The 144,179-nt window shown below is 44.5% G+C and overlaps 6 protein-coding genes across 7 annotated transcripts; 1 reads left to right on the plus strand and 5 right to left on the minus strand.

The window, feature by feature from the left end:
- Window positions 1-27,063: 27,063 nt before the first annotated feature.
- LOC121569250 lies at window positions 27,064-59,406 on the minus strand. 2 transcript variants are annotated; one of them, XM_041880054.2, is made up of 14 exons: window positions 58,912-59,406; window positions 47,845-49,434; window positions 46,598-46,639; window positions 45,724-46,197; window positions 45,229-45,373; window positions 43,688-43,815; window positions 35,540-35,719; window positions 30,980-31,171; window positions 29,135-29,314; window positions 28,688-28,920; window positions 28,411-28,540; window positions 27,823-28,201; window positions 27,612-27,686; window positions 27,064-27,480 (listed from the first exon to the last, which is right to left on the minus strand). In XM_041880054.2, the coding sequence occupies exons 1-14, from the start codon at window positions 58,918-58,920 to the stop codon at window positions 27,302-27,304; spliced, it is 3,936 nt and encodes a 1,311-aa protein (XP_041735988.2). In that variant the 5' UTR covers window positions 58,921-59,406; the 3' UTR covers window positions 27,064-27,301. The 2 variants fall into 2 exon arrangements, with proteins under 2 accessions (XP_041735988.2, XP_041735990.2); XM_041880056.2 differs by having other exon boundaries at window positions 43,688-43,818.
- A 690-nt stretch (window positions 59,407-60,096) lies between these two features.
- Window positions 60,097-63,915, minus strand: LOC121569248 (complement C1q and tumor necrosis factor-related protein 9A-like). Its single transcript, XM_041880051.2, has 3 exons — window positions 63,217-63,915; window positions 61,295-61,357; window positions 60,097-61,192 (listed from the first exon to the last, which is right to left on the minus strand). The coding sequence occupies exons 1-3, from the start codon at window positions 63,401-63,403 to the stop codon at window positions 60,420-60,422; spliced, it is 1,023 nt and encodes a 340-aa protein (XP_041735985.1). The 5' UTR covers window positions 63,404-63,915; the 3' UTR covers window positions 60,097-60,419.
- A 2,076-nt stretch (window positions 63,916-65,991) lies between these two features.
- Window positions 65,992-70,487, minus strand: LOC121569249 (transgelin-3). The gene is made up of 4 exons (XM_041880052.2): window positions 69,574-70,487; window positions 69,158-69,332; window positions 67,373-67,475; window positions 65,992-67,264 (listed from the first exon to the last, which is right to left on the minus strand). The coding sequence occupies exons 1-4, from the start codon at window positions 69,751-69,753 to the stop codon at window positions 67,123-67,125; spliced, it is 600 nt and encodes a 199-aa protein (XP_041735986.1). The 5' UTR covers window positions 69,754-70,487; the 3' UTR covers window positions 65,992-67,122.
- Window positions 70,488-74,070: 3,583 nt separating this feature from the next.
- LOC121569247 (palmitoyl-protein thioesterase ABHD10, mitochondrial) lies at window positions 74,071-83,961 on the minus strand. The gene is made up of 5 exons (XM_041880050.2): window positions 83,827-83,961; window positions 77,411-77,594; window positions 76,444-76,555; window positions 74,989-75,126; window positions 74,071-74,830 (listed from the first exon to the last, which is right to left on the minus strand). The coding sequence occupies exons 1-5, from the start codon at window positions 83,918-83,920 to the stop codon at window positions 74,489-74,491; spliced, it is 870 nt and encodes a 289-aa protein (XP_041735984.1). The 5' UTR covers window positions 83,921-83,961; the 3' UTR covers window positions 74,071-74,488.
- A 1,085-nt stretch (window positions 83,962-85,046) lies between these two features.
- LOC121569246 (YTH domain-containing family protein 3) lies at window positions 85,047-107,862 on the plus strand. Its single transcript, XM_041880049.2, has 5 exons — window positions 85,047-85,476; window positions 85,997-86,021; window positions 86,433-86,512; window positions 87,179-88,960; window positions 106,249-107,862. The coding sequence occupies exons 1-5, from the start codon at window positions 85,453-85,455 to the stop codon at window positions 106,270-106,272; spliced, it is 1,935 nt and encodes a 644-aa protein (XP_041735983.1). The 5' UTR covers window positions 85,047-85,452; the 3' UTR covers window positions 106,273-107,862.
- Window positions 107,863-124,978: 17,116 nt separating this feature from the next.
- On the minus strand, window positions 124,979-129,796 carry LOC121570464. Its single transcript, XM_041881925.2, has 2 exons — window positions 129,372-129,796; window positions 124,979-126,228 (listed from the first exon to the last, which is right to left on the minus strand). The coding sequence occupies exons 1-2, from the start codon at window positions 129,669-129,671 to the stop codon at window positions 125,770-125,772; spliced, it is 759 nt and encodes a 252-aa protein (XP_041737859.1). The 5' UTR covers window positions 129,672-129,796; the 3' UTR covers window positions 124,979-125,769.
- Between the last annotated feature and the right edge of the window lie 14,383 nt (window positions 129,797-144,179).

Raw genomic sequence — 144,179 nt, forward strand, 5'->3', positions numbered from 1 at the left:
TGAGACCCTTTGCCTTGATGACAGCTTTGCACACTCTTGGCATTCTCTCAACCAGCTTCACCTGGAACGGTTTTCCAACAGTCTTGAAGGAGTTCCCACATATGCCGAGCACTTGTTGGCTGCTTTTCCTTCACTCTGCCATCCGACTCATCCCAAACCATCTCAATTGGGTTGAGGTCGGGGGATTGTGGAGGCCAGGTCATCTGATGCAGCACTCCATCACTCTCCTTCTTGGTCAAATAGCCCTTACACAGCCTGGAGGTGTGTTGGGTCATTGTCCTGTTGAAAAACAAAGGATAGTCCCACTAAGCCCAAACCAGATGGGATGGCGTATCACTGCAGAATGCTGTGGTAGCCATGCTGGTTAAGTGTGCCTTGAATTCTAAATAAATCACAGACAGTGTCACCAGCAAAGCACCCCCACACCATCACACCTCCTCCTCCATGCTTTACGGTGGGAACTACACATGCGGAGATCATCCATTCACCCACACCACTTCTCACAAAGACACAGTGGTTTGAACCAAAAATCTCAAATTTGGACTCCAGACCAAAGGACAGATTTCCACCGGTCTAATGTCCATTGCTCGTGTGTCTTGGCTCAAGCAGGTCTCTTCTTATTATTGGTGTCCTTTAGTAGTGGTTTCTTTGCAGCAATTCGACCATGAAGGCCTGATTCACACAGTCCCCTCTGAACAGTTGATGTTGAGATGTGTCTGTTACTTGAACTCTGTGAAGCATTTATTTGGGCTGCAATTTCTGAGTATGGTAACTCTAATGAACTTATCCTCTGCAGCAGAGGTAACTCTGGGTCTTCCATTCCTGTGGCGGTCCTCATGAGAGCCAGTTTCATCATAGCGCTTGATGGTTTTTGCGACTGCACTTGAAGAAACTTTCAAAGTTCTTGAAATTTTCTGAATTGACTGACCTTCATGTCTTAAAGTAATGATGGACTGTCGTTTCTCTTTGCTTATTTGAGCTGTTCTTGCCATAATATGGACTTGGTCTTTTACCAAACAGGGCTATCATCTGTATACCCCCCTACCTTGTCACAACACAACTGATTGGCTCAAGCGCATTAAGAAGGATAGAAATTCCACAAATTAACTTTTAAGAAGGCACACCTGTTAGTTGAAATGCATTCCAGGTGACCTCATTAAGCTGGTTGAGAGAATGCCAAGAGTGTGCAAAGCTGTCATCAAGGCAAAGGGTGGCTATTTGAAGAATCTCAAATATAAAATATATTTTGATTTGTTTAACACTTTTTGGGTTACTACATTATTACATATGTGTTATTTCATAGTGTTGACGTCTTCACTATTATTCTACAATGTAAAAAATAGTTAAAAGAAAAGAAAAACACTTGAATGAGTTGGGGTGTCCAAAATTTTGACTGATAGTGTATACATATATACAGTACCAGTCAAAATAAATGCTTCACAGAGTTCAAGTAACAGACACATCTCAACATCAACTGTTCAGAGGAGACTGGGTGAATCACGCCTTCATGGTCGAATTGCTGCAAAGAAACCACTACTAAAGGACACCAATAAGAAGAAGAGACTTGCTTGGGCCAAGAAACACGAGCAATAGACATTAGACAGGTGGAAATCTGTCCTTTGGTCTGATGAGTCCAAATGTGAGATTTTTGGATCCAACCGCCGTGTCTTTGTGAGACGCAGAGTAGGTGAACGGATGATCTCCGCATGTGTGGTTCCCACAGTGAAGCATGGAGGAGGAGGAGGTGTGATGGTGTGGGGGTGCTTTGCTGGTGACACTGTCTGTGATTTATTTAGAATTCAAGGCACACTTAACCAGCATGGCTACCACAGCATTCTGCAGCGATATGCCATCCCATCTGGTTTGCGCTTAGTGGTACTATCATCTGTTTTTCAACAGGACAATGACACAAAACACACATCCAGGCTGTGGAAGGGCTATTTGACCAAAAAGGAGAGTGATGGAGTGCTGCATCAGATGACCTGGCCTGTTATGATGGGGGGGGGTTACAGTTAATAATGATGTCAGTGACAGGGGGACTGGTATGATGGGGGGGGTAACAGTTAATAATGATGTTAGTGACAGGGGGACTGGTATGATGGGGGTAACAGTTAATAATGATGTCAGTGTAAGGGGACTGGTATGATGGGGGGTTAATAATGATGTCAGTGACAGGGGGACTGGTATGATGGGGGGTTAATAATGATGTCAGTGACAGGGGGACTGGTATGATGGGGGGGGTAACAGTTAATAATGATGTCAGTGACAGGGGGACTGGTATGATGGGGGGGGGGGTTAATAATGATGTCAGTAACAGGGGGACTGGTATGATGGGGGGTAACAGTTAATAATGATGTCAGTAACAGGGGGACTGGTATGATGGGGGGGGGTAACAGTTTATAATGATGTCAGTGACAGGGGGACTGGTATGATGGGGGGGTTAATAATGATGTCAGTAACAGGGGACTGGTATGATGGGGGTAACAGTTAATAATGATGTCAGTAACAGGGGGACTGGTATGATGGGGGGGTAACAGTTTATAATGATGTCAGTGACAGGGGGACTGGTATGATGGGGGTAACAGTTAATAATGATGTCAGTAACAGGGGGACTGGTATAAAGGGGGGGTAACAGTTTATAATGATGTCAGTGACAGGGGGACTGGTATGATGGGGGGGTAACAGTTTATAATGATGTCAGTAAGAGGGGGACTGGTATGATGGGGGGTAACAGTTAATAATGATGTCAGTAACAGGTGGACTGGTATGATGGGGGGGTTAATAATGATGTCAGTGACGGGGGGGACTGGTATGATGGGGGTTAATAATGATGTCAGTAACAGGGGGACTGGTATGATGGGGGTTAATAATGATGTCAGTGACAGGGGGGACTGGTATGATGAAGGGGGGGTAACAGTTAATAATGATGTTAGTGACAGGGGGACTGGTATGATGCGGGGGGATAACAGTTAATAATGATGTCAGTGACAGGGGGACTGGTATGATGGGGGGATAACAGTTAATAATGATGTCAGTGACAGGGGGGACTGGTATGATGGGGGCGGGGTTAATAATGATGTCAGTGACAGGGGGGACTGGTATGATGGGGGGGTAACAGTTAATAATGATGTCAGTGACAGGGGGGACTGGTATGATGGGGGGTTAATAATGATATCAGTGACAGGAAGACTGGTATGAAGGGGGGGGTTAATAATGATTCAGTGACAGGGGGACTGGTATGATGGGGGGAGGTAACAGTTAATAATGATGTCAGTAACAGGGGGACTGGAATGATGGGGGGGGTAATAATGATGTCAGTGACAGGGGGACTGGTATGATGGGGGGAGGTAACAGTTAATAATGATGTCAGTGACAGGGAGGACTGGTATGATGGGGGTTAATAATGATGTCAGTGACAGGGGGGACTGGTATGATGAGGGTTAATAAAAATGTCAGTGACGGGGGGACTGGTATGATGGGGGGTTAATAATGATGTCAGTGACAGGGGGACTGGTATGATGGGGGGGAGAGGGGGGTTAATAATGATGTCAGTGACAGGGGGACTGGTATGATGGGGGTTAATAATGATGTCAGTGACAGGGGGGACTAATATGATGAGGGTTAATAAAAATGTCAGTGACAGGGGGGACTGGTATGATGGGGGCTAATAATGATGTCAGTGACAGGGGGACTGGTATGATGGGGGGTTAATAATGACGTCAGTGACAGGGGAACTGGTATGACGGGGGGGTTAATAATGATGTCAGTGACAGGGGGGACTAATATGATGAGGGTTAATAAAAATGTCAGTGACAGGGGGGACTGGTATGATGGGGGCTAATAATGATGTCAGTGACAGGGGGACTGGTATGATGGGGGGTTAATAATGACGTCAGTGACAGGGAACTGGTATGACGGGGGTTAATAATGATGTCAGTGACAGGGGGACTGGTATGATGGGGGGTTAATAATGATGTCAGTGACAGGGGGACTGGTATGATGGGGGGGTTAATAATGATGTCAGTGACAGGGGGACTGGTATGATGGGGGTTAATAATGATGTCAGTGACAGGGGGACTGGTATGATGGGGTTAATAATGATGTCAGTGACAGGGGGACTGGCATGATGGGGGGGGGTAACAGTTAATAATGATGTCAGTGACAGGGGGACTGGTATGATGGGGGGTTAATAATGATGTCAGTTACAGGGGAACTGGTATGACGGGGGGTTAATAATGATGTCAGTGACAGGGGGACTGGCATGATGGGGGGGGGTAACAGTTAATAATGATGTCAGTGACAGGGGCACTGGTAAGATGGGGGTGGGGGGTAACAGTTAATAATGCTGTCAGTGACATGGAGGACTGGTATGATGGGGGTTAATAATGATGTCAGTGACAGGGGGGACTGGTATGATGAGGGTTAATAAAAATGTCAGTGACGGGGGGACTGGTATGATGGGGGGTTAATAATGATGTCAGTGACAGGGGAACTGGTATGACGGGGGGGTTAATAATGATGTCAGTGACAGGGGGACTGGTATGATGGGGGGATAAAGTTAATAATTATGTCAGTAACAGGGGGACTGGTATGATGGGGGGGGGTTAATAATGATGTCAGTGACAGGGGGGACTGGTATGATGGGGGGTTATTAATGATGTCATTGACAGGGGGGACTGGTATGATGGGGGGTTAATAATGATGTCAGTGACAGGGGGGACTGGTATGATGGGGGTTAATAATGATGTCAGTGACAGGGGGACTGGTATGATGGGGTTAATAATGATGTCAGTGACAGGGGACTGGTATGATGGGGGGTTACAGTTAATAATGATATCAGTGACAGGAAGACTGGTATGATGGGGGGGGTTAATAATGATTCAGTAACAGGGGGACTGGTATGATGGGGGGGTTAATAATGATGTCAGTGACAGGGAGGACTGGTATGATGGGGGTTAATAATGATGTCAGTGACAGGGGGACTGGTATGATGGGGTGTTAATAATGATGTCAGTCACAGGGGGACTGGTATGATGGGGGGTTAATAATGATGTCAGTTACAGGGAACTGGTATGACGTGGGGGTTAATAATGATGTCAGTGACAGGGGGACTGGCATGATGGGGGGGTAACAGTTAATAATGATGTCAGTGACAGGGGCACTGGTAAGATGGGGGGTAACAGTTAATAATGCTGTCAGTGACAGGGAGGACTGGTATGATGGGGGTTAATAATGATGTCAGTAACAGGGGGACTGGTATGATGAGGGTTAATAAAAATGTCAGTGACGGGGGACTGGTATGATGGGGGGTAATAATGATGTCAGTGACAGGGGGACTGGTATGATGGGGGGTTAATAATGACGTCAGTGACAGGGGAACTGGTATGACGGGGGGGTTAATAATGATGTCAGTGACAGGGGGACTGGTATGATGTGGGGGGTAAAGTTAATAATTATGTCAGTAACAGGGGGACTGGTATGATGGGGGGTTAATAATGATGTCAGTGACAGGGGGACTGGTATGATGGGGGTTAATAATGATGTCAGTGACAGGGGACTGGTATGATGGGGGGATAAAGTTAATAATTATGTCAGTAACAGGGGACTGGTATGATGGGGGGTTAATAATGATGTCAGTGACAGGGGGACTGGTATGATGGGGGGTAACAGTTAATAATGATGTCAGTGACAGGGGGACTGGTATGATGGGGGTTAATAATGATGTCAGTGACAGGGGGACTGGTATGATGGGGGGGGGATAAAGTTAATAATTATGTCAGTAACAGGGGACTGGTATGATGGGGGGTTAATAATGATGTCAGTGACAGGGGGATTGGTTTGATGGTGGGGGGGTAACAGTTAATAATGATATTAGTGACAGGGGGACTGGTATGATGGGGGGGGGTAATAATGATGTCAGTAACAGGGAGACTGGTATGATGGGGGGTAACAGTTAATAATGATTGACAGTGACAGGGGGACTGGTATGATGGGGTGGGGGGGTAACAGTTAATAATGATGACAGTGACAGGGGGACTGGTATGATGGGGGGGTAACAGTTAATGATGATGTCAGTGACAGGGGACTGGTAAGATGGGGGATAACAGTTAATAATGATGTCAGTAACAGGGGACTGGTATGATGGGGGGTAACAGTTAATAATGATGTCAGTGACAGGGGGACTGGTATGATGGGGGGGTAACAGTTAATAATGATGTCAGTGACAGGGGGACTGGTATGATGGGGGGGGTAATAATGATGTCAGTGACAGGGGGACTGGTATGATGGGGGGTAACAGTTAATAATGATGTTAGTGACAGGGGGACTGGTAAGATGGGGGGGGTAACAGTTAATAATGATGTCAGTGACAGGGGGACTGGTATGATGGGGGTAATAATGATGTCAGTAACAGGGGGACTGGTATGATGGGGGGGTTAATAATGATGTCAGTAACAGGGGGACTGGTATGATGGGGCGGGGGGTAATAATGATGTCAGTAACAGGGGGACTGGTTTGATGGGGGGGGGGGTAACAGTTAATAATGATATTATTGACAGGGGGACTGGTATGATGGGGGGGGGGTAATAATGATGTCAGTAACAGGGAGACTGGTATGATAGGGGGGGGGGTAACAGTTAATAATGATGTCAGTAACAGGGGGACTGGTATGATGGGGGGTAACAGTTAATAATGATATTAGTGACAGGGGACTGGTATGATGGGGGGTTAATAATGATGTCAGTGACAGGGGGACTGGAATGATGGGGGTTAATAATGATGTCAGTGACAGGGGACTGGTATGATGGGGGTTAATAATGATGTTAGTGTCAGGGGACTGGTATGATGGGGGTTAATAATGATGTCAGTGACAGGGGGGACTGGTATGATGGGGGTTAATAATGATGTCAGTGACAGGGAGACTGGTATGATGGGGGGGAGGTAACAGTTAATAATGATGTCAGTAACAGGGGGACTGGTATGATTGGGGGGTCAATAATGATGTCAGTTACAGGGGGACTGGTATGATGTGGGGGGTAACAGTTAATAATGATGACAGTGACAGGGGGACTGGTATGATGGGGGGTAACAGTTAATGATGATGTCAGAGACAGGGGGACTGGTAAGATGGGGGGTAACAGTTAATAATGATGTCAGTGACAGGGGACTGGTATGATGGGGGGATAACAGTTAATAATGATGTCAGTAACAGGGGGACTGGTATGATGGGGGGTAACAGTTAATAATGATGTCAGTGACGGGGGACTGGTATGATGTGGGGGGTAATAATGATGTCAGTTACAGGGGGACTGGTATGATGGGGGGGTAACAGTTAATAATGATGTCAGTGACAGGGGGACTGGTATGATGGGGGGGTTAATAATGATGTCAGTGACAGGGGGACTGGTATGATGGGGGTGGGGATAACAGTTAATAATGATGTTAGTGACAGGGGGACTGGTATGATGGGGGGATAACAGTTAATAATGATGTCAGTAACAGGGGGACTGGTATGATGGGGGGGTAACAGTTAATAATGATGTTAGTGACAGGGGGACTGGAATGATGGGGGGTTAATAATGATATCAGTGACAGGGGACTGGAATGATGGGGGGTTAATAATGATGTCAGTGACAGGGGACTGGTATGATGGGGTGTTAATAATGATGTCAGTGACAGGGGGACTGGCATGATGGGGGGTGTAACAGATAATAATGATGTCAGTGACAGGGGGACTGGTATGATGGGGGGGGTAACAGTTAATAATTATGTCAGTGACAGGGGGACTGGAATGATGGGGGTTAATAATGATATCAGTGACAGGGGACTGGAATGATGGGGGGTTAATAATGATGTCAGTGACAGGGGACTGGTATGATGGGGTGTTAATAATGATGTCAGTGACAGGGGGACTGGCATGATGGGGGGTGTAACAGATAATAATGATGTCAGTGACAGGGGGACTGGTATGATGGGGGGGGTAACAGTTAATAATTATGTCAGTGACAGGGGGACTGGTATGATGAAGGGGGGGTAACAGTTAATAACGATGTTAGTGACAGGGGGACTGGTATGATGGGGGGGGGGGCTAATAATGATGTCAGTTACAGGGGGATTGTATGATGGGGGGGGTAACAGTTAATAATGACGTCAGTGACAGGGGGACTGGTATGATGGGGGGGTAACAGTTCATAATGATGTAAGTGAGAGGGGGACTGGTATGATGGGGGGGGATAACAGTTCATAATGATGTTAGTGACAGGGGGACTGGTAAGATGGGGGGTTAATAATGATGTCAGTGACAGGGGACTGGAATGATGGGGGGTTAATAATGATGTCAGTGACAGGGGACTGGAATGATGGGGGGTTAATAATGATGTCAGTGACAGGGGACTGGTATGATGGGGGGTTAATAATGATGTCAGTGACAGGGGACTGGTATGATGGGGGGTTAATAATGATGTTAGTGTCAGGGGGACTGGTATGATGGGGGGTTAATAATGATGTCAGTGACAGGGGGGACTGGTATGATGGGGGTTAATAATGATGTCAGTGACAGGGGGGACTGGTATGATGGGGGTTAATAATGATGTCAGTGACAGGGAGGACTGGTATGATGGGGGTTAATAATGATGTCAGTGACAGGGGGGACTGGTATGATGGGGGGTGGGTAACAGTTAATAATGATGTCAGTGACAGGGGGACTGGAATGATGGGGGGTTAATAATGATGTCAGTGACAGGGACTGGAATGATGGGGGGTTAATAATGATGTCAGTGACAGGGGACTGGTATGATGGGGGGTTAATAATGATGTTAGTGTCAGGGGGACTGGTATGATGGGGGTTAATAATGATGTCAGTGACAGGGGGACTGGTATGATGGGGGTTAATAATGATGTCAGTGACAGGGGGGACTGGTATGATGGGGGTTAATAATGATGTCAGTGACAGGGAGGACTGGTATGATGGGGGTTAATAATGATGTCAGTGACAGGGGGGACTGGTATGATGGGGTGTTAATAATGATGTCAGTGACAGGGGGACTGGCATGATGGGGGGTGTAACAGATAATAATGATGTCAGTGACAGGGGGACTGGTATGATGGGGGGGGTAACAGTTAATAATTATGTCAGTGACAGGGGGACTGGTATGATGAAGGGGGGGTAACAGTTAATAACGATGTTAGTGACAGGGGGATTGTATGATGGGGGGGTAACAGTTAATAATGACGTCAGTGACAGGGGGACTGGTATGATGTGGGGGGGGGTAACAGTTCATAATGATGTAAGTGAGAGGGGGACTGGTATGATGGGGGGGGGGGATAACAGTTCATAATGATGTTAGTGACAGGGGGACTGGTATGATGGGGGGTAACAGTTAATAATGATGTTAGTGACAGGGGGACTGGTATGATGGGGGTGGGGATAACAGTTAATAATGATGTTAGTGACAGGGGGACTGGTATGATGGGGGGGTAATTATGATGTCAGTAACAGGGGACTGGTATGATGGGGGGTTAATAATGATGTTAGTGTCAGGGGGACTGGTATGATGGGGCGGGGGGTAATAATGATGTCAGTAACAGGGAGACTGGTATGATGGGGGGGTAACAGTTAATATTGATATTAGTGACAGGGGGACTGGTATGATGGGGGGTGGGGTAATAATGATGTCAGTGACAGGGGGACTGGTATGATGGGGGGTAACAGTTAATAATGATATTAGTGACAGGGGGACTGGTATGATGGGGGGGGGGATAACAGTTCATAATGATGTTAGTGAGAGGGGGACTGGTATGATGGGGGGGTAACAGTTAATAATGATGTTAGTGACAGGGGGACTGGTATGATGGGGGTGGGGATAACAGTTAATAATGATGTTAGTGACAGGGGGACTGGTATGATGGGGGGGGGTAACAGTTAATAATGATGTCAGTGACAGGGGGACTGGTATGATGGGGGGGGGTAATTATGATGTCAGTAACAGGGGGACTGGTATGATGGGGGGGTTAATAATGATGTTAGTGTCAGGGGGACTGGTATGATGGGGCGGGGGGTAATAATGATGTCAGTAACAGGGAGACTGGTATGATGGGGGGGTAACAGTTAATATTGATATTAGTGACAGGGGGACTGGTATGATGGGGGGGTTAATATTGATGTCAGTGACAGGGGGACTGGAATGATGGGGGGTTAATAATGATGTCAGTGACAGGGGACTGGAATGATGGGGGGTTAATAATGATGTCAGTGACAGGGGACTGGTATGATGGGGAGTTAATAATGATGTTAGTGTCAGGGGGACTGGTATGATGGGGGGGGTAACAGTTAAGAATGATGTCAGCACCTGCAATTCAACAGAAAATTATTCAAAGAATGTTGCATTAATTGTATCTAGCTGGCAGATCATACCCGGATTCCAAAGAGACCAAAGTTCAGCAGTTGTTTGTTTACTGCCAGGTATCCAACATCAGCCATTATCCCTGGGCAGCCCTTACCATCCTCCATCAAATCAAATCAAATTTGATTGGTCACATACACATATTTAGCAGATGTTGTTGCGGGTGTAGCGAAATGCTTGTATCATGACCACCCAGCCTGTGACGTAGCAGATGGTCCTGATGGTGAAGGCGTGGGAGGGTGCGGGGACACAGATGGGCTGTAACAAGTCGTTGATGTAGACAGGGGGTGCTGAGCTCCAGCAGGGCGATGTCGTAGTCAGAGCTGAACTGGTCATACTGGGAGTGGAGGATGATATGATGAATCTGTCTGGTGGCTGCAGAGTTACTGGCCGTGTTCATCACACGCATGCCCATGTAGTCCCGCCACGACCGCACGTCTGAATACCTACACACACACACACACACACACACGTTAGCAGGGACAAACACATGTAAGCAGACATAAATACACACAGATACACTATATTTACAAAAGTATGTGGACACCCCTTCAAATTAGTGGATTTGGCTATTTCAGCCACACCCATTGCTGAAAGGTATATAAAATTGAGCACACAGCCATCTCCACAGACCAACATTGGTAGTAGAATGGCCTTACTGACGACTCAGTGGTAGGCCCACACAAGCTCACAGAATGGGACCACTGAGTGCTGAAGCGCGTAACGCGTAAATATCATCTGTCCTCGGTTGCAACACTCACTACCGAGTTCCAAACTGCCTCTGGAAGCAACCTCAGAACAATAACTGTTTGTCGGGAGCTTCATGAAATGGGTTTCCATGGCCGAGCAGCTGCACACAAGCCTAAGATCACCATGCGCAATGCCAAGCGTCGGCTGGAGTGGTGTAAAGCTCGCCGCCGTTGGACTCCGTGGCAGTGGAAACGCACTCTCTGGAGTGATGAATCACGCTTCACCATCTGGCAGTCCGACGGACGAATCTGTGTTTGGCGGATGCCAGGAGAACGCTACCCACCTCAATGCATACTGCCAACTGTAAAGTTTGGTGGAAGAAGAATAATGGTCTGGGGCTGTTTATCATGGTTCGGGCTAGGCCCCTTACTTCCAGTGAAGGGAAATCTTAATGCTACAGCATACAGTCGTGGTCAAATGTTTTGAGAATGACACAAGTATTGGTCTTCACAAAGTTTGCTGCTTCAGTGTTTTTAGATATTTTTGTCAGATGTTACTATGGTATACTGAAGTATAATTACAAGCATTCCATAAGTGTCAAAGGCTTAAATTGACAATTACATTGCCTTTATGCAAAGAGTCAATATTTGCAGTGTTGACCCTTCTTTTTCAAGACCTCTGCAATCCGCCCTTGCATGCTGTCAATTAACTTCTAGGCCACATCCTGACTGATGGCAGCCCATTCTTGCATAATCAATGCTTGGAGTTTGTCAGAATTTGTGGGTTTTTGTTTGTCCACCCGCCTCTTGAGGATTGACCACAAGTTCTCAATGGGATTAAGGTCAGGGGAGTTTCCTGGCCATGGACCAAACATTTCGATGTTTTGTTCCCGAGCCACTTATCATTTTTGCATTATGGCAATGTGCTCCATTATGCTGGAAAAGGTATTGTTCGTCACCAAACTGTTCTTGGATGGTTGGGAGAAGTTGCTCTCGGAGGATGTGTTGGTGCCATTCTTTATTCATGGCTGTGTTATTAGGCAAAATTGTGAGTGAGCCCACTCCCTTGGCTGAGAAGCAACCCCACACATGAATGGTCTCAGGATGCTTTACTGTTGGCATGACACAGGACTGATGGTAGCGCTCACCTTGTCTTCTCCGGAGAAGGTGTTTTCCGGATGCCCCAAACAATCGGAAAGGGGATTCATCAGAGAAAATTACTTTACCCCAGTCCTCAGCAGTCTAATCCCTGTACCTTTTGCAGAATATCAGTCTGTCCCTGATGTTTTTCCTGGAGAGAAGTGGCTTCCTCGCTGCCCTTCTTGACACCAGGCCATCCTCCAAAATCTTTGCCTCATTGTGAGTGCAGATGCACTCACACCTGCCTGCTGCCATTCCTGAGCAAGCTCTGCACTGGTGGTGCCCCGATCCCGCATCTAAATCAACTTTAGGAGACGGTCCTGGCGCTTGATGGACTTTCTTGGGCGCCCTGAAGCCTTCTTCACAACAATTGAACCTCTCTCCTTGAAGTTCTTAATGATCCGATAAATGGTTGATTTAGGTGCAATCTTACTAGCAGCAATATCCTTGCCTGTGAAGCCCTTTTTGTGCAAAGCAATGATGACGGCACGTGTTTCCTTGCAGGTAACCATGGTTAACAGAGGAAGAACAATGATTTCAAGCACAATCCTCCTTTTAAAGCTTCCAGTCTATTATTCTAACTCAATCAGCATGACAGATTGATCTCCAGCCTTGTCCTCGTCAACACTCTCACATGTGTTAACGAGAGAATCACTAACATGATGGCAGCTGGTCCTTTTGTGGCAGGGCTGAAATGCAGTGGAAATGTTTCTTTGGGATTAAGTTCATTTTCATGCCAAAGAGGGACTTTGCAATTAATTGCAATTCATCTGATCACTTTTCATAACATTCTGGAGTATATGCAAATTGCCATCATAAAAACTGAGGCAGCAGACTTTGTGAAAATTAATATTTGTGTCATTCTCAAAACCTTTGACCACGACTGTACAATGACATTCTAGACGATTCTGTGCTTCCAACTTTTTGAAAACAGTTTAGGGAAGGCTCTTTCCTTTTTCAGCGTGACAATGCCCCCACGCACAAAGCGAGGTCCATACAGAAATGGTTTGTCGAGATCGGTGTGGAAGAACTTGGCTGGCCTGCACAGAGCCTTGACCTCAACCTCATCAAACTCCTTTGGGATGAATTGGAACGCCGACTGCAAGCCAGGCCTAATCGCCCAACATCAGTGTCCGACCTCACTAATGCTCTTGTGGCTGAATGGAAGCAAGTCCCCTCAGCAATGTTCCAACATCTAGTGGAAAGCCTTCCCAGAAGAGTGGAGGCTGTTATAGCAGCAAAGGGGGGACTAACTCCATAATAATGCCCATGATTTTGGATTGAGATGTTCGACGAACAGGTGTCCACATACTTTTGGTCATATAGTGTATCTTACCTGTTAAACCTCCTAGACATACAGTACTGTACACTTCACCTCTCTATACCTCATGTCATGTCATCTATAGAAATAACTATGTACAGTGGGAAGATGTTTCAGACTATTCAAACGTAGCCTGTGTGTTATGTGTAAACTACCTGTTGTCCAGGTGAGGTGTATTGTGGGAACGAACGGTCAGTGCCGGCCTCACAGCAGCCAGTGTAACAGCCAGAGTAAATGTGGTGACAGCAGCGAGGAGGCCAACTGTGGTGAGTACCATACACACACATCTGGACCACACACTAACCCTTTATTCAAACATCTGCTTATAAACTGCTTATAATCTGTTTATAAACTGCTTAAAAACTGGTTATAATCTGCTTATAAACTGGTTATAAACTGCTTATAAACTGCTTATAAACTGCTTATAAACTGCTTATAAACATAATTTCATTGCTTGTTGAAGATTGTGTAAGGGTTGTTGTTTGTAGCTTTGTTTTATTCCTTATGCCAGCTGCATGGAAGACTAGTCTGTGGTAAGGACGGCCCCTCTCCCCATTTCTGGGTCAGGGTGTGTGTGCTCAAGGCCAGGTGTTCACTCTGCTGTCCCCCCATCAGGTAAATGCTACCACGTATTCCAACGATCGTCATGGAGATCAGGTATCCAGGCAACGGCGTCTGAAAGAAACACCTGAGAGAGAAGCAGTGGTTCAGATGCTGGGGTGTGTACTCACCCGTATGGTCCAGCTGCAGTCCCGGTTGGGCAGGGTAGTAGGGTGAGGACAGGGAGTCATTCCAGGAGGACAGAGACCCTCCACAATCTACAGGGGGCGACGGTGACACAGACATCAACAGGGAGCTCTACTACTGCTTTAATAGACAAGTTATTACATAAGACATGTAATAAGACCTATTGTAAATATTGAATAGGATAACACAGATAACCTTGGTGACTTGTGTTAGCTCCCTAAGCCAAAGCTTTAGCTCAGTGGGCTAACATGGTATTGAGCACAGATGACTGTAGTTCTGTACCTGGCCAGTAACAATAGCACCATGTTACAGAGGTCTAATGCGCAGTAATAGTGTGTCTGAAGTAGGCCTTGAAGATGTCTCCATCACTCTGTCTGCTGAAGGAGAAGGTGACCAGCATCATGTTACCAGAAGACGTCAGCTTCATTACAGTAGACGAGGCAGACCACGCCACCGGGAACAGACATGTTGTAGTGGCAACAGGAAGTCGTAAGCAGGCAGTTTGTGGGTGGAGCAGCTTCCGGGCGTGGCTCCGTGCAGGGTGAGGACCACCAGACGCACCACATGACCCGACGGGACCCGCAGGCACCACTGGTAGTACGGCTTCTTGGGACTCACCAGGCTCAGGGTACGGTTGTTACCGTACTTTGCATAGAGATCAAAGGACATCACTGTGGAGAGGGAAAGATCGGTGTGGGGTTGGCACCACCAAGGTTGTGGGGTCTCACATGTATACGTCACAATATGTTACGTTATACCATGTATGTTATTAACACATTATGTTATCTGGAAGTGTCTTTGGGTGAAGTGTCTGATAAATGATCATGCCTGTATAATGATGTTTTAAGAACGGTACTGACTCCCTCACGTTGGAACCGCAGCTGCCACTTACCACTCTGTAGAGAGTTCTGCAGGGAGTTGGGGTTCTTGATTTAATCTGCCTTGTCTTCAGAATCATAGTCATCAGAGACTAAACCTGAACAGAGATACAGAATGGAGTTTTAAAGGGCCTGAGAATCAAGAATAAACACTACTAAAGGATTCTGGGAGCTGTAGTCCAGAGAGAGTGAACAGTCACTACAGTACCCAGCAGGTGGAGTGTGTTGTCATCTCTCTCCAGTAGTATTGGTCCTCGTTGCGGCTGTACAGCAGCTTGTTGTTGGCAGGGAGACGCCACTGCACAAGCTCAGGACTCCACCGCTGGATCTCCATGGCAACGCCGTCCGGGCCCGAGAACTTACTCCAGTAGAACAAGTTCAGTCCTTCTGCTCCTTCCCTGTCAACACACACACACACACACAGTCAAACACACACAGTCAAACAAACACACACACACACACACACAGTCAATTAAACACACACACACGGAAGCAAACACATTTACAAAGGTACTACATTAAGAGTGATTTTTCAAAAAGTGATTCAGGAAGTGTTTCATGTGTGGTGTTCCACATTCAAGGGCTCACATGAAGACAGTAATTCCTGAACGCAGGTAGTAGGACCTCCAGGGAGAGGACTCATACAGCTCTGAGAACTGATCTCAACGTTGTTATAACGGTATCCCAATGTTGAGACAAACACCAAGTGGAAAAGAGAGAGAAACAAAACAAACAATATGACAAGCCTTTAATTGAGGAAATGATTTATTCAATTTTCCTTCTGAACGTGACAGTGATGTGACGTCACAGTGACATCACAACACCAGAGCACCTAGTGGAACCTGCAACCTGAACACAAAAGCCCTGTTCTTTCTCGTGTGTGTGTGTATATGTGTGTGTGTGTACGCCCATGTGCATGTCTGTGTGCATGTGTGTATGTGTGTGTGTACATGTGTTTTTGTGTATGTGTGCATGTGCTTCACTTACTCACATCCAGGCAGGTTACCCATGATACAAGTCAGTATTCGACGTCCATCCATGTCTGAGGATGTCAGGACATGACGTAGAAACCAGCCACTAGGCGAAACAGTGAGCGCTGTTACCTCAAGTAGGCTTTGGTATTGCTAGGGCGTTGTGGACAGGGATGGCGGATGGGCGTAAGCATCTGCCTCTGGTTTTGGTAATTTTGTTTTAAGCTATCCTAAACCTTAACCCTTACCTTAACCATTCTGAGTTAATGCCTAACATTTAGAATTCTGAGTTAATGCCTAAACTTAACTTTGGAGCGATACAGAGAAGTAACCAAACACTTTGAAATGTGACGTTTGGAACAACTTTGAAATTTGATGTTTGAGAAACATGGATGAACATCTAATTCTGATGTGAGACTGTGAGAGCATGTTGCAGCACATCACAACACACTCCTCTTTACATTGACATTTTAGTCATTTAGCAGCGACTTACAGTTAGTGAGTGCATACATTTTTAATACTGGCCCCCCGTGTGTAGGCTATGTCTGTATGGTCTCTCTCTCTCTCTCTCTCTCTCTCCCCCCCCCCCCATCTATCTCTCTCTCTCCCTCCCTCCCTCCATCTCCCACCCCCCCTCTCGCTCTCTGTCTCAGTATATTCAGGTGAGGGGTCAGCATTACAAAGGTTTAACCAGACGCCTAACAGTACCTTTAAAAAAGTATGTTTCAAGTTCAAATTCAAAAGTTACTTTATCCTAAATGTAGACTACCCAGTACACACCTTTCCATTCCACCATGTACTGTTTACTAAGTGCAGTAGGATAAACAGACGACTAAATCCCGTTACAGAGAGCGACAACAGCAGCGAACCGTCCTTTGTTTCTGAAGAAATTGAAGTACCAGTAAAACATTTGGCGTCTTGGCAGGATTCCCCGAGGGAGCACACAAAGCGTGGCTTGAGGGGTCTGCTTTCCCATGGCCTTGCGCAGCAGTGTCAGCACTCAACCAAGCCGCGCACTCTGAACAGACATTCATGAGAGTGAGAACCCAACACCCCTAGAAACCGACTTTACAATTAGGATAAACCATAAGTTCTATGAGGGGAAACTTGGTCACTGACTCACATCCATTACCGGTGAAATACAGCACATCCAATGATATAACGAGAAACGAGTTCTAACAGTTTAAAGTAGGCCTAATATGATGAAAAGTACATTGATAAAAATCTATACCTGCAAAGACCGTTGCTTTGATTGTGCAGCCTGAACAGCATCCTTTTATCTACCCTTTGTGCTCGGGCAGGGTAAAAAGTGCGGTGAGCGCTGAAGCCATCTCTCTTACCTGTGCAGGTGAACCGACAGCAGAACAATGCCCATATCCCGAGGCGCTGTAAACCTCACAAGTTCTGCTTTTAGGGAGAACCCTCATGGCACTGTCCCGTTTGTCTGCGTGAAGGCGATATGCAACGATACCCTAGGCATAGAAATGACGGAGAGAGGAGACCCTTTTTGCGAGCCTAAAGCTCCTTTGAAAAAGCACAGAAACCCGACCTGAGCGGGTCGGATGCGGCGGGAGCATTTACTCACTCTGTGGTATACCTGTGCAGGCAGGTGTCACACGAAGCCCCGGAATGCAGTGCGGCACAATGGGACCACTATGAAAGGGTATAATCCACACAACCATCCGTACAACAGAAATTGCGGCAAACTTGCTCCCCTGTGCAGTTTGGCCAAAACAATTGAGGGCACGGTCACAGGGTTGAATGGCGGGAACCCGGTTACCGGGATTTACTGCCCAAAAACCACTACCTTTTCCCGGGATAAATAACTGCGAGAAAACTGTAAATTATAATACATTATTTATATGAACAACATGGCGTGAAATGGAACTGTTAAATTATATGGATGTCTAAATCTGGCTTGTTTTTGGCCTCTGCATGATGAATCAACGCTCAGGGTGGGGGCAGACAGCCCATCTCAGTATGGAGTCCAGTTCACAATGCATGTAGACCTACAGTATCATCTCATCGTGGTAACTTTTTCCATGTGACAGGTAGGCCTACATTTGCTACAGCATAGCCTTTGCTACAGTAATATAAGGACCGAATGCACATCTAATTTACACATCTCCATCTGGCTTTCGGGGATCACCTTGTTTTTTAATTGTAAAGATGTAAAAAATTGTTTTTGCAGCTGCAGAGTTTTAAAACAGCCTATCACTCGAATATCGTTGCTTTAAATCAGTGCAAGCCCGAGCACTCTGGCAGTCTCTCTCTCTCTCTCATCAACTCCATTCAAATTGCATCCAAAATAGATAATTCTGTTCTAGATTGATATATAGCCCTATATATAGATGTCCTAGCCTACCTCTTTCAGGTAATACATTAAATGAAGTATTAGCCTTATATTTAGCTAGTAAATTATGGGTTATCAGTGGTGGAAAAAGTACCCAAAAGTCATACTTGAGTAAAAGTAAATCAAATCAAATTTTATTTGTCAGATACACGTGTTTAGCAGATGTTATAGCGGTTGTAGCGAAATGCTTGTGCTTCTAGCTCCGACAGTGCAGTAATATCTAACAAGTAATATCTAACAATTTCACCCAATACACACAAAACTAGTAAGGAATGGGATTTAAGAATATATACATATATGGACAAGCAATGACAGAGCGGCATGGACTAAGATACAGTAGAATATTATAGAATAGAACGCAGTATATACAGTGAGGGAAAAAAGTATTTGATCCCCTGCTGATTTTGTACGTTTGCCCACTGACAAAGACATGATCAGTCTATAATGTTTATGGTAGGTTTATTTGAACAGTGAGAGACAGAATAACAACAAAAAAATCCAGAAAAACGCATGTCAAAAATGGTATAAATTGATTTGCATTTTAATGAGGGAAATAAGTATTTGACCCCTCTGCATAACATTACTTAGTACTTGGTGGCAAAACCCTTGTTGGCAATCACAGAGGTCAGACATTTCTTGTGGTTGGCCACCAGGTTTGCACACATCTCAGGAGGGATTTTATTCCACTCCTCTTTGCAGATCTTCTCCAAGTCATTAAGGTTTCGAGGCTGACGTTTGGCAACTCGAACCTTCAGCTCCCTCCACAGATTTTCTATGGGATTAAGGTCTGGAGACTGGCTAGGCCACTCCAGGACCTTAATGTGCTTCTTCTTGAGCCACTCCTTTGTTGCATTGGCCGTGTGTTTTGGGTCATTGACATGCTGGAATACCCATCCACGGCCCATTTTCAATGCCCTGGCTGAGGGAAGGAGGTTCTCACCCAAGATTTGACGGTACATGGCCCCATCCATCGTCCCTTTGATGCGGTGAAGTTGTCCTGTCCCCATAGCAGAAAAACACTCCCAAAGCATAATGTTTTCACCTCCATGTTTGACGGTGGGGATGGTGTTCTTGAGGTCATAGGCAGCATTCCTCCTCCTCCAAACACGGCGAGTTGAGTTGATGCCAAAGAGCTCCATTTTGGTCTCATCTGACCACAACACTTTCACCCAGTTCTCCTCTGAATCATTCAGATGTTCATTGGCAAACCTCAGATGGCCCTGTAAATGTGCTTTCTTGAGCAGGGGGACCTTGCGGGCGCTGCAGGATTTCAGTCCTTCACGGCGTAGTGTGTTACCAATTGTTTTCTTGGTGACTATGGTCCCAGCTGCCTTGAGGTCATTGACAAGATCCTTCTGTGTAGTTCTGGGCTGATTCCACACCGTTCTCATGATCATTGCAACTCCACGAGTTGAGATCTTGTATGGAGCCCCAGGCCGAGGGAGATTGACAGTTATTTTGTATTTCTTCCATTTGCAAATAATCGCACCAACTGTTGTCACCTTCTCACCAAGCTGCTTGGCGATGGTCTTGTAGCCCATTCCAGCCTTGTGTAGGTCTACAATCTTGTCCCTGACATCCTTGGAGAGCTCTTTGGTCTTGGCCATGGTGGAGAGTTTGGAATCTGATTGATTGATTGCTTCTGTGGACAGGTGTCTTTTATACAGGTAACAAACTGAGATTAGGAGCACTCCCTTTAAGAGTGTGCTTCTGATCTCAGCTCATTACCTGTATAAAAGACACCTGGGAGCCAGAACCCTTTCTGATTGAGAGGGGGTCAAATGCTTATTTCCCTCAGTAAAATGCACATCAATTCATAACATTTTTGACATGCGTTTTTCTGGATTTTTTTGTTGTTATTCTGTCTCTCACTGTTCAAATAAACCTACCATTAAAATTATAGACTGATCATTTCTTTGTCAGTGGGCAAACATACAAAATCAGCAGGGGATCAAATACTTTTTCCCCTCACTGTACATATGAGATGAGTAGTGCAAGATATGTAAACATTCTTAAAGTGACTAGTGTTCCATTTCTTAAAGTGGCCAGTGATTTCAATAGGCAGCAGCAGCCTCTAATGTGCAAGTGATGGCTATTTAACAGCCTGATGGCCTTGAGATAGAAGCTGTTTTTCATTCTCTCGGTCCCAGCTTTGATGCACCTGTACGGACCTTGCCTTCTGGATGATAGCGGGGTGAACAGGCAGTGGCTCGGGTGGTTGATGTCCTTGATGATCTTTTTGGCCTTCCTGTGACATCGGGTGCTGTATGTGTCTTGGAGGGCGGGTAGTTTGCCCCCGGTAATGCGTTCGGCAGACCCACCACCCTCTGGAGAGCCCTGCGGTTGTGGGTGGTGCAGTTGCCATACCAGGTGGTGATACAGCCCGACAGGATGCTTTCAATTGTGCATCTGTAAAAGTTTGTGAGGGTTTTAGGTGCTAAGCCGAATTTCTTCAGCCTCCTGAAGTTGAAGAGGCTCTGTTGCGCCTTCTTCACCACACTGTCTGCGTGGGTGGACCATTTCGGTTTGTCGGTAATGTGTACGCCAAGGAACTTGAAGCTTTCCACCTTCTCCACTGCGGTCCCGTCGATGTGGATAGGGGGGTGCACCCTCTACTGTTTCTTGAAGTCCACGATCATCTCCTTTGTTTTGTTGATGTTGAGTGAGAGGTTATTTTCCTGGCACCACACTCCCAGAGCCCTCACCTCCTCCCTGTAGGCGGTCTCGTCATTGTTTGTAATCAAGACTACTACTGTTGTGTCGTCTGCAAACTTGATGATTGAGTTGGAGGCGTGCTTGGTCATGCTGTCATGGGTGAACAGGGAGTACAGGAGGGGGCTGAGCACGCACCCTTGTGGGGCCCCAGTGTTGAGGATCAGCGAAGTGGTGATGTTGTTTCCTACCTTCACCACCTGGGGGCGGCCCGTCAGGAAGTCCAGGACCCAGTTGCACAGGGCGGGGTTCAGACCCAGGGCCTCAAGCTTAATGATGAGCTTGGAGGGTACTATGGTGTTGAATGCTGAGCTATAGTCAATGAACAGCATTCTTACATAGGTATTCCTCTTGTCCAGATGGGATAGGGCAGTGTGCAGTGTGATGGCGATTGCATCGTCTGTGGATCTATTGGGGCGGTAAGCAAATTTAAGTGGGTCTAGGGTGACAGGTAAGGTAGAGGTGATATGATCCTTGACTAGTCTCTCAAAGCACTTCATGATGACAGAGGTGAGTGCTACAGGGCAATAGTCATTTAGTTCAGTTACCTTTGCTTTCTTGGGTACAGGAACAATGGTGGCCATCTTGAAGCATGTGGGAACAGCAGACTGGGAAAGGGAGAGATTGAATATGTCCATAAACACACCAGCCAGCTGGTCTGCGCATGCTCTGAGGACGCGGCTAGGGATGCCGTCTGGGCCTGCTTAAATGTCTTAATCACGTTGGCCATGGAGAAGGCGAGGCCACAGTCCTTGGTAGTGGGCCTCGTCAGTGGCACTGTGTTATCCTCAAAGCGGGCGAAGAAGGTGTTTAGCTTGTCTGGAAGCGAGACGTCGGTGTCGGCGACGTGGCTGGTTTTCCTTTTGTAGTCCGTGATTGTCTGTAGACCCTGCCGCATACGTCTCATGTCTGAGCCATTGAATTGAGACTCCACTTTGTCTCTATACTGATGTTTTGCCAGTTTAATTGCCTTGCGGAGTGAGTAGCTACACTGTTTGTATTCTGCCATATTCCCAGTCACCTTGCCATGGTTGAATGCAGTGGTTCGCGCTTTCAGATTAGCGCGAATGCTGCCATCTATCCACGGTTTCTGGTTAGGGTAGGTTTTAATAGTCACAGTGGGCACAACATCACCTATACACTTCCTGATACAGTGAGGGAAAAAAGTATTTGATCCCTTGCTGATTTTGTACGTTTGCCCACTGACAAAGAAATTATCAGTCTATAATTTTAATGGTAGGTTTATTTGAACAGTGAGAGACAGAATAACAACAAAAAAATCCAGAAAAACACGTCAAACAAGTTATAAATTGATTTGCATTTTAATGAGGGAAATAAGTATTTGACCCCCTCTCAATCACAAAGATTTCTGGCTCCCAGGTGTCTTTTATACAGGTAACGAGCTGAGATTAGGAGCACACTCTTAAAGGGAGTGCTCCTAATCTCAGTTTGTTACCTGTATAAAAGACACCTGTCCACAGAAGCAATCAATCAATCAGATTCCAAACTCTCCACCATGGCCAAGACCAAAGAGCTCTCCAAGGATGTCAGGGACAAGATTGTAGACCTAAACAAGACTGGAATGGGCTACAAGACCATCGCCAAGCAGCTTGGTGAGAAGGTGACAACAGTTGGTCCGATTATTCGCAAATGGAAGAAACACAAAATAACTGTCAATCACCCTCTGCCTGGGGCTCCATGCAAGATCTCACCTCGTGGAGTTGCAATGATCATGAGAACGGTGAGGAATCAGCCCAGAACTACACGGGAGGATCTTGTCAATGATCTCAAGGCAGCTGGGACCATAGTCACCAAGAAAACAATTGGTAACACACTACGCCATGAAGGACTGAAATCCTGCAGCACCCGCAAGGTCCCCCTGCTCAAGAAAGCACATATACATGCCTGTCTGAAGTTTGCCAATGAACATCTGAATGATTCAGAGGAGAACTGGGTGAAAGTGTTGTAGTCAGATGAGACCAAAATGGAGCTCTTTGGCATCAACTCAACTCGCCATGTTTGGAGGAGGAGGAATGCTGCCTATGACCCCAAGAACACCATCCCCACCGTCAAACATGGAGGTGGAAACATTATGCTTTGGGGGTGTTTTTCTGCTAAGGGGACAGGACAACTTCACCGCATCAAAGGGACGATGGATGGGGCCATGTACCGTCAAATCTTGGGTGAGAACCTCCTTCCCTCAGCCAGGGCATTGAAAATGGGTCGTGGATGGGTATTCCAGCATGACAATGACCCAAAACACACGGCCAAGGCAACAAAGGAGTGGCTCAAGAAGAAGCACATTAAGGTCCTGGAGTGGCCTAGCCAGTCTCCAGACCTTAATCCCATAGAAAATCTGTGGAGGGAGCTGAAGGTTCGAGTTGCCAAACATCAGCCTCGAAACCTTACTGACTTGGAGAAGATCTGCAAAGAGGAGTGGAACAAAATCCCTCCTGAGATGTGTGCAAACCTGGTGGCCAACTACAAGAAACGTCTGACCTCTGTGATTGCCAACAAGGGTTTTGCCACCAAGTACTAAGTCATGTTTTGCAGAGGGGTCAAATACTTATTTCCCTCATTAAAATGCAAATCAATTTATAACATTTTTGACATGCGTTTTTCTGGATTTTTGTTGTTGTTATTCTGTCTCTCACTGTTCAAATAAACCTACCATTAAAATTATAGACTGATCATGTCTTTGTCAGTGGGCAAACGTACAAAATCAGCAGGGGATCAAATACTTTTGTACCTGTTTCCTCCAGCATCTTCACAAGGTCCTTTGCTGTTGTTCTGGGATTGATTTGCACTTTTCGCACCAAAGTACATTCATCTCTAGGAGTCTCCTTCCTGAGCGGTATGACGGCTGCGTGGTCCCATGGTGTTTATACTTGCGTACGATTATTTGTACAGATGAACGTGGTACCTTCAGGCGTTTGGAAATTGCTCCCAAGGATGAACCAGACTTGAGGAGGTCTACAATTTTTTTCTGAGGTCTCGGCTGATTTCTTTTGATTTTCCCATGTTGTCAAGCAAAGAGGCACTGAGTTTGAAGGTAGGCCTTGAAATACACTGCTCAAAAAAATTAAGGGAACACTAAAATAACACATCCTAGATCTGAATGAATGAAATAATCGTATTAAATACTTTTTTCTTTACATAGTTGAATGTGCTGACAACTAAATCACACAAAAATTATCAATGGAAATCAAATTTATCAACCCATGGACGTCTGGATTTGGAGTCACCCTCAAAATTAAAGTGGAAAACCACACTACAGGCTGATCCAACTTTGATGTAATGTCCTTAAAACAAGTCAAAATGAGGCTCAGTAGTGTGTGTGGCCTCCACGTGCCTGTATGACCTCCCTACAACGCCTGGGCATGCTCCTGATGAGGTGGCGGATGGTCTCCTGAGGGATCTCCTCCCAGACCTGGACTAAAGCATCCGCCAACTCCTGGACAGTCTGTGGTGCAACGTGGCGTTGGTGGATGGAGCGAGACATGATGTCCCAGATGTGCTCAATTGGATTCAGGTCTGGGGAACAGGCGGGCCAGTCCATAGCATCAATGCCTTCCTCTTGCAGGAACTGCTGACACACTCCAGCCACATGAGGTCTAGCATTGTCTTGCATTAGGAGGAACCCAGGGCCAACCGCACCAGCATATGGTCTCACAAGGGGTCTGAGGATCTCATCTCGGTACCTAATGGCAGTCAGGCTACCTCTGGCGAGCACATGGAGGGCTGTGCGGCCCCCCAAAGAAATGCCACCCCACACCATGACTGACCCACCGCCAAACCGGTCATGCTGGAGGATGTTGCAGGCAGCAGAACGTTCTCCACGGCGTCTCCAGACTCTGTCACGTCTGTCACATGTGCTCAGTGTGAACCTGCTTTCATCTGTGAAGAGCACAGGGTGCCAGTGGCGAATTTGCCAATCTTGGTGTTCTCTGGCAAATGCCAAACGTTCTGCACGGTGTTGGGCTGTAAGCACAACCCCCACCTGTGGACGTCAGGCCCTTATACCACCCTCATGGAGTCTGTTTCTGACCGTTTGAGCAGACACATGCACATTTGTGGCCTGCTGGAGGTCATTTTGCAGGGCTCTGGCAGTGCTCCTCCTGCTCCTCCTTAAACAAAGGCGGAGGTAGCAGTCCTGCTGCTGGGTTGTTGCCCTCCTACGGCCTCCTCCACGTCTCCTGATGTACTGGCCTGTCTCCTGGTAGCGCCTCCATGCTCTGGACACTACGCTGACAGACACAGCAAACCTTCTTGGCACAGCTCGCATTGATGTGCCATCCTGGATGAGCTGCACTACCTGAGCCACTTGCGTGGGTTGTAGACTCTGTCTCATGCTACCACTAGAGTGAAAGCACCGCCAGCATTCAAAAGTGACCAAAACATTAGCCAGGAAGCATAGGAATTGAGAAGTGGTCTGGTCACCACCTGCAAAACCAGTCCTTTATTGGGGGTGTCTTGCTAATTGCCTATAATTTCCACCTGTTGTCTATTCCATTTGCACAACAGCATGTGAAATTTATTGTCAATCAGTGTTGCTTCCTAAGTGGACAGTTTGATTTCACAGAAGTGCGATTGACTTGGAGTTACATTGTGTTGTTTAAGTGTTCCCTTTATTTTTTTGAGCAGTGTACATCGACAGGTATACCTCCAATTGACTCAAATTATGTTAATTAGCCTATCAGAAGCTTCTAAAGCCATGGCATAATTTTCTGGAATTTCCCAAGCTGTTTAAAGGCACAGTCAACTTAGTGTATGTAAACTTCTGACCCACTAGAATTGTAAACAATTGTTGGAAAAATTACTTGTGTCATGCACAAAGTAGATGTCCTAACCGACTTGCCAAAACTACAGTTTGTTAACAAGACATTTATAGAGTGGTTGAAAAACAAGTTTTAATGACTCCAACCTAAGTTGATGTAAACTTCCGACTTCAACTGTAAGTGTATGTTACATTTCCACAGTAACCTAAGCACCAGAGGCGTTTATTACAAAACAGGATCAAACTTTTTCACTCAGGCCCCCCTTCTAGCATTGTGGAACATCTTGTAGCTAAAAAACATTAGCCGACATGGGCTAGTTGATCTGGACATTTCTGACAAGTTATAAATAGCTCTCTAAGGTATGCAATGACTGACATGACAAGCGGATTCTACTAGTGCATTCGACTATTACAACTTTCAAGATTAAGTTGAAAGCCGGACTGAGTTTTTTGGGGGGGACCTACCTTGAAAATAAAGTCTGATCATTTGTCTGGTGGGATCAGATAGAATTCTATTCCACTTGGAGATCATTTTCAAAACAAGGCACGTTTTCTCACAACCAACCAAGAAAATGACAGAGTTACATCACTTGCATTTGGTACAAGAGTTTATTTACAACAGTGTTAACAGAGTTAGTGCGTGTGTAGACCTGTGTGTGTGTGTTGTACTTTCACTACCAGTCTAACTCCAACAGGGTCCAGCCTCAGAGAAATAAACTAAAACCAAGGTAGCAGGTAAGTATTCGACTGGTAATTTAAAATCTGAACGTGCAGTACATCATTGCCATAATTACTATAATACAGGTTTCTGCTGGGCGGTTGGGTATAAAGGAATCTCAGACTACAAAAGCAGCATCTTCACCACACCAGCAACATGGAGGGAGTCCGTCTGTATGTATATTAACACTTCTGGGCTGTATGTATATTAACAAGTCCAGGCACTGATTTTAATAGACAAATAAAAACACAGATATAAAAATAATGCACATATAACACAGAAACAAAACACACAGACATATAGACCCACTTTAAGAGGCACACAAACACATTGATAAAACACACAGACATATAGACCCACTTTAAGAGGCACACAAACACATTGATAAAACACACAGACATATAGACCCACTTTAAGAGGCACACAAACACATTGATAAAACACACATTACACAAAGTAGTATGTGCACAGATACTGTCCTGAAATATGTGGGTCCATAACTGTACGTTTTTCTTTGAGTCATTAGGACAATTCTAGGCGTGGTCAGAACATTTAGAGTCAGAAACAGGCGAGAGGAGGGGGGGGGGGTGGATCCTCATTTCCTGAAGAAGGCGTGTCGGGTGAAGGTGTACCACAGGTGGGCGGGCTTTTGCTTGGGCTCGGCCAATGTGAACACCTGCTGCTGAGGCACGCTGGTTGGCACGGTAACGTGGCGCTGGTGAATTGGATGCAGGGGCTGGTGGTGTGGCGGGACAGTGCCAGAGTAGCCAATGGCTGTGGAGGAAATACAAAACACACAAACAACGTTTTTAAAACATTCTTTACAATAGTGAGCATAAAATGAATCCAATACCACATGCACAGCAACTGTAAGAATAAAAAAGCATGATGTATTTAACGCTTACTCTTCATTTTCCCTTGTTTGGATTTCCTTGCATTGAAGATTGCTTGTTTTCGCTGCGTTTCACTGATCTTCATTCCTTAAAAATAAAATAAAGAAAAAAACAGCCAATCAAATGTCATTCAACACTTACACATTCTCCTCTGGTGAAACACCTTTCCCCTCTTCTAGTCTCCTTCCCTTCCCCTCCATCTCTCCATCCCACCCCTCCTCACCCATCTCTTGGTCCTCCTGTACTCTCAGTCTCTCCCTGGCGAAGGCCTGCAGCCAGCGTTGTCTGTCCTTGGGCTTTCTGCAGCAGAGGTAACACAGGGTCTCCAGGGTGGAGCTGTTGCGGAGCCGCAGGGCGTTCTTCAGCGAGATGCCCAGCTCAGGGTCCCTGCCGTCGGGCATCTCCAGGACCTCCGTGTGGTCCATGTCCAGGCGGCCGCGGTAGTGCAGCAGGTCGCGGCGCAGTACGTCCTTCTTACAGAACACCAGCTGGTGGTCAAACAGGAAGAAGCTGCGCTGCTGTGTCTTGTTGCCCTGCCAGGTGATCCGGGTCAGCTCTCCAGAGTGGATCAGCTCCGAGCTGCGCTCCAACACGTCTGCTCCCTGAAAGGAACAATGACAGAGAGACATTCATTAGGTTGAGTTGCAGTCATTGTTAGATCATTGATTGATCCACTAGCTACATCTCAAATCACCCCACTCAGTGCATTACTTTGAGCCAGGTAGACAACATGAGTTCCTGCTACGATGGCAATAGCATAGGTATAACATCTTTCTGCTACAGTAATAACACAAGTAGAAGATTCTCTCACCTCCCAGTGTAGGATGGCCACCTGCCAGTGAGCGATGGCGTCAACACTCTCCAGCCGCCTCTTCCCCTCATTGATGAGGCTCGCCACGTTCTTCATCGCCTCGTACGCATCACTCACTCTACCGTAGTCACTACAGCACACAACATCAACAGCATTTGAGAGTGTGAAAAGGTTTGTGTGTGTATCCGTGTGTGTGTGTATAGGTGTGTGTATAGGTGCATGTGTGGGTACAGTATATGTTGTGAAGTTTGTAAAGTGTGTGTGTGTTGTGACTTACCTGTGGTCTTTGGGGGTGTATTTGAGCAGCTCTCTCAGCTGCAGGGGGTACTTGCAGATCTTCTGGACGGGCGTGAGCAGGAAGCCAGCGATGGAGATGTCAATCATCTGCTGCAGCAGCCGGCAGGCCTCAAAGAAGTGCTTGTACCTGCCCAGCTTCATGAGGCGCTGCAGCTCCCCACACGCTGCAGGGTGGGTGTTACAGTACTCAGAGTAGATGGAGAAACCCTCCCCCTGAGAGAGAGAGAGGGGATACAGAGAGGGGAGAGGGAAAAAAGGAGGGAGAGAGGGGGCAAGAGAGTTAAATAAAACCTTACCAAATAGGGATGTGACTGTTTTGAAATGTATACAGTGAAATGTTTACAGGAAAAATGTTTTGGAAAAATGCTGTATGTAGTAATACAATCTGTGTATGTGTGTGACTGTGTGTGTAGAAAGGTAGAAGTACCTGTGAGAGGAAACAGGCTCCTATCTCACTGAGGTGAGGCTGGTCTGTGTTGTACTTCTTCTCCAGGTCTTTGAGGAACTGTCTCTGGAACTTATAGATGTCCTCGATGTTACTGAAAATGGTCTTCAGCTGCAGCTCAGTGAACATGCCCGGGTTTTTACGACACTGACGGATATAGCCCTGGGAAAAGCATTAGACATAGTCAGATGTTTAAGTTGTAACAAGGAATAACCGTTACTATTGAGTTGTGGTCAATGCAAGGTTTGACCAGCAGGGGGAGAGCCAATGAAGCTGGTGGAGATCCAGAGCACTAGGGAGATTCTCATTTGAATAAAAGTCAGTCCTCTTCTCTCCTTGACTCCTCTGTCCTCCTCTCCTCCGTGACCCGGAAACTGATAAGTGGTCGAGAAGAGTGTCAAATGGTTAGTAGGTGAAAACAAAGGCATCTGCTCCTCTCCTCCATTTCCAACTTCGACAGAGGACGCACAAGAGTGTCCTTGCGGCAGGTAGCGCGGAAGTGCCATGCCTCCTTTGAATCAGGTGTTCTCAGAGGAGAAGAGCATGCATACATATAACATTATATGCTACTTATCCTTTTATCTATAAAATACATATATGGACAAGCAATGACAGAGCGGCATGGACTAAGATACAGTAGAATATTATAGAATACAGTATATACATATGAGATGAGTAATGCAAGATATGTCAACATTATTAAAGTGACTAGTGTTCTATTTCTTAAAGTGGCCAGTGATTTCAATAGGCAGCAGCAACCTCTAATGTGCTAGTGATGGCTATTTAACAGCCTGATGGCCTTGAGATAGAAGCTGTTTTTCATTCTCTCGGTCCCAGCTTTGATGCACCTGTACTGACCTCGCCTTCTGGATGATAGCGGGGTGAACAGGCAGTGGCTCGGGTGGTTGATGTCCTTGATTATCTTTTTGGCCTTCCTGTGACATCGGGTGCTGTAGGTGTCCTGGAGGGCGGGTAGTTTGTTCCCGGTAATGCGTTCGGCAGACCGCACTACCCTCTGGAGAGCCCTGCGGTTGCGTGCGGTGCAGTTGCCGTACCAGGCGGTGATACAGCCCGACAGGATGCTCTCAATTGTACATCTGTAAAAGTTTGTGAGGGTTTTAGGTGCCAAGACAAATCTCTTCAGCCTCCTGAGGTTGAAGATGCTCTGTTGCGCCTTCTTCACCACACTGTCTGCGTGGGTGGACCATTTCAGTTTGTCGGTGATGTGTATGCCAAGGAACTTGAAGCTTTCCACCTTCTGCGGTCCCGTCGATGTGGATAGGGGGGGTGCACCCTCTGCTGTTTCCTGAAGTCCACGATCATCTCCTTTGTTTTGTTGACGTTGAGTGAGAGGTTATTTTCCTGGCACCACACTCCCAGAGCCCTCACCTCCTCCCTGTAGGCGGTCTCATCATTGTTGGTAATCAAGCCTACTACTGTTGTGTCGTCTGTAAACTTGATGATTGAGTTGGAGGCGTGCGTGGCCACGCAGTCATGGATGAACAGGGAGTACAGCAGGGGGCTGAGCATGCACCCTTGTGGAGCCCCAGTGTTGAGGATCAGCGAAGTGGATCATTTGCCGGATGACGCGTGAGTGGAGAAGGAGAGTTTAATTTCATACAAGCGCATTAGTTTCCACATTTCCTCTCCTCCGCTCCTCGATTACCTTTGACCTTTTTCAAAAAGAGGCAAGGAGAGGACGGAGGAGAGCAGGAGGAGGAGAGCAAAACCAATAGAAATTCTACCCTAGTTGTAATGTCAGTGACGATGGAGGAGGGGAGACATGGGTTAGGGTCGGTTAACGTTTATGGTCGAGCCTCCACCCACCTCACAGATGTCCCGGAGGTGTTTGATGTAGATGCGTTCCGTGTTCATGATCTCTTTGACCACATTGGTCCTCATCTGGTCTCGGTGCTCGGCGCTGTGTGTGTCCCGGGGGGCAGTGTGTGGGTCCTCCTGGTCCAGAGCACAACTCCCTACACTCTCCGCTCCAGAGTCCTCCTCCTGATTCACACGCACCTGTCAAATCACACACACACACACACACACACACACATTACCAGGTGAACCACAGTCACGCACAGTTCGCCTATACTAGCACCTGTAAATTAAATGCAGTTAACCCAACCTACATTCCTATGGTAACATTAGAAACACCATGTTGGCTGTGTCCATAAGATGTGTGTAGTGTGGATAGGCTGGAAGTAGAGGCCTAGGCGTTGTTGTTCACTAGTTTGCTCCAATTGGGGAAGGGGCGGTGGGGTTGGAAAGTAATAAAGAAAAATATATATTTTTTAAGGATATGTATGTATGTATGTATGTATGTATGTATGTATGTATGTATGTATGTATGTATGTATGTATGTATGTATGTATGTATGTATGTATGTATGTATGTATATATATATATATATATATATATATATATATATATATATATATATATATATATATATATATATATATATATATCATATACACAGTGAGGGAAAAAAGTATTTGATCCCCTGCTGATTTTGTACGTTTGGCCACTGACAAAGAAATGATCAGTCTATAATTTTAATTGTAGGTTAATTTGAACAGTGAGAGACAGAATAACAAAAAAAAAAAACAGAAAAACGCATGTAAAAAATGTTATAAATTGATTTTCATTTTAATGAGGGAAATAAGTATTTGACCCCCTCTCAATCAGAAAGATTTCTGGCTCCCAGGTGTCTTTTATACAGGTAACGAGCTGAGATTAGGAGCACACTCTTAAAGGGAGTCCTCCTAATCTCAGCTTGTTACCTGTATAAAAGACACCTGTCCACAGAAGCAATCAATCAATCAGATTCCAAACTCTCCACCATGGCCAAGACCAAAGAGCTCTCCAAGGATGTCAGGGACAAGATTGTAGACCTACACAAGGCTGGAATGGGCTACAAGACCATCGCCAAGCAGCTTGGTGAGAAGGTGACAACAGTTGGTGCGATTATTCGCAAATGGAAGAAACACAAAATAACTGTCAATCTCCCTCGGCCTGGGGCTCCATGCAAGATCTCACCTCGGTGAGGAATCAGCCCAGAACCACACGGGAGGATCTTGTCAATGATCTCAAGGCAGCTGGGACCATAGTCACCAAGAAAACAATTGGTAACACACTACGCCGTGAAGGACTGAAATCCTGCAGCGCCCGCAAGGTCCCCCTGCTCAAAAAGCACATATACATGCCCGTCTGAAGTTTGCCAATGAACATCTGAATGATTCAGAGGAGAACTGGGTGATGTGGTCAGATGAGGCCAAAATGGAGCTCTTTGGCATCAACTCGCCGTGTTTGGAGGAGGAAGAATGCTGCGTATGTCCCCAAGAACACCATCAAACATGGAGGTGGAAACATTATGCTTTGGGGGTGTTTTTCTGCTAAGGGGGCAGGACAACTTCACAGCATCAAAGGGACGATGGACAGGGTCATGTACCTTCAAATCTTGGGTGAGAACCTCCTTCCCTCAGCCAGGGCATTGAAAATGGGTCGTATATGGGTATTCCAGCATGACAATGACTCAAAACACACGGCCAAGGCAACAAAGGAGTGGCTCAATAAGAAGCACATTAAGGTCCTGGAGTGGCCTAGCCAGTCTCCAGACCTTAATCCCATTGAAAATCTGTGGAGGGAGCTGAAGGTTCGAGTTGCCAAACGTCAGCCTCAAAACCTTAATGACTTGGAGAAGATCTGCAAAGAGGAGTGGGACAAAATCCCTCCTGAGATGTGTGCAAACCTGGTGGGCAACTACAAGAAACGTCTGACCTCTGTGATTGCCAACAAGGGTTTTGCCACCAAGTACTAAGTCATGTTTTGCAGAGGGGTCAAATACTTATTTCCCTCATTAAAATGCAAATCAATTTATAACATTTTTGACATGCGTTATTCTGGATTTTGTTGTTGTTATTCTGTCTCTCACTGTTCAAATAAACCTACCATTAAAATGATAGATATTATATCAGTGGGCAAACGTACAAAATCAGCAGGGGATCAAATACTTTTTTTCCCTCACTGTATATATACAGTGGGGAAAAAAAGTATTTAGTCAGCCACCAATTGTGCAAGTTCACCCACTTAAATAGATGAGAGAGGCCTGTAATTTTCATCATAGGTACAAGTCAACTATGACAGACAAAATGAGAAAAAAATATCCAGAAAATGACATTGTAGGATTTTTAATGAATTTATTTGCAAATTATGGTGGAAAATAAGTATTTGGTCAATAACAAAAGTTTCTCAATACTTTGTTATATACCCTTTGTTGGCAATGACACAGGTCAAACGTTTTCTGTAAGTCTTCACAAGGTTTTCACACACTGTTGCTGGTATTTTGGCCCATTCCTCCATGCAGATCTCCTCTAGAGCAGTGATGTTTTGGGGCTGTCGCTGGGCAACACGGACTTTCAACTCCCTCCAAAGATTTTCTATGGGGTTGAGATCTGGAGACTGGCTAGGCCACTCCAGGACCTTGAAATGCTTCTTACGAAGCCACTCCTTCGTTGCCCGGGCGGTGTGTTTGGGATCAATGTCATGCTGAAAGACCCAGCCACGTTTCATCTTCAATGCCCTTGCTGATAGAAGGAGGTTTTCACTCAAAATCTCACGATACATGGCCCCATTCATTCTTTCCTTTACACGGATCAGTCGTCCTGGTCCCTTTGCAGAAAAACAGCCCCAAAGCATTATGTTTCCACCCCCATGCCACAGTAGGTATGGTGTTCTTTGGATGAAACTCAGCATTCTTTGTCCTCCAAACACGACAAGTTGAGTTTTTACCAAAAAGTTATATTTTGGTTTCATCTGACCATATGACATTCTCCCAATCCTCTTCTGGATCATCCAAATGCACTCTAGCAAACTTCAGACGGGCCTGGACATGTACTGGCTTAAGCAGGGGGACACGTCTGGCACTGCAGGATTTGAGTCCCTGGCGGCGTAGTGTGTTACTGATGGTAGGCTTTGTTACTTTGGTCCCAGCTCTCTGCAGGTCATTCACTAGGTATTCCCGTGTGGTTCTGGGATTTTTGCTCACCGTTCTTATGATCATTTTGACCCCACGGGGTGAGATCTTGCGTGGAGCCCCAGATCGAGGGAGATTATCAGTGGTTTTGTATGTCTTCCATTTCCTAAAAATTGCTCCCACAGTTGATTTCTTCAAACCAAGCTGCTTACCTATTGCAGATTCAGTCTTCCCAGCCTGGTGCAGGTCTACAATTTTGTTTCTGGTGTCCTTTGACAGCTCTTTGGTCTTGGCCATAGTGGAGTTTGGAGTGTGACTGTTTGAGGTTGTGGACAGGTGTCTTTTATACTGATAACAAGTTCAAACAGGTGCCATTAATACAGGTAACGAGTGGAGGACAGAGGAGCCTCTTAAAGAAGAAGTTACAGGTCTGTGAGAGCCAGAAATCTTGCTTGTTTGTAGGTGACCAAATACTTATTTTCCACCATAATTTGCAAATAAATTCATAAAAAATCCTACAATGTGATTTTCTGGATTTTCTTTTCTCAATTTGTCTGTCATAGTTGACGTGTACCTATGATGAAAATTACAGGCCTCTCTCATCTTTTTAAGTGGGAGAACTTGCACAATTGGTGGCTGACTAAATACTTTTTTTCCCCACTGTATATATATATATATATATATATATATATATAGAGAGAGAGAGATATCTATAGAGATATATATTTGCGAGAAAAAAACCATATGGGGGATTGGAAGTGATGCAGACAATTACATTGATGGAAGTTACAATATATCTGCAATATTAAAGCTGATCTACCCTTTAATAAATAAATAAAATTTTAATAAACAATAAACAAACAAAAAAACACCATGTATGGTTAACAAGCCCCTGTCCGTCATCAACAATCACCAACAGGGGCAATTATCAAGCGGTCACCCCCCCTGTCAATCAACTGGCTTCACCATAGCTTCCCTAATTAAGATGCAACTGTAAATCAACGCAAGTCACCAGGGAAACCACCGAAACCTCTGAACCCACACTACCCTTGAACACACACTACTAAGGTGCTTGGTTGGATCCAAGACAGTTTCAGGGCCTTTGGCTGGCAGGGTCTAGCGTAAACATCAATTACACAGAATGTCTACTTAAGACAAAACATGGAAGCCTCTTGTATTTTCTTGTATTTCCTGAGCTGAGCTGATCATTTCAATGACCCAACTATGGTGTCTTGTGCAGAAGTTGTTTTGTTTGTGACCTCTGTTTGCTTCATGACCTGACTTGTTTGTATCTTGTTGTTGTGAAAAAATATCAATAAAAACTTAAATAATTGAATTTGATTGATTTTTCTTTCTTTTCAATGCAACAAGGCTAGTGCACAAATGTGTTGACTCAGTGTTGTCTTACCCTGACGAAGCTGGAAGGGAACCAGGCCTCCCTGTCTGCCCCCATGCCCCACCACCAGTCCTTGTGAGGGGCCTCCAGCACCCGGATCACATCCCCTGCCTTGAACGCCAGCTCCTGCTCCTCCATTGTCACATGGTCCCACAGGGCCTCTGCATACACTGCTTGACCCTGGCTGATCCACTGAGAGAGCAAGGGGGAAGAGAGAGGGGGAAGAGAGAGGGGGAAGAGAGAACGGGGAGGGTTACCGAGCTTATGTAATGACAGACACGCACAGATAATTACAGAATTACATGCACAGCATACTCATGTCCAACACACAGATTACGCTTGGACATGGGAAACTCAGACCAAAACGGATCACACACACACACACACACATCAGGGATGACCTGGCAGAAACGGCATATTGACTTGGAGAGACATTACATCCAATGTTCCCTCTAAGCTGCGCGCGTGCGCAGTAGCCCCAAGACTGCCTCGCAGCTGCCCGGGCCTGAAATATCAGCCCACAAAGAGAAGTAGGAGTCTGAACATCACTCAACGACTGGTGGAACATTAGTCTTCATTATTATTCCTTTTTATCCTAGTGGTAATTACAGTCTTGTCCCATCGCTGCAACTCCCCTACGGACTCGGGAGAGGCGATGGTCGAGGGCCATGCGTCCTCCGAAACACGACCCGCCAAGCCGCGCTGCTTCTTGACACACTGCTCCCTTAACCCAGAAGCACCAATGTGTCGGAGGAAACACCGTACAGCTGGCGACCTGAAGTCACAAGGAGTCGCTAGAGCGCGATGGGACAAGGACATCCCAGACGGCCAAACACTACCCTAACCCGGACGATGCTGGGCCAATTGTGCGCCGTCTCATGGGTCTCCCGGTCGCGTCCGGCTGCGACACAGCCCGGGATCGAACCCGGATCTGTAGTGACGCCTCTAGCACTGCGATGCATTGCCTTAGACCGCTGCGCCACTCGGGAGGCCTAACGCCAAACATTTCTGTAAAAAACAACAACAATAAAGTATTGTGTTCCTATTTTCTTTTATTAGTCTTGGGCTGTTGGCAGTAGGTGCACCCGATTCAACTGCACTGCATGCCGGGTAGGCAAACTGTTGCCATTTTGAACCATTTCATGTGTCTGAAAGTACAAACTCTTCCTTCCCGGCGGGCCCAGAGCAAATCAAGTGCACTATAGGACTACCGCTGGCCAATCAGATGGCTCAGATGACCTTGTCTGCAGTAACGTAGCAGGCATAAAAGAAAGCTACAGCAAAGTTGATACTGTGAGATTTCAAAACGTTTAAAACCATGAGAGAGACTGTCAACGAATACAGCAAAGAGCTGCTGTTTGTATGAGTGAGTTCATGTTTAAGTTCTTACTCAGCACTGTCAACACTTTGTATTCAAAACTTTCATAAGCCGTAAAATGCACGTTCTTCCTATTTCCACTCAGCGCTACATCAAGCAGTGCAGCAGTAATGAATGAGTAGGAAAGTGTATTTATAGGCTTGCGTTGTTGTTATTATTAGCGGAATTTTTTAATATCGAGGAATATTTCACTTTCTCTGTTCATAGGAGTAACAACATGAATTTGTGCATGAGGCAGAAATAATGCGGTGCGACTCGAGTTTCCCCATCAGCTGGAAGACGGTGTCCCTTTTTGGTCAGTGTCAGTGGAGGAGAGGGAGAGCGGAGGGATGTTGAGAGGCGGACCCTCAGTCTGCTGCTCTCTCCCTCCGCTGAGACTGACCATCAGATGCAGGCACCATCAGCCCAGTAAAATAAAAAGCTCATTATTTAAATGTATGCTCACTCGGATGTGCCTCACATGTTTTACAACAACGGATCTATCACCGGTGTGATCATACTTCCCCAAACAAAAAATTTGCATTGGCAGGGCAATTCAAGCAAAGCCAATATGCTGTGACAATGTATTGGGCCTATAGCTTACTGCACAATCCTCATTGCTACAGGACTGTTTTTAATTGGCTAATGTATAGTCTTACTTTTTCAAATCTGAGCGGTAGATCTCGGCTTGCATTTAGATTCAGAAAGTGATCTCGACTCAGAAAGGGTTGGTGACCACCGTTCTAGAGTTTTCCCTGTTAACACTACCAACGTTTCCCTTTACTGTGGCAATTGTGATCGAATCAACACAATGTTCGCCACTTTCAATGCAACATACCGAAACAAAAACTATGCAACAGATTTTGTTGTAGGCAGAACGCATCGGAGTAGGATTCTATTGCATTGACAGGCATGACTCAGCCCATACTCTACACAGACCTGTGCGGCATAACCAATCAGAGCTGCGGCAGGCCTATATGTAAATAGACCATTACCATATACAGTGGGGAAAAAAAGTATTTAGTCAGCCACCAATTGTGCAAGTTCTCCCACTTAAAAAGATGAGAGAGGCCTGTAATTTTCGTCATAGGTACACGTCAACTATGACAGACAAAATGAGAAAAAAAAATCCAGAAAATCACATTGTATGATTTTTTATGAATTTATTGGCATATGATGGTGGAAAATAAGTATTTGGTCAATAACAAAAGTTTCTCAATACTTTGTTATATACCCTTTGTTGGCAATGACACAGGTCAAACGTTTTCTGTAAGTCTTCACAAGGTTTTCACACACTGTTGCTAGTATTTTGGCCCATTCCTCCATGCAGATCTCCTCTAGAGCAGTGATGTTTTGGGGCTGTCGCTGGGCAACACAGACTTTCAACTCCCCTCCAAAGATTTTCTATGGGGTTGAGATCTGGAGACTGGCTAGGCCACTCCAGGACCTTGAAATGCTTCTTACGAAGCCACTCCTTCGTTGCCCGGGCGGTGTGTTTGGGATCATTGTCATGCTGAAAGACCCAGCCACGTTTCATCTTCAATGCCCTTGCTGATGGAAGGAGGGTTTCACTCAAAATCTCACGATACATGGCCCCATTCATTCTTTCCTTTACACGGATCAGTCGTCCTGGTCCCTTTGCAGAAAAAAAGCCCCAAAGCATGATGTTTCCAACCCCATGCTTCACAGTAGGTATGGTGTTCTTTGGATGCAACTCAGCATTCTTTGTCCTCCAAACATGACGAGTTGAGTTTTTACCAAAAAGTTATATTTTGGTTTCATCTGACCATATGACATTCTCCCAATCCTCTTCTGGATCATCCAAATGCACTTCAGACGGGCCTGGACATGTACTGGCTTAAGCAGGGGGACACGTCTCGCACTGCAGGATTTGAGTCCCTGGCGGCGTAGTGTGTTACTGATGGTTGGCTTTGTTACTTTGGTCCCAGCTCTCTGCAGGTCATTCACTAGGTCTCCCTGTGTGGTTCTGGGATTTTTGCTCACCATTCTTGTGATCATTTTGACCCCACGGGGTGAGATCTTGCGTGGAGCCCCAGATCGAGGGAGATTATCAGTGGTCTTGTATGTCTTCCATTTCCTAATAATTGCTCCCACAGTTGATTTCTTCAAACCAAGCTGCTTACCTATTGCAGATTCAGTCTTCCCAGCCTGGTGCAGGTCTACAATTTTGTTTTTGGTGTCCTTTGACAGCTCTTTGGTCTTGGCCATTGTGAAGTTTGGAGTGTGACTGTATGAGGTTGTGGACAGGTGTCTTTTATACTGATAACAAGTTCAAACAGGTGCCATTAATACAGGTAACGAGTGGAGGACAGAGGAGCCTCTTAAAGAAGAAGTTACAGGTCTGTGAGAGCCAGAAATCTTGCTTGTTTGTAGGTGACCAAATACTTATTTTCCACCATAATTTGCAAATAAATTCATTAAAAATCCTACAATGGGATTTTCTGGATTTTTTTTTCTCAATTTGTCTGTCATAGTTGACGTGTACCTATGATGAAATTTACAGGCCTCTCTCATCTTTTTAAGTGGGAGAACTTGCACAATTGGTGGCTGACTAAATACTTTTTTTCCCCACTGTATGGATCTGTGCCATTTACTTTGAACTGGACTGTGTTTACAGCATGAGCGGTCATGAGTAGATTCGCTTGTTTTGAGATCAAAACGAGAGCTGCATGTAGCCACGTGTGCACATTTTGTTCATATCCTTTCCTAGTTAGTGAGTTATTAGCCCAGTTATAGATCATTTGTAGTCAGCAATAGAGGATTGATTCCTACAAGAGCACAAAACGTGTACATTTCTAGGCATCTTTGAAAAGTGAGTCAGGTACATAGCTTTTTTTGTCATAAAGGGCAGTGTTGTAACATTGACGTGTACACGGACACGGTGACTGAGTTAATCAGGAAGTGTATAGGGGACGTTGTTCCCACTGTGACTATTAAAACCTACCCAAACCAGAAACCGTGGATAGATGGCAGCATTCGCGCAAAACTGAAAGCGCAAACCACTGCATTTAACCATGGCAAGGTGACTGGGAATATGACCGAATACAAACAGTGTAGTTATTCCCTCCGTAAGGCAATCAAACAGGCAAAACGTCAGTACAGAGACAAAGTGGAGTCGTAATTCAACGGCTCAGACACGAGACGTAAAGTCGTGGTCAAAAGTTTTGAGAATGACACAAGTATTGGTCTTCATAAAGTTTATTGCTTCAGTGTTTTTAGATATTTTTGTCAGATGTTACTATGGTTTACTGAAGTATAATTACAAGCATTCCATAAGTGTCAAAGGCTTTTCTTGACAATTACATTAAGTTTATGCAAAGAGTCAATATTTGCAGTGTTGACCCTTCTTTTTCAAGACCTCTGCAATCCGTCCTGGCATGCTGTCAATTAACTTCTGGGCCACATCCTGACTGATGGCAGCCCATTCTTGCATAATCAATGGGAGTTTGTCAGAATTTGTGGGTGTTTGTTTGTCCACCCGCCTCTTGACGATTGACCACAAGTTCTCAATGGGATTAAGGTCTGGGGAGTTTCCTGGCCATGGACCCAAAATGTTGATGTTTTGTTCCCAGAGCCACTTAGTTATCACTTTTGCCTTTTGGCAAGGTGCTCCATCATGTTGGAAAAGGTATTGTTCGTCACCAATCTGTTCTTGGATGGTTGGGAGAAGTTGCTATCGGAGGATGTGTTGGTGCCATTCTTTATTCATGGCTGTGTTCTTTGGCAAAATTGTGAGTGAGCCCACTCCCTTGGCTGAGAAGCAACCCCACACATGAATGGTCTCAGGATGCTTTACTGTTGGCATGACACAGGACTGATGGTAGCGCTCACCTTTTTTCAGATGCCCCAAACAATCGGAAAGGGGATTCATCAGAGCAAATGACTTTACCCCAGTCCTCAGCAGTCCAATCCCTGTACATTTTGCAGAATATCAGTCTGTCCCTGATGTTTTTCCTGGAGAGAAGTGGCTTCCTCGCTGCCCTTCTTGACACCAGGCCATCCTCCAAAAGTCTTCGCCTCACTGTGCGTGCAGATGCACTCACACCTGCCTGCTGCCATTCCTGAGCAAGCTCTGTACTGGTGGTGCCACGATCCCGCAGCTGAATCAACTTTAGGAGACGGTCCTGGCGCTTGCTGGACTTTCTTGGGCGCCCTGAAGCCTTCTTGACAACAATTAAACCTCTCTACTTGAAGTTCTTGATGATCAGATAAATGGTTGATTTAGGTGCAATCTTACTAGCAGCAATATCCTTGCCTGTGAAGCACTTTTTGTGCAAAGCAATGATGACGGCATGTGTTTCTTTGTAGGTAACCATGGTTAACAGAGGAAGAACAATGATTTCAAGCACCACCCTCCTTTTAAAGCTTCCAGTCTGTTATTCTAACTCAATCAGCATGACAGAGTGATCTCCAGCCTTGTCCTCGTCAACACTCTCACCTGTGTTAACGAGAGAATCACTGACATGATGTCAGCTGGTCCTTTTGTGGCAGGGCTGAAATGCAGTGGAAATGTTTTTTGGGGATTATGTTCATTTTCATGGCAAAGAGGGACTTTGAAAGTAATTGCAATTCATCTGATCACTCTTCATAACATTCTGGAGTATATGCAAATTGCCATCATGAAAAACCGAGGCAGCAGACTTTGTGAAAATTAATATTTGTTTCATTCTCAAAACTTTTGACCATGACTGTATGTGGCAGGGTCTACAGACAATCACGGATTACAAAGGGAAAACCAGCCACATCGCGGACACCGACGTCCTGCTCCCGGACAAGCTAAACACCTTCTTCACCCGCTTTGAGGATAACACAGTGTCACCGACGCGCCATGTTCAACAGGGTCATGGACTTCCTGACGGGCTGCCCCCAGGTGGTGAAGGTAGGAAACAACACCTCCACTTCGCTGATCCTCAACACAGGGGCTCCACAAGGGTGCGTGCTCAGCCCCCTCCTGTACTCCCTGTTCACCCATGACTGTGTGGCCAAGCACGCCTCCAACTCAATCATCAAGTTTGCAGACGACACAACAGTAGTAGGCTTGATTACCAACAATGACGAGACCGCCTACAGGGAGGAGGTGAGGGCTCTGGGAGTGTGGTGCCAGGAAAATAACCTCTCACTCAACATCAACAAAACAAAGGAGATGATCGTGGACTTCAGGAAACAGCAGAGGGTGTACCCCCCTATCCACATCGACGGGACCGCAGTGGAGAAGGTGGAAAGCTTCAAGTTTCTTGGCATACACATCACCGACAAACTGAAATGGTCCACCCACGCAGACAGTGTGGTGAAGAAGGCGCAACAGAGCCTCTTCAACTTCAGGAGGCTGAAGAAAATCGTCTTAGCACCTAAAACCCTCACAAACTTTTACAGATGCACAATTGAGAGCATCCTGCCGGGCTGTATCACCGCCTGGTACGGCAACTGCACCGCCCGCAACCGCAGGGCTCTCCAGAGGGTTCTGCAGTCTGCCCAACACATCACCTGTGGCACACTGCCTGCCCTCCAGGACACCTACAGCACCCGATGTCACAGGAAGGCCAAAAATATCAGACGAGGTCAGTACAGGTGCATCAAAGCTGGGACAGAGAGACTGAAAAACATATTCTATTTCAAGGCCATGAGACTGTTAAAAAGCCATCACTAGCCGGCTACCAGCAGGTCACTCAACCCTGCACCTTAGAGGCTGCTGCCCTGTATACAGACATGGAATCACTGGCCTCTTTAATAATGGAACACTAGTCACTTTAATAATGTTTACATACTGCTTTACTCATCTCATATGTATATACTGTATTCTATTCTACTGTATTTTAGTCAATGCCACTCCGACATTGCTTGTCCTAATAGTTATATATTTCTTAATTCCATTCTTTTAGATTTGTGTATTGTTGTGAATTTTACATTTACATTTTAGTCATTTAGCAGACGCTCTTATCCAGAGCGACTTACAGGAGCAATTTAGGGTTAAGTGCCTTGCTCAAGGGCACATCGACAGATTTTTCACCTAGTCGGCTCGGGGATTAGAACCAGCGACCTTTTGGTTACTGGCACAACGCTCTTAACCTCTAAGCTACCTGCCGTTAGATACTACTGCACTGTTGGAGCTAGGAACACAAGCATTTCGTTAAAACTGCAATAACATCTGCTAAACATGTGTATGTTACCAATAAAATGTGATTTGTATTTTGAGACAGGCTTGAATAAGCTAAGTAGCCAATAGGCAGCATCATTTGTCTGATTCTCTGTAATAATGGTATGGGAATAATAATGTATTTTATTTTGTAAAGTGGTTTCTTGCATCAAACAACACAACATTTTCAGTCACCTCCTTATCTGAAGGTTAATGTCAAGCCCTGCATGTTTTGTTTTTTCAAAAGTCTCATGGAATGTACGCCTACATTGAACACCACACATTGGCTGCTACTGTAGGCTGAATGATAGAACAGCTATTTCCATGTTAAAATGTTATGGGATGCATTTTCTCCATTGTTTTTGATGATAGGCCACTCTGTTAGGCCTACATTATGATAAAATAGCCACAGCAGCCTACTTGGCCACTGTTATAACAGTAACTTAAAGCGGGTACAGCCTCAGTGTTCACAGTAAACGCACGCTGAAAGTTGCACTGAATTTTCCCAGCATTCAAGTTTGCGCTCAGCAGACCTTTTTTTGAGGGAACATTGGTTCCATCTGTTGCCAGGAACGGTTGCAGAACATTGGCGATGCTGAACAAATCCTGCAGGTTAACACACAGGCAGGCAGGTAGATAAAAAGCTCACCTGGCTGAGAGCAGACAGCCCCACCCCAGGCTGCAGGTACGTTGTGACATCACTGAGCTCATCGAAGCTCCCCTCCTCCTCACTCACACTGTCACCATTCACCGCTGCACAACACTCTGAGCCTCCGTCTGCTGTGGGGAGGAGAGAGTTAGTACAGTTACACACATCAGACATGCTCTCACACACACACACACACAAACACACACACATAACAGCACTCTCTACACCAGGGATCATCAACTAGATTCAGCCGTGGGCCGATTTTTTCTTGAGAGGATGGTCGGGGGGCCGCGACATGATTACAAATAATTTGTAGAAGGCAAATTGACCGCAAGTAGCCCAAACAGATATAATGTTTGACTAAAACATAATCATTTCAAACATTGCTTACATTTGTATTCGATCACGTTTCACTCTATTATGCGTGGGAATACTTGGGAACAGATTTCTTAAATTGAAATCACTTGGAGCTGATTTCCTGCTGTTTTAGTCTTTTATGTCCAACAATGAAAACAAAATGAAAAACTTGGGGGGACAAATAAAACCACCCGCGGGCCGCCAGTTGGGGAACCCTGCTCTACACATTACACTCTGGAAAGATGGTAAACACACTTTCATTTCACACAGTAACTTTCAAAGCTCTCCTCTGCTTTGCTCTTCTTTTACAGATAATCTACCCCACTCTGCCTCTCATTCTCACACAGACCTGCTCTCTCCATCTTTATTCCTCCCTCTCACACACAGACCTGCTCTCTCCATCTTTATTCCTCTCATTCTCACACACAGACCTGCTCTCTCCATCTTTATTCCTCCCTTTCACACACAGACCTGCTCTCTCCATCTTTATTCCTCCCTTTCACACACAGACCTGCTCTCTCCATCTTTATTCCTCCCTTTCACACACAGACCTGCTCTCTCCATCTTTATTCCTCCCTCTCACACACAGACCTGCTCTCTCCATCTTTATTCCTCCCTTTCACACACAGACCTGCTCTCTCCATCTTTATTCCTCCCTTTCACACACAGACCTGCTCTCTCCATCTTTATTCCTCCCTTTCACACACAGACCTGCTCTCTCCATCTTTATTCCTCCCTTTCACACACAGACCTGCTCTCTCCATCTTTATTCCTCATTCTCACACACAGACCTGCTCTCTCCATCTTTATTCCTCCCTCTCACACACAGACCTGCTCTCTCCATCTTTATTCCTCATTCTCACACACAGACCTGCTCTCTCCATCTTTATTCCTCATTCTCACACACAGACCTGCTCTCTCCATCTTTATTCCTCATTCTCACACACAGACCTGCTCTCTCCATCTTTATTCCTCCCTCTCACACACAGACCTGCTCTCTCCATCTTTATTCCTCATTCTCACACACAGACCTGCTCTCTCCATCTTTATTCCTCCCTTTCACACACAAACATGCTCTCTCCATCTTTATTCCTCCCTTTCACACACAAACATGCTCTCGCCATCTTTATTCCTCCCTTTCACACACACTCCCTCCTCCCTTTCACACACACTCCCTCCTGTACCACTGAGGACTCTGTGTAGTTTGCGTCGTCCGAGGCGGTCCAGTCCGATGGGGGTGCTCTGGGAGAAGGTGGAGGGGCGAAACCTGGCCGACACCGCCCTGTAGGAGGGCACCTGGTGGGACGGGACAGGGGGGCGTGAGAGGGGCTAGAGAGACATGGAGAGGACAGTGTTAGGGGCCTTTGGGAACGTCCAGGGGTTTTGCACGTCAATCACAAACAGGACATTATTTGACATATTGGGCATTTCCTCTGGAATATAACAGGTGTTACAAATATCTCTGTTATTTTATTTTACTTCTGCTCTTTTTTTCTCAACACTTTTTTGTTGTTTTATTTTACTTTTTTATAAAAAATAAATGCACTGTTGGTTAAGGGCTGTAAGTAAGCATTTCACTGTAATGTCTACACCTGTTGTATTCGGCGCATGTGGCCAATAACATTTTATTTTATTTTATCTCAGTATATCTAGCCATTGTTTAACAGTGAGGTGCTTACAGAGGGCAGGCGGTCCTCTCTCTCCTCAGGTCCAGCTGAAGAGTACAGATCCACTCCTCCAATCACAGACATGGGCCGTCTCCTCCGGCACTGGAGATCTCCATTCATATTGTAATTCTCTGGGCTGTCTCTGTCCTGCGAGCCTCCATTACTTTTGAAGTCCTGACAGGGAGTTCCATTTGTAGTCCTCTCCTCAGGATGTAGCTCCACCTCCTCCTCGGGGATGGCGTACTTCCTGGCAACCAGCTGAGCGTAGTCAGAGATTGGCCGAGGCCTCGATCGGCCCGCCCTCCGCCTGGGGGTGACGGACGTGGATGTTTCCGTTGCGCCTGTTGCCGTGGATGATGTAGGTGACATGGGTGATGTGGGAGAGTCTAGGGAACATGTTTGGGTGAGAGGGGTACCGGTGGCTGAAGGAGAGGGCTTCTCTTCACCCTTTAATAGTGCCTCTCTGCCCTGTTCGTCTGACGTGCCCTGAGGGTAAGAGAAAAGGTGAAAGGTCAATGAGATGTCCCACAATGCCTGCTCCTAACATTTAACACATCCTCAGGAAAGAACGTCTGTTAATCAAAAACTGAGCATGTTGTTTAACTGACGTGTCAAATGTGGAAGGTCAGTACTAATGTCACTAATATGGAATATTTATTTATTTTCCCATATCATATCACATCACCTCAAGAAATGTAAAAAGTCTTATCAAATTGTATGTGTAAATACAAGGAGGAGCGACAGAAGAGAACACATTTCTGCCCATTCGAAAGGATGTGGTTTGTCTGTAACTGACCAGAGAGCTTACTACTATACTGTGTACTGAACTGGTTCAGTTTGTTTGTCATTGGTATTGGTTTGTCAGAAGAGAGAGATGTTCTCTTACCTCCTGCTCCTCCTGATCTTGGGCTGGTCTGGTCCATATGCACTGGAAAGGTACACAGTGGATCAGCACCATGGTCAAACAACACACTCACAGGCCTCTGTCCCGAGGCCTGGGTCTCCCTCTCCTTTAGTCCTCTACTACACGTTCCCCTGCCTGCTTCTCTCTCTTCAAGCAATGAAAATCAGCTCCTTTCTCTCCATCTTATCAACTCAAATCTGCCATCATGGTCCTCAATCAAATAAACCACTCTTCTGATCAATCTTCAGTCCTCTAACAACCCAGACAGTGTATTATTCCTGGTTGTGTCGGTAGCATTTTCCTAGATCTCTCTCTGTAAACTCTCCAAGGCCCAGCGTGACTAGTGGACTTTGTCCCTGTGGCCTGCCTGCCTGCCTGTCGTTGAGGGCAGAGTGGGGAAGGGAGGGCTTGGGAGAAGGAGGGGAGAGGACAGCATTGCTCTTACTGATAACCAGCCAGCCAGCCATAGCACACTGGAACGGGAGCCCTGCTTGCTTACGCAACCAATCCCACCACCAATCATAAACAATACCTAATGATTAACTGTGCCTGTTCTGCTCCTTCAGAGTGGATGGCCTCTACAGCTGGCCTACACGTGACGCTGCTGGGAGTCACGCAATCACAGTGTGGACAAATACACTAGACCGACGCTTATAACACACAGAGAAAGTGACAGTAGATGTGACACGGGGCTGGGGCCAATCAGCTAGGCTGTAGAGCCTGATTGACAACTGACTTGACCAATCATGTTGGACAGGAACTTTGGACTAGGCTGGGGCATGCAAGCTTTGGATTCTTTGGTAAGCTAGAGACACGCGCCTCCACTCACTTATCTAAATGACTTTAAGAGACCAATGAAAGATCCCTTCATAAACCACCAGATACCTCCACTGCTACGTTCCATTTCATAAGACAAAGGTCACTGCCAGAAGATCAAATTATTAGGATAAAGGCCTTACAACGGATCATTCGGCTCCAATTGATAAGGATGAGACTGTCTGCCTTCACCCCCATGACGACTTTTCACTATCTAAAACCTACTCCCCAAATTACCCAATATCCTTCCCTTTGAGCCCGCTGATCAATAGGAATATGTGATAAAATGATGGTGTCACTACCAGCATGTCGCTTTCACCTGATGCCTTTCAGATCAGTAGTCCAACCATTCCAAAGCACTACAGTAGGACTGAGCCAGTGTAGCAGATTGGAGCATCAAAGTATTCTCTTACCTGCTTTGGTTCCGTCTTGACCTCTGCGTTGACCTCCGGCTTGTGTTTGCTGTGGCTCTCATAGGGCTCCCCCTGGGGGAGTGGAGCGGAGTCACACTGTGCTCTCCACTCGTCTCCCCGTCCCTCCTGAGACCTGCCCCCCTCACACAGGCTGCTCCTCAGGGGAGATGAGGTTGTAGCGAGAGGTTCACTATAGGTTGGGAAACTGACATGGTCTGGTCCTTCCTGGGGGTGGACGGTTGGCGTGTGTTCCAGTGATACCGGAGTGACGTTCCTGGTCCTGGCGGGCGAGGGCCGCCGTTGACGGTCGCTGGCGGGAAGGCAGGGCGTGCGGCGGGAGTAGTCGTCGTGGAGACGGCTGAGGGGGGACAGGGGAGTCACGGGGGAGCCTGAGGAAGTGACGGGGGACGGGTTAGGCCTGCGTCTCACGGTCAGGTCAGTCATGCTGCCCACTAGCTTCAACATGTGGCCCTTGGCCCCTAGGGGACTCCTAAGGCGTCCAGGGCTCTGGCTGCGGTCCCTAAGGTCCACGGACGAGGCACTGGCTGATCTCTGTATGCTGGGGCCCCCATTGGCCCCTACAGAGCCATCGGTACCTGGTGAGTTTATCGGAGAGGGAGAGGGAGAAGGGGCTTTGCGTCTGAAAGGGGTCTTAAAGAGGTGTAGGTTGTCTGCGCTCTTGCTCAGTCTGCTCAGCACGTTGACATTCACACTCTCCTCCGAATGGAGGTTCACCTCTGACCCTGAACCGGAGCCAAAAACTGGCCTCTGATTGGTTGAAACCCCCTGTTCTGGAGCCTCCCCTCGTTCCCCGTTCTGGTTCTGCCCGGTGACCAGCAGTGAGATGCGCCCCGCCCCATACGCTCTCCGAATACTCCTAGAGAAGCGTGTGTTTCTCTGCAGTCCATCTTCCTCATCTACTACCTCCTCCTCCTCTTTTTCATTGTCAGAACCATAAGGGCTCATCCCAACCCCATTGGACACTCTATAGCCCTCCCCACACCTTAGTCTTAGGCTCTGATTGGTTGTGACCATTCCATTATCTCCACCATGGTTGGCTACTGAGATGTACTCTCCATCCGGATTGGCTGTCCCTCGGTTCTGGATGCCTTGGAGCACTGAGGAGCGCAGCTTCTTAAAGGAGCCCATGACGGCCAGCCCTGACAGACCTGGCAAAGCCTGCGGGCCCCCGGCACTGGATGGAGGGCCCTGGAAGGAGAGGGGCCTGGTAGGGCCCGGACTGTCCCCAGGAACGGTGAACTTCCTCTGGGTAGAGAAGAGCCTCATGATCCTGGAGGGGTAGGGCTTTATCTCAGGGTGGCTTATCACAGGGCTGGACCAGGCGGCCATGTTGAGCCCGTTCAGTCTACTCTCCTCACTGTGGGGGTCAGAGGTCACCGGCTGTACCTGGGCACCACACCCAGACAGCAGGGACGGGGGCGTCGCCCCCTCCACATTACCCTGGATAGGGTAAAGGTCGCCAGGGGGTCGGGGCCGGGCTAGAGGTTGAAGGTCAGGGTCGGCAGAGGAGCCATGGCGGCAAGAGAGGGAGTCATCGCTGGTGGACGGGGCTCCATCGCTCTGCCCCGCCTAAAGAGACAAGACATGTAACATCTTGTTTTATAACATATCATAACTTTATATTACACTTCTTACTACAGTGTCCTTGGTTGTTTTGAAAGGCACTTTGATTTCAATGTTTTATTACCATTCTAAAACACAGAGAACTTGTGCAAGTGAAAATAAGAGCGGTTTCTTTAGCCTATCCTTAAAGCACACTAGTACAACTCAGCCAGAGTTACCATTAACACTAGACTGCCCGTTACCATTAACACTAGACTGCCTTTACACTAGACTGCCCGCTACCATACACACAGCCCTGAAGGTGGCACACATGTGAGGTGTACACTGTCCACTCGAAAGGACTTTCAGGAAGTGATTTACACCAGAGGCAGCTACAGAGGCACATAAAAACACACTTCGAATTCAGAATGTAATTCAAAGAAACAAAAGCAAATAAACACTATGACTTCATGCTAAAAAGTAAAGTAGGCCTAATTATTTGTATATTACAAATGAATGGGTGCCACTGCCAGTGTAAGGTTTAGCCAATAACTACTATGCATTTATGACTGTGCAAATGTGTATGTTGCTGTGACGTATGAATAAAATGTATCTTGAGTGGAGTACGGTATTATTGCTGACTAAGTATAGTGACCTAAACCTTTGTGTATATGTGAGTGCAAGAAAAAATTGCTCTCCTTTGTCAATAGCATGTGTTTCTGAGCTTTGAGTGAAAGAATAAGAGAGCGAGAAAGAGGAAGACCGTGTCTGGGAGTCTCTCTCTCTGTGACAGCTATCCTATGTACACTGAACAAAAATGTAAACGCCACATGTAAAGTGTTGGTCCCATGTTTCATGATCCCAGACATTTTCCATACGCACAAAAAGCTTATTTCTCTCAGATTTTGTGCACAAATTTATTTACATCCCTGTTAGTGAGCATTTCTCCTTTGCCAAGATAATCTATCCACCTGACAGGCGTGGCATATTTAAGAAGCTAATTAAACAGCATGATCATTACACAGGTGCACCTTGTGCTGGGGACAATAAAAGGCCACTAAAATGTGCAGTTGTGTCACACAACACAATGCCACAGATGTCTCAAGTTGAGGGAGCGTGCAATTGGCATGCTGACTATAGGAATGTCCACCAGAGCTGCTGCCAGAGAATTCAATGTTCATTTCTCTACCGTAAGCCGCCTCCAACATCGTTTTAGAGAATTTGACAGTACGTCCAATCGGCCTCACAACCACAGACCACATGTAACCATGCCAGCCCAGGACCTCCACATCCGGTTTCTTCACCTGCGGGATTGTCTGAGACCAGCCTACCAGACAGCTGCTGAAACTGTTGGTTTGCACAACCAAATAATTTCTGCACAAACTGTCAGAAAAATGTCTCAGGGAAGCTCATCTGCGTGCTCGTCATCCTCACCAAGGTCTTGACCTGACTGCAGTTCGGCATCGTAACTGACTTCAGTGGGCTTTTTTAAAAGTATCTGTGACCAACAGATGCATATTTGTATTCCTAGTCATGTGGATTCCATAGATGAGGGCTTAATTAATATATTTCAGTTGACTGATTTCCTTATATGAACTGTAACTCAGTACAAATCGTAGAAATTGTTGCACGTTGCGTTTATACTTTTGTTCAGTGTATATTTCTCCTTGGCGGTGTGTATTTTCTATGGCCAAGGAGCAGTGGGCACCAGTGTGTGTGTGTGTGTGTGTGTGTGTGTAGGGCAGCGGTTAATGCAGGCCAGTCTTTGATGAGGGGCTTTGTGAGCATGACTAAGCAATGAGAATCACTAATCCATTGTGATTAATGCAACAAATTGCCCATGTTCTCCAGATTTGGCAGATGGAGAGAGGTGAGAGAGGGAAAGAGGGGGAGAGGGGGTGTGATCCCTGCCTCTCCATCTCTGAGTAGTTTCACACTGACCCAATTGACTTACAGTGGCTCCGCTATAGACCTTTTAATCAAATACAGATTTAAATGGCAAAATTTCAGGACATTCATACTACATGGAGAACCTAACTTGCCTATCATAGATTAGACTGCCTCTGTCTGGCCAGACCTGCTCAGAGCTTTTCCACTCCCTCTCTAGCTCCAGTGAGTGAGAGTTAGACTACGTGCTGTTAGCATTCTCTTCCACCATATGGATTATCTCAATGCTAAACCTTCTTCTCTGTTGACAGTTCACCAACCTCGCTCCATCACTAAACAGAAGAAAATCACCATCACCATTCCTACTCCACTCGTACTAGCCTTGCCACCACCCTTGAAGGCTTCTAGGTACTCCAGTAAAACAATGTTGGTGAATGAAAGAGACTACTCTAGCACTGAACAGGCACACCAAGGCAGTCCTCTATCCAATGTATTACCTCATAAACTGATCTTATCTTCCTAACCTACCACCCGCTCCACTCTGCCAACTCTACCTTGCACAATGCCCACTACCCCTATGCCTTGCGCCAACATTCACAACCCAGTTGGGACCTGCTACACTAGGCAGGATACACCACAGGGTTCTGTTTCAAAGGAGTTGGAGTTACTGCCTGCCAGTACCTCACATCTAGAGATCAACTAAATGAGTGTGTGTAGCTTTACCCTGGCCAGCACAATAAGCTGTGTAGAACAGTGGAACCTCCAGGGGTGCAACTTTCACTGGGGACGGGGGGGACATGTCCCTCCCACATTCTGAAATTGCCTTTTTGCTCTCACTACACCGTAAGTTAATGGGAATACAACTTTTAGATCGCGAAAACGATGTCAGATTTCAATACTGACTCAGGAGGATGTCTTCTCTCAAATGAGCCATTGATCATATTTTTGCAATATTCCTACCTCAAGAAATGTGTAATTTAACGGTTGGTCTATCACATTTTTCCTATTTGTCTGCCTCTTTAGTCCAGGGTGCATTGCATGGTGCAGTTGCCAGAGATATTATAGAAAGGAGATAGGAATCCAATGGATGAAGGAACGTACAACGTCCCACCCAGCAGACTGTCGACCTATCACGTTCATGTTGTCATGCTGCGTCACGCGGTTGCTAAGATAATCGTCACGTAATCCCTTCTCAAAGTCAGTGTATATGTCGAGAAACGTGCCTATTTTCCTCGAAAGTACGTAATGTCATGTTTCCAAAGCTATGCGATACTTCAGATAGCAAGTTCATTATCTCACATCTCGGAAAAGATTTGTAATGTTGTACTTCTTGTTGACGAAATTCGTGCTAATCTTGGGTTTTTGAGCTAGCGCCCAATAGACTCCCATTCACTCCTTGAAGGAGAGCGCTCCTTGACCCAGAATCGCCCAGAATGCACCATGCGGCCCATTGACGTAGCATGGGCAACGTTTCCCATCTCATCAAAAGTATATCTGCCGTTGTGAGCCAGCCAGCCCATAGAGAGAGCATTGCATTGTGGATTTTGTAGTTTACTTGAGCTGCAACAGATTTCCACAATGATTTCCCATGTTGATACCAACCTTATTATAACGCCAAAATGAAACATTTGTTCACAAAAAATATTGTTCTCACATATTAGTGTTATTTAACACTGCACATTAAAGGAATAAGTGGTTTTGAGTGGATTTTTCCTTCAAGTTATGCTTCAACAATATGGAAGCTGTATGAGAGTGCTTCTCTGGGGCTACTTTTCCAGTGGTGCTACTACAGGTCAGATCAGTGTTCCCGCATGGTTGCATGTGAAGTCTGGGAGCAAGCGGTGCTCTGGCTCTCAGGCCCAGAGTTAATTAAGAGCTCAGAGAGAGGAGAGCAGAGGAGCCCCCCCACACGGCTGCCAGCTGGAGCTAGCCTCTGATTAGACTCCCAGAGAGAGGAGGACTGGGGCTACACACACACACAAATACACTAAGACGGCCCTCAATATATTGAAAAACATACACACATACTGTTGAAGACTGTGTAGACCTATACACACACACTGGGAAACCCTGCAGTAGGGGACAGGGAGGGAGGTGCACATTCTCTTGGTCATCAACTACCTTCTCTTTGGGTTGGTAAAGTCACAGACTTATGTAAGGGGTCATAAACCTGTAATCATTAGTAAACTCCAGCCCCCAATTCACCTACACAGAGCAGAGTCATGTCCTGCCCCGGGCCAGGCTCAGGCTAATTGGGCAGAAATATAAACGGAGAGTTAAACTAAATAGACGGCTAGACAGAGAATATTAAGGGAAAGGCACTTCTCTAGCAGTTCTCTCATTTGGTAGCTAAGCCATGGAACCCAGACAGAACCTCCCCAAAAGCATTAACACTGCCATGATTCTATGGTAAGCTGCTCAGCCTGCTCGTTTACAGGTTGTCTGTTGTTATCTGAGAGATCGAATCTAGCAAGCCAGGTTTAACAGTGTCCTGACCAGAGAGACAAACACGTTCAGGGTAAATAACTGTTAACACACTACAACTTATTGAAATTGTGAAAGAATGAGAGAATTGTTTATCCCGTTTGTCCCTTCCATGTTAGCCACTCTGATACGCATGTAGGAGACCTTCCATGTTAGCCACTCTGATACGCATGTAGGAGACCTTCCATGTTAGCCACTCTGATACGCATGTAGGAGACCTTCCATGTTAGCCACTCTGATACGCATGTAGGAGACCTTCCATGTTAGCCACTCTGATACGCATGTAGGAGACCTTCCATGTTAGCCACTCTGATACGCATGTAGGAGACCTTCCATGTTAGCCACTCTGATACGCATGTAGGAGACCTTCCATGTTAGCCACTCTGATACGCATGTAGGAGACCTTCCATGTTAGCCACTCTGAGACGCATGTAGGAGACCTTCCATGTTAGCCAGTCTGATACGCATGTAGGAGACCTTCCATGTTAGCCACTCTGATACGCATGTAGGAGACCTTCCATGTTAGCCACTCTGATACGCATGTAGGAGACCTTCCATGTTAGCCACTCTGATACGCATGTAGGAGACCTTCCATGTTAGCCACTCTGATACGCATGTAGGAGACCTTCCATGTTAGCCACTCTGATACGCATGTAGGAGACCTTCCATGTTAGCCACTCTGATACGCATGTAGGAGACCTTCCATGTTAGCCACTCTGATACGCATGTAGGAGACCTTCCATGTTAGCCACTCTGATACGCATGTAGGAGACCTTCCATGTTAGCCACTCTGATACGCATGTAGGAGACCTTCCATGTTAGCCACTCTGATACGCATGTAGGAGACCTTCCATGTTAGCCACTCTGATACGCATGTAGGAGACCTTCCATGTTAGCCACTCTGATACGCATGCAGGAGACCTTCCATGTTAGCCACTCTGATACGCATGTAGGAGACCTTCCATGTTAGCCAGTCTGATACGCATGTAGGAGACCTTCCATGTTAGCCACTCTGATACGCATGTAGGAGACCTTCCATGTTAGCCACTCTGATACGCATGCAGGAGACCTTCCATGTTAGCCACTCTGATACGCATGTAGGAGACCTTCCATGTTAGCCACTCTGATACGCATGTAGGAGACCTTCCATGTTAGCCACTCTGATACGCATGCAGGAGACCTTCCATGTTAGCCACTCTGATACGCATGTAGGAGACCTTCCATGTTAGCCACTCTGAGACGTACAGTTGAAGTTGGAAGTTTACATACACTTAGGTTGGAGTCATTACAACTAGTTTTTCACCCACTCCACAAATGTCTTGTTAACAAACTATAGTTTTGGCAAGTCGGTTAGGACATCTACTTTGTGCATGACACAAGTAATTTTTCCAACAATTGTTTACAGATTATTTCACTTATATAATTCACTGTATCACAATTCCAGTGGGTCAGAAGTTTACATACACTAAGTTGACTGTGCCTTTAAACAGCTTGGAAAATTCCAGAAAATTATGTCATGGCTTTAGAAGCTTCTGATAGGCTAATTGACATCATTTGAGTCAATTGGAGGTGTACCTGTGGATGTATTTCAAGGCCTACCTTCAAACTCAGTGCCTCTTTGCTTGATATCATGGAAAAATCAAAAGAAATCAGCCAAGACCTCAGATAAAGAATTGTAGACCTCCACAAGTCTGGTTCATCCTTGGGAGCAATTTCCGAACGCCTGAAGGTACCACGTTCATCTGTACAAACAATAGTACGCAAGTATAAACACCATGGGACCACGCAGCATGAAACAGACATAAGTGGACAGCACAAAGGGTGGTTCTGTGTGTGTGTGTGTGTGTGTGTGTGTGTGTGCGCGTGCGTGTAAAACTCACCAGTCTGTGGTCCAAAGAGAAGCTGAGTTTCTCTGAGGAAATGTTGAAGGAAACACGAATGGCTCCCATCACCAAGCCCCGTCCAGCATGTATCTGTGTGTATCTGTGTGTGTGTGTTCCTCTCCCAGGACTAATCAGATTAAGGGGCTTTACCAGTCTGTGCAGCACTGGTTTCATCTACGGCGCAGCCATTAAGACTACTAGTCAGCAACATACACTATGAGTTAGTCATACATTATAGTACTCTTAAGTCAGGGAAGCCTTACTAATAATAATAATAATATGCCATTTAGCAGACGCTTTTATCCAAAGCGACTTACAGTCATGCGTGCATAATTTTTTTTTTTGTGTATGGGTGGTCCCGGATATCGAACCCACTACCTTAGCGTTCCAAGCGCCGTGCTCTACCAGCTGAGCTACAGAGGACCTTAGGACCACTCTACAGCTGCTGAAATCCCACTCTATAGACTCCAGATTATTGGAATGGATAACGTGATTATTCCGCTATATTGGTGGATCCATGTAAAATCACATGGAATTTAGAACCATGTGTGTTACTAGGCTATATAAAGTTGAATACTAACTATTATCACTGGATGCCATCTATACAAGGAATCTGATGGAATCTCTAGTTCACACAGAGAGAGAGCCTGCACAGTGTCAATAGTAGATTGATCTACTATTAGGTAGGGAAAGAGGAAGACAGAAGAATGCACTTTCCTCCCATCACATAGTCTAGTCTTTGTAACTGTTACACTGTCTCTAACTCATCTAGCCTATGCAACGGAACCGAACCTCATCTACATTCTGAGAAAGTGATTTCCAGAGATTGGGACCTGGCAGCCTTGTCTGTGTGCTTGTTCACAAGAATTCATTCTAAACCTGGTGCTGTTCAGATTCACTCATCTCTGAAGACATGCCAGGATGTCCTATTTCCCAGTTGTTTGCCATTTCAGGTGGCTAGTCTGACTAGCTCAGGCCGAGTCCTGTGTGTGAACAAGCAGTGGCCTACTCCTAGACATTCAGGATGTTGCAGATAGAAGTGACCTGTATAGAGCAGCTGACACGATAGCCTATTCTCTGTAGCAAAGTAGAATGTATATTTTATCTACACAATATAGCCTAGTTCTGTCTGAATGTTCTGTAACATTACACCCTCCTAACTAGGCACCTGTTGCGTGTTGCCAGCTTGTTGAAGTCTCATATCTCACAATGGCCCAGTTCCTCTTCTTTTTGTCCAATGACAGAGGGAATACAGAGAGACCGCGCCCCCCTTTGATTGTGGGAAGCCAGGTATTGCGAAGAGTGTCACCCACTTTCTCCGTCTCATTCATTCACGCACCAGATATATGTCTGTGGTCTGTCAGAAAGCCCTTAATGGGAAACCCAACACCAACCACAGCTAACACAGGACAAAACACTACTATGAACACTAGGACTTGTAGGAATGCTAAACACACAAATATCTGACCTAACAAGACACTAGCATTCTACAGATGTGGGCTACATACAAATAGCCTGCAGTAAAACGGGTCTGGGACACTGCACATATAGTTAGTGGGGGGTGAAGTTACTAACCCTTGAGGGGCCCGGGCAACCTCTTTCCAGGATGAGACAGAACCAGTTATAGCTGGGTATCAAATCAATCCCACTGATTGACCTTTGACATAAGCTTCTCTGAGAACAAGGACATTTATATGAGGCAAAGTTCAAACATAAGCACTCCATGTAACTGCCACTCCTGTGACTGGAGTGGAATTACAACTGTGTGAAACAGAAACAGTCTCCTATACCAGTGTAAATACACTGAACAAAAATATAAACACAACATGTAAAGTGTTGGTCTCATGTTTCATGAGCTGAAAAAAAGATCCAAGAAAATGTCCATACGCACAAAAAGCTTATTTCTCTCAAATTGTGTGCACAAATTTGTTTACATCCCTGTTAGTGAGCATTTTATCCTTTGTCAAGATAATCCATCCACCTGACAGGTGTGGCATATCAAGAACACAATGCCACAGATGTCTCAAGTTTTGAGGGAGCGTGCAATTAGCATGCTGACTGTAGGAATGTTCATCAGAGCTGTTGCCAGAGTATTTCATGTTGATTTCTCTACCATAAGCCGCCTCCAATGTTGTTTTAGAGAATTTGGCAGGACGTCCAACCAGCCTCACAACCGCAGACCACGTGTAACCACGCCAGCCGAGGACCTCCACATCCAGCTTCTTCACCTGTGGGATCGTCAGGGGGGTGCTGAGGAGTATTTCTGTCTGTAATAAAGCCCTTTTGTGGGGAAAAACTCATTCTGATTGGCTGGGCCTGGCTCCCCAGTGGGTGGGCCTATGCCCTCCCAGGTCCACCCATGGCTGTGCCCCTGCCAAGTCATGTGACCCATAGATTAGGACCTAATTTATTTATTTCAATTGACTGGTTTCCTTATATGAACTGAAATTGTTGCATGTTGCCTATATATTATTGTTCAGTATATGTGGATACTTGAATACTGGAATGAAATAGCAAAGTTTGTGTGATATGTTCAGATATACTACTGAACAACAGAACATCTTGCTGACATTAAGTGTTTCCCCTGACACAGTATAGAACACTTGCCCGAATGTGCACCTGCACCTGGCGTTCCATCATCCATAGAGATAGAACTGTTCTGGTATTCCATCTCCCTGGTGTATGGGCGCGTGCTAGTTGGAATCCTACAAATATGTAATTCTCTGGAAAACAATCTACTACTCCTACAAATTCATACTAAAAAGTAAGTATAAGTATAACAGGGAATGTTTCAAAATGAAAAAGAGCTGGAGAATTAGATGGTAAAGGCGATTTTGTTCCTGTTCTTTCGCGTAAGCCAGCAAAACACCCCCGAGGAAAAAGTGCTTATTTATTTGTGTATTTAATTAACTTAGTTTCGGCATAAACCTCTTACTTCGTAGTTGACCGAGACCCCCACCCCTCAGCTCCCAAAGAATGGCATCCCCTACATCACTATAACAACCAGGGGAGTAATGCACTACAATAATCCCCCTCTTTTTCGTTAACGTTAAAGGAACAAACCAATGCTAGAACCCAAACAAATTTAATCAATATTGACTGTGAATGACACATTTGTATCGACAAAAAAAAAGTTTACCCGATCCACAAAAAAAAAGTTTACACGTTTGATATTAGCCATACATTTGTTTATGACGCAACACATTGATATTGCATTCATCTGCAAGTTGGTTACGTTTGCTTAACTTACCCTTCTCATTGTCGTTGATGTTGTCCTGTGCCACCGGTATTTCTCATCAACAGAGCAGTAGCTATTTTTGTTGATTAAATAGCCATAATCGATAAACGCTTTACAAAAAGGGTTAGCAAGCTACTTGGAGGTCCAAATGTCTTTTGGGTCCTGCAATCGATGATTACACACGAAAACATGTCGGAAGTTGCGGGCTACTGCTGGATAAACTGGCTTGCAACATCTCGTGACAAATGGCTGTGGCACCTTGCAACATCTAACAGTAGGCTAGTTAGCTGGCTAGCTAACCGATAAGTTCTAAAATATTTACAAAACTGAAAGCTGGCTTGGTAAAAGGTTGCGGGCGACAAAACATCCAGCGTTGGTTATGCAAGTGAATAAATGGGAAAAGAGGGAGTCAATAACTAAAAAAGTTGTTCAAGCAACCTCAGAAATCCGTTGGTACTCATACTCAAGTGTGTGAGGTTGCTCGATTCTTTGCAGCTCGAGCTGTCGTTTCTGTGGGCAGCATCAGTACACTTGTTGGGGGTGGAGTTTGCGTTCGACCTTCACGGTTTCCACTAGTTACCACAGCCACGAAGTCAGAATAGGCTATATCCTACAAATTAATTAAAACAAAAATGAGCTTTTTGGTCTTCATTTAAGGTTAGGGTTAGGCATAAGGTTAGCAGTGTGGTTAGGATTAAATGTTTAAAATCACATTCATCACAATAATCACATCAAGACGAGAAATTGTAGAAATAGTTGGGGTTTATGACTTTGTGGTTGTGGTAACTAGTGACGACCCCACATTCACTCAAACTATGTTTTGCTAAAAAAAATGTGCGGTCTGACGGAAAGAGGACCACACCGCCAAAAGCCAATCACAGTTAACCAAAACGTGACCACGGCAGTGAAGCACGCCCATAGTAGGTTGCGCTTCATTGAAAAAAAACAGCCGTGGATTAATAAATGCGAGCTTCTTCTCTGACGTCATTTCTGGAACTGACATTTGGCATGCCTTTGAAAAAGTACAGGACCTTCCAGTTGTTTGTGGCATTGCAAAGCTCAGCCTGTTTCCTCATGCCTAAGTGTTTTCTATTCATGCCCGCACCCAGAAATTCATATCACATTACACCAGCTGATATATTCTTCAGAATTTTGTAGCCTACTACTTTGTACATAGGAGTAAATTAAAACACAGTGAACTGTTTACAGTGTATTGAAATCACACAAGATACAAGAACACTTACAGGCACAGTAAATATGTCATAGTTTGGTGAGTTATCAGAGGAGAGATGATCTTAAATGATAGGTGAAATCAGTTGTAGCATCAAAATATTACACAAAATTGTTGTTTCGTTTATATTTGTATTTGATAACAAACCATTTAAACAATGCTTTTGTCATTGCCTAGAATTACTGTACACAATAGACTATTAAAGTCATATTAAAGTAATATGTAACAGTTGGTAATAAGGTATTGTAACTTTCCCACATTACTTCACTGAGCCATGTGGACCTAACCCCTAATCTGCACCGAAGAGAAGGAACCCAGAGAAGGTTGTATCATCATCTTCATCAGCAAACAGCCCGTTGAAGAGCTCTCCTCCAGCCACCTGCAGCCACACCTTGTCCCCTTTCTCCAGATGCAGCACAGCTCCGCCTGCCGCCTGGTCCTCACTGCTCTGGTAGTTATCCATGGTGTGGATCACCTTCACTCCGTTCCTCACTAATGCTACTTTAACATTACGGGAGAACACAGTGATGTGGTAGGTGAAGTAGTAGGCCCCAGTCACAGCGCAGGTGAACCGTCCGGTCTGTGGGTCATAATGGTCCTGTCGGTTGTAGATCACCTTGTCGAACCTGATCGGTGCATTAGCCGGTGGGAGTTTGGTGTGTTCAGTTAAACCCACTGAGAACGCGCTTTTTGGGATGAAGAATGTGTCCCCCTTCTCTCCCTTCTCCCCTGTCTCGCCCAGATTCCCTCGCTCTCCACGGTAACCAATGTTGCCTTTGAACCCTGGGGGGCCGAGGTTCCCCTTCGGTCCTGGTCGGCCTGGGGGTCCCAAGGGCCCCTGGATGCCTCGGTCTCCCTGGAGCCCGATCTCCCCCTTCTGCCCTTCAGGTCCCAGAGGCCCCAAATCCCCTTTTGGCCCCTGGGTTCCCGGTAACCCGAGCTCCCCTTTCTGGCCCTTGAGGCCCATGGGCCCTGAGACTCCTTGGGGCCCCATCTTCCCTGGTGGCCCCTTCTCTCCATTCTCACCCCGTCTGCCCTTAATTCCTGCCAGGCCAGCTGTACCTGCAGATGCAAGGAGAAAGGAATTATGTTTATATTGCTTGTCAGAGAAAGCCAGTAGTGATAACTGTACAAAGTATTTTTCATTATAAAATGCAGTCTTACCCAGATCCCCTTTGTTTCCTATGGGGCCACTCTGTCCTGTTGGTCCAGTGACACCGATTTCACCTTTAATGAATAAAATGACCAAGAACTTTCAAGAACTCATCAGCATGGGAACAGAAAGGCTGGTTTCTATTGAGACCTTGCTATTTTTTTTATTTTTATTTTTATTTCACCTTTATTTAACCAGGTAAACCAGTTGAGAACAAGTTCTCATTTACAACTGCGACCTGGCCAAGATAAAGCAAAGCAGTGCGATAAAAACAACAACACAGAGTTACATATGGGGTAAAACAAAACAAAGTCAAAAATACAACAGAAATAAATATATATACAGTGTATATGTAAGTTATGGAGGTAAGGCAATAAATAGGCTATAGTGCAAAATAATTACAATTAGTATTAACACTGGAATGATAGATGTGCAAGAGATGATGTGCAAATAGAGATACTGGGGTACAAATGAGCAAAATAATTAACAATATAGGGATGAGGTAGTTGGGCGGGCTAATTTCAGATGGGCTGTGTACAGGTGCAGTGATCGGTAAGGTGCTCTGACAACTGATGCTTAAAGTTAGTGAGGGAGATAAGTGTCTCCAGCTTCAGAGATTTTTGCAATTTGTTCCAGTCATTGGCAGCAGAGAACTGGAAGGAATGGCGGCCAAAGGAGGTGTTGGCTTTGGGGATGACCAGTGAGATATACCTGCTGGAGCGCATACTACGGGTGGGTGTTGCTATGGTGACCAATGAGCTAAGATAAGGCGGGGATTTGCCTAGCAGTGATTTATAGATGGCCTGGAGCCAGTGGGTTTGGCGACGAATATGTAGTGAGGACGAGCCAACAAGAGCGTACAGGTCACAGTGGTGGGTAGTGTATGGGGCTTTGGAGACAAAACGGATGGCACTGTGATAGACTACATCCAATTTGCTGAGTAGAGTGTTGGAGGCTATTTTGTAAATGACATCGCCGAAGTCAAGGATCGGTAGGATAGTCAGTTTTAAGAGGGCATGTTTGGCAGCATGAGTGAAGGAGGCTTTGTTGCGAAATAGGAAACCGATTCTAGATTTAACTTTGGATTGGAGATTCTTAATGTGAGTCTGGAAGGAGAGTTTACAGTCTAACCAGACACCTAGATATTTGTAGTTGTCCACATACTCTAGGTCAGACCCGTCGAGAGTAGTGATTCTAGTCGGGTGGGCGGGTGCAAGCAGCGTTCGGTTGAAGAGCATGCATTTAGTTTTACTAGTGTTTAAGAGCAGTTGGAGGCTACTGAAGGAGTGTTGTATGGCATTGAAGCTCGTTTGGAGGTTTGTTAACACAGTGTCCAATGAAGGGCCAGATGTATACAAAATGGTGTCGTCTGCGTAGAGGTGGATCTGAGAGTCACCAGCAGCAAGAGCGACGTCATTGATATACACAGAGAAAAGAGTCGGCCCAAGAATTGAACCCTGTGGCACCCCCATAGAGACTGCCATAGGTCCAGACAACAGGCCCTCCGATTTGACACATTGAACTCTATCAGAGAAGTAGTTGGTGAACCAGGCGAGGCAGTCATTTGAGAAACCAAGGCTATTTAGTCTGCCAATAAGAATGCGGTGGTTGACAGAGTCGAAAGCCTTGGCCAGGTCAATGAAAACGGCTGCACAGTACTGTCTATTATCGATCGCGGTTATAATATCGTTTAGGACCTTGAGCGTGGCTGAAGTGCACCCATGACCAGCTCGGAAACCGGATTGCATAGCGGAGAAGGTACGGTGGGATTCGAAATGGTCGGTGATCTGTTTGTTAACTTGGCTTTCAAAAACGTTTGAAAGGCAGGGCAGGATGGATATGGGTCTGTAACAGTTTGGATCTAGAGTGTCAGCCCCTTTGAAGAGGGGGATGACCGCGGCAAAACACTGAGGAGGTTGTGCCTTAGTCTTACCTCGGTCTCCCTTGTCACCTCTGAACCCGTCTCGTCCATCTCGGCCTGGCATTCCATTGTGGCCTGGGTCTCCTGGTATTCCTGGATGTCCACAAACACATCCGTTCTTCTTGGGTTCTTCCTGAACTACGCATCTCACAGCCAGCAGGAGGAGCAAGAGAGAGACGCTGAGTTTGACCCACACCATTGTCCCTCAAGGGCCAACGCTTCACAGCAGTCCAATTGAGTATTCTCAGCACTTGATGCACAATACAGAAGAGGGTAATCCAGCTCAACACATGAAGTCCAATACACACTCACACACATATATATTCAGACACATGCATACAAACTGAGCGCAGGAGAATGAACACAGCTGAATGTTTGTAGAGCCAAGACACCGAAAAAGGCCACACAAACCTTACTAAGGACTTGAAAGCTGGTGACATCACCATGCCAACTGCCAAGCCAGGCATCCCATTGGTTCGACAAGGATAACGGCTATTTTAGGTTACTTATTCTGTCTATCCAGCCCTCTCCGTTCCACATCACCTGTCCCCTTCTAGAATATTCCCCATTCTCTGGCAGGGTAATGATCAGCTTGGACTGTGCTGAGCTTACAGTATATGTTACCATAGGGATGGTAGCAAGGCAACAAAATGGTGGTGTTTTGTGTTACTTCCCTGTAGTAGTACAGTGCCTTGCAAATGTATTCATCCCCCTTGGCGTTTTTCCTATTTTGTTGCATTACAACCTGTAATTTAAATGGATTTTTATGTGGATTTCATGTAATGGATATACACAAAATAGTCCAAATTGGTGAAGTGAAATGAAAAAAATAACTTGTTTCAAAACATTCTACAAAATAAATAACGGAAAAGTGGTGCCTGCATATGTATTCACCCCCTTTTCTATGAAACCCCTAAATAAGATCTGGTGCAACCAATTACCTTCAGAAGTCGCATAATTAGTTAAATAAAGTCCAACTGTGTGCAATCTAAGTGTCACATGATCTCAGTATATATACACCTGTTCTGAAAGGCCCCAGTGTCTGCAACACCACTAAGCAAGGGGCACCACCAAGAAAGCGGCACCATGAAGACCAAGGAGCTCTCCAAGCAGGTCAGGGACAAAGTTGTGGAGAAGTACAGATCAGGGTTGGGTTATAAAAAAATATCTGAAACTTTGAACATCCCACAGAGCACCATTAAATCCATTATTTAAAAAATTGAAAGAATATGGCACCACAACAAACCTGCCAAGAGAGGGCCGCCCACCAAAAGTCACGGACCAGGCAAGGAGGGCATTAATCAGAGAGGCAACAAAGAGACCAAAGATAACCCTGAAGGAGCTGCAAAGCTCCACAGCGGAGATTGGAGTATCTGTCCATAGGACCACTTTAAGCCGTACACTCCACAGAGCTGGGCTTTACGGAAGAGTGGCCAGAAAAAAGCCATTGCTTAAAGAAAAAAATAAGGCATGTGGGAGACTCCCCAAACATATGGAAGAAGGTACTCTGGTCAGATGAGACTAAAATTGAGCTATTTGGCCATCAAGGAAAATGCTATGTCTGGCGCAAACCCATCACCTCTCATCACCCCGAGAACACCATCCCCACAGTGAAGCGTGGTGGTGGCAGCATCATGCTGTTGGGATGTTTTTCATTGGCAGGGACTGGGAAACTGGTCAGAATTGAAGGAATGATGGATGGCGCTAAATACAGGGAAATTCTTGAGGGAAACCTGTTTCAGTCTTCCAGAGATTTGAGACTGGGACGGAGGTTCACCTTCCAGCAGGACAAGACCCTAAGCATACTGCTAAAGCAACACTCGAGTGGTTTAAGGGGAAACATTGAAATGTCTTGGAATGGCATAGTCAAAGCCCAGACCTCAATCCAATTGAGAATCTGTGGTATGACTTAAAGATTGCTGTACACCAGCGGAACCCATCCAACTTGAAGGAGCTGGAGCAGTTTTGCCTTGAAGAATGGGCAAAAATCCCAGTGGCTAGATGTGCCAATCTTATAGAGACATACCCCAAGAGACTTGCAGCTGTAATTGCTGCAAAAGGTGGCTCTACAAAGTATTGACTTTGGGGGGGTGAATGTTTTTTTTTGTGTGTCTTATTTCTTGTTTGTTTCACAAGAAAAAATATTTTGTATCTTCAAAGTGGTAGGAATGTTGTGTAAATCAAATGATACAAACCCCCCCAAAATCCATTTTAATTCCAGGTTGTAAGGCAACAAAATAGGAAAAATGCCAAGGGGGGGGTGAATCCTTTCGCAAGCCACTGTACATGCAGGATTTCAATCCTGGCCTGTATGATGGCTGTCTAGCTCCTCCCGAATGAGGTCCTAAAACTAAAAGGTGAAGGGGGTATCAGGGATAAAGAGTAAGATGAATGTCAGATGCCTAATTTTTCATCAGTGATTTCTTTTGAATGTCAATGTATGATAAAATGTCCCTTAGTTAGCGGCTGAAATCATTAGCAACAGAACACAAGACAAGGGACACTCCGGATGGGGAGATGTTAACACATGCGTGTTTGTCTTCTGCATCTGAAACATAAACAGCGCATTGTTGTTAAACGCTTGACCCCATAAATTACACCATTGCCATAAACTCTGACCTTTCCGGTTAGTGTTCTAGAACCTACACAGCCATCCCTAACCCCAACGGAATGCCTAGGAGGAGTGTTTGTTTTAAGCAACATTATCTTCACAGATAGCATTCCTTAGAAGTCTGGTACTTCTCTGATGATGGAAATCCATTGGAAAAGATATTAGCCAACCAAATATAAAGATGTTCAAGAGCAATGACTTTAGTATATTTCACAGATTAGAAAAAGAATAGAAGCAATATCAGGCCAGGAACAGAATGATCCCAGTGTCACTTTCATACAAGGTGGCTCTTTAACAATCATGGGATTGGCTCAAACACACATGGACACATAGATGTACGTTACATACATTATAATTATACATATGTTATAAATCAAATCAAATCAAATCAAATGTATTGGTCACATACACATGGTTAACAGATGTTATTGCAAGTGTAGAGAAATGCTTGTGCTTCTAGTTCCGCACAGAACGTTAGTAAAAAAAAACTGAACTAAGTTTAGGCCTATGAATTCCTCTGCATTAGGGTGGGTTACATTTCTTATACAAGGCATAGTTTAAGGTCCCTTTACTGTATTAACCAGGAACAACGTGATGGTCATTTGGTTACAGAAGTTACTGCAAAGTCTTCACATGTTCACACAAGACAGCAGAGGCATCATCGCTCATTGATTCCATTCGGTTATACATGAAACATCATGAGGTAAAGCAAACCCTCCATGACCATACAATGACTCGGACACATCTACTGTACAAACAAACAAACAAACAAAGAGTTAAATAATTTAAATATGTAACATGCTATAATGTTGTCTTGCTGTTATATTTGGTAGTAGTGTAAAATACTATTTGCTTGTTTTGTAGAAGGACGACTCCAATCTTGGGTTCTCTGTATCGACTGAATTACTAAGACTTCATCCACTGAAGGGAATGGCTAGCAGGACCATATGGATGGAGAGAGCAGGACCAAGGAGGACTGGAGAGCGGGGATGGGGTAAGCAGAAACCACTGACGTCTGTAGGAATCATGGTGTGGTTGGGGTATAAGGAACACTGTTTGGGTTGGGGGCGAACAGTAGAAATGTGTGTGTGTGTGTATATGTGTGTGAATGTGTATGTGTATGTATGTGTATGTGTTTGTGTGTGTGAGAGAATGGCTTGTGCTGCTGGGGAAGGGGGAAAAGTGGTTGGGTCATTTCATGAGGTTCAGGAGGTGTGGTGGAGCTCTCTTCTGGAGGTCCAGTAACTGGAGTACACCACCAGGCTGAGGGAGTGGCTAGCAGCTGGCTGAGCGGCTGGCTGGTGTCTCTACATGATCTGTCGGTGCGATCCGTAGCCCGTCATGCCGGACTGAGAGGCCCCGCGGTTGCTGCCCATCTGTAGACCAATCAGACTCTGGCCCTGACGAAGCTGGTCCTCAGAGAACTCCCGCCGGTAACCCTGAGCTTTCCTACACAGACCAGGACAGACAGGAGAGTTGAGATGTAGAACACTCACACAACATTCAGATAACACTTTCACAGAGTTTCCCAATTAAGGGGTCGTGGCCAGTCCTTACCTGTGGAACCAGTCTCGGTCGCCACGGTAATGTCCGTCGTCCTTGGTGAGGGCAACACTTCCTAGGGCCATCAGGGTTCTCTGCACCGCGGCCATGTCCTGCCCTGTAACCATAACAGAACAGAACCTCACAAACACTGGACCCCATCCAGACAGCAAAGAACAGGCAGGGTATCAAATAGGCAAACAGGTTCCAAATAAAACTAACTACAAACAGAGCTACCTCTTGAGTAATGTGTCAAAAAATATTTGAAATGTTTCCATGGGAGTATGTATGACCTGTATAGATGACTATAACAGTGGTGTGTATTCATGGATGCCAAGATATGCCAGGATTCACCAAATAATTGACCAAGAAAAAAATATATAATATATATTTTGTCTCTCTGTGTTTAATAATTTTCCTTCAATTCACAAGAGGTTGAATGTATCTCACTGGAGAAAGCATCCGAGCGAGAGAAACAGCGCCCCTCTGTCTCTGTATGTGTAACCCATCTATCTGATGCTGTCTGGTCAAAAAGAGTATGATATTGTTGCCGCCCGTAGCATTGAATGCAAGGGAAGACAGCGAGAATTTGGCCTCCCTTGATAAAAAATGTATACAATATTAGCCAATTAGCGTTGAGTTAAACTGAGTGAGCTCAACTGTGCATGGTCCTGGCGCACCCCCCCCCCCCAAAAAGTGTCAAGGGAAGCCAGTTTTGGATTTGACTTCACACCAATCACATCAAAAGCTAAAACATCATTTTAGCCATGGATGGAGACAGGGATTTGGACTTGTGGTTTTACTTAATTCTCCGTACTGGCCAATGATTATAATGCGATTCTGATCCAACCATCAATGTATACATTGTGCCCCTGGCCTGAGAAAATGGAAGTTCAATATGTAGCTAGATGTAGTAGGCTAATGTTAACTAGCTGGCTAATCGTTGCCCATGAACGGAAGTTAGGCTAGTGAGCAAGCATTTTAGTCAGGTAGCCAAGGACAACAAAAACTAAAAGCGTGTACTATATGACAGAGTGATAGGTTGTATTGGCAACATGAAAGAGAGGAGGATGGCATTTGCATTTCTCTACAAGTAGGGTGAGTCAACGTGTTTTTTCTACGCATGCACGAGCACACACACACAGAAATCAGTCCCATGGACAGCCACATGATATTTAGCTTATGTTGATTGGACTAAATCGGTTTTGGTATCTTTTAGTTGTCACTGTTTTAGACTAAGTATAGGTGATTTGATGATGTTGAAATGTTGAAGTTGAAATGGTGCTGGAATAGTGGAGGCAGCCCCTGTTTTCTTTGCGACTTGCTGTAACTCTGGTGTTTAGTAGTCCGAAAATGTTGGAAACATTAAGTTGATTGACCATGCAGTAGGTCATGTAACTGTTTTGTTTTTTTTACATGCAATATGCTTCGTGGACTTCACTGGACTGATGTTGCTCTCCGGTTTTGTGATGAAACAAAGGTGTGGTTGAATTTATTCTGCCACTGTGTCTTCTTATCGTCTCTGCCTTTAGGCCTATATATTATGGTGGTAAGGCATATGAACTAACAGGTTATAGAGCAAACAACACAATCATCTGGCTTGGCTTCCCCAGTGGTTTTACCCATGCACCGCTACTGGACTATAAAGACTCTTGTAAATTCAATGTGAGTATTGATGGTAATGTACAGGCAGACAGCTCAGCAGAGACACGAGTGTGTGACTCGGCGTCATTGGAGAAGCATGTCAATGTCACATGGATTTATGGAGACTTTATATGTGCTAGTGAACGTGCAACCCACCTTCCCACAGGTCCACGGTCTGGAAGATGTCTGTGGTCATTACTCCGTAGACCTCGGCAGCCTGCAAGAACTGGGAGATCTTCTCCATCTGCTTAAAGGCCATCTGGGTCTCCAGAATCTTCTTGATGGGCTCATTACCACGCGGGTACAGGCTATTGATGAGCCTACACAGAATCTACAGGGAGCAGGAGGAGGAAGAGGGAGGAAGAAGAATACAGATACATGGATAAAGAAGAGAAGTAGAGAGGGAGAAAGGAAGAGATTGATCAATGAAAAAAAGAGAGAGACAAAGAAAAAGGCAGAGGACATAAATTGGTGTCATTGTTAGATTATATAAGCGGTCGTTCTATATCACTGACTGCGGTCCAGTCAATCAGTTAATCTTATTGAGCTTGTTCATTCTCATTCAGACTCACTGTTCCATCCATCAGCCAGGTCTGGAAGTTCTGTCTGCCTGGCTGTGGTCTCTCCAGGTTCCCTCCACACTGAGCTACGATCCAGTCCAGCAGCCGGGCCTCCAGCTCCAGATCATACTTCAGCTCTATCTTCTCCTGCACCTCCTTGCTCAGCCCGTAGCTGGGTCCCCTGTTAGCCATGGCTCCTCCTGTCCTGCTCACTCAGACAGACAGACAGACAGACACAGGCCAGACAGACACCCACGGACCAGTAGTCTGCAGCTCCACTGACCAACACCCTGGAGCAGTCACAGCACTGGCAGCCTACACCCGCTACAGAAAGGCAATACATCATGTAGAAAACTGAACGTTATCAAGCACTGTTAAAGCAATGCTACTGTATTAACATCCAATTCCTGACATCAGAACATTAACTAATGCAAAGTAGTCACATTGTTAATTGTGCATTATAAGGGACAACATATATATATTTTTCTATGATTAGCTACATCACCTGTTTACTTGATTTCCTTTTCTTTCCTCACACCCTATCCTCTGCTTTCTCCCTAATGGCACCTGTGTCCCTTACAGCACAGACACATCCCCCAGAGACCCAGAACCAGAGCTCTACAGGAATGGGTGTGGTCCTTGGCAACAGTCCTGGGCACATTCTAATGAGGTAGCCTATGGTATCCTAGACTGTGTGCGTGTTGAGCATAACATCGAAAAGCAATCGCATTGCATTGATTATGTAGCCTACCATGAATTAGAAAAAATAGTTACTTTTTTCACAATACAAAAAAAGAAAAATTAGAAATTAGCAAATCGGATTATGAATTTGAATCATGTACTTTCTAGGAAATGTATAAGATTTGTCTCAAAGCCTAACGCAAGTTTTCCGAATATCTCATAGGCAATTGAATAAACTAGCAGTGCCGTTTAATTATTAATGCACACAACAACAAAAATCATGCGCTGATAAAAAAAAAAAAATGGACGAATATAAACTCCGGGCACACTTACTAGAAAAAAGAGGAGAGAAAGTCCTTTTCGTCTGGTAGCTGCCGTGCCGTTAATTCCGCTGAGCTGGTCAGCGCAGAGGATGCTGAACTGTATCCAGTGGCGGCGGCGCGTGCGTGGGCGAGGCTCTGGACACAGTGTCCGGGAGTGGCACGCCACGGGTTTTATATGTGCGGGCACCACGAGGAGGATCCCTCGAGATCTCTGATTAAGAATGCAACAGGCCAGCAGATAGAAGAGGAGAAGGCGAGGTGAGCCCACGCCCAGCTTTAAGGCTATGTGGACTGACCATCATTATCATCACGCCCAGTGCCGATTTTAGCATGTAAATCTTGGTGGGGCAAACTCCCCCAGTTTTTTTTATAGATGCATGCCAGCAAAGCCACTACACTACACAACACTAAACAATACATTAAATGGACTTTAACGTGACAAACGGTGACCACAAACTGTTATTAGAGTCTACATAAAACTGTCCCAACACCTTACCACTGTTACACCTGGCTATCAGCAGAGCCTTGTCTGGCAGCAAAACAGTTCATTCAGCCTCATTTACAGCCTTTTATAAAAACATAGCTGCTACGGCTGACTTGCTTAAACAAATGTGGTTTCTACTGACAATTGATATGTACAAACTATGGCATAACGGGATGACGAGCAGATAAGAGGCAATCCGTAATTTCGATGAAGATATTAATGAGCGCGCTAGGACAGACATAGTCAAAATAACTATTTGTTCAGCACTTTTGAAATGTACTGCAACAGAATTCAGAACATGGGCCGTTCTAACAGTATTCTCCCTGTACACCAAGTCAGAACCGTTGGATAAATAAAGGGGGTATATAAGCAGACAATGAAAGCTCTTACAATATTCGATGATGACATTACTCTAAAACAGGCTATAGGCTGTGTGTGCACCACCAAGTCAGAACAGTAGGCTAAATTATGAGTGGAAAAGGGACCAACTTATTAGGGTGAGGCACACGGGCTACTAACAGCTTACTAAGCAACATACACTTGGTAGTACTTTCTTAGCTACAGTATATGCATCTCCCTGGCATATTACATAATTTACGTAGCAGCATACAATACATTTTTGGACTCACCTTGTTGTGCTATGCTCACTTGAACAGGAAGGTGGCGTGGTGGTCCTTGCTGGGCAAATTTTGTCATCAAAGTCTGGCATTCTCTGGATTTATGGTGCTTTCAAGACAACTGGAAACTCTAAAAAACACAAGGTTGAATCATGACGTTAGTGATCTTCAGGTTGGAGCTCTAGAAAGAGGCCAGAATTCCAGACTTGGAATTCTGAGTTGGATGACCATTCAAAACATATTTTCCCAGTCGGAGCTCGTTTTTTTCAGAGTTCCCAGTTGTCTTCAACTCACTGAAAGTCTGAGATTTCCCAGTTGTTTTGAAAGCGGCAGAAGTCATGCTGGATTGATAGCATGGCCAATGTTGAATGTTTATCATTTTAAGCATGGAAAAGAGACCCTTAAACCCAGACTTGGACCACACATCCACTCCACTGAATAGCAGGCTAGTGATTGCTTTGCAATGCTTGCAGTTAGCCACTGACTACTTCCAAACCCCTCATTGTTGAATTTGCGATTTCCAACTTGTTGTGTAATGTTTATGTCCAATGAGCACTGATACATTTTATCTATAATTTCTCTTCATATGACAAGGATTGAAAAGGATTTGCCAATAGATTGTCAACTTGATTCATGATGATGACTGCTAGCTTGCTAGCTAAGATTTTTGAAGCTACTGTAGATATAAGCTATTGTAGATATAACGTGATTTGACTTCATTTTATCTGTGGCCAATGACCTTGAGCCTTCTTGGATGGGCACCTCTAATGTAACTATGGCAGCACCCAAGGGGCTTGAATTTGAGCTCTCCCTGTAGATTTTGCTGTGACGTAGTGTCCCCATGAGTGACAGAACACTGAGTCAATCACGGCGCAACTAGAGAACATTACCAACCCCTTCGCTCCGTATCTTCCGCTGGCTGCCCCACCACCACAGAAAGCACTGAGCTAGGCTGAAACACCTGCATTTTGGAGCCGCCTTACTCAAGAAAGCAAAAAAGGAGACCATTGAGTTAATAAAGCCGCATACAAACATGATTTTTTTATTTTGTTTGCAAACTGATATGTGACACGTATTAATGCCAAAATAACATGGCAAACTTTTTATTTTTATTTAGTTATATATAGTTATATTTTTTGCTAAACAGGTGGGGCTCTGCCCCATCTGCCCTGAACGACGGGTCGCCACTTATCATGCCCATGGACGAGATCTAAAAGGCACATGACATAAAAGTGTTTAGTACTCTCACACCGGATGGAGCCCAGACTCACAATTTATAGAACCAGATAAATAAAACCATGTTTTCACCTTTAACATCATGCCAACCTTAAATGTATCTGCAGATTTGGAAGGCACAGAACAGCCCATTAGTGTCTGACTTGCAGCTTGTCTCTCAATTTCAATAATGAGAGCCATTGCTCTGCTTTAATTGGGTTAGAGTTATAGAGGTGGATGCCAGATAGATCTGGAAAGAGGGTCTGGGTGCTGTGAAGGCTACAGTACTGAAATGACAACATGCATCACAAGCTGGAAAAAGTCTCCAGAAAGTGTTGAAATACGGGAAATAGAGATGATTTTCCAGAATGTCCGATAAGCTTTTGAATCCTATCATCATCGCAATACTGTACCATTTGACTGTCAGGCTAAAATAAATTCAGGAGTATTCTCACCATCACTGTATCTGAGTGTATGCACTTCCAGTCCTTGTCATTAGGATATATGGTCTAGCACTACATATTAGTAAATTCCTCACCAGTAATGTACATACATAACTCAGGCGTTTTGTTTTACACCCCGATGCGTGCTCATGTTTAAGTTTAAGTGTGATGCGGAGGTGACTGATTGCATACCTTCTGTGGAAGCGTGAAAGGTTAGAGCAGCAGTTAAGGGATCAGAGAGAGATAGTTACTGCGTCTGCTGCAGCAGGACTGGCTTTCTGCCCCATTGAACACAGTCCAATGACCAACCACGTGTTAATCAACAGCCCAGTGGCTCAGACAGGGCGGGGCGTTTCACTACAACAGACCCATGGAGATGGGGGGTGGATGTACAGTAGATTATGAAAATAAATCAAACAAGGCGATCTTTAAGTGATCTTCGGTGGTTATTTTAACATTCTATGGGACCTCTGGGATGTGGTGCTCGTAAATATAACCTTTAACCTTATGTTTCCTCTTGACTTTTCTTTAGCTATTTTGAGATACAGTGTACGGTCATTTTGGTAGGTATGGCATGGACACAGTGTGGAAATACAGTTTAGACCGGTCAACACACTATTTCACAGTGCTTCTGCGTAGGAGGCAGTTTGATGGAGCATGTTGTTTGTGTGTATTCTACCTGTGGGTGCTGCGATTACCTCATAATATCTGCATGCACAGTGACAGATGAGACCTGCGCTCCACTCTGGTGTGCAGAGGCTTTATTGGCCCAACGGGGAGACATGGTAAAAAAGGCACAGTAGAACTATTGGGGTATGGCAAAAGGACCAGGACGTTCTGTCAAACAAACAGTGGCAGCATTAGCAGCGCAGCATGGCCCGTAGAAAGGTTTACCAAAACAACACTGCGTAAACTGGTAAAAGACACACTCCCTCCCCAAGGCAGGCATCAGGGACCTGGCTGAGGTTTCTGACAGATGAGTTCCTCGTTCCATCAGTTTGTACTTTTGATAATCCTCGTCTCTCTCTCTTGCTTTGTAACAGCATATTGAGGACAAACTGACCAGGGGCAGAATGGAAGGTAGGGTAAGGGGAGAGTGGGATAGCTGGGATCATATATGGCTGCTCCTGCCTCTCCAATGGGGTGCATTTCCCCCCCACCAACTCAAACGAGGGTGGTCAGCTTGTCTATGAGGTCGTCGATGGTGTAGACCATGAGCCTGATGTCGTCCTTCTCGGACATGCGGTGCTGGCCGTGGCGGCGGAGGATGATGTCCACGTCGGGGCTGAGGACGCGCTCGGCCACCTGCATGGAGATGTGCCAGGGCACGTCGTCGTCCTTCAGGCCATGGATGAGCCTCACAGGGCAGGTGATGGGGATGGGGCTCTGGAGGACACAGTGGTTCTCCGCCTCCTTCAGGAAGCCAATGGTGAACGTGTAGGCGCCCTCCTCGCTGTGCTTGGTGGGCACCGTCAGCACACCCTTCACTTCAATCTCCTTACGCACCTGTGGTGAAATGGGATCAATTCCATTTTAAATCAAATAATGAATTGACATTCATATAGAACATTGAATTTCAATTCACCACCCCTTGAATAGAAATGGAATTAGCAACAACCCTGGTCATAACCACACATACATTATTTAATGATATCCTCTCTCACCTCTAGAGACATTGACTTGAAGGATGTGACGATGTGGTCTGCTGCCGTGGAGATGCCCACCAGAGCTGCAGTCTTCTCCGGCCTGGCGATAGCTGCCAACAGCATGAGCCAGCCTCCCATACTGGATCCCACCATGATCTAAAACAGAGACCATGGGGAAATACATGATTATGTTAAAGATGCCTAGATCTAGGATAGGGAGCAATGGTACATAGAAATACCAATAGTTTGATATGGATTGCTTCGCTTGTCTCCTCGTCTCCTATCCTTGTCTCCTTTCTTCCATTTGAACTGACTCTTTTGCAGAGAAGCACCATGGTCGTCTAGTTTCAATGGACAGAGGTAGTTTCTAAAAACAGATGTGATTCTAACCAGGGGAAATTATTTTCCAATCGTTCCGTTCCGAGCACAACCCCTCAGTATTTCATTCCGTTCGAGTGTTCCGACCAGCATAATAAAGTTCTGAACTGGTTTGATCCAGAAAAAGTAACGGTTCATATAGTGCCTTTTAGTTAATTTTTCCCCCCGTGAACTCAACATGGCTTTTACATTTATGCCATTCATTTACTCCACCAATTAATGTGGATAGAGAAGCTTGCTATGGAACAGTAAGCTAGTTGTTTACATGTATGATGTGAATTGGAATGTGTTTAGGCTATTACTAGCATCATAATGTCACTAAATGACATAATTCTATACAAGATATTAAGAATATTTTCGGAACAAAAAATTACATTATTAACTGGTTCTCAAGATTTGAAAATAACGGTACAAAGATCACTTTCGTTCCCAGTTCTGTTTCCGTTCCTGGAATTTTTTTATTGTTTTCGGTTTTTGGTTCTGTTCCCTGAATTGGTTCCAAATCATCATCACCATCACAGGCACATAGGGAGTAATATCGGCCATTGGTGACTCTGGCCCTGCTAATGGTCTCATTCACTAACTGTGTGTCTGATGAATGTCCAGAAGAGCCTTGAAGTCTGGCATGGGAGGCTATGCTACTCAGGTAATGATTGAACGGTGTGTGACGTGAACGTTACATGGTGGTGTGAGATGCTATTTAATTTGTGTGACAGTGCCCACTAACACCACAGTTTGAATTCAACAACATTAATACAGTACCACATTTCTTTTTTTATACAGATTCTAACTGAAATCTTCCACAACAAATTGAGTAAATATTATGGAGGGCAAAATGAACAGAGCATATTTTGAAATATCAATGTCATGTAAGAGACTTGAAAGGGACGGTTTATAACTGGGTTATAAAGTCAAACTAGTCTTTGAGCTCTTAAACGCAGATCTGAAAATACAAAACACTTTAATAATGAACAAAATCAAATACCAATTTCAATCCCAATAAATACACACATAAATACATGCATATGGATACGAGAGTTATCTAAAGGCTAGTTTAGGTATGATTCTAGATCCACCAGTGGAGAGTTCTTTCACCTGTGGACCCTCTGCTAGTTCATCCAACACGAAGAGGACATCTTTCTTCCAGGTGCCGATGGTCCCTTCAGTGAACACTCCCTCTGATAACCCATGGCCTGTGTAGTCAAACCTGGGGAACCACAAACACAACATGAGCCTGGAGGACCACAGTCAGACATACAATAAAACATGGGACAAAATCTGGCTAAGCTAGCATAATAACTCAGAGAACACAGTCTATTTGGGTAACATGAGTTAAAGGATGGTATTTGCGTAACATACCTAACATATAGGCTCGGGGGTCTATTCAGCCAATGAACATCAGGATAAAGGTTTGGCTAAGGTATGCCTACCTCAGATATTCAGATTCAGGGGTATATTTGGGTAATGTACCACGGTTTAAAGGACGTTATAAACATGGTATTTTTATAACATGGTTTATTAGGCCATGCAATTTTAATAAACGTGTACAGTACTCGATTTCATTTTCTGAAAAGTGAGGCGAGCAAGAGCGAATAAAATTTAAATCAAGTAGACCCTCTTGTTAAAATACTATAGCAACCTTTGTTCAACACCTATAACCTAATCAAGAGATTTTAGCAACTTGGGGAGGCTAAAAGAGGCAAAGTTCAGCCATAATTTGAAAGTTAGTTGTTTACCAGTATGTCTTTCCTGGAAGCTTGAAGAAATTAGTTATGCCATAATCATGCAATTTTATTTATTTGTATTTATATTTGTGAGAAATATGAAGAGGGACATCTGTCAAACATTTTATTACATTTGAGTCATTTAGCAGACGCTCTTATCCAGAGTGACTTACAGTAGCAATTAGGGTTAAGTGCCTTGCTCAAGGGCACAGAGATTTTTCACATAGTCGGCTCGGGATACGAACCAGCGACCTTTCAGTTACTGGCCCAACGCTCTTAACCGCTAGGTTACCTGCCGCTGTGTATTGCGTTACACAGCGGCAGGTAGAGTACAGTACCTAAGGTATGAGTGTCCTAGCGATCTGCAGAACTCCTCCAGGGCCTCAGCTTTCTGGCCGTTCATGTTGGATCCATACCCAGGCAGGAAGACCACGCCTGGACTCTTCCCCTTTATCCTGCGGTAGGCCAGCTTAGGGAGCTCTGGCCTCGTTGCATACTGTACAGAGGACTTCTGTCTCACCCCTGTAGGACACACACACAATAGGTGCCAATTGACTATGACAGAATAAGTGATTTAATGCAAAAGGTGAGAAAGGAGTGTGTGTCTTTAAGAATGGTGTGTGTCATGTAAAATGTAGGTTGTATTTGGGTGATTGGTGCAACCCCCCTGAAAGCTAAAATCAGGGTGAAGTCAAGGCAAGGAATGATCAGCTGAGGCATTCTTATGTAACATTTTGAAAATAGATCTGGGCCAGTGCTGTGGGACAAGGCTTTGTTGACATCACCAGAGTGAAACCTACCGAACAGACCCTGATACAGCAGACTCTGACACGATGCAATTCAGGTGGAAACGTGTTACTTATCACAATATAAAAACTATTAAAACAGAATAACATTACCAGCCTAGAAAATTATAACGCAAAAGGTTATATTTAATTTAACAGCATTTGCATTGATGTCTAAAAACTAGGCTACCCTAGCTGCTTTTAGCAACGCTAGCACTGGCATAACGCAGTTTCTCTGGACCCCCGCAAGGTCTGAGTTTGCGCCCCCCTAAAAACATTTTATTACAATCTAATGAGTCAGCCAGACACAAAGTATAGATTACAGATCGCTGTCCATTGTGCTGAAACTGCGACATGTCTATGCGGCTGCCTATCGAATTGATGATAGGCTTTCTGTGGTGCCAGGGCATGCAGCCTATAGCTTTGCTTTAGCTAATGAATAAATGTTTATTGGTAGAACTATTTGGTTGTCATTTTCTCATGAAAAGCCTAACATTTCACGAAGCTATACATGGTGTCGCAGGGCGTCCATTTAGGCTGCTGGCTGGCGGTAATTAAAGTTGCAGATTGTAAAATAAATATTCGATACAACAGCATACTAATCAGCAACCAATGTATTGGTTTAGAATATACAGCTGTCCTGTATAGGCTACCTGAGCCTGCATGATATGAGCCGTCCTCGCGCTCTCTCCAGCATGGATAGAAAGTTGTTGTGCGTTAAACCAGTCTATTAATGGCACTATTTGTTTCTATGTAGAGGCCTATAGTAGCTACAGTATGCGACTGTGTTGCCTTGCATTTTTGTGTTCAAATGTTTCCACCATGACCTGTAGGTCCAGGTTGCGGGGCCGACTCTTTTCAATACTGAGTATTGACAACCAAGACAGTCTTTCCTGAGACATTGTGCATTATATGTCCATTACGCTGCACACAATTTAAACTTGATGCATGCCAATATATACCAGAGATAAAGGACTGTTGATATTGCAACCACACAACTCAAATGGCAGTTCACCAGTATGAACAAAATCACACACCGCTTTTTTAGTTTGAGCCCTCAAGAAAAGCTGTCTGTTAAAGATGATAATCTGTTTCCATATGCCAATGTATTGGCTGTCCAGTATCCAGACGACATGTCCCCAGAACTTCCTATACAGTTAATCTCTTTCCATAATGTGTTGAGGCGGCAATTAAGGAGAATGAGAGGCTCAATTAAAGATGTTGCAGATCTGCTGTATTTGAAGTACCACTCCCTTCTGCCCAGTTTCCCTGATGTTCTGTAGAACATAAATTTAACAGACTTTCCAAACGTGGGTCTGTTGTAGACCCACGTTCCTCTCCGCTTACCTCATGTCAAAATAAAAGTCCTGCACGTGCACCATACCTGCCCAAAGAAGCAAGAACTTGTGGGGGACTTTTATTTTGACATGAGGTAAGCAGAGAGGAACTGACCTCGCTGAGAAACTGCATGGGTCAACAACAGACCCAAGTTTGGAAATTCTGTTTAATTATACTTTCCATTAGATGCTTTTCTCTAATTCCCCCTTGCATAAGGACCAAGCCAACAGACAATCAACAGAGTAAATTGCTAGCTTTCGGCAGACTAGTCTTTTTTTTTTTGCAAGACAATTCCCAGCAAAGCTAGTGTGTAAATACCATAGAGATAGATAGAGGACTCATCTTTGTATCTGTACCATTATAGCGTCTCTGCAAGCATGGGCAGCGCCATTGAGGCAAATTCCATTTTGAAGTAGTCAAATTTCTTCACGATTGGCTGATCCGTCCAGGTGACCCGGTTGGACATGACTCCAACAGGGTCACCATGAGTGATTAGCCAATGAAGTTGGAAGTCCCACTCAGTTTGACTACATTCAAAATGGTGAAAGCTCTCAATGACGCTGCCAATGCTAATACAGCCTTTTGGCTACTTGAGGCCTCTATCATTCTCTATGGTAAATACTAGCATTGCAAAAAGCAGCTACTCCTGCGTTTTACACTGGGCGACTGTGCAAACCATAGACATTAAAACCAGTAGATAGTGATAGCGCTGATGTCATCCACATACAGTATTCCTATGGAAAACTCCCGATGGCGCATGAAGCCGGAAGTATTTGAATTTGAAGCATGCCATATCAGAGATTATTAATTTTTTATTTTTAGTCATTTAGCAGACGCGCTTATCCAGAGCGACTTACAGGAGCAACTAGGGTTAAGTGCCTTGCTCAAGGGCACGTTGACATATTTTTTCACCTAGTCGGCTCAGGGATTAGAACCAGCGACCTTTCGGTTACTGGCACAACGCTTTTAACCACTAAGTTACTTTTGAGGAGATGTAAAACTCCATTGGAATCATATTAACGCCCATTGTGTACGTTGCCCATGCATCATCAATGGGCCGCATGGTCCATTCTGGGCGATTCTGGGACAAGGACTCGACTCATACCCTTACTTTGAGAAGGAATTGCGTGATGATAAGCTTAGCAACCATGTGACGCAGCATGACAACATGAACGCGATTGGTCGACAGTATGCTGGGTGAGGTGTTATACGTTCCTCCAGTCATTGCCCAATGGGATTCCGGTGTCCTCCTTTCTCTAATATCTCTGGCCATATTGCTGAATGGAAAAACATTTTTTTTGTTTAGGATCATGGTGAAAGTGGCCGTAACTAGCAAAGGATCATGGTCGATGTAGTTGTTTTCCTCCTGCCTGTGAGCGTCAACCTTAAAGTTGCTACACATAGGATTTCTTAGAATTTTTGAATTGTAATTTCTGAAAATGTCCATAACATATCTGCCGCTTATAGAGGAATGACAGTGTTTCACAGTATTACTTACCCGCCAGTGTTGTGATTGGCTGTGATATTTGCCTATTGAGTATTATTATTATTGTTGTTATTATTCACCTAAAAATATAGTCCTGAGCAGGTTTTCATCAAGGATCTCTTTGTACTTTGCTCCGTTCATCTCTCCCTCGATCCTGACTAGTCTCCCAGTCCCTGCCACTGAAAAACACAGCATGATGCTGCCACCACCATGCTTCACCGTAGGGATGGTGCCAGGTTTCCTCCTGACGTGACGCTTGGCATTCAGGCCAAAGAGTTCAATCTTGGTTTCAAATAAATCAAATCAAATTTTATATGTCACATACACGTGTTTAGCAGATGTTATAGCGGGTGTAGCGAAATGCTTGTGCTTCTAGCTCCGACAGTGCAGTAATATCTAACAAGTAATATCAAACAATTTCACAACATATACCTAATGTACTCCTGAGTGGCGCAGTGGTCTAAGGCACTGCATCGCAGTGCTAACTGTGCCACTAGAGATCCTGGTTCGAATCCAGGCTCTGTCGCAGCCGGCCGCGACCGGGAGACTCATGGGCGGCGCACAATTGGCCCAGCGTCGTCCAGGGTAGGGGAGGGAATGGCCGGCAGGGATGTAGCTCAGTTGATAGAGCATGGCGTTTGCAATGCCAGGGTTGTGGGTTTGATTCCCACGGGGGGCCAGTATAAAAAAAATATGTATTCACTAACTGTAAGTCGCTCTGGATAAGAGCGTCTGCTAAATGACTAAAATGTAAAATGTAAATGTACACACAAAACTACTAAGGAATGGAATTTAAGAAAATATATGGACAAGCAATGACAATGACAGAGCGGCATGGACTAAGATACAGTAGAATATTATAGAATGCAGTATATCCATATGAGATGAGTAGTGCAAGATATGTAAACATTATTTAAGTGACTAGTGTTCCATTTCTTAAAGTGGCCAGTGATTTCAATAGGCAGCAGCAGCCTCTAATGTGCTAGTGATGGCTATTTAACAGCCTGATGGCCTTGAGATAGAAGCTGTTTTTCATTCTCTCGGTCCCAGCTTTGATGCACCTGTACTGACCTCGCCTTCTGGATGATAGCAGGGTGAACAGGCAGTGGCATGGGTGGTTGATGTCCTTGATGATCATTTTGGCCTTCCTGTGACATCGGGTGCTGTATGTGTCTTGGAGGGCGGGTAGTTTGCCCCCGATAATGCATTCGGCAGACCGCACCACCCTCTGGAGAGCCCTGCGGTTGCGGCGGGTGCAGTTGCCGTACCAGGTGGTGATACAGCCCGACAGGATACTCTCAATTGTGCATCTGTAAAAGTTTGTGAGGGTTTTAGGTGCCAAGACGAATTACTTCAGCCTCCTGAGGTTGAAGAGGCTCTGTTGCGCCTTCTTCACCACACTCTCTGCGTGGTGGACCATTTCAGTTTGTCGGTGATGTGTACGCCAAGGAACTTTAAGCGTTCCACCTTCTCCACTGCGGTCCGGTCGATGTGGATAGGGGGGTGCACCCTCTGCTGTTTCCTGAAGTCCATGATCATCTCCTTTGTTATGTTGATGTTGAGTGAGAGGTTATTTTCCTGGCACCACACTCCCAGAGCCCTCACCTCCTTCCTGTAGGCGGTCTCGTCATTGTTGGTAATCAAGCCTACTACTGTTGTGTCGTCTGCAAACTCCAACTTCATCAGACCAGAGAATCTTGTTTCTTATGGTCTGAGAGTCCTTTAGGAGCCTTTTGGCAAACTCCAAGCTGGCTGTCATGTGCCTTTTACTGAGGAGTGGCTTCCGTCTGGCCACTACCATAAAGGCCTGATTGGTGAAGTGCCGCAGAGATGGTTGTCCACCTGGAAGGTTCTCCCATCTCCACAGAGGAACTCTGGAGCTCTGTCAGAGTAACCATCGGGCTCTTGGTAACCTCCCTTGACCAAGGCCCTTCTCCCCCTATTGCTCAGTTTGGCCGGGCGGCCAGCTCTAGAAAGAGTATTGGTGGTTCCAAACTTCTTCCATTTAAGAATGATTGAGGCCACTGTTGTCTTGGGGACCTTTAATGCTGCAGACATTTTTTGGTTCCCTTCCCCAGATCTGTGCCTCGACACAATCCTGTCTCAGCACTCTACAGACAATTCCTTCAACCTCATGGCTTGGTTTTTGCTTTGACATGCACTGTCAACTGTGGGACCTTATATTGACAGGTGTGTGCCTTATCCAAATCATGTCCAATCAATTGAATTTACCACAGGTGGCCTCCAATCAAGTCGTAGAAACATCTCAAGGACGATCAATGGAAACAGGACGCACCTGAGCTCAATTTCGAGTCTCATAGCAAAGGGTTTGAATACTTATGTAAATAAGGTATTTCAGTATTATAATTTTTTTATACATTTGCAAACATTTCTAAAAACCTGTTTTCGCTTTGTCATTATGTCATTGTGTGTAGATTGATGAGGGGAAAAAAACGATTTAATCCATTTTAGAATAAGGCTGTAACGTAACAAAATGTGTAAAAAGGGGTCTGAATACTTTTCGAATGTACTGTAGCGCCTTTTACTTCCAAAACAACATAATAGGGTTGTCTCCCATAATGGTTTGGTTCCTACTTGCAGTTGGTAAGGAGGAACTGCAGTCGAAAGTTCTTGACCTTTGATCGCATGGTTGTTGTAATGGTCATGCAGTCGACATGTAGTCGCAAGTAGGACCATTTTTATACCCATAATGCAACACACTGTGCCCATTCCTTACCAGCATTGATTGTGCGATATCTGAGAATACGCAAGTGCTGCGCAGTTTATATGTGCATGAGCAAACAAATACATTCAGATGACCGGGCCTGCCGTTGTGTTGTCACTAGGTACCACTGCCACTAAGTCAAAATTGGTTACATCGTAAAAATGTATGAAAAGAAAAAAGTGCTTTTTGGTCTTAATTTAAGGATAGTGTTAAGCATACGGTTAGTAGTGTAGTTAGGGTTAAGTTTAACATTATTTTAAGAAGATACATTGTAGAAATAGGCGGGGTTTATGACTTTGTGTTTGTGGTACCAAGTGGCAACCCTGCCTCTGCCACACCCCCTCCTCTATTTATTTTTATATCGTAGCCTGTAAGCTTTCCCGTGAACAGGTACACATCGAACCGTGGTATCATACTCACCTCCCAAAGTCTTTGGCGAGAAAGTAGCGACTGCTCCATTCCTCAAAATGTGAGACAGTCCTTTACGGCAGAACCTCAGCACGACGGCTGCCATATCTCTGGCTCCACCACCCACTGCGGAAATATCGCGAGAAGACAAACGTTGCCAGATCTTCTTCTTTGGTGGGGTTTATCGGCGGTTGGCATTCAACGTTATGGTGCATTACCGCCACCTCAATGTTGACAGATGCGTACAATAGGCTAGTCTACAGAATCCTGAGTAAGTGATGTTACCTCTGGTCATGGTTCTGCCGTATTATTTTATAATAGAAGTCTGTTGACATCAGCACAAGTATTGTAAAGAAATGTGTCCTGCTAAAGTGAGGGGTGCTGGGGGTTTCCCCAATATATTCGTGTGTGTGTGTGTGTGTGTGTGTGTGTGTGTGTGTACATGAAAAGTGGTCTACAAATGGAATGCATTATTATTATTATTATTATTATTGTAGCATGCACCCTGGGTTAATTTTCCTGTTTTAAGGACATAACTCCCAAACTCTCTGTATGTGGCAAACTTAGCAAACCTTGATCTGTGGGTCTTTAGGTTTGGTATAAGAGCTTGAGATATGCTATTGCACCTGCTCATCTATCCACAATAGCCTACAATTCCATCTACATTCAAGGATGCCATTCAAGTCCATGAGAGGAGACCTGTATGTGCTGGTAGGCAAATTATTAAATGAATCCTTCCATTAATGTAATTTGCAATAAAAATGTCACATGACAGTGATCTTTAGGCAGGGCATTCCATGTAGCCTAATGGTCTGCTACACTGCAGAGAGAGACCGATTCAGAGGATGTTGAGCAGGCAGACAGAGACAGATCTGCCTGAAGTGACACAGTTTGTAATAATAATAATAATAATAATAATAATAATATGCCATTTAGCAGACGCTTTTATCCAAAGCGACTTACAGTCATGCGTGCATACATATTTTTTTTTTGTCACATCACAGTGAACACACATAATTTATTTTAACAAGGGAAACAAAAGTATGTTGTATTGTAGAATAAAGGGTAAATATTCTGAGACATGTCATGTGAAATGTGACTGTCAGTCTGTAGTAACATGACTCAGAGCGTCACAGGCGGAAGGTCATGGAGCAATAGAACGGAAGCGAGATAGATGCCGCGTTCATATGCTAGTCGGAACTAGGAAACTCGGAAATGTTTGACTTGCTGATTCGTTGAACGCGGCACGTGTATAACTACAACCAGTTAGCAAGTCGGACATTTCCAAATTTCCTAGTTCCGACTAGTGTGTGAACGCGGCATAATAGCCTATCCGCCATTGTGGAATAGAGTAAGGGATATTCCAATCTGGCATTAGGCAGTTTCAGAGTGAGTGATAAATTGTAGCCGAACGTCAGCTAGATCGGAAACATTTAATACCACCGACAGATACAAAGTCGCGATCCTCGGCGCTCGAGAAAACATTGTAGGGAAAGATCTGACGACTGGAGAAAAACACCGCCTCTACATACAGAGAGAGATTGGATAACCCGAGACGAGCTGAGAAAAATACCGGAGTGCAGAAGCAGGAGAAACCGTGGACAGTCACAAACAGCAATCCGTTTCGGCTCCTGGAGGATGTCTGCAACCACAGTCGATCAGGTGCGTATTTTTGATAACCCACTGTCGTGACATGTGTGTCGTTGCAATTTGAACATTGTCAACCCCTTTGTCAGCTGCTATCATTCAGTGCGGTAGGCATGCCATATAACGCAGGCAAAAGTATTTGATATATGATAGCTATTAGCTGCTATGTAGGCCGAACCTTGAAGTAGCCTACCGGCTGCGCAGCGGCGGCAACAAGCTCCACCTTGAGCCGGTTGCTGTATTCTGTACTATGCGGCACGTTTACTGGATGTCAGTGTGCGTTTGACATCCGGTCAATAATTCAAAGGAAGCCGTAGGTCTATAGGCTAGTCTAGGGCTGAATGTGCGTAACATTTTAGTGATATACAGCTACTGGTATGGAATCATTGCTTGTATTTCAGTAGCCTAGGCCTAGCTCACCTCGCATGTATGGTACCATCACTCTTCTTCCTATCAAACATTTCCCTAAATGCACAATCTGATACATCTCTCTTCCCTTTTTATTTTTGTTGGCACTCGCCCATTCTGATGTCAGAGACCCAAAGGACAAGGAAATAAAGGTATTCCTGTCACCGTATTCTTTTACTATTGCATGGTTGTTGTGGAGTTTGATGACAGCCAAAATGTTGTCTGACTAGGGAAATACTTTATGTAAAAACTGTGATAACAAAAGAGTGTCATTAAATCACTGCTTTGATCACTCTTCCACCACCTTTTGGTGACCTGGTGTCATCAGTCAAAAGTAGGTAAACTAACTAAATATACCCATACACCACTGTGCCTGTCATATTCTTGGGTGTTACCATCTATGTTGTTATACCCCAACTACTTAAAGGCAATATAAAGGGGTTTATCAACTGTTAATTATTAGTTTATACATCTGTTAAAACACTGGTTTAATTTAGCTGAGAGCCCTTTTTGGTTATATCACATCTAAAGAATAACCTAAGAAAAACATTTTCCCTCTCCAGTGCAAAACGGCTCAATGCATCAGAAGGATGGAGTAAATGATGAAGACTTTGAACCTTACCTAAGCAGCCAGACAAATCAGGTGAGTGAGTGTACCCATTCTGCCCAAGCCTTTCAGCCATCCAGCTTGACATTCCATAGCATAGAGGGGATATGTGTGTTTTGGGACTTATTGAACCTTTTGAACCCTCATAATTGGGTCTGATAGTGATATATGTATATAGGGTGTATAGAGGGTTAACCTAAAGTCACTGTATAGTAGCCAACGTGAATAAGGAGCTATTGATAGATGACTGACACTCATTTTGAAATGGAAAAGTTTAAAAAATGACCTTTGATAGTGGAATTATTGTTGATTAAAAAAAACACTCTGGGTGGTGTTCATCATCTTGTGCCAGGGTGACGAGCTTACTTCTTCTTACAGAATTCTAGTGAAATGTAACCAAGAACAAACCCACTATCACCCACGCCAATTTACTTATAAAAGAAATCCTTGCAAACTGACAATTATTACAACAACAACTGACAGATTATTATAACACTTTGCTGTCTTCACTTGTTGCTATGGGAAACATATTTGATAGAGCTGGTATCCATCATTTCCACTGAAAGCCAATCTTGCTCCTTAAAATGTACGCGGATTTATTTCTTGGTTACAGTTTTGAAGAGCGATGGGCAAGATTAGGTTTGTCTTAGCTTCTATCATTAAGGTCATCCATTAACTGACCCTTGTTCTCCCCATCTACAGAATAACAGCTACCCACCAATGTCCGACCCCTACATGCCCAGCTACTATGCTCCCTCCATAGGCTTCCCTTACTCCCTGGGGGAGGCCCCCTGGTCCACCGCGGGGGATCCCCCCATGCCCTACCTGACCACCTACGGACAGATGAGCAACGGCGAGCACCACTTTCTCCCCGACGGGGTGTTCAGCCAGCCGGGCGCCCTGGGCAACACCCCTCCCTTCCTCAGCCAGCCGGGCGCCCTGGGCAACACCCCTCCCTTCCTCAGCCAGCACGGCTTCAACTTCTTCCCTGGAAACGCAGACTATTCCACCTGGGGCACTAGTGTCTCTCAGGGCCAGTCCACACAGAGCAGCGTCTATAGTAATAGTTATGGTTACACACCTAGTTCCCTGGGGAGGGCTATAGCTGACGGACAGGCGGGCTTTAGCAGTGACACCCAGCTCAGTAAGGTCCCAGTGCTGAGCAGCATCGAGCAGGGCATGACGGGGTTAAAACTGGGCACGGACATGGGCGCCGCCGTCACCAAGACTGTCGGCTCGCCCCTCGGGGGCACGTTGGGCATGAGTAGCATGGCGGCCAATAGCATGCCACCGTTGGTTAGTTCCTCCGCCCCCACACCCACATCCTGGGCAGCCATCGCCAGGAAGCCGGCCAAGCCCCAGCCCAAGGTCAAGCCCAAAGCCAACATGGGGATGGGGGGCCCTGCCATTCCCCCGCCGCCCATCAAGCACAACATGAACATTGGCACCTGGGATGATAAGGGCTCCCTCAACAAGCCCCCCTTAGCTCAGGCCATGATGCCCCCTCAGACCATGGTGCAGCAGACCCTGATGGGCCAGCCCCAGCCCCTGCTGCAGAGCCCTCTGCCCCACCAACATCAGCACCAACATCAGCACCAACATCAGCACCAACATCAGCACCAACACCAGCACCAACACCAGCAGCACCACCAACCCTTTCAGCTGCAGTCACTCCAGTCCCCCCAACACCCCCAGCAGATTCCTCCAGGCCCCCCTCACCCCCACCAACATCCCCACCAGAACTTCTCTTCCCAGCCCGGCCCCCCTCAACCCATACATCAACACCAACACTCCCAGCTCCCACCCCAGAACCGCTGGGTGGCTCCCCGGAACAGGGGCACCTTCAACCAGGGAGGGGTGGAGGGCTTTGGGATGGGTGTTGGTGGGGTCCCCCTCAGTGCCTCTCCCTGCTCCGGGGAGGTGCACCCCGTGTTGGAGAAACTGCGGGCCCTCAACAACTACAACCCCAAAGACTTTGACTGGAACCTGAAGAACGGCCGCGTGTTTATCATCAAGAGCTACTCTGAGGACGACATCCACCGCTCCATCAAGTACTCCATCTGGTGCAGCACCGAGCATGGCAACAAGCGCCTGGACGGTGCCTACCGTTCGCTGGGGGCCAAGGGGCCCCTCTACCTGTTGTTCAGCGTCAACGGCAGCGGCCATTTCTGCGGTGTGGCGGAGATGCGCTCACCCGTGGACTACAACGCCTACGCAGGCGTCTGGTCTCAGGACAAGTGGAAGGGCAAGTTTGAGGTGAAGTGGGCGTTTGTGAAGGACGTGCCCAACAACCAGTTGAGGCACATCAGGCTGGAGAACAATGACAACAAGCCTGTCACTAACTCTAGGGACACTCAGGAGGTGCCTCTGGAGAAGGCCAAGCAAGTGCTTAAAATTATCGCAACTTTCAAGCATACTACCTCAATCTTTGATGACTTTGCACATTACGAGATCCGCCAGGAGGAGGAAGAGGCCCTGCGGAGGGTGAGAGAACCGTGCTGCTCACACATACACACATACATAAATACATACATACCCCTATCCTAACAGCTGACAGCAGCAGAGTGTGTATGTGAGTTAGATGGTCACTAGTCAGTCAATCACACAGTGTAGTAGTGGTCAGTGTCTATCATCTGGGATCTTAGTTCATAGGCCTCTAGTCTAATCCCATGTTCCATTTCTACCAGTGTCATTAGTCCAAGGTGGTGGGTTCAACCAGTGTCATTAGTCCAAGGTGGTGGGTTCAACCAGTGTCATTAGTCCAAGGTGGTGGGTTCAACCAGTGTCATTAGTCCAAGGTGGTGGGTTCAACCAGTGTCATTAGTCCAAGGGGTTGGGTTCAACCAGTGTCATTAGTCCAAGGGGGTGGGTTCAACCAGTGTCATTAGTCCAAGGTGGTGATGTAGGTTGATGTGTTGAATTAGCAGCCCAACCCTCAGGCCTGTCATCAGCCCATCATCACTACCATCTCTGCCCACCAGTGGGTCTGCATGCGTCCAATCAGGAAACCCTGTCTGATTAGGCAGCCATCTTGTGTGGCTGAGTGCTTCTATGAGAGCAAACTGGAGAGTGGGACACACCGGGGTTTCCTGAAATAGACTGCATTCCTCACATACCTCCCCTCAGACAAAGGCAGAAGTGGCTCTGATCTACCTTTGAACACCAGGCCTCTGGCAGACACAGGCTCCTCTTGCTTCATTAGCTGTTCTCTACATCAGCCCCAGCCCCACTCTGTGTGTCTAATGTGTTTCACTGGGATTTTATGGGTTATGTTTCAACATGGTTCAACGGTTTATATTTCAGGGTTATTCCGCAACGATTTGGAAAAAAAGAACATTATTCTCTGGTTCTTCCTTGCGCAGGCAGACACACTTTGAGCAATAATATACATACAACATATTGAAGGCGGAAAACTAAAACAAGGATTGTTATAGGATGGACCAGTGAGGAAAACATTAAAACCTTCTATCTTAAGATAACACTGCACACATTCCTAAGTAAAACGAAATATGCTAATCTTATTACATTAAGAAACTCCCCACACAACCTTCTCTCTCTCTTTCTCTCTCTCTCCTTTTCTCTCTCCTTCTCTCTCACTCTCTCTTTTTCTCTCTCTCTCGCTCCTTCTCTCTCTCTCTCTCTTTCCCTCCCACTGCCTCTACATTGATGCTGGTGTACTGACTCTTGGTTTCACTGGGTAACACTCATAAATATTTGAAGTCCATGTTTTCAGGAGCACTGAAAACAATCTGTCAGTAGGAAGCGTTTTGAATGTTGCTGAGGCAGCGTTGTGTAGCCTAGTGTGGGGCAGGTGCGAGGCTCTGCTGTTGTAGCCCTGACCCCTCTATATGACAACCCAGGTCCTGACAGAACCCTCGCTGCCTCACCCTCCCCAGCCTGACAAGGTTAATTGACCTCCATTGTTAGGCCTATCTCCTCTCACTCTGAGGGCTGTCAAGCGGAGCGGTCTTTAGCATGTCGTCCCAGATAGAGGGTTGATGCTATTAGATGCTATGCAGAAGCTTACCATGCTAAGCTAACTGTGGAGACTGAGACAGGATACAGGATGAACAGTATAGACCTAGATCAGTGGATTGGAATATGTGGACAGGTGTGTTTGTCAGTGTCAATATGGCAGTCCCCCAAGTTAACCCTTCAGTGCCCTAAGTTAACGCTTCGGTGGATGAGTTCATTCGGTGGGTGGATGTGAGTGAGTTGATGTTAGGGATGGGCGTTTAGAAATTGAGACTGTTGGAGTACTCGCATTACTTTTTTTTTTCGAGTACTCAAATGGAAGAAAGAAATCTGTTAATGGAACAAAAAAATGGCACATTTATCTATATGCCAACAGATCGCAGCAATGCCTAATTAATCATAACCACTACAGATAACAAATCCTAATTGTTAAATTGACCCATATAGATTCAGTCAATAAAAAAGCAAGTGCCATTTTAAGATTCATTTATTGAAATCGTAATATCAATTGGTTATATTATATCGTGGGACACGGTCTTCAAAAAGGTAGTAACCTCAGCAGTGGCTCTTGCTTGTAGAAGCATATCAGGCTGACCAGACCGCCCGCATTGCGTGCGCGAGCGTTGCAAAAGAAATGTACACATGCATGTTATTCAATCATTGCACCCACACTGCTCGTTTGCGTCAACGAGCGTCTGCGTAGCCATGCGCTAAAATATAACTTGGTTCTATTTGTGACACTCGATGCACTGCAAGTACCGTCTCCCCCCATCTCCTCATTGGTTTTTAGGAGCATATACCCACGTGGGTGATCGAAAGATGTCCACACTCCAGTCCAGTTGGTGGTGGTAATGCACCTTAAAGTTGGTTGCCAACCGCCATTATATAGTCCAAAGAAGAAGACTGAAGGAGGAGAGAACTAGAAACTCACTCGGTTTACCCTTTTATCTGTGGATTAATTGTCAAGAGTAGAGAACCCTGTGCATTTCAGGTAAAATAACAACCCAATGTTTATATCCCAGGACAAATTAGCTAGCAACAGCAAATCTAGCTAGCTAAATTGCCATACATGTTTAATGGTTTTCGACCTGTCCCGAAGTTAATATAGTTGGTTCAGAGTTCGTTTTGATATTTCAACCTGTGTGTCCTGATCTCGTCTGGTGTGGTGGACAAAATCAACATGCGGGCGGTCTGGTCAGCATGTATGGCAGTGCAATGACAGCCATGTTTTGTTAATTTAGCAGACAAGACCCTCTTATTTCTCGAGCCCTTATGACAGTCAAGACACACCTATTTTATAGTAAATAAAACATGAATAAAATAGAACAGAATATTTTTCAAAATGAAAAAAGTTGCCAATGTGAAGTGATGCACATCTTGTGCCTGAAGCAGTTGTTCTCAAAGAGTGATCATTTGAAACGGGGCTGAATTTGGCGAGTTGGAATAATTTCGATATACAGACGTTCGATTTAGTTTATTCTATCTGTTCTTTGGAATTCTCTAAATGGATGAACAATTCCACATTGAACACTGCATTGTGATGAATTAGGGCCACGACATGTGTTTGGTAAGTAGGCATATGCTTAATGATTCTGATGAAAATACGCTCTGTCTTTATCAAACAAATGTTTTTGCCTGTTTTCAGAGTGGAACCTGTCTATGTTTAGGGGGGTTATAGCCTAGGCTAGCCAATTCTAAATGGCACTAGCAGTTTGCAAAGTATCTTAAGTGGAAAGCAGATGGGACGCAATTCATCCAAAACTGCAGCTCGTTGTTGGAACACATTTTTCTACTTCAACCAACCAGTCCATTTAGAATTTGTGATAGAACTGTCATCATTTGGCAAGGAATGTAGCTTGTGTATCCCATCGGTTAGATACGTTTTTATAGGCATTTATTTCTGTAGAGAGCGGTCAGAACGCAATTGAGTGAATGAGACACAGAGGGGAAAAGGAATTTAGGGAGAACAGCTGTGTGCACTGTGTTATTTATTATATTTTATGTTGTGCCCCGCAAATGCAAATCTACAAATGGAACACTAGAGTAAAAGCAAATTAACGTTGTCTTCAAGACAAAATGTAACTTGCCCGTTCAGGCAGCCACAAAGCACATTCCACCAAATAATTTTATAGTAAAAAAGAAGAAGAAAAAAAGTGATCTCTGATTAAAGATCGAGCTTTGACGTCCATTCAAGTACTTGATTACTCATGCCCATCCCTAGTTGATGTGAGTGGGTGGATGTGAGTGAGTGAGTGGGTGGATGTGGGTGGATGTGAGTGAGTGAGTGGGTGGATGTGATTGAGTGGGTTGACGTGAGTGAGTGGGCTGTTGTGAGTGGGTGGATCTGGTAGCCTTAGGTGAGAGGATAAAGGCTGGTCTGTGTGGACACAGACACACTGAGGAGGCCTTTGTTTCCCCAGCCACCCAGGCCAGGTCAGGCTCCAGCCCCAGCCCCAGACAGAATAGCCCTCCCTACTGTGGATAGAGTTACACTGGAGGCCCAGGTCTCACTGGGGCCTTCCCCTGCTGTGCCTACTGACACTGACTACTGTTTCACCTGGGAAAGAGTGTATATTCAGCTATATCAACCCAGCTACTGTGCCTTGCAAAAGTATTCATCTCCCTTGGCGTTTTTCCTATTTTGTTGCATTACAACCTGTAATTTAAAGGATTTTTATTTGGATTTCATGTAATGGACATACACAAAATAGTGTTGGTGATGTGAAATGAAAAAAATAACTTGTTTCTAAAAATTAAATAACGGAAAAGTGGTGCGTGCATATGTATTCACCCCCTTTGCTAAGAAGCCCTTAAATAAGATCTGGTGCAACCAATTACCTTCAGAAGTCACATGATTAGTTAGATTGCACACAGGTGGACTTTATTTAAGTGTCAAATGATTTCAGTATATATACACCTGTTCTGAAAGACCCCAGAGTCTGCAACACCACTAAGCAAGGGGCACCACCAAGCAAGCGGCGTCATGAAGACCAAGGAGCTCTCCAAGCAAGTCAGGGACAAAGTTGTGGAGAAGTACAGATCAGGGTTGGGTTATAAAAAAATATCGAAACTTTGAACATCCCACGGAGCACCATTAAATCCATTATTAAAAAATGGAAAGAATATGGCACCACAACAAACCTGCCAAGAGAGGGCCGCCCACCAAAACTCACGGACCAGGCAAGGAGGGCATTAATCAGAGAGGCAACAAAGAGACCAAAGATAACCCTGAAGGAGCTGCAAAGCTCCACAGCGGAGATTGGAGTATCTGTCCATAGGACCACTTTAAACTGTACATTCCACAGAGCTGGGCTTTACGGAAGAGTGACCAGAAAAAAGGCATTGCTTAAAGGCATGTGGGAGACTCCCCAAACATATGGAAGAAGGTACTCTGGTCAGATGAGACTAAAATTGAGCTATTTGGCCATCAAGGAAAACGCTATGTCTGGCGCAAACCCAACACCTCTCATCACCCCGAGAACACCATCCCCACAGTGAAGCATGGTGGTGGCAGCATCTTGCTGTGGGGATGTTTTTCATCGGCAGGGACTGGGAAACTGGTCAGAATTGAAGGAATGATAGATGGTGCTAAATACAGGGAAATTCTTGAGGGAAACCTGTTTCAGTCTTCCAGAGATTTGAGACTGGGACGGAGGTTCACCTTCCAGCAGGACAAGACCCTAAGCATACTGCTAAAGCAACACTCGAGTGATTTAAGGGGAAACATTTAAATGTCTTGGAATGGTCTAGTCAAAGCCCAGACCTCAATCCAATTGAGAATCTGTGGTATGACTTAAAGATTGCTGTACACTAGTGGAACCCATCCAACTTGAAGGAGCTGGAGCAGTTTTGCCTTGAAGAATGGGCAGAAATCCCAGTGGCTAGATGTGCCAAGCTTATGGAGACATACCCCAAGAGACTTGCAGCTGTAATTTCTGCAAAAGGTGGCTCTACAAAGTATTGACTTCGGGGGGTGAATAGTTATGCACGCTCAAGTCTTCTGTTTTTTTTTGGTCTTATTTCTTGTTTGTTTCACAAGAAAAAAGATTTGGCATCTTCAAAGTGGTAGGCATGTTGTGTAAATCAAATTATACAAACCCCAAAAAAATCAATTTTAATTCCAGGTTGTAAGGCAACAAAATAGGAAAAACTCCAAGGGGTGTGAATACTTTCGCAAGCAACTGTATATTACCCCAGCTATATCAACCCAGCTATATCAACCCGGCTATATCAACCCGGCTATATCAACTCGGCTATAATAACTCGGCTATATCAACCCTGCTATATCAACCTGGCTATATTAACTTGGCTATATAAACTCAGCTATATTAACCCAGCTATATCAACCCAGCTGTGTGTGCGCACGAGAGAGAGAAATGCGCTGTCAGTGCACTGTGCAGCCAGGCCCGTATTTGTGAATGTCAGTAAAGGAATGGTTGAGGGAGTAAACTGACAGGCCTGCATTTCTCATGGCTTTATGGAGTCAATAAAGCACAAACATCCAGTCCTTCTTCTGATTCTCTCTCTCTCTCTCTCTCTCTCTCTCTCTCTCTCTCTCTCTCTCTCTCTCTCTCTCTCTCTCTCTCTCTCTCTCTCTCTCTCTCTCTCTCTCTCTCTCTGCTCTCTCTCTCTCTCTGCCTCTCTCTCTCTCTGCCTCTCTCTCTCTCTGGCTCTTTCTCATGGCTTTATGGAGTCAATAAAGCACAAACATCCAGTCCTCCTTCTGATTTTTTCTCTCTCCCTCTTTCTCATGGCTTTATGGAGTCAATAGAGCACAACCAGAGTTGTGTAATGAGGGGGAGGTGGGGGCAGAGATGTAGATAGGAGGGGTTGCGTACACATATTTTGCAGATGTTATCGCAGGTGCAGCGAAATGATTATGTTTTCTAGCTCCAAAAGTGCAGTAATACTGAACAATACAAAACAAATCCCCCCCAAAAAAATGGAGGAATTAAGAAATATCAGAACGAGCAATGTCAGATGTATATGATGGTATGTATAGACAGTATATGAATAGAGAAGGTGTGTACAGCAGTAGTTACAGTTGAAGTCGGAAGTTTACATACACTTAGGTTGGAGTCATTAAAACTCGTTTTTCAACTACCACAAATTTCTTGTTAACAAACTATAGTTTTGGCAAGTCGGTTATCTACTTTGTGCATGACACAAGTAATCTTTCCAGCAATTGTTTACAGACAGATTATTTCACTTATAATTCACTGTATCACAATTCCAGTGGGTCAGAAGTTTACATACACTAAGTTGACTGTGCCTTTAAACAGCTTGGAAAATTCCAGAAAATTATGTCATGGCTTTAGAAGCTTCTGATAGGCTAATTGACGCCATTTGTCAATTGGCGGTGTACCTGTGGATGTATTTCAAGGCCTATCTTCAAACTCAGTGCCTCTTTGCTTGACATCATGGGAAAATCAAAAGAAATCAGCCAAGACCTCAGAAAAAAAATTGTAGACATCCACGAGTCTGGTTCATTCTTGGGAGCAATTTCCAAACGCCTGAAGGTACCACGTTCATCTGTACAAACAATCGTACGCAAGTATAAACACCATGGGACCACGCAGCTGTCATACCGCTCAGGAAGGAGACGCATTCTGTCTCCTAGAGATGAACGTACTTTGGTGCGAAAAGTGCAAATCAATCCCAGAACAACAGCAAAGGACCTTGTGAAGATGCTGGAGGAAACAGGTACAAAAGTTTCTATATCCACAGTAAAACGAGTCCTATATTGACATAACCTGAAAGGCCGCTCAGTAAGGAAGAAGCCACTGCTCCAAAACCGCCATGAAAAAGACGCACATGGGGACAAAGATCACACTTTTTGGAGAAATGTCTGGTCTGATGAAAGAAAAATATAACTGTTTGGCCATAATGACCATCGTTATGTTTGGAGGAAAAAGGGGGTACCTTGCAAGCCGAAGAACACCATCCCAATCGTGAAGCACGGGGGTGGCAGCATCATGCTGTGGGGGTGCTTTGCTGCAGGAGGGACTGGTGCACTTCACAAAATAGATGGCATCATGAAGAAGGAAAATTATGTGGATATATTGAAGCAACATCTCAAGACATCAGTCAGGAAGTTAAAGCTTGGTCGCGAATGGGTCTTCCAAATGGACAATGACCCCAAGCATACTTCCAAAGTTTTGGCAAAATCGCTTAAGCACAACAAAGTCAAGGTGTTGGAGTGGCCATCACAAAGCCCTGACCTCAATCCTATAGAAAATGTGTGGGCAGAACTGAAAAAGCGTGTACGAGCAAGGAGGCCTACAAACCTGACTCAGTTGCACCAGCTCTGTCAGGAGGAATGGGCCAAAATTCACCCAACTTATTGTGGGAAGCTTGTGGAAGGCTACCTGAAACGTTTGACATTTACATTTTACATTTACGTCATTTAGCAGACGCTCTTATCCAGAGCGACTTACAAATTGGTGCATTCACCCTATAGCCAGTGGGATAACCACTTTACAATATTTTATTTTTATTTTTTATTTTTTTAGGGGGGGTAGAAGGATTACTTTATCCTATCCCAGGTATTCCTTAAAGAGGTGGGGTTTCAAATGTCTCCGGAAGGTGGTGAGTGACTCCGCTGTCCTGGCGTCGTGAGGGAGCTTGTTCCACCATTGGGGTGCCAGAGCAGCGAACAGTTTTGACTGGGCTGAGCGGGAACTATGCTTCCGCAGAGGAAGGGGAGCCAGCAGGCCAGAGGTGGATGAACGCAATGCCCTCGTTTGGGTGTAGGGACTGATCAGAGCCTGAAGGTACAGAGGTGCCGATCCCCTCACAGCTCCATAGGCAAGCACCATGGTCTTGTAACAGATGCGAGCTTCAACTGGAAGCCAGTGGAGTGTGCGGAGGAGCGGGGTGACGTGAGAGAACTTGGGAAGGTTGAACACCAGACGGGCTGCGGCATTCTGGATGAGTTGTAGGGGTTTAATGGCACAGGCAGGGAGCCCAGCCAACAGCGAGTTGCAGTAATCCAGACGGGAGATGACAAGTGCCTGGATTAGGACCTGTGCTGCTTCCTGTGTAAGGCAGGGTCGTACTCTCCGAATGTTGTAGAGCATGAACCTGCAGGATCGGGTCACCGCCTTGATGTTAGCGGAGAACGACAGGGTGTTGTCCAGGGTCACGCCAAGGCTCTTCGCACTCTGGGAGGAGGACACAACGGAGTTGTCAACCGTGATGGCGAGATCATGGAACGGGCAGTCCTTCCCCGGGAGGAAGAGCAGCTCCGTCTTGCCAAGGTTCAGCTTGAGGTGGTGATCCGTCATCCATACTGATATGTCTGCCAGACATGCAGAGATGCGATTCGCCACCTGGTTATCAGAAGGGGGAAAGGAGAAGATTAGTTGTGTATCGTCAGCGTAGCAATGATAGGAGAGGCCATGTGAGGATATGACAGAGCCAAGTGACTTGGTGTATAGGGAGAAAAGGAGAGGGCCTAGAACTGAGCCCTGGGGGACACCAGTGGTGAGAGCACGTGGTGCGGAGACAGCTTCTCGCCACGCCACTTGGTAGGAGCGACCGGTCAGGTAGGGACGCAATCCAGGAGTGAGCCGCGCCGGAGATGCCCAGCTCGGAGAGGGTGGAGAGGAGGATCTGATGGTTCACAGTATCAAAGGCAGCAGACAGGTCTAGAAGGACAAGAGCAGAGGAGAGAGAGTTAGCTTTAGCAGTGCGGAGAGCCTCCGTGACACAGAGAAGAGCAGTCTCAGTTGAATGACCAGTCCTGAAACCTGACTGGTTTGGATCAAGAAGGTCATTCTGAGAGAGATAGCAAGAGAGTTGGCTAAAGACGGCACGCTCAATAGTTTTGGAAAGAAAAGAAAGAAGGGATACTGGTCTGTAGTTGTTGACATCAGTGGGATCGAGTGTTGGTTTTTTGAGAAGGGGTGCAACTCTCGCTCTCTTGAAGACGGAAGGGACATAGCCAGCGGTCAAGGATGAGTTGATCAGCGAGGTGAGGTAGGGGAGAAGGTCACCGGAGATGGTCTGGAGAAGAGAGGAGGGGATGGGGTCAAGCGGGCAGGTTGTTGGGCGGCCTGCAGTCACAAGTCGCAAGATTTTATCTGGAGAGAGAGGGGAGAAAGAAGTCAAAGCATAGGGTAGGGCAGTGTGAGCAGGACCAGCAGTGTCATTAGACTTAACAAATGAGGATCGGATGTCGTCAACCTTCTTTTCAAAGTGGTTGACGAAGTCATCCACAGAGAGAGAGGAGGGGGGGAGGATTCAGCAGGGAGGAGAATGTGGCAAAGAGCTTCCTAGGGTTAGAGACAGATGCTTGGAATTTAGAGTGGTAGAAAGTGGCCTTAGCAGCAGAAACAGATGAAGAAAATGTAGAGAGGAGGGAGTGAAAAGATGCCAGGTCGGCAGGGAGTTTAGTTTTCTTCCATTTCCGCTCCGCTGCCCGGAGCTCTGTTCTGTGAGCTCGCAATGAGTCATCAAGCCACGGAGCTGGAGGGGAGGACTGAGCCGGCCGAGAGGATAGGGGACACAGAGAGTCAAAGGATGCAGAAAGGGAGGAGAGGAGGGTTGAGGAGGCAGAATCAGGAGATTGGAGGGAGAAGGATTGAGCAGAGGGAAGAGATGATAGGATGGAAGAGGAGAGAGTAGTGGGAGAGAGAGAGCGAAGGTTGCGGCGGCGCATTACCATCTGTGTAGGGGCAGAGTGAGTAGTGTTGGAGGAGAGCGAGAGAGAAAAGGATACAAAGTAGTGGTCGGAGACATGGAGGGGAGTTGCAGTGAGATTAGTAGAAGAGCAGCATCTAGTAAAGATGAGGTCAAGCGTATTGCCTGCCTTGTGAGTAGGGGGGGGACGGTGAGAGGGTGAGGTCAAAAGAGGAGAGGAGTGGAAAGAAGGAGGCAGAGAGAAATGAGTCAAATGTAGACGTAGGGAGGTTGAAATCCCCCAAAACTGTGAGGGGTGAGCCATCCTCAGGAAAAGAACTTATCAAGGCGTCAAGCTCATTGATGAACTCTCCAAGGGAACGATAGATGACAAGGATATTAAGCTTAAATGGGCTAGTGACTGTGACAGCATGGAATTCAAATGAGGAGATAGACAGATGGGTTAGGGGAAAAATTGAGAATGTCCACTTGGGAGAGATGAGGATTCCTGTGCCACCACCCCTCTGACCAGATGCTCTCGGGGTATGCGAGAACACATGGTCAGACGAGGAGAGAGCAGTAGGAGTAGCAGTGTTTTCAGTGGTAATCCATGTTTCCGTCAGCGCCAGGAAGTCGAGGGACTGGAGGGTAGCATAGGCTGGGATGAAGTCAGCCTTGTTGGCAGCAGAACGGCAGTTCCAGAGGCTGCCTGAGACCTGGAACTCCAGGTGTGGGGTGCGTGCAGGGACCACCAGGTTAGAGAGACAGCAGCCACGCGGTGTGAGGCGTTTGTGTAGCCTGTGCGGAGAGGAGAGAACAGGGATAGGCAGAGGCATAGTTGACAGGCTGTAGCAAATGGCTACAATAATGCAGAGGAGATCGGAATGAAATGAACTAAACATCTGGGAAAGGAGAGAGTAAAAACCAAAACTCCCAAATATAACTCTCCCAACTTCCACCTCAGAAACTATAATTGTTTCACTGAACCACCCGAATAAAACTCTCCCAACTTCCACTTTAGGAATTAGAATTGTTGTGAACTACAGCGGTTCAATGTTTCAAGGAATAGACTCAACTTATTTATTCAGCTAGCTAACTATGACGCCATAGCTAACTAGCATGCTAGCATCCAATAACACACAGTTTAGCACCAATACTTGGTTACAACAAACTACCAATAGTGTGTTAACACACTAAACAGATAATTCGTGTCCGTGTCTAGTTCCTTTCATAACGCAGCAATAATTAAACGTTGGCTAGCTAGCACAAATATATTGTATTTAGCTGCTACAGTACAGCTAGCTGGTCGTGTTGGCTAGCTAGCAATGGCTGCTGTGTTGACTTTGTTTGAAAAACGGCGGCGCTGCGAACAAATGTAGCTGGCTAAAAGGATATTGTATTTAGTTGCTACCGTTGCTAATAGCTACTCGCCAGCTAGTCCAGGAGGTGAGTTAGCTAGCTAGCTAGCTTCGTGCTAAACCCGGCACCGCCGAATACAATGCTAACCTACAATAACTACCCACAACAGCCCACGATGCCTACCTATAATACCTAATAATATACAGCCCACGATGCCTACCTATAATACCTAACTACAATCTAAATACATAGTTTAAGCCTTACTCGACAAAGCCCAAGCTATGTATAAAGCCAAACTTACCCGATGCCAGCTGTCTGGGTGGCAGACAAGAAGACCATTTGAAGGCAATGCTATCAGATACTAATTGAGTGTATGTAAACTTCTGACCCACTGGGAATGTGATGAAAGAAATAAAAGCAGAAATAAATAATTCTCTCTACTATTATTCTGACATTTCACATTCTTAAAATAAAGTGGTGATCCTAACTGACCTAAGACAGGGAATTTTTACTAGGATTAAATGTCAGGAATTGTGAAAAACTGAGTTTAAATGTATTTGGCTACGGTGTATGTAAACCTCCGACTTGTACATATTAAGTGGGGCTCAATTTGGCGAGTTGAAAGACAATTTTTTTCAGGGTTACAAACCAAAATCTGTTTTATTTTCGATATACAGACGTTCGATTTAGTTTGTTCTACCTGTTCTTTGGAATTTTGTAAATGGATGAACAATTCCACATTAAACACAGCATTGTGATGAATTAGGGCCACGACATCTGTTTGGTGAGTATGCATATGCGTGAGCACCAAGCCTCATGCAACGGCAAAATGTCGGATAAAGAAATTTCAAAGATTCAGCTGTTTGTAATCTTTGCTATGCTGTAATGAAGGCTTTAAAAAATGTGTTTTTGTTTGATCAGACTGGTATTACTAATCATTTATTTAGTGTACACTTCGAAACAGGCAAAAAAATAATATTGTCATGTAACTGCACAGGTTTGTCACACATAATATGCATGCAGCTCTCGCTCCTATACCCTTCTTTTTCTTGATCTCCTTCTTATTGTTGTTATTATTATGATTGTAATAATAAGTAATGTCGTCATCATTAGTAGGCTTTGTATAGTAGCCTTGTATAACCACCATCAAGCTGTAGGCCTAAGAGCGCGGCCTGTTTAGTCTTAATACCATAACTTACTTAGGCCTATATTTCAATATATAGGCTACTGTATCAATCATTAATTTGTTCATGCCATCACACAGCATACGAGACATTCATGCTTTGAAATGCAATCAAGCATAAATAACAAAGGGAGATTTGAATAATTAGCTTAAACAATAAATAAACTGCAATTCACGAATGCATGCAACTGTTTTTAGTCTGCTGTAATAAAGGCTTTATATATATTTTTTCTCGTTAGAATAGACTCTCTGGTACACTTATTTATTTAGTGTTGTTTACACTTCCAAATGGTCAGAAAAAATAATAATATTGTACTCTAACAGCAACTGTTTGGCACACATAATACTCACGCAACGCTTGCTCCTATACCCTCCTTTTTCTTGATCTCCAGTAGTTTCCACAACTAAGTAAAATGTCTTCCACAGATCTGACTTCCCCTTTCCCTCCTGAGCAACCAGTAAACATTCGCCTGTTTTAAGTTTCTTTTTCAGGTCCCCTTTCACGTCCGTGTTACTGTGTTCTGAGTTTGTTACAACCAATTTATCGACGTGATTATGATAAGCTATAGGTCAGGCCCTATTGGTCACATGCATGCAGTGCATGTTTCACGTAAAGAGAGCAAGGGGAATGTTTTTCCTAAACAAATGAGGGATTTCAGTAACATAACTTTTCAGTCAGAAACGAATAAGAAACTAAATGGCTGAAATGATGTTGCAGCTTCAGCACGGACAGCACAATGTATACTTGCTGTGCTGTGGTGCCCTTTCACTGCAGTAGGGAGGAGAGCGAGACAACGTGCGGCAGTCACTTAGACACTCACTGTATTATTATTTTTACACCGTGTGACCATCGGGCTCTTTCTTGAGTCATTTGTTCGCCTTCATTATTTTATGAAAAAAGCACCAGACAAGCTCAGTGCATACAGCGAGGGAATAAAGTATTTGATCCCCTGCTGATTTTGTACGTTTGCCCACTGACAAAGAAATGATCAGTCTATAATTTTTATGGTAGGTTTATTTGAACAGTGAGAGACAGAATAACAACAAAAAAATACAGAAAAACGCATGTCAGAAATGTTATAAATTGATTTGCATTTTAATGAGGGAAATAAGTATTTGACACCCTCTCAATCAGAAAGATTTCTGGCTCCCAGGTGTCTTTTATACAGGTAACGAGCTGAGATTAGGAGCACACTCTTAAAGGGAGTGCTCCTAATCTCAGTTTGTTACCTGTATATAAGACACCTGTCCACAGAAGCAATCAATCAGATTCCAAACTCCACCATGGCCAAGACCAAAGAGCTCTCCAAGGATGTCAGGGACAAGATTGTAGACCTAAACAAGGCTGGAATGGGCTACAAGACCATCGCCAAGCAGCTTGGTGAGAAGGTTACAACAGTTGGTGTGATTATTCGCAAATGGAAGAAACACAAAATAACTGTCAATCTCCCTCGGCCTGGGGCTCCATGCAAGATCTCACCTCGGTGAGGAATCAGCCCAGAACCACACGGGAGGATCTTGTCAATGATCTCAAGGCAGCTGGGACCATAGTCACCAAGAAAACAATTGGTAACACACTACGCCGTGAACGACTGAAATCCTGCAGCGCTCGCAAGGTCCCCCTGCTCAAGAAAGCACATATACATGCCCGTCTGAAGTTTGCCAATGAACATCTGAATGATTCAGTGAAGAACTGGGTGAAAGTGTTGTGGTCAGATGAGACCAAAATGGAGCTCTTTGGCATCAACTCAACTCGCCGTGTTTGGAGGAGGAGGAATGCTGCCTATGACCCCAAGAACACCATCCCCACTGTCAAACATGGAGGTGGAAACATTATGCTTTGGGGATGTTTTTCTGCTACGGGGACAGGACAACTTCACCGCATCAAAGGGACGATGGACGGGGCCATGTACCGTCAAATCTTGGGTGAGAACCTCCTTCCCTCAGCCAGGGCATTGAAAATGGGTCGTGGATGGGTATTCCAGCATGACAATGACCCAAAACACACGGCCAAGGCAACAAAGGAGTGGCTCAAGAAGAAGCACATTAAGGTCCTGGAGTGGCCTAGCCAGTCTCCAGACCTTAATCCCATAGAAAATCTGTGGAGGGAGCTGAAGGTTCGAGTTGCCAAGCGTCAGCCTCGAAACCTTAATGACTTGGAGAAGATCTGCAAAGGAGTGGGACAAAATCCCTCCTGAGATGTGTGCAAACCTGGTGGCCAACTACAAGAAACGTCTGACCTCTGTGATTGCCAACAAGGGTTTTGCCACCAAGTACTAAGTAATGTTTTGCAGAGGGGTCAAATACTTATTTCCCTCATTAAAATGCAAATCAATTTATAACATTTGTGACATGCGTTTTTCTGGATTTTGTTGTTGTTATTCTGTCTCTCACTGTTCAAATAAACCTACCATTAAAATTATAGACTGATCATTTCTTTGTCAGTGGGCAAACGTACAAAATCAGCAGGGGATCAAATACTTTTTTCCCTCACTGTATGTAGTTGATTTTATTCAAACACATAAGGTGTGTCTGTCTATATATGGAAAATTAAGTTGAAACATTTGACCAATGTATTGGTCGAAAGAACAGGACAACTCTCGGTCGACCAAGATTTTCTTTTGTCGGGGACAGCCCTAAAGCTTTTCACCCTCTCCACTGCGGCCTCGTCGACGTTGTCCCCTGAAGTCCACGATCAGCTCCTCCCTGTAGGCTGTCTCGTCGTTGTTGGTAATCAGGCCTACCACTGTTGTGTTGTCAGCAAACTTGATGATTGAGTTGGAGACGTGCGTGGCCACGTAGTCATGGGTGAACAGGAAGTACAGGAGGGGGCTGAGCATGCACCCTTGTGGGGCCCCAGTGTTGAGGATCAGTGTAGTGGAGGTGTTGTTTCCTACCTTCACCACCTGGAGGCGGCCCGTCAGGAAGTCCAGGATCCATTTGCAGAGGGAAGTGTTTAGTCCCAGGGCCCTGAGCTTAATGATGAGCTTGGAGGGTAATATGGTGTTGAAGGATGAGCTGTAGTCAATAAACACCATTCTTACATAGGTACAGTGGGGGAAAAAATTATTTAGTCAGCCACCAATTGTGCAAGTTCACCAACTTAAAAAGATGAGAGAGGCCTGCAATTTTCATCATAGGTACACGTCAACTATGACAGACAAATTGAGAAAAAAAAATCCAGAAAATCACATTGTAGGATTTTTAATGATTTTATTTGCTAATTATGGTGGAAAATAAGTATTTGGTCACCTACAAACAAGCAAGATTTCTGGCTCTCACAGACCTGTAACTTCTTCTTTAAGAGGCTCCTCTGTCCTCCACTCGTTACCTGTATTAATGGCACCTGTTTGAACTTGTTGTTTGAAATGATCCCAAACACACCGCCCGGGCAACGAAGGAGTGGCTTCGTAAGAAGCATTTCAAGGTCCTGGAGTGGCCTAGCCAGTCTCCAGATCTCAACCCCATAGAAAATCTTTGGAGGGAGTTGAAAGTCCGTGTTGCCCAGCGACAGCCACAAAACATCACTGCTCTAGAGGAGATCTGCATGGAGGATTGGGCCAAAATACCAGCAACAGTGTGTGAAAACCTTGTGAAGACTTACAGAAAACGTTTGACCTGTGTCATTGCCAACAAAGGGTATATAACAAAGTATTGAGAAACTTTTGTTATTGACCAAATACTTATTTTCCACCATAATTTGCAAATAAATTCATTAAAAATCCTACAATGTGATTTTCTGGATTTTTTCCCCTCATTTGGTCTGTCATAGTTGACGTGTACCTATGATGAAAATTACAGGCCTCTCTCATCTTTTTAAGTGGGAGAACTTGCACAATTGGTGGCTGACTAAATACTTTTTTTCCCCACTGTATGTATTCCTATTGTCCAGATGGGATATGGCAGTGTGCAGTGCGATGGCGATTGCGTCATCTGTGGATCTGTCGGGGCGGTATGCAAATTGTAGTGGGTCTAGGGTGACTGGTAAGGTGGAGGTGATATGATCCTTAACTAGCCTCTCAAAGCACTTCATGATGACAGAAATGAGTGCTACAGGGCGATAGTAATTTAGTTCAGTTACCTTCGCTTTCTTGGGTACAGGAACAATGGTGGACATCTATAAGCAAGTGGGGACAGCAGACTGGTATAGGGAGAGCTTGGATATATCTGTAAACACTCCAGCCAGCTGGTCTGCACATGCTCCAAGCACTAGTCATCATCAGCTGATGAAAATCAGTCACCCGTCATCATTTACAGTTAAGGGAACACTCAGCCATTATGAGGATTACAGTGACAGAAACCAGCCTTTGAAGGAAAGGAGAGTTTGAATCGTCACTCAGAGATCCACAAGCAAAAACTCTCATCTTGGTGGAAATCTTCAGTAGACACCACTGTGTGACAGACATGCACTTCACTTCAACATGTATGTGTATTCCCTTGGGATTTGGCCCTTAGATGTTTAACTCACAATATGTTGCATTACTGAACTTTTATCACAAACGTAGGACAAACGATTCAGTCAAAAAAAGACCCATTTCCCTGAGGATGTTTTTTTAACAGCATTCCATGTGTTTTTTCTCCCAATTGTACATCCTCTAATTTGGTTCCTTTTCCCCTCTCTCTCTTTCCCCAGGAGCGGAATAGAAATCAACAGTAACCTTACAGAGAACTCCCTGCTAGAAGTGAAACACTAATGACGTAGGACCTTAAATAATTAGCCTAACCACACGGAACAAAGGGTTTTGCCATCTTTTCTGCTGAAGACAACAACAACAAGACGATGACGTATCTCGTGACTTGAACACGACGACGGACTCATCTGTATCAGTTCTCTGGTGATGTACCTGTGTTCCTGTCTGAAGAAAAAGAAAGAACATTACTCACTTTAAACTCTCTATTAAAGCACTTTCAGTCCTTCTAAAACAGCCTCTACCAATACCCTTTACTCTCTAATAACTCTCTTATATCTCTCTTATATCTCTCTTATATCTCTTTCTCTCTGGACTTCTGTTTGTTATAACTAACTGACTAACCAGTGTAGTTGATTTTTCTGAGGCTTTCACCAGACTTATTTGTTGTTTTTTGTTAAGTTTTTAATACCTCCCAAATTTTGGGGAAGAAAAATGTAGCTCCCCTCCCCCCATGAACGTTAGCGCCTTCAGAAGAGATTAAAAAAGGTATAACATGTGTAACAAAATATTTTGCTTGAATCTGCACTTGGCTTCTGATTGATTGACAGGTGAGAGAAACGACAGGAAACGCCCAAAAGAATACCAATCATTAGACGAACTCTCCCCTTACTCCCGCCCCTTTATTTCTGCATCTGTTTCTGTGTACCAAAAGGTGAGGTTGATGATGTAGTGATCTGGGTGAACGCCAGTTAATGCACATGTTTGTTTCATTTCTCGTGATTAATATGTAACTCTGAAGTGCATTTGTCTGAGGAGAAATCTGCTCCGCGGTAACAGTCGCCTTGGTAGCTGTCGCCTTGGTAGCTGTCGGTAACTTGTCTTTTACTCTGTTGTTAAAGCACTGTACCGTACTTTAGGCTAAAGCTGGGGCCTGTTCAGGAGGCTGCAACATTACACAACATTCAGATAGCATATGCGTTGTGTAGAATAGATAGGATTCTCTGTTATGTAGGGAATCAGGGAATCTTGTCAGCTCTACTATACATTATGTTTCCATCTGCAATGTTGTGTAACGTTTCACCTTCTGAGCAGGCCCCAGGCTCTCTGTCTCTGTAACGCTTTTGGGATGACCCTCCTCCCCTGGCGTTCCTGGCTCCAGGTAGAAGTTATCATTAACCACAGATCTGGGATCAGATACTTTACCCCACATCCTAACCTAAACCATTAGGGGGATGAAAATATATCTGTTCCTAGATCAGTGGTTAGGAGTGACTTCAGCCTACTGCCCATTGCTGCTTGGTGTAACAGAGGGGTTTCCTAAAAGCTGAACATCACCAAGGAAGTGAGCATTTTCTCCTCAAGGTGTCTCGCTAGCGAAAAATAAACATGACCCATGTTTAACGAAACAAATGCTTCTGAGTTGTTACTTCCTGGGGATTGAACATAACATAACATAGTGCTTGGAGCTCTGCTGAATGGGTACACACTGGACGTTAGACCTGAGACACAGCTGAGACTCAACTTCTCGTACAAAACTGACACCAAATCAAGTGAAATGCATGAAAGGTTACTAACACTAGTACCGTGTCATCCATTTGATGTTTCTGCACATGAACCTGTAATACAACAGCTTTTAGGGTTAGCGCTATCTGCTATCCTTGGGACGTCCCTACTTAAACCCCTAACCTCAACCCTTACCTAACCTTAACCCTTACTGTAGCCGTTTTAAATTTCAACTTCAATGGGGTGACGTCAGAGTTGCACGTCTCAAGGATCCACTTAAGACTTTTCCCAGCTTTTAACTTTCACCAATATAAAATGTCCACCATTGACACATCATAGGCTGTGTCCCAACAGCATGGCTTCTTCCACTCTCCTTCATCGTGACTGATACTGCAGGCGAAAGGACTTGACGTCTTTATTCGCTCTTCTTCAATATGACTAATTATATTTCAAAAGCAAGTCCTTGCGGATCAGTATAGTCCTGAAGGACAGGAGACAATGGAAGGAAAGTGCAGTATTTTAGATTATGAGGACATACTGTAGCTATGACTACATTAGATAACAGCCCTCCTATCCTACTTAAAGCCATGATCTGCTCTGTGTGTCTGTCTGATGACATCTGTAAGTAATAGACTGTAATTACACACCAAGGCATTTCCTGTTTGTGCACTATAAAGGCTCTTTTCCATTTCCTGTTTGTGCACTATAAAGGCTCTTTTCCATTGATCCCCATGTTTTCTGTTGTGTTAGACGTTGGGAGGGAGAATGCAATTTTGACAGTTGAATTAACAGTCAGCCATGAACCATTTCTTCCTTTCTACCCTGTGGTTTGACCTATAGACCTCCTTTAGTTGCTACTCTATTGCAGGGGTAGGCAACTAGATTCAGCCGAATGGTCGGGGGCCGGAAAATAATTAGAATTATTTGAAAATAACAGTGATTTCATACCTTGATTACACTGAGACACAATTACGTCAATTTTTGAAATTTGCGTGAATACTTGGGAACAGATTTCCTAAATGAAACTAATTTTTAGCTGAATTGTTGGTGATTTTACCGTAGATTTGTTTTTACAACTAAAAACGAAATCACTTGCCGGCCGGCCGCCTGTTGCCGGCCCCTACACTATTGCATTCTCTAATACAAAGTGCCAAAATAAATAACCTTAAATAATTATTTATGGAAGTAAGGAAGTATAATTTATTTCAAACTGCATCACACTAACTCAATTTTCAGTATCATAAAAGCCACTAGATGGACTATACCAGGGGTACTTGACTCTTACCCTACGAGTTCCGGAGCCTGCTGGTTTTCTGTTCTACCTGATAATTAATTGCGCACACCTGGTGTCCCTGGTCTAAATAAGTCCCTGATTAGAGGGGAACAATTAGAAAATGCAGTGGAACTGGCTTGGAGGTCCAGAGTTGGGTTGGAGGGGACCATATATATAGTCCATGAGGTACATGCGCATTGTGTTTCAGTATATGTCCACTAGATAGCACCATTGTATTATTTGAAACTTGGACCCATGAACTACTGTGTGTAGTGGTCCTATGTAAAGTAATGCTGTGTGTTTCATGTCCTGTGATATGTCTCCCTTGTATAAAAGGCACAATAGCACCTCGTTATTCAACAGCTCCTCCAAACCCTCCACATGCAATTATACAGAGCGCACAGCCACTTGCTGTTTAATATACACCTTTGTCTGAACAATTAATGCCGGCTTGCCAAGGATGTCCTTTACACACACACAGAGAGAGAGAGAGGGGGAAAGAGAGAGAACCCTATTTGTGTGTGACAAAGAGTTGTAATTATATCGGAGGAGGCTCTGGATTGGAACTCCTCTCTGTCCTCCTCTGCCTGTACATCCATCAGGGTTTCTGCAGACAGCCTCTGAAAAGACCCGCGCACTCTCTCCCTGCATTCCTCTGTGAGGGCAGCCAAAGCAGGCCACTCTAATAATTGTAGAATAGATTAGCAGAACGCTTACCACAATTACCGGTTGCTAGCTGCATATGGCAGTGTTGTTGAATTGCACAAAGGGCCAAATATGCTAATGGTGGTTTGATTTCAAACCTCCATTGTGTTGTGAGGGTGATTCCCACCTTGTTCGTTCAGAGGTTGAATTAGCTTGCGGCAGGCCTAACAATAGAGAGCACGTCCTCTGACCTCAACTCTATTAGCTCAGCTAATACCTGATGATGATGTTGTTGAGGCTTTTGTATTGTAATGTGGATTATCTTATTGTATTTGTGGAGTTTATGCAGCTATAATACAGTATTTGTGTATATTTGACTAAAATTGGTTGTGTTCATTAGTCTGTTGTGTTGCCAATGAACTCGTTGTCAAAACAGCTCCAAAGGGATGCCTTTAACAAGCCCCAAAATGTCATTTTCAGAGCAGAAAGCCTATAGCGTGGGGATTAGATGAGATAAGAGGGAAGGAGACTTGTCTCCTGGATTTCTCTGATTCCTTTGAAGCTTCAGTCGCATTGAAGACTTGTCAAGACATGGCTGGGGGCAAGGTTAGGTCACGTCTATGCTCTGCACTGCCGACATTTCTCTCGATTCTGTCTTGAAGGTTTTCACACTCTTGGCCTCGGCACGTCTGGTCTCTCCTACAAGCCCAACCTTGACATGAGGCGTATTGATGACCATGCTCAGTGACATTTAGGGATCTTAGGGTGATAAACTGACATTATTTCAAAGAATGTTGTTGTTTGTTAGTTCAGAGCTGTTGGAATCAGGGGGTCAAAGGGTGCCCAAGGGTGTTGGGAAACCCAATACCGAGGGAGAGCTCGGTTTGTTGTTTTAAAAGTTTTGAAAATCTCAGAAAAAGTGTTCTATTCAAAAAGTTTGGTTATTAGCTACCTTTTGAATTTGGATCCTACGCCGTGGTTAGCATCAGTTGCTGGGACCGCTGCTATCTGTCCAGGGATCCTGCCAACCAAAAGTCTGAAAAGATGCTTGGCATAGCAGGTAGCCTAGCTGCTAACTAGCTATCAAGCTAGCAATGTTTCCTGAAAGGTTGAACTCAGCCCGCGACGTGGTTAGCCCTTGTGGCTGGGACTGCGGATTGTCCCGGGCTTGTGGCTGTCTAAATCCCTGCTGTTTGTTGCTGTTTCTATCTACCCTGCAACCTGCCGTCTAGAACTGCGTGGAGTACCAGCGTTAGCCTACGTTTGCTACCATGACATCCAAAGCCGGTGGAGAGTAACGGAGAGGACAGTTTTTCTCTATCACAGGGGAAGGATCTTTTAAATGAACAAAAAGGGTTCTACAAGCATTTGTTACAACAACCGGAAAATAGCTTCAAGAGCTTTGTCCAAATACTGATGGCCTCAACTAACAAAAGAATGGACCAGAGAGGTCAAGGATCTTAAAGGGAAACTCCACCCAAAAACTATATTTTGGTATTTGTTTCATTAGTCCATTGTTAACATAGTCCCAAAATGTTTTACTTGTCAGCAATCAAGTTTTCAAGATATGTAACTTTCAAAATAAATCCCTGTATGATGCATTTTGCATCCTATGATGCAAAATGCATCATACGGTGATGATTTCTGTATTTTGAAAGTTACATATCTTGATGGAGTGGTGGATGTCCTGAAAGAGACTTGCAGCAATATGACAACAAGTCCACGCGAGATGACATCAGCACTGTCTGTGAATCATTATTAACAATGACTGGGAAAACAGACTATGTAGAGGGACAATCCAGGAGGAATAACATCGTTGTGGATGGCATACCAGAGTCTTCACATGAGGAGAAAGTACGAAAAATTATCACTAAAACACTGCAGATGGATCATTGGAAGATTGAGGTGGAGAGCGCCCACACGTCTGGAAAACCTGTAACCAGCCCAGGTGACAGACCCAGGCTGATAGTGGTCAAGTTCCTAAGGTTTAAGGATAAGATGGCTGTTCTGGAGAGAGCCAAGAACTTAAGAGGAACCAACATCTTCCTTAACGAGGACTACTCGGAAGCTGTGCGCTAGAGGCGGAAATAACTTATCCTAGCCATGAAAGCTGCCAGAGAGCATGGGGATATTGCTTACATCCGCTACGACAGGCTCATTGTCCACCCTCCCTCCCAAAAGTCTGGGAGGAGTGAGAGAGCTTAGCTTCCAGGTCTGTAGCTTCAGCGCCACATCGCACACACACACATACACCAAATCAAATCAAATCAAATCAAATTTTATTGGTCACATGCGCCGAATACAACAGGTGCAGACATTACAGTGAAATGCTTACTTACAGCCCTTAACCAACAGTGCATTTATTTTAAACAAAAGAAGTAAAAATAAAACAACAACAACAAAAAAAAGTGTTGAGAAAAAAAAGAGCAGAAGTAAAAATAAAGTGACAGTAGGGAGGCTATATATACAGGGGGGTACCGGTGCAGAGTCAATGTGCGGGGGCACCGGCTAGTTGAGGTAGTTGAAGTAATATGTACATGTGGGTAGAGTTAAAGTGACTCTATTAGCCAAACAATGTTCTTGTTATGCTTTGGGTTTTTTTCCCCCTTCATATGATGTCTACCTTCGATTAGCTACCCAGGAAAGGGCTAAAAATATATGTAGAATTTGAAATAAGGTTTATGAAATCAATAACTTGATAAAATCAGATAACATTCATATATTGGCCATCTCTGAGACTCACTTAGATAATTACTTTGATGATACAGCAGTAGCAATACAGGGATATAACATTTAAAAAAGAGACAGGAATGCCTATGGGGGAGGTGTTATTGTATATGTTCAGAGCCATATTCCTGTAAATTTTAGAGAGGATCTCATCTCTAATGCTGTTGAAGTGTTGTGGTTGCACGTTCACCTACCTCATCTAAAGTCTCTTATTTTAGGGTGCTGCTATAGGCCACCAAGTGCTAACATCCATTATGTGGATAATATGTGTGCAATGCTTGATCATGTGTGTGATGTTAACAGAAAGGTCTATTTTCTGTTTTCATCAAGCTGTCCGCTCAAGAGGAAGCGGCTCACTGTAACCAGTGCCTGTAATCTGGTTCAGGTTATTAATCAACCTACCAGGGTGTTTACAAACACTACAGGAACTACAGTGGGGAAAAAAGTATTTAGTCAGCCACCAATTGTGCAAGTTCTCCCACTTAAAAAGATGAGAGAGGCCTGTAATTTTCATCATAGGTACACGTCAACTATGACAGACAAAATGAGAAAAAAAATCCAGAAAATCACATTGTAGGATTTTTAATGGTCAATAACAAAAGTTTCTCAATACTTTGTTATATACCCTTTGTTGGCAATGACACAGGTCAAACGTTTTCTTTAAGTCTTCACAAGGTTTTCACACACTGTTGCTGGTATTTTGGCCCATTCCTCCATGCAGATCTCCTCTAGAGCAGTGATGTTTTGGGGCTGTCGCTGGGCAACACGGACTTTCAACTCCCTCCAAAGATTTTCTATGGGGTTGAGATCTGGAGACTGGCTAGGCCACTCCAGGACCTTGAAATGCTTCTTACGAAGCCACTCCTTCGTTGCCCGGGCGGTGTGTTTGGGATCATTGTCATGCTGAAAGACGCAGCCACGTTTCATCTTCAATGCCCTTGCTGATGGAAGGAGGTTTTCACTCAAAATCTCACGATACATGGCCCCATTCATTCTTTCCTTTACACGGATCAGTCGTCCTGGTCCCTTTGCAGAAAAACAGCCCCGAAGCATGATGTTTCCACCCCCATGCTTCACAGTAGGTATGGTGTTCTTTGGATGCAACTCAGCATTCTTTGTCCTCCAAACACGACGAGTTGAATTTTTACCAAAAAGTTATATTTTGGTTTCATCTGACCATATGACATTCTCCCAATCCTCTTCTGGATCATCCAAATGCACTCTAGCAAACATCAGACGGGCCTGGACATGTACTGGCTTAAGCAGGGGGACACGTCTTGCACTGCAGGATTTGAGTCCCTGGCGGCGTAGTGTGTTACTGATGGTAGGCTTTGTTACTTTGGTCCCAGCTCTCTGCAGGTCTTCACTAGGTCCCCCCGTGTGGTTCTGGGATTTTTGCTCACCGTTCTTGTGATCATTTTGACCCCACAGGGTGAGATCTTGCGTGGAGCCCCAGATTGAGGGAGATTATCAGTGGTCTTGAAAAAAAAAAGAGGACTGAGCACGCCCCCATTCTCATCGACGGGGCTGTAGTGGAACAGGTTGAGAGCTTCAAGTTCCTTGGTGTCCACATCACCAACGAACTATCATGGTCCAAACACACCAAGACAGTCGTGAAGAGGGCACGACAAAGCCTATTCCCCTCAGGAGACTAAAAAGATTTGGCATGGGTCCTCAGATCCTCAAAAAATTCTACAGCTGCACCATCGAGAGCATCCTGACTGGTTGCATCACCGCCTGGTATGGCAACTGCTTGGCCTCTGACCGCAAGGCACTACAGAGGGTAGTGCGTACGGCCCAGTACATCACTGGGGCAAAGCTTCCTGCCATCCAGGACCTCTATACCAGGCGGTGTCAGAGGAAGGCCCTCAAAATTGTCAAAGACTCCAGCCACCCTAGTCATAGACTGTTCTCTCTGCTACCGCACGGCAAGCGGTACCGGAGTGCCAAGTCTAGGTCCAAAAGACTTCTCAACAGCTTCTACCCCCAAGCCATAAGACTCCTGAACAGCTAATCATGGCTACCCGGACTATTTGCACTGCCCCCCCACCCCATCCTTTTTACGCTGCTGCTACTCTGTTAAGTATTTATGCATAGTCACTTTAACTCTACCCACATGTACATATTACCTCAACTACCTCAACTAGCCGGTGCCCCCGCACATTGACTCTGCAACGGTACCCCCTGTATATATAGCCTCCCTACTGTCACTTTATTTTACTTCTGCTCTTTTTTTCTCAACACTTTTTTTGTTGTTGTTTTATTCTTACTTTTTTTGTTTAAAATAAATGCACTGTTGGTTAAGGGCTGTAAGTAAGCATTTCACTGTAATGTCTGCACCTGTTGTATTCGGCGCATGTGACCAATAAAATTTGATTTGATTTGATTTGTATGTCTTCCATTTCCTAATAATTGCTCCCACAGTTGATTTCTTCAAACCAAGCTGCTTACCTATTGCAGATTCAGTCTTCCCAGCCTGGTGCAGGTCTACAATTTTGTTTCTGGTGTCCTTTGACAGCTCTTTGGTCTTGGCCATAGTGGAGTTTGGAGTGTGAGTGTTTGAGGTTGTGGACAGGTGTCTTTTATACTGATAACAAGTTCAAACAGGTGCCATTAATACAGGTAACGAGTGGAGGACAGAGGAGCCTCTTAAAGAAGAAGTTACAGGTCTGTGAGAGCCAGAAATCTTGCTTGTTTGTAGGTGACCAAATACTTATTTTCCACCATAATTTGCAAATAAATTCATTAAAAATCCTACAATGTGATTTTCTGGATTTTTTCTCCTCAATTTGTCTGTCATAGTTGACGTGTACCTATGATGAAAATTACAGGCCTCTCTCATCTTTTTAAGTGGGAGAACTTGCACAATTGGTGGCTGACTAAATACTTTTTTTCCCCACTGTATATCATCCACATGTATTGATCACCTTTTTATCAATACTGCAGCACTCTGCTCTAAAGCTGTATCAATACCTATTGGATGTACTAACCATAATAGATTGGCCATATCTAGAAAAGTCAAAACTCCAAAGGCTAGGCCTAAAATAGTGTATAAGAGATCATACAAAAAGTTTTGTACTGATGTCCATGTTTTTTGGTCTGAGGTGTGTAATGAGGAGCATCCAGACGCTGCTTTTCAACCTCTGCCATATCATGGATTTAGAGCTATCTATCTAATAGAACACAGAGGGTTTGTATGGTGTACACATGTAAAGTATGGTGTACTGCAGGGCAGCTCTCTTGGCCCGCTACTCTTTTCTGTTTTTACTAGTGTCTATGTATACTGATGATTCAACCCTATATGCGTCAGCAACCACAGCTAGTGAAATCACTGCAACCTTAATCAAAGAGTTGCAGTCAGTTTTAGAATGGGTGGCCAGTAATAAACTAGTCCTGAACATCTCTAAATCTAAGAGCATTGTATTTGGTACAAATCATTCCATAAGTTCTAGACTTCAGCTGAATCTGATAATGAATGATGTGGCTGTTGAGCAAGTTCAGGAGACTAAATTACTTGGTGTTACCTTGGATTGTAAACTGTCATGGTCAAAACATATTGATTCAATGGTTGTAAAGATGGGGAGAGGTCTGTCCGTGATAAAGAGATGCTCTGCTTTTTTGGCACCACACTCCACAAAGCAAGTCCTGCAGGCTCTAGTTTTATCTTAAATTGATTATTGCCCAGTCATATGGTCAGGTGCTGCAAAGAAGGACCTAGAAAAACTGCATCTGGCACAGAACAAGGTGGCACGTCTTGCTCTTCACTGTAATCAGAGGGCTAATATCAATCCTATGCATGCCAGTTTCTCTTGGCTAAAAGTAGAGGAGAGACTGACTGCATCACTTCTTCTTTTTATAAGAAACATTAATGTCTTGAAAATTAGAAATTGTTTGCATTGTCAACTTACACACAGCTCTGACACACACACTTACCCCACCAGATATGCCACCAGGGGTCTTTTCATAGTCGCCAAATCCAGAACAAAATCAAGAAAACGTACAGTATTATATAGAGCCATGATTGCATGGAACTCCCTTCCATCTCAGATTGCTCAAGTGAAGAGCAAACCTGGTTTAAAAAAACAGATAAAGTAACACCTCACGGCACAATGCCTCTCCCCTATTTGACCTAGATATTTTGTGTGTATGTATTAATATGTAGGCTATGTGTGACGTTTTAAATGTATGTAGTTCTGTCCTTGAGCTGTTCTGGTCTGTTAATGTTCTGTATTATGTCATGTTTCATGTTTGGTGTGGATCCCAGGAAGAGTAGCTGCTGCTTTTGCAACAGCTAATGGGGATCCTAATAAAATACCAAAATACTCAATCAGGAACCCCCCAGTAAGCATTGAAGTATCCATGTGGGCACCCCTATGGGCACCCCAATCCCCATAACCATTCATAATATTACCATTGGTTCATTCTACTATGTTCAGAGCACCCCACAAAGGAACAATGAGTAATTCCAACCCTGATTGAATGAATCCATGGAATTTGATGTCCTATTTTTTGGAATGGTGCTTTGAGTAACACTAATGTGTAGATTCCCTCTAGGCATGCTGACATGCTATCTGCATTGCCATGGTTATATCATTATCTTTGAATTGAAAGTGGAGCCTGAACATGCTCTCCAACATACAGTAATGATATGATATAGATCACAGCATTGAAGATGTCATCATGCTACACAAAATAAGACAGACATGAGAGTCTGGCATTTATACTATCACTCTCTTGTAATGCCTCGACAACTGCAGTGATGAATCAGATATTCAATGCAACTGTAATTGAACTGTGCGTACACTCCACTTGTGGCTCTTTGGTTGTTTTGTCTGTGTTTATATTGTCTTCTCACATTGTTGCCCTCTATTCTACATAAATGCAGAGTTGTGAAAATGATTAAAATGTTGACCACAAAAATGTAATAATAATATAATAATAATATATAATATACTTTTTCCGACATAACATAGGTACAGCAAATCCCCTTATTGTATGGGACACCTTTAAATGTGCCTTTAGAGGCCATGCAATTCTGTACTCATCTCGAAAACAAAAGCAATTTAGGTCAAAATAGTTTATACTAACAAAGGAAATAGAAAGTCTAACAGAACAGATAGATGGCAATAAAAACTGTAACATAGAGGCTCAGAATAAATTAGAGGAAAAACAAAAAGAAATGTAGAAACTTATTCAAGAAAGATCAAGTGTAATATATTATAAAAATAAAGCAAACTGGATAGAATATTGGGAAAAATGCACCAAATTATTTTTTTGTCTTCAACATAGGAATGCTACCAAAAATAATTTAATGAAATTGGTTACAATTGACGGAGTAACCCATGATTCACCAAATGATATTTTGAAGGAGGAAACAAGGTACTTTAAGCATATGTTTTCGTTTCAGTCGCCTCCATCTCCTCTAACTGAAGCTAATTGTAGAGATTTTTTTCTATTGATAATGTAAAATTAACAGCCAAACAGAAAGACTCATGTGAAGGTGAAATTACAGAGGAGGAACTTCTGGATGCAATTAAAGACTTTAAGTCTGTGAAAACTCCAGGGTTGGATGGCATACCAGTCAAAGTATACCAAACCTTTTTTGATATACTAAGAGGACCGCTATTAGCATGTTTTAACCACTCCTATGTAAATGGTAGATTACCTGACACTCAAGAAGAAGGTCTGATCTCATTATTACTGAAACAGGATACAAGTGTAAAATATAAAGATCCAGTCCATTTAAAAAATTGTAGGCCCCTTACACTTCAGTGTTGTGATGCAAAAATTCTAGCAAAATGTATAGCGCATAGAATTAAAAAGGTATTGTCGGATATTATTCATTCTAATCAGACAGGTTTTTTACATGGAAGATACATTGGAGATACAGTGGGGGGAAAAAGTATTTAGTCAGCCACCAATTGTGCAAGTTCTCCCACTTAAAAAGATGAGAGAGGCCTGTAATTTTCATCATAGGTACATGTCAACTATGACAGACAAAATGAGAAAAGAAATTCCAGAAAATCACATTGTAGGATTTTTTATGAATTTATTTGCAAATTATGGTGGAAAATAAGTATTTGGTCAATAACAAAAGTTTCTCAATACTTTGTTATATACCCCTTGTTGGCAATGACACAGGTCAAACGTTTTCTGTAAGTCTTCACAAGGTTTTCACACACTGTTGCTGGTATTTTGGCCCATTCCTCCATGCAGATCTCCTCTAGAGCAGTGATGTTTTGGGGCTGTCGCTGGGCAACACGGACTTTCAACTCCCTCCAAAGATTTTCTATGGGGTTGAGATCTGGAGACTGGCTAGGCCACTCCAGGACCTTGAAATGCTTCTTACGAAGCCACTCCTTCGTTGCCCGGGGAGGTGTGTTTGGGATCATTGTCATGCTAAAAGACCCAGCCACGTTTCATCTTCAATGCACTTGCTGATGGAAGGAGGTTTTCACTCAAAATCTCACGATACATGGCCCCATTCATTCTTTCCTTTACACGGATCAGTCGTCCTGGTCCCTTTGCAGAAAAACAGCCCCAAAGCATGAAGTTTCCACCCCCATGCTTCACAGTAGGTATGGTGTTCTTTGGATGCAACTCAGCATTCTTTGTCCTCCAAACACGATGAGTTGAGTTTTTACCAAAAAGTTATATTTTGGTTTCATCTGACCATATGACATTCTCCCAATCCTCTTCTGGATCATCCAAATGCACTCTAGCAAACTTCAGACGGGCCTGGACATGTACTGGCTTAAGCAGGGGGACACGTCTGGCAATGCAGGATTTGAGTCCCTGGCGGAGTAGTGTGTTACTGATGGTAGGCTTTGTTACTTTGGTCCCAGCTCTCTGCAGGTCATTCATTAGGTCCCCCCGTGTGGTTCTGGGATTTTTGCTCACCGTTCTTGTGATCATTTTGACCCCACGGGGTGAGATCTTGCGTGGAGCCCCAGATCGAGGGAGATTATCAGTGGTCTTGTATGTCTTCCATTTCCTAATAATTGCTCCCACAGTTGATTTCTTCAAACCAAGCTGCTTACCTATTGCAGATTCAGTCTTCCCAGCCTGGTGCAGGTCTACAATGTTGTTTCTGTTGTCCTTTGACAGCTCTTTGGTCTTGACCATAGTGGAGTTTGGAGTGTGACTGTTTGAGGTTGTGGACAGGTGTCTTTTATACTGATAACAAGTTCAAACAGGTGCCATTAATACAGGTAACGAGTGAAGGACATAGGAGCCTCTTAAAGAAGAAGTTACAGGTCTGTGAGAGCCAGAAATCTTGCTTGTTTGTAGGTGACCAAATACTTATTTTCCACCATAATTTGCAAATAAATTCATTAAAAATCCTACAATGTGATTTTCTGGAAAAAAAATTCTCAATTTGTCTGTCATAGTTGACGTGTACCTATGATGAAAATGACAGGCCTCTCTCATCTTTTTAAGTGGGAGAACATGCACAATTGGTGGCTGACTAAATACTTTTTTTCCCCACTGTAATATAAGGCAAGTATTGGAAACAATAGAACATTATGGAAAATCGGAGAAACCAGGCCTGCTATTCATAGCAGACTTCGAAAAGGCATTTGATAAAGTATGACTGGGGTTTATATATAAATGCCTGGAGCATTTCAATTTTGGTGAATCTCTTATAAAATGGGTCAAAATCATGTATAGTAACCCTAGGTGTAAAATAGTAAATAATGGCTATTTCTCCGAAAGTTTTAAACTGTCAAGAGGAGTGAAACAAGGTTGTCCACTATCGGCATATCTATTTATTGTGGCCATCGAGATGTTAGCTATTAAAATCAGATCCAACAATAATATCAGGGGATTAGAAATCCAGGGCTTAAAAACAAAGGTATCATTGTACGCTGATGATTCATGTTTTCTTTTAAATCCACAACTAGAATCACTCCACAGCCTCATAGAGGATCTAGATACATTTTCTAACCTCTCTGGATTACAACCAAATTATGACAAATGTACTATATTACGTATTGGATCAATAAAAAATACAATTTTTACATTGCCATGTAGTTTACCAATAAAATGGTCTGATTGTGATGTGGATATACTCGGAATACATATCCCAAAGGAAATAAATGATCTCACTTCAATAAATTATAATAGAAAGTTAGCAAAAATAGATAAGATCTTGCTACCATGGAAAGGTGGGTGCCTGTCAATTTGTGGAAAAATCACCCTGATTAACTCTTTAGTATTATCCCAGTTTACCTATTTGCTTATGGTCTTGCCTACGCCTAGCGAACAGTTTTTAAAATTATATGAGAAAAAAATATTCAATTTTATTTGGAACGGCAAGCCAGACAAAATTAAATGGGCCTATTTATATAATGAATATGAATTCGGAGGACAGAAATGATTACATATTAAAGCATTAGACCTATCACTAAAAGCTTCAGTCATACAAAAGTTCTACTTAAATCCGAACTGGTTCTCTAGCAAATTAGTAAGATTGTCTCACCCAATGTTCAAGAATGGCCCTTTCCCTTTATTCAGATTACAATCTCTCACTTTCAGTTATTTGGAAAGGAAATTATCTCCCAGATATCACTATTTCTAAAACAAGCCATAGAACGTTGGTAGGCAATTTCAATTTAATCCTCCAGAAACGACAGAACAAATAATGCAACAAATATTGTGGTTAAACTCAAATATACTAATTGACAAAAAACCTTTTTTTTTTGAGAAAATGTTTAAAAAAGGTATAATCTTTGTAAATGATATCATCGGTAGGACTGGTGGAGTTATGTCGCACATGCAGCTAACAAAAACATATGGAAATGTCTACTCTACCCAAAATTACAACCAAATAATTGCAGCCTTACCGCAAAAATGGAAGAGGAAAGTGGAAGGAGGAGAAAGTAAGAGACTTGTCTGCCGGCCTTGCATTAAAGAACATAATTGGTTAAGGAAAACTGTGATAAATAAAAAGGTATATCAGTTTCATTTAAGGACCAAAGGATTGACAGCCGTCCCATATAGATTGCAAAATAGTTGGGAAGAGATTTTTGACGTACCGGTCCCATGTCATAGTGTTTATGAACTGATACGCAAAACGACACCGGATTCAAAACTTAGAATCTTTCAATTTAAATTATTATATAAAATTCTTGCTACCAATAGAATGTTATTTATATGGGGGATACAATCTTCCCAGCTCTGCAGATTTTGCTGCGAAGAGACAGAATCATTAGATCATTTGTTTTGGTACTGTCCATTTGTAGCTTGTTTTTGGACACAGGTCCAGGAATGGCTAAAGGATTGCAATATTTACCTGGAGCTAACCCTGCAGATAGCACTACTGGGTGATCTGAAAAGTCATAGTCAATCGATCAATAACATAATAATACTATTAGCAACATTTTTTTATTTTCAATTCACAATCTGTAGAAACAATGAGAATAGAAAGGTTCAGAACTTTTGTAAGACATCACAGTACAGTTGAAATACATATGGCAAATATAAATCCTATATGGATGGTGTTAAAATATAGATGAGAGGTGTTGAATGGAATTGAAGGATGGGACTAATAACAACTAACAACAAACAATAACAAGATAACTAATAACGTAGGCACGCTGTGTCCATAATAAGTGTATGGGTTGTAGCTTGGGAGCTTTTGTGAAGGAGCACAGTTAGAAAGATATGGCATATAGAAGCAAACCGGATGGACATCATGAAAATGATCAGAGAGGTTGAGAGTAGAAGAAGTTCAGGAGAAAGAACAAACAAAATGTAATTACTGTCAAATTGACTGTGTCCATAAAATGTAGATAGTGGGTATGGACTGGAAGTAGAGGCCTAGGCGTTGTTGTTCACTAGTTTACTCCAAGTGGGGAAAGGGTGGCGGGGTTGGAAAGTAATAAAGGGGAATATATATATATATTTTTAAAGGATATGTATGTGTATGTATGTATGTATGTGTGTGTGTACAGTGGGGGAAAAAAGTATTTAGTCAGCCACCAATTGTGCAAGTTCTCCCACTTAAAAAGATGAGAGAGGCCTGTAATTTTCATCATAGGTACACGTCAACTATGACAGACAAAATGAGAAAAAAAATCCAGAAAATCACATTGTAGGATTTTTTATGAATTTATTTGCAAATTATGGTGGAAAATAAATATTTGGTCAATAACAAAAATAACAGCCCCAAAGCATGATGTTTCCACCCCCATGCTTCACAGTAGGTATGGTGTTCTTTGGATGCAACTCAGCATTCTTTGTCCTCCAAACACGACGAGTTGAGTTTTTACCAAAAAGTTCTATTTTGGTTTCATCTGACCATATGACATTCTCCCAATCCTCTTCTGGATCATCCAAATGCACTCTAGCAAACTTCAGACAGGCCTGGACATGTACTGGCTTAAGCAGGGGGACACGTCTGGTACTGCAGGATTTGAGTCCCTGGCGGCATAGTGTGTTACTGATGGTAGGCTTTGTTACTTTGGTCCCAGCTCTCTGCAGGTCATTCACTAGGTCCCCCCATGTGGTTCTGGGATTTTTGCTCACCGTCCTTGTGATCATTTTGACCCCACGGGGTGAGATCTTGCGTGGAGCCCCAGATCGAGGGAGATTATCAGTGGTCTTGTATGTCTTCCATTTCCTAATAATTGCTCCCACAGTTGATTTCTTCAAACCTAGCTGCTTACCTATTGCAGATTCAGTCTTCCCAGCCTGGTGCAGGTCTACAATTTTGTTTCTGGTGTCCTTTGACAGCTCTTTGGTCTTGGCCATAGTGGAGTTTGGAGTGTGAGTGTTTGAGGTTGTGGACAGGTGTCTTTTATACTGATAACAAGTTCAAACAGGTGCCATTAATACAGGTAACGAGTGGAGGACAGAGGAGCCTCTTAAAGAAGAAGTTACAGGTCTGTGAGAGCCAGAAATCTTGCTTGTTTGTAGGTGACCAAATACTTATTTTCCACCATAATTTGCAAATAAATTCATAAAAAATCCTATAATGTGATTTTCTGGATTTTTTTCTCTCAATTTGTCTGTCATAGTTGACGTGTACCTATGATGAAAATTACAGGCCTCTCTCATCTTTTTAAATGGGAGAACTTGCACAATTGGTGGCTGACTAAATACTTTTTTTCCTCACTGTATGGGGGATTGGAAGTGATGCAGACAATTACATTGATGGAAGTTACAATCTATCTGCAATATTAAGCTGATCTACCCCCCCCCCCCCCAAAAAAAAATAAAATAAAATACATATATATATATAATAATATGCCATTTAGCAGACGCTTTTATCCAAAGTGACTTACAGTCACATTTGCATACATTTTTACGTATGGGAGGTCCGTATGGGATCGAACCCATTTTTACGTATGGGATCGAACCCACTACCCTGGCGTTACAAGCGCCATGCTCTACCAATTGAGCTACAGAGGACCACATCTTCCCAAAACAGCAAAAGAGCAAGTGCACTCATATCTGAGGTGTATTTCTGCTAGTCTTCATGGGGAGGCACCCTCTGTGACACGAACAGAAGAAGACTCCAATGTTTAGCTGCCTTTCTCTCTGCTACTCTGTAAATTAGGACAGGCCCCTCTAGTACACTCTCTGCTTGTTAATATTCCATTCACAGCTTTTAGTTTTCACAGCATGTGGCCTTGAGTCTCAAATGCAAACTAACAAATAGAGAAACAGAAATGGAATAACAAATCACAAACATCATAAGGAATGAGTCTATATCTGATGTTATTGCAAGTTTAGATGGAGTTTTGTAAACTTTTTCATAAACAGAATCTTTAATCTCTGAATCTCTTTGTGTGTCTCTTATGAATTCATTTCTAGTCAAAAAGTCACACATTTGTCTTTATGATTTGAAGAAAAACTGAAAGGAATATTATCTCAAATCTTTCAGACAGACTGCATGACTTTCCATAGCCTGTAGAAAACATATTTATATATATATATCATTGATAACCTTCCCTGATATACCAACACACCACCACCACTGGCCTTAACAACATTTACCAGTGTGATTCAACAGAAACTTGCCATGTCATCCTAATCAATATGTCTCCCGTGTCATTTCTACATGACTGTATCCATTTCACTGTGAGAACTAATGAGAACACTGTAATAACGCTGCCAACGATCACATTACTCTCAGTTCTAATAACAGTTCATTCAATTGTCACCCCAGAATCCTTCTCTCGGCTACTCCCTGTGACTCTCAAATGACACCCTATTCCACAATCTCCATATAGTACACTACAGTAGTTTTGCCCAGAGCCCAAAAGTTTGCCCAGAGCCCATTTCAGACACACACACTTGTATTCGGTCTCCAGGTAGGTAGGATGGTTATTTCAGGAGACTTCAACATGTCCAGGCCATCATTATTAACTCTGCCTATCCACACAGCTCTGCTCTGCCCTAAGGTGTCAGGTTGATGCCTTTCTGCTGCTCTGCCCTCCTCTTTTATTTATGAGCTAGAGGTGAGAGAGCAAGACCTGGGCTGCGTCCCAAATGGCACCCTATTCCCTACATAGTGTACTACTTTTGACAAGGGCCCATAGGGCTCTAGTCAAAAGTAGTGCGATATGTAGGGAATAGGGTGCCATTTAGGATGCAGTCCTGGACTCCCAGTGTATTTACTTCACCAGATTTCTATCTGCATATTAGAACAGGCGGTGGCCCAACATTGCCCACCACAGTTGACCCACCACCATGTATCTTTAATCCAGAGCAGGGACAGATTGAGTCTTCAGACAGGAAGTGTGGATGGGATGTGAGTTCAGCAGGACTAGTCAAGGGGCTTGGAGCCTGAGTAGTACTGTACATCACGATGGGAGGCAGCGTAGTGATGACGTCATTGCTTCCTGTCCCTCCTATTGATATGACAGTGGTACACAGGAGGTGGAACGCTCTGTTCCAGCCATTATTATGAGCCATCCTCCCCTCAGCAGCCTCCTGTGGAGTGGTAGTAGCCCGGCGGGAAATGGAGAGGCATCTTCTGTGTTGGGATGTGTGCTAGCAGGGAGATTGGAATTGAGGCTGGTGGTGGCCATGACTGTGAGGGGTCTGAAATACAATGCATTTGAAATTAAATTAAATGCAGATAAATAAAATACTAGCAGGCTAGGAGTCAGGAGAGTTGGGTTGGTGTGTGTGTATGTGTGTGTGTGTGTGTGTATATGTGTGTGTGTGTGAGAGAGTCTGTCTGTCTGTTTGTCTATCTGCAAACTCTTTAACCTCAACAGATTGAAGGCCAAGAGCAAACTCATCAACACTTCCAATGTGGAGCTTCAGTATGCAGATGATAATGACATCACTGCCCACTCAGAAGAGGACCTTGGGTCTGACATGCTCCTGGGTCTGACATGCTCCTGGGTCTGACATGCTCCTAGGTCTGACATGCTCCTGGGTCTGACATACTCCCGGGTCTGACATGCTCCTGGGTCTGACATTCTCCTGGGTCTGACATGCTCCTGGGTCTGACATTCTCCTGGGTCTGCCATGCTCCTGGGTCTGACATGCTCCTGGGTCTGACATACTCCTGGGTCTGACATACTCCTGGGTCTGACATGCTCCTGGGTCTGACATACTCCTGGGTCTGACATACTCCTGGGTCTGACATGCTCCTGGGTCTGACAAACTCCTGGGTCTGACATGCTCCTGGGTCTGACATGCTCCTGGGTCTGACATTCTCCCGGGTCTGACATGCTCCTGGGTCTGACATACTCCTGGGTCTGACATGCTCCTGGGTCTGACATACTCCTGGGTCTGACATACTCCTGGGTCTGACATGCTCCTGGGTCTGACATGCTTCTGGGTATGAAATGCTCTTGGGTATGACATGCTCCTGGGTACAGAGGGGGTACAAAAATGGTCAGATTAATACTGCCATTGAGAAAATTCAAAACAAATTGAGACTTGATCTCTTTCAAGGACAGTCTCGCAAAAAGAAGCATTATTGCGTTCTAACTACACGCTATTCAAAGGGCTCTGAACAAATTAAGGGAATCGTTCACAAACATTGGCACATTCTAAGATCCGATGACAGAGCGGTAATGTGTTTTCTGACCCTCCCTTGGTCGTATTCTGACAGGGCAGAAATCTCAGAGATCAATTGGTAAACTCTGATTTACCACCTCTAAATATCCCTGCACAACGTCTATTTGCGCCTCTACCGGATGGAAACGACAAGTGTAATGGCTGCGCTCAATGCAATGGAACTTACAAATGTAGATACTTCAAACACCCCCAAACAGGGAAACAGATCCCAATCAATGGTGGTATTACATGCTCCACTAGGGCAGTTATTTATCTTATACAGTGAGGGAAAAAAGTATTTGATCCCCTGCTGATTTTGTACGTTTGCCCACTGACAAAGACATGATGATGACAATGATATTATTATGATCAGTCTATAATTTTAATGGTAGGTTTATTTGAACAGTGAGAGACAGAATAACAACAAAAAAATCCAGAAAAACGCATGTCAAAAATGTTATAATTTGATTTGCATTTTAATGAGGGAAATAAGTATTTGACCCCCTCTCAATCAGAAAGATTTCTGGCTCCCAGGTGTCTTTTATACAGGTAACGAGCTGAGATTAGGAGCACACTCTTAAAGGGAGTGCTCCTAATCTCAGCTTGTTACCTGTATAAAAGACACCTGTCCACAGAAGCAATCAATCAATCAGATTCCAAACTCTCCACCATGGCCAAGACCAAAGAGCTCTCCAAGGATGTCAGGGACAAGATTGTAGACCTACACAAGGCTGGAATGGGCTACAAGACCATCGCCAAGCAGCTTGGTGAGAAGGTGACAACAGTTGGTGCGATTATTCGCAAATGGAAGAAACACAAAAGAACTGTCAATATCCCTCGGCCTGGGGCTCCATGCAAGATCTCACCTCGTGGAGATGCAATGATAATGAGAACGGTGAGGAATCAGCCCAGAACTACACGGGAGGATCTTGTCAATGATCTCAAGGCAGCTGGGACCATAGTCACCAAGAAAACAATTGGTAACACACTACGCCGTGAAGGACTGAAATCCTGCAGCCCCGCAAGGTCCCCCTGCTCAAGAAAGCACATATACAGGCCCGTCTGAAGTTTGCCAATGAACATCTGAATGATTCAGAGGAGAACTGGGTGAAAGTGTTGTGGTCAGATGAGACAAAAATCGAGCTCTTTGGCATCAACTCAACTCGCCGTGTTTGGAGGAGGAGGAATGCTGCCTATGACCCCAAGAACACCATCCCCACCGTCAAACATGGAGGTGGAAACATTATGCTTTGGGGGGGGGGTTTCTGCTACGGGGACAGGACAACTTCACCGCATCAAAGGGACAATGGACGGGGCCATGTACCGTCAAATCTTGGGTGAGAACCTCCTTCCATCAGCCAGGGCATTGAAAATGGGTCGTGGATGGGTATTCCAGCATGACAATGAGCCAAAACACACAGCTAAGGCAACAAATGAGTGTCTCAAGAAGAAGCACATTAAGGTCCTGGAGTGGTCTAGCCAGTCAGAAAATCTGTGGAGGGAGCTGAAGGTTCGAGTTGCCAAACGTCAGGCTCGAAACCTTAATGACTTGGAGAAGATCTTCAAAGAGGAGTGGGACAAAATCCCTCCTGAGATGTGTGCAAACCTGGTGGCCAACTACAAGAAACGTCTGGCCTCTGATTGCCAACAAGGGTTTTGCCACCAAATACTAAGTCATGTTTTGCATAGGGGTCAAATACTTATTTCTCTCATTAAAATGCAAATCAATTTATAACATTTTTGACATTTTTCTGGATTTTTTTGTTGTTATTCTGTCTCTCACTGTTCAAATAAACCTACCATTAAAATTATAGACTGATCATGTCTTTGTCAGTGGGCAAACGTACAAAATCAGCAGGGGATCAAAAACTTTTTTCCTTCACTGTAACTTGTCCTTGTGGTAAAAATTATGTGTGTAAAACAAAGCGCGAATTAAAAGTACGAATCTCGGAGCATCGTAGCACCATTAGGTGCAAAATCTCGACATACCCACTTGCAGCACACTTTTTGGAAGCGAACCACTTGATTTCGTCCCTACGTTATATCGGCATCAAACATGTCACCCTCCCTAGCAGAGAGGGTGACCTTGACAACTTATTGTTAAAACGAGAGGCTGCCTGGATCTTTAATTTAAAGACCCTTGCTCCCTTCGGTCTCAACGTAGACTTTGATTTGAAGTCATTCTTGTGATTATTGTGATTTTGCTATTCATTGTAAATGTTTGTGGGCCTATGTAGCCAAGTTGTATCTATGATCGTATGCTATCTATTCATGTTTTTTGTATGTTCTGTTTACCTGTGAATTAACCAATGATATCAGGCCCCACCCAGCCATGATTACAGACACCTGTGTGTGTCCTTTGACACTATATAAACTAGTGACCCGCAGTGTTTGTCATTATACCCTGATGAAGACAGATTGTCTGTCGAAACTTTGGTTATTCGATTATAAAATTATTGCATCTGAGCTCCTAGAGTGTGCGTCTCTCCTTTTCTTTTTCAAGTGTTCTACTCCGTTAGCCAGCACCTCGCCTAAATAGGTGTGCGTTTCTTTCGCCTCCATATGCTCCTAGGTATGACATGCTCCTGGGTCTGACATACTCCTGGCTCTGGCCCTAAACTTAAAAAAGACCCAGATCTTCTATCAACCACCGCCTGACAAAAATACACCGGCCCCAGCAATACATGTTGACATTACCACTCTTGAAAATGTGGACCCACCTTGGCAGCCTTCTCTCCTCCAAAGCCGACATTGACACGAAAATACACTACCACCTAAGCTGTGCCAGTGGAGCCTTCTCAAGAATGAGGAAAAGAGTCTTAGAGGATCACGACATCCAGGCCAGAACTAAAATCCTGGTCTACAAAGCAGTAGTGCTCCCACACTACAGTAGGGGTCAGAAACATTGGGCCACATTCAGCAGGCACCTTAATTAAAGCACTGGAGTCTCACCACCAAAGATGCCATCATGAGGATCAGCTGGGAAGACAGGCGCACCAACACCAATGTCCTGGAGGAGGCGAACATCTCCAGCTGGGAGGACACAACAAAAGACAGGTGGACATGGAGGAAAGCTGTCCACGAGGGAGTAGCACGGTACGAGGAAGATCTCCGCCGTTCTGCTGAGGACAGGCGGCAACTTCGAAAGGAGAGACTTTTCACCAAGAAGGCCCAACCACCACCACCACCACCACTCACCCTTGCCCACACTGCATAAAAATATGTGGCTCCCTGATCGACCTCTTCAGCCATCTGAAGACCCACAAGCAGAACCCACCAGAAGGACAATCATACTCGACCCCGAGTGATCGCCGATGCTGGTGTGTCTGTCTGTCTGTCTATCTGTCTGTGTGTGTGCAAGTTGGTGGTGTGTGGTCTGTAAACCTGACAGAGTGTGTGTGTGTGTGTCTGTGTGTGTGTGAGCGTAAAGTGAGAATATGTGTAAAATGTGATGCAGCCCCTCTGTTCCTGTGACTCCCTCCCTGTCAGATGTGAAGGAGATTAAGGGTCATTAAGAGCTCTCTGCTGCATGTGCAGTTTCTATTGATCACATCCACTCAACTCGCTTTAGCCAATGATCCGATTACAAGTGTTGTACCCCCTCCCCCCTCCCCCTGTATGTCTCCCCCCTCCCCCCTCTATGACTCCTTCCCTCCAACCTCCTTGTCTTATTTCTCCATGGGGGCTGATGTCAGCACTAGGAGCACCCCAGCAGACCCTAACCTCGCTCCCCCCCCTCTCCCGCTCCCTCTCTCTTTCTGTCTACTCCATCCCTCTCTTTCTCTTTCTCTTTCTCTTTCTCTCAATTCAATTTCAATTTAAGGGGCTTTATTGGCATGGGAAACACATGTTTACATTGCCAAAGCAAGTGAAATAGTTAATAAACAAAAGTGAAATAAACAATAGAAAATGTACAGTAAACATTACACTCACACAAGTTCCAAAAGAATAAAGACATTTCAAATATCATATTATGTCTATATACAGTGTTATGATGATGTGCAAATAGTTAAAGTACAAAAAGGTAAATAAATAAACATAAATATAGGTTGTATTTTTCAATGGTGTTTGTTCTTCACTGGTTGCCCTTTTCTTGTGGCAACAGGTCCCAAATCTTGCTGCTGTAATTGCACACTGGGATAGATATGGGAGTTTATCAAAATTAGATTTTTTTTCCCGAATTCTTTGTGGTTCTGTGTCTCTCTCTCTTTCTCTCTCTCTCCCTCCCTCTCTCTCGCCCTCCCTGTCATGTCCATCAGGCCCTAGGGGAGTGCTCCGGGAGACCAGTGTGGTTATTAACATTGACATAGCCTCTGGTTAATCTGCTTAGGTTAAATTTCACTGTAGTGAAACTGTCCCAGTAGGCCTAGACTCCCACTGCACCGACAACCTGCTGTCTCCCCAGATTCTCTCTATCTGGAACTAGGGATGGGATTTACTGTATATAGGGTTTAAAGTGATATCCCAGAACTTTTGTATAATTTCAGCCAGTAGTGTTGAAAGTGGTGCTCACGAGCCAAAACGGGTCCCAGTTTTTGTGTACCACGTCATCCAACTGTGTACTACGTCATCCATTTAGAAATGTGAGGAATCCAATTTGTACAATATGTTATGAATTTGTTGTGCTTAAGATCCTGGACTGCATCTTTAATACCATGGGCTGCATGTATCAAGCATCTCAGAAGAAGAGTACTGATCTAGGATCAGGTCTTTATTTTCTATGTAACCTTATTTATTAAGATCTAAACAGCCAAACTGATCTTAAATCAGCACTCTAAAAAGTTTGATATATGTCTTAGCACCATGAAACTATCACAGACCCAAACTAGCCCAAATATACTTTTATGAAATGTGCATACAAGTGTTTGTGTAAATCATGCATTGATGTCGATAGTGAACTTGTTCATCTCTCAAGTTAGGATTTGTCCTATTGTGACTATATCTCAGATTTAGAGTATTGATTGGTAGCAAGCATCAACGACAACATTCAGGGAAAATCTCCCATTGTCACGACTCCGTCCGAAGCTGCCTCCTCTCCTTGTTCGGGCAGGCTTCAGCGTTCGTTGTCACTAGCCACTGCCGCTCCTCATCTCATCATTCCATTTGTTTTGTCTTGTTTATTACACACACCTGGTTCATATCCCCTCATCAGTACCTGTATAAGTGTTCCCTCTGCCCCCTTGTCGTTGTGTGTGATTGTTAGTAAAGCTCGGTGGAGCTCCGTGTATTTTGTATCGCCAGGTTATTTTCCCTGTGTGCCTTGTTGGTTCCAGTGCGCCTGTTTTGCGCACTGGACTGTTTTGACGCATTACTGCGTAACTCTGTTTTCCGGAATAAATCCAGTTATTTTGTGATTTACCCTCCTGCGCCTGACTCCTTCAACTCACCCATCACACCCACAATACCAGAAAGTATATTTTTGACAGATGTTGATAGATACTGTTGTTATTTAAGTCTATAAGTTAATGACAGAACTAGGTGTGAGTCAGTCCACAGTGTTCCGGTGAGCAGTGTTCCTTTACTGTTTCTCTGTCCTGGTTCTATCAATCACGATCAAAGAGCAGTGTTATAGGAGGACAATAACAACCAGAGAATAACACTGAGGGAATCACTGATACACACACACACGCACGCACGCACACACACACACACACACACACACACACACACACAAACACACATACATAAACCCACACACACACACACATACACAGACAAATTATTTGAATATGGTTCTCCACAAATTAGAGAGATGATAGCATATGATTGATTGAGTTTTGAGTCTTTTAGAAACAGTACAGAGTGGGAGAAAACAATTTATTCTCCCAATAAATTATAGAATGGTGTTGGTCCAAAATGAATTGAGAGATACAGTATATTGTTAGTTACTATACCCATACATGACAGGACTTGACAGTGACTGAATCGAACATTACTAACAAGACATTTGCATCTGTTTGGCTCTCGTACAGTATCACTCCAGTCATCCTCCAAGCTTCAAACGCATGGAGTGTTCCAAATGGAGTGTTCCAAATGGCGCCGGAGGGCATGGCTGCCATTTTATGGGCTCCTAACCAATTATGCTATTCTGTGTATTTTTTCGCGTTATTTGTAACTTATTTTGTACATAATGTTTCTGCCACCGTTTCTACCACCGTCTCTTATGACCGAAAATAGCTTCTGGATATCAGGACAGTGATTACTCACCTCGTACTGGACGAAGATTTTTTCTTTAACGAGTCGGACGCAAAGGATTTTCTTCAGACACCCAACAAGGCCCAAATCCTCGTCATTCACATGAGAAAGAGACAGAGATATTGGGGACGTAGGTCGGGGTGCCTTGTGAGGATCCGACGGCGAGTGGGTAATCTGCCTCTACCATCAGTCCTATTAGCCAGTACACTGCTCAAAAAAATTAAGGGAACACTAAAATAACACATCCTAGATCTGAATGAATGAAATAATCGTATTAAATACTTTTTTCTTTACATAGTTGAATGTGCTGACAACAAAATCACACAAATATTATCAATGGAAATCAAATGTATTAACCCATGGAGGTCTGGATTTGGAGTCACCCTCAAAATTAAAGTGGAAAACCACACTACAGGCTGATCCAACTTTGATGTAACCGCCAAACCGGTCATGCTGGAGGATGTTGCAGGCAGCAGAACGTTCTCCACGGCGTCTCCAGACTCTGTCACGTCTGTCACATGTGCTCAGTGTGAACCTGCTTTCATCTGTGAAGAGCACAGGGCGCCAGTGGCGAATTTGCCAATCTTGGTGTTCTCTGGCAAATGACAAACGTCCTGCACGGTGTTGGGCTGTAAGCACAACCCCCACCTGTGGACGTCGGGCCCTCATACCACCCTCATGGAGTCTGTTTCTGACCGTTTGAGCAGACACATGCACATTTGTGGCCTGCTGGAGGTCATTTTGCAGGGCTCTGGCAGTGCTCCTCCTGGCAGTGCTCCTCCTGCTCCTCCTTGCACAAAGGCGGAGGTAGCAGTCCTGCTGCTGGGTTGTTGCCCTCCTACGGCCTCCTCCATGTCTCCTGATGTACTGGCCTGTCTCCTGGTAGCGCCTCCACACAGCAAACCTTCTTGCCACAGCTCGCATTGATGTGCCATCCTGGATGAGCTGCACTACCTGAGCCACTTGTGTGGGTTGTAGACTCCGTCTCATGCTACCACTAGAGTGAAAGCACCGCCAGCATTCAAAAGTGACCAAAACATCAGCCAGGAAGCATAGGAACTGAGAAGTGGTCTGTGGTCACCACCTGCAAAACCAGTCCTTTATTGGGGGTGTCTTGATAATTGCCTATAATTTCCACCTGTTGTCTATTCCATTTGCACAACAGCATGTGACATTTATTGTCAATCAGTGTTGCTTCCTAAGTGGACAGTTTGATTTCACAGAAGTGTGATTGACTTGGAGTTACATTGTGTTGTTTAAGTGTTCCCTTTATTTTTTTGAGCAATGTACAATCACTGGATAACAAAATAGACGAACTACGATCACAGATATCCTACCAACTGGACATTAAAAACTGTAATATCTTATGTTTCACCGAGTCGTGGCTAAACGACGACATGGATAACATACAGCTGGCGGGCTATACGCTGCATCGGCAAGATAGAACAGCCGCCTCCGGTAAGACAAGGGGTGGCGGTCTATGTATATTTGTAAAAAACAGCTGGTGCACAAAATCTAATATTAAGGAAGTCTCTAGGTTTTACTCGTCTGAGGTAGAGTATCTCATGATAAGCTGTAGACCACGCTATTTACCAAGAGAGTTTTCATCTATATTTTTTGTAGCTGTCTATTTACCACCACAAACCGATGCTGGCACGAAGACCGCACTCAATGAGCTGTATAAGGCCATAAGCAAACAGGAAAACACTCATCCAGTGGTGGTGCTCCTAGTGGCCGTGGACTTTAATGCAGGGAAACATAATTTCTACCAGCATGTTAAATGTGCAACCAGAGGGAAAAAAACTCCAGACCACCTTTACTCCACACACAGAGATCTGACCATAACTCTATCCTCCTGATTCCTGCTTACAAGCAAAAACTAAAGCAGGAAGCACCAGTGACTCGGTCAATAAAGAAGTGGTCAGATGACGCAGATGCTAAGCTACAGGACTGTTTTGCTAGCACAGACTGGAATATGTTCCGGGATTCTTTTGATGGCATTGAGGAGTACACCACATCAGTCACTGGCTTCATCAATAAGTGAATCGAAGACGTCGTCCCCACAGTGACCGTACGTACATACCCCAACCAGAAGCCATGGATTACAGGCAACATCCGCCCTGAGCTAAATGGTAGAGCAGGACTCTTACCTGGATGCTTATAAGAAATCCCGCTATGCCCTCCAACGAACCATCAAACAAGCAAAGAGTCAATACAGGACTAAGATTTAATCGTACTACACCAGCTCCGACTCTCGTCGGATGTGGCAGGGCTTGCAAACTATTACACACTACAAAGGGAAGCACAGCCGCGAGCTGCCCAGTGACACGAGCCTACCAGACAAGTTAAATTACTTCTATGCTCGCTTCGAGGCAAGCAACACTGAAGCATGCATGAGAGCATCAGCTGTTCCGGATGACTGTGTGATCACGCTCTCCGTAGCCGATGTGAGTAAGACCTTTAAACAGGTCAACATTCACAAGGCCACAGGGCCAGATTGATTACAAGGACGTGTACTCCAAGCATGCGCTAAACAACTGGCAAGTGTCTTCACTGACATTTTCAACCTGTCCCTGACTGAGTCTGTAATACCAACATGTTTCAAGCAGACCACCATAGTCCCTGTGCCCAAGAACACTAAGGTAACCTGCCTAAATGACTACCGACCCGTAGCACTCACGTCTGTAGCCATGAAGTGCTTTGAAAGGCTGGTCATGGCTCACATCAACACCCCTATCCCAGAAACTCTAGACCCACTCCAATTTGCATACCGCCCCAACAGATCCACAGATGATGCAATCTCTATTGCACTCCACACTGCCCTTTCCCACCTAGACAAAAGGAACACCTAGATGAGAATGCTATTCATTGACTACAGCTCAGTTTTCAACACCATAGTTCCCTCAAAGCTCATCACTAAGCTTAGGACCCTGGGACTAAACACCTCCCTTTGCAACTGGATCCTGGACTTCCTGACGGGCCTCCACCAGGTACTAAGGGTAGGTAACAACACAGGGGCCCACGGGGGCCCCTCAGGGGTGCGTGCTCAGTCCCCTACTGTACTCCCTGTTCACCCATGACTGCATGGCCAGGCACGACTCCAACACCATCATTAAGTTTGCCGACGACACAACAGTGTTAGGCCTGATCACCGACAACGATGAGACAGCGTATAGGGAGGAGGTCAGAGACCTGGCCGTGTGGTGCCAGGATAACAACCTCTCCCTCAACGTGATCAAGACAAAGGAGATGATTGTGGACTACAGGAAAAAGAGGACCGAGCACGCCCCCATTCTCATCGACAGGGCTGTAGTGGAGCAGGTTGAGAGCTTCAAGTTCCTTGGTGTCCACATCACCAACAAACTATCATGGTCCAAACACACCAAGATAGTCGTGAAGAGGGTTTGACAAAGCCTATTCCCCCTCAAGAAACTCAAAAGATTTGACATGGTATGGCAACTGCTCGGCCTCCGACCGCAAGGCACTACAGAGGGTACTGCGTACTGCCCAGTACATCACTGGGGCCAAGCTTCCTGCCATCCAGGACGTCTATACCAGGCGGTGACAGAGGAAGGCCCTAAACATTGTCAAAGACTCCAGCCACCCTAATCATAGACTGTTCTCTCTGCTACCACACGGCAAGCGGTACCGGAGCGCAAAGTCTAGGTCCAAAAGGCTTCTTAACAGCTTCTACCCCAAAGCCATAAGATTCCTGAACAGCTAATCAAATGGCTACCCGGACTATTTGCATTGTTCACCCCCGCCCCCCACCCCTTATCTTACGCTGCTACTACTCTCTGTTTATTAACTATGCATAGTCACTTTAACGCCACCTACATGTACATATTACTTCAATTACCTTGACTAACCAGTGCCCCTGCACATTGGCTCTGTACCGGTACCCCCTGTATATAGCCTCGCTACTGTTATTTTACTGCTGCTGTTTAATTATTTTTAATTGTAATTTTTTACTTATCCATTTTTTACTTAACACTTCTTTTTCTTAAAACTGCATTGTTGGTTAAGCGCTTGTAAGTAAGCATTTCACCTGTTGTATTCGGCGCATGTGACAAATAACATTTTATTTTATTTTATTTGATAAACAAGCCAAAGTGGTGTGTGTACATCTGTGCTTTGATACCGCGTCTGTGTGGGGTTGTCGAAGGCACTGACCTTCCCCGCTACTGCAATAACATCACAGGGTGGACTGGGTCTGCAAGGCTCTCATACATATTAATGGCAGGGCTGGAGGGCTGAAGGGCTGCAGGGCTGGAGGGCTGGAGGGATCGAGGGCTCCAGGGTTGGAGGGCTACAGGGCTGGAGGGCTGGAGGGCTGAAGGGCTGGAGGGCTGGAGGGATGGAGGGCTGTAAAGCTTGAGGGCTACAGGGCTGGAGGGCTGGAGGGATCGAGGGCTGCAGGGTTGGAGGGCTACAGGGCTGGAGGGCTGGAGGGCTGAAGGGCTGGAGGGCTTTAGGGATCGAGGGCTGGAGGAATGGAGGGCTGGAGGGCTGGAGGGCTGGAGGGCTGGAGGGCTGGAGGGCTGGAGGGCTGGAGGGCTGGAGGGCTGGAGGGCTGGAGGGATGGAAGGTTGGAGGGATGGAGGGCTGGAGGGCTGGAGGGATGGAGGGCTGGAGGGATGGAGGGATGGAGGGCTGGAGGGATGGAGGGCTGTAAAGCTTGAGGGCTACAGGGCTGGAGGGCTGGAGGGATGGAGGCCTGCAGGTCTGCAGGGCTGGAGGGCTGGAGGGATGGAGGGCTGGAGGGCTGGAGGGATAAAGGGATGGTGGGCTGCAGCCCTGCAGGGTTGGAGGGATGGATGGATGAAGGGATGGAGGGCTGGAGGACTGGAGGGCTGGAGGGATGGTAGGGCTGCAGCGCTGCAGGGTTGGAGGGATGGAGGGCTGGAGGTAGAATCCACACCTTTGATACACCTGGGATCTGAGGTAGCCATTGCATGACAAGTGTCTCAGTACACAAAGTGTGTATAATGGCTATCTGCTGTTGGAAAGGGAAAGGGGGAGTCGGACAGATCAAAGAGGCACACACCCGCACGCACTCACCGAGAGAGAGAGAGAGAGAGAGAGAGAGAGAGAGAGAGAGAGAGAGAGAGAGAGAGAGAGAGAGAGAGAGAGAGAGAGAGAGAGAGAGAGAGAGAGAGAGAGAGAGAGAGAGAGAGAGAGACAGAGACAGAGACAGAGACAGAGACAGAGACAGAGACAGAGAGAGAGAGAGAGAGAGAGACAGAGAGAGAGACAGAGACAGAGACAGAGACAGAGACAGAGACAGAGACAGAGACAGAGACAGAGAGAGAGACAGAGACAGAGAGGGACACAGAGAGAGAGAGACAGAGAGAGAGACAGAGATACAGAGAGAGACACAGAGACAGAGAGAGACAGAGAGAGAGAGAGAGAGAGAGAGAGAGAGACAGATACAGAGACAGAGAGAGACAGAGACAGAGACAGAGACAGAGACAGAGACAGAGACAGAGACAGAGACAGAGAGAGGATAAAAAGAAGAGAGATAGTAGTTAGTACAGCTACTCTACCAGTAGAGGCCCTCAGTGTTTTGATGCGCGCTGTTGAGACGGTGGGTTCCATTTTCACACATCCACATAGGCTTGCAATACAACATTAATCATTTAATTGGTCTGAAATTGTGGAAAGATCTGTTGGAAGTAGATAGTACATTTATTCGTTATTTATCTTACTTTTTTTTTGTGTTGGGGGAGGGGGTTAATATTATGAGACTCACGAGAGAAATATGCCAACAGATAAATTTGACAGATTCTCAGAAATATAATCTTTCATTCTTAGAAAACAATTGATAGATTAGCTTTGGAAAAAGAGAGCTGAAGACAGATCATTACAGCAAATACAATCTGTATTGTATTTTTTTGTATAAGGAACATTTTTCATACAAACATTTTCATACAAATGTCAATTTACTGATTTAACAAGTTCACACAAATAGCTTCAAATGTCTACCATCATTGTTATTGTTAGGAACGAAGTCATTCCATTTCTGGGATGTACCTGGTGATGGAAATCTCCTGTTCTAAATGAAGAGGCATTCTAGGTGCTGTGTTTTTATCAGCAGTATGAGATGTGATGTCATTTTGCCTCGATAGCAGTGGTAATGAGCAGTGGATAGATGAGCCGCTCACAATATAAGACACAGTAGGGAGGCAACCGTCAAGCTAAATGGCCCTCATTCACTGTCATCACCTTGTTTCATATAATACTGTCATGTTTAGATTCAATTATGGAATGTATTTTATCAAACAAAATGTGGACGCCTACATTTTTTAAACCTCCAAATAAAAGCTGCAGATTATTCTAATTTATTTAATTATTGCACTATAACAAATGCATTAAGACCTATATAACTTCTCATGTGGAATGGAAAAATAGGAGATATGAATTTGTTTTTAATGACCACAAAATGAACAGGAGTCCATCTGTGACAGCCCAAATGTACAGTAGTACTTATGACAGATATTAGCTATAAACACCACCTCCTGCTGTGGGATGGTAAAGACTTCTCCATCTGAAGACATGCTGTCTGTCTGATACGTCATATTCGTTTTAAAGGAAATATCATGGCTGGAAATGGCCTTGTCATAAAGGCCTGCTCTTGCAAGGCGATAACAGCTGCTAGCCTAGATGCTAAATGCTTTTATAGGGTTAAAGATAGGTTTAAATGCTAACTGCTTTTGTAGGGTTAAAGATTGGTATAAATGCTAACTGCTTTCATAGGGTAAGTAAGAGATGGGTACGGATGCTATTAGTATACAGTGGAACGCTAATACAAACTTTTAGAGCTACGTAACGACTCACCAGGATGGGCTGAGTTAGTGGTGTGATAGCCATAGACCAACGCATGAACACACACACACACACACACACACACACACACACACACACACACACACACACACACACACACCACGACACACACGACACAAACATACATCCTGCTGTAAAAAATGTTGGTGCAGAGAAGGCTTGATTTATGCAGCGAAGCAGAGAGCAGAAGAGTGTTTCCAGCAGTACTATTGATCCTCTCTCTCTCTCTCTCTCTCTCTCTCTCTCTCTCTCTCTCTCTCTCTCTCTCTCTCTCTCTCTCTTTCTCTTTATTCTCTCTCTCTCTCTATCATGGTTTTCTGTGTGATAGAATACAGTGTAATATATTACACTCCCTCGCTGTGCATCCAGTGCCGGTCATCTCCACACTTCATGTGTAGTATTAAAGACACCCAGCTTGGGTTACATCTGAACTCACTTCATGTGTTAAAGACACCCAACTTGGGTTACATCTGAACTCACTTCCCTTCCAGAATTAAAGAGCTACTTTAGAATGTGAAGAGAGACTCTTGAACTTGAGTCGTTAAATAAATTACCAACAACACATCTTAATATTTTTTATGGTTAATTGGTCATTCTGTTTTTGTGGTACGTATGCAGCCTTGAAATGTGTAAACTAGTTTTGAGGGATTTAGTCACAATAAAAAGTGAAAATGTGTAAATTAGAAATAAAAAAATATGTTCATTTGGATTTTCATTTGGAAGATACAACACAGTTATCAGGTGATAAAAAAGCTTGTAGTGCAATTCAAAGATATAGATCACCTAACATACATGATCTACATTGAGGATGCATAGAGGCTTAAAGGAGGCTGTGAGTAATTGCACAAAACCACAACCTATAATTACGGCTTCAGTCATTAACAATTTATCTGGGAGGAATCAAATAATTGACAACACTATTCAACCAACAATCCCCCTGTTCCACACAACCCTGTGACCTCTTTGTATGTGTGTGTGTGTGTATGTGTGATGCATACATACAGGCACGTGCGATAAACACACGTAGGGCCATTTACATATCGTCTGCAGCCATCTGCTCTAAATGATGGGTAATTAACTCAGTGCCTTTGTCTCTGTGAGTGGATGGCTGACATATAGACGCTCTTCAACAGAATATATGCCAAACAGAGAACGCACAAGAAGGAGAGAACGAGAGAAAGAGAGAGAGAGAGGATGGCGAGAGAGAGATTGAGAAAAAGGGTGATAGAGGTGAGAGAGGGAGAGAGAGAGAGAGAGAGAGAGAGAGAGTGAAGGAGAGAGAGAGAGAGAGAGAGAGAGAGAGAGAGAGAGAGAGAGAGAGAGAGAGAGAGAGAGAGAGAGAGAGAGAGAGAGAGAGAGAGAGAGAGAGAGAGGGAGGGAGGGAGGGAGGGAGGGAGAGAGAGAGAGAGACAGAGAGACAGAGAAGAAAAGAAAGTAAGATAGGTTCTCAGTGAGAATGATGCTGCATAGCTGACCCAGAAAGGCAGTAGAAAAAAGAACCATTAAGATGATGGTCGGAGGACATGCTGGGTCAGAGAGGGAGAGAGAGGACACACACACACAAAGTGCATGTGTGTGTGTGTGTATTGTATGTATGTGTGTCTGTGTGTGTGTATTGTATGTATGTGTGTGTGTGTGTGTGTGTATTGTATGTATGTGTGTGTGTATGTGTGCGTGCGGGACAGACAGATAGACAGACAGACAGAGTGTGATAATGAGTGTATGTACAGAGAGCGGGTCCACAGTCAGAGGTGACAGAGAACATGGGCGATGAACCTGGTTAAACACGGCCTCTCCTCTCCTCTCCTCTCCTCTCCTCTCCTCTCCTCTCCTCTCCTCTCCTCTCCTCTCCTCTCCTCTCCTCTCCTCTCCTCTCCTCTCCTCTCCTCTCGTCTCCTCTCGTCTCCTCTCCTCTCCTCTCCTCTCCTCTCCTCTCCTCAAACACAATGAATAGAGAGCTGGTGTGAGACTGTGAACCAGGATGACAGGAAGAAACCCAGATGACCCAATGTAGTATTTGTGCCCATGGTGTGTATTTAGATACATTCTCTCTCTGCCTGAATCATTTTGTCACGTCTGCTCAGACTTCAGAGGGACCAGCAGCACGGCTTACTATCTACCTCCCGAATCTGTAGTAGTCTTAGCACGACACACACACACACACACACACACACACACACACACACACACACACACACACACACACACACACACACACACACACACACACACACACACACACACACACACACACACACACACACACACACACACACACACACACACACACACACACATACACACACACACACACACACACACATACACACACACACACACACACACACACACACCACTATAATCCTCCCCAGCATTCACCCCAGTGGGCCGGCTCCAGCCAGCCAGTGGGAAACAAACACAGCATTCCAACAAACAAACAAACAGGGGTTGCTGTGGTAATTGCAGTGAGTAGGAGATAAGCGTTAGAGAGTAAACGGTGTGTTAAAGAGGAGCTACCCCGCCCCGCCTGACCTTTAAACATGCAATATCACTGCTAAGCTATAGAGCCGTACACACACAGCAACACATTATCACAGTAACCACCCCTTTAAAATGCAGTCCAAAACACTGCATACACTCTGTCCTTTGATATGCCATCTACAGCCAGGGACAGCGCCACAAAGCACTGCTATACAACACTACAGGGTACCCGGAAATGACGGCCCTTAGCCATGCCATCAACAGCTACACACAGCAACAGACTGGACATATTACATCTAAAGTATGACGTTTATCTTTTCCTATGTATTTCTTCCTCCTGTGTGGCATATCGTTGCATTGCCTTTTTAAAAACTACACACTCGTTTCCACAGCTTTACTGTGTTCAACTAATTGATTGAAAGGTTTTACTGTGTTCCTATTTGTTTTTCTCGTGGTGCATTCACTCCTCATTTATGTTCTGTTCTCTGTCATGGCAACGACATGGGCAGTGAAATGAGCATCGTCATGGAGACAGGGCTTTAAGGTGTTAGTGGGACATCAATGGGAGAATGCAGAGTAAAAACTCAGGGCAACATCTGAGAAACACACACACGCACGCATGCACACATACAATCACGTGCACGCACGTACACACACACATACACACGCACGTGCACAATTTATCCTTCTTGTTCTGTGTCACGTTTACAGAATAAAACAGTACAAGTGCACACACATGTCACTGATACTTTAGGAATGTAGCTAGTAGCTGTGTAATGGAACAAACTTCAATAATCATCAATGTGACGATGTACAGTTCTCATGCACACGTTATCCAAGATGGCCAAAAACACTGTGTGAGAGAGGGACACAGTTAGGTAGCTTCTCATTGGTAGAGAGCTGTTTCTCATACTTGGGTCCACGTGAACATCCTTCCACTCTCTTATCCCCTCCCTTCTCCCCCTCTCCCCACTCCCCCCATCTACTCACAGATTAAATGTACATCACTCCTCCAATTCCGAGAAATCTCGGCCCAAATCCTCTATTTCAATTATTGAGGGGGAACAGGGAGCATGCCAGCTTGACTCTGATTATCCCCTGATCAATAGTTCTCTCTTCCTATAACATCAAACGCCTTCACCTATCCACCCAACCAATCACAGAGGCCGCTGCCGCTGGGATGTTTACACATCATTTAAACATTCATAATTTAAACATTCTTCATTTAAACATTCTTCATTTAAACATTCATCATTTAAACATTCTTCATTTAAACATTCATCATTTAAACGTTCATCATTTAAACATTCATCATGTAAACATTCTTCATTTAAACATTCTTTATTTAAACATTCTTCATTTAAACATTCATCATTTAAACATTCTTCATTTCAACATTCTTCATTTAAACATTCATCATTTAAACATTCATCATGTAAACATTCTTCATTTAAACATTCTTTATTTAAACATTCTTCATTTAAATATTCATCATTTAAACATTCTTCATTTCAACATTCTTCATTTAAACATTCATCCTTTAAACAGTCATAATTTCAACATTGTTCATTTAAACATTCATCATTTAAACATTCTTCATTTAAACATTCTTCATCTAAACATTCATCATTTAAACATTAATCATTTAAAAATTCATAATTTAAACATTCTTCATTTAAACATTCTTCATTTAAACATTCATCATTTAAACCTTCTTCATTTAAACATTCTTCATTTAAGCACTCTTCATTTAAACATTCATCATTTAAACGTTCTTCATTTAAACGTTCTTCATTTAAACATTCTTCATTTCAACATTCTTAATTTAAGCATTGTTCATTTAAACATTCATCATTTAAACATTCTTCATTTAAGCACTCTTCATTTAAACATTCATCATTTAAACATTCTTCATTTAAACATTCTTCATTTAAACATTCATCATTTAAACATTCTTCATTTAAACATTCATCATTTAAACATTCTTCATTTAAACATTCTTCATTTAAACATTCATCATTTAAACATTCTTCATTTAAACATTCTTCATATAAACATTCATCATTTAAACATTCTTCATATAAACATTCATCATTTAAACAATCTTCATTTAAACATTCATTATTTAAACATTCTTCATTAAATCTTCTTCATTTAAACCTTCTTCATTTAAACATTCATTTAAACATTCATCATGTAAACATTCTTCATTTAAACATTCTTTATTTAAACATTCTT

The sequence above is a fragment of the Coregonus clupeaformis genome, chromosome 7, assembly GCF_020615455.1.
Source record: "Coregonus clupeaformis isolate EN_2021a chromosome 7, ASM2061545v1, whole genome shotgun sequence".
Lineage (NCBI taxonomy): Eukaryota > Metazoa > Chordata > Actinopteri > Salmoniformes > Salmonidae > Coregonus > Coregonus clupeaformis.

Excerpts from the sequence above, each read along its gene's own strand:
- LOC121569246 (XM_041880049.2), top strand. The coding sequence starts at position 85,453 with ATGTCTGCAACCACAGTCGATCAG. Across the intron at positions 85,477-85,996 it reads CTGCAACCACAGTCGATCAG|AGACCCAAAGGACAAGGAAA; the intron begins GTGCGTATTTTT and ends TTCTGATGTCAG. Across the intron at positions 88,961-106,248 it reads AGGAAGAGGCCCTGCGGAGG|GAGCGGAATAGAAATCAACA; the intron begins GTGAGAGAACCG and ends CTCTTTCCCCAG.
- LOC121569250 (XM_041880056.2), bottom strand. Across the intron at positions 46,640-47,844 it reads TCAAGACGGAACCAAAGCAG|TGCATATGGACCAGACCAGC; the intron begins GTAAGAGAATAC and ends GTACCTTTCCAG. Across the intron at positions 28,921-29,134 it reads GAGCCTGTTTCCTCTCACAG|GGGGAGGGTTTCTCCATCTA; the intron begins GTACTTCTACCT and ends TCTCTCTCTCAG.
- LOC121569247 (XM_041880050.2), bottom strand. The coding sequence starts at position 83,920 with ATGGCAGCCGTCGTGCTGAGGTTCTGCCGTAAAGGACTGTCTCACATT. Across the intron at positions 77,595-83,826 it reads CTCGCCAAAGACTTTGGGAG|GGGTGAGACAGAAGTCCTCT; the intron begins GTGAGTATGATA and ends TGTGTCCTACAG. Across the intron at positions 75,127-76,443 it reads AACTAGCAGAGGGTCCACAG|ATCATGGTGGGATCCAGTAT; the intron begins GTGAAAGAACTC and ends TCTCTGTTTTAG.
- LOC121569249 (XM_041880052.2), bottom strand. The coding sequence starts at position 69,753 with ATGGCTAACAGGGGACCCAGCTACGGGCTGAGCAAGGAGGTGCAGGAG. Across the intron at positions 69,333-69,573 it reads CCTGGCTGATGGATGGAACA|ATTCTGTGTAGGCTCATCAA; the intron begins GTGAGTCTGAAT and ends TGCTCCCTGTAG. Across the intron at positions 67,476-69,157 it reads GACCGTGGACCTGTGGGAAG|GGCAGGACATGGCCGCGGTG; the intron begins GTGGGTTGCACG and ends TTATGGTTACAG.
- LOC121570464 (XM_041881925.2), bottom strand. The coding sequence starts at position 129,671 with ATGGCTGAAGAGGTCGATCAGGGAGCCACATATTTTTATGCAGTGTGG. Across the intron at positions 126,229-129,371 it reads TCATGATGGCATCTTTGGTG|GAGCATGTCATACCCAAGAG; the intron begins GTGAGACTCCAG and ends CTCTGTACCCAG.
- LOC121569248 (XM_041880051.2), bottom strand. The coding sequence starts at position 63,403 with ATGGTGTGGGTCAAACTCAGCGTCTCTCTCTTGCTCCTCCTGCTGGCT. Across the intron at positions 61,358-63,216 it reads AGGTGACAAGGGAGACCGAG|GTGAAATCGGTGTCACTGGA; the intron begins GTAAGACTAAGG and ends TATTCATTAAAG. Across the intron at positions 61,193-61,294 it reads AGGAAACAAAGGGGATCTGG|GTACAGCTGGCCTGGCAGGA; the intron begins GTAAGACTGCAT and ends TTGCATCTGCAG.